Here is a 125,478-nt window from a genome sequence, read left to right as displayed (position 1 = left end):
GCAGGGGTCCCAGCCCTCTGGGGCCAGGCGTGGGGCAGGGGTCCCAGCCCTCTGGGGCCAGGCGTGGCGCAGGGGTCCCAGCCCTCTGGGGCCAGGCGTGGGGCAGGGGTCCCAGCCCTCTGGGGCCAGGCGTGGGGCAGGGGTCCCAGCCCTCTGGGGCCAGGCGTGGAGCAGCTCCGTCCACGTCCTCGGGAAACACGGGCTGGCACCAGCATTCCTAGTGAGCTGGGCACTTGTGTGGCCGCTCAAGAGAGTCCAGCGCCGCCCTGCTGGTTAGCAAAGCGCCCACCACTAGGCTTGTTTCTATGGGTGGTGCACATTTGCACCGGCCTCGGTGCACAGAACAAAATGTACCCCACTTTTGGGTGGAAAAATCGACACCTGGCTAGGAACGAGGAGAGGGATCGCTGGCTGGCTCCCCAGCGGCACAGCGGAAATCCCCAGGGCCGCTCCTGGCTGCGGAGACCAACGGCCACGCCCGTGGGGGCGGCAGTAGCTTGAAGCAGACTGAGTCTCCGGAGCTCTGCAAAGGACAACGCATTGTGTGGATTCCAGTCGCCTCTGCCCTGGGCCCGGCCCCTCCCGTTTCCCTGCCCCGTGTCTGCTTGGCCGACTGGCAGAGGACGCCAGTTTGCAGGCCTGTCTGCCCAGCACCTTCCCCCAGCATTGAATGTCCTTTCGCAAGCCAAGGCAGGGCCGGAGCGAGGCAAGGCTGTCGTCAGAGCGGCCAGGCCCAGCCCGGCAGGGGCTGGGGCGCAGAGCGGCACCAATAGGAAACCCTTTGTGCAAACGTGGCCAGCAAAGCCACAGGGAGGCTCCGGAGGTCAGCCGGGGGGGGCTGAACAGCCCTGCCTTTGTCCCTGCGCACCTGGTGAAGCAAACTGGCGTCTAATGACTCCCCTGGCCCAGAGGAACCCCTGCAGTGGAATCCGCAAGGGGGGGGGAGTTCACGCCCGCTGCCTTTCCTCCGTGGCTGCAGTCAGTGGAGAAAGTGGGTCGGCGGGTGAGTGAACTGGCCAGGCCCACAGTGGCCGGCAGATCGTGCCCCGTGGGCACCTGCTCATGGGGTTTGCAGCTTTTCTGTCACTGTGGGAATGAAAACGAAACAGTCCAGCCCCCTCCCTCGCTGTTAGCACTGGAGCGGGCAGCGCAGCCAGGGAGCAGGCGCTGGGCACATTGTGAGGCCAGGTGTGGGTGGGAGCGGGTACGGGCAGGGGATCCCCGCTCTCATTACACACTGGGGGCTCCCCGATTCCCCAGCGATCCAAGGGCAATCAGTGGCAGTCCAAGCACCAAGCGCTATCATGTTTCAATATATGTGCGGAATACATTTTGTGATGTGCACCGAGGCATGTGTGAATGTGCACCACCAGTATAAACGCCAGGCTAGCTCTGGGCGCTCTGCTGATCAGCTGGGCGGCATTGGAATGTCTCCTGGGCAGCCCCCCAAGTGCTCAGCTCACAGGGAACGCTGCTCCAGGAGCCCTGCCTACCCTACCCCCCATGCTGTTAAAGCCACAGAGCACAGGTGGGGCCCGCTGGACCCCGAGCACAGAGGCTTTGCGGAGGCTCGGTACCCCGTGGGCTCTTTGGGGAAGTGGCTCATGCCAGGCCTGTGTGCGGAAGGGTGGGGGCTGTAACGTGGCCCCTGCTGACGGGTTTGTCTCAGATCCGCCCAGGGCACAAGGAGGCCTGGAGCTAGCTCACGGCACCACCAGGGCCTGTTCACACCACTCCCAGGGCTGCCGACTGCCCCAGCCGCGTGTCCGGGTCACCCAGCCCTGCAGCAGGAGAGGGGGCCCTGCCAGGCGCCAGCCCCGTGGCACCCAGCCACGGAAGGGAAAGCGGAGGGCTGGCTGTGGGACCGTGGGGCCGGGCTGGGAAGGGGGAGCCATTCTAGCTGGTACCAGGGCTGGGCCTGGCTGGCTGGACCAGCCCCAGCACAAAGCCCTAAGGAGGCAGGGCTGGACGAGGACTCAGCTGAATGGCTGGAAATCCCCACGGGAAAGGCCAGAGAGCAGCTACGCCACAGCTGGCCACAAGGGGGAGCCTCGCAGCCCCTGCAAGGGGGCAGGGCGGGGGTCCTGGAGGGGGCATCGGACTCCCCAGTGGACAGACACATGCAGCAGAGGCCCGGCATGAGCGGGATGGGCTGGAGCCAGGCTCGTGGTGGGTGCCCTGGGCTGGCCCCTTTGGCACATCCCCCTGGCTAGGGCCCCACCAAATTCACCCTCCATGTGGGTCAGTTTCACAGACACGGGCTGTTAAAAACCGTAACTGTCCCGAGTTCTGTGATTTGAGTCTGAACCTTCCCACGGGTGGAACTGTAGGGTGCTGGGCCAAAAAGGACTGGGGGGGGGGGGGCGGAGTGTGATGAGGCACACTCTCCCTGCACTGGGTAGGAGGGGGTTAACCCAGCTCAGCGGGCTGAGAAAGCCACACCCCCTTCGCCTTACTGGGCATGCTCCAGCTGCACAGCTATAAAAAGGAGCAGCTCAGCTCAGCCCAGCCAGGAGAGAGGATGTGCATGTGCCAGAGGCTCCCAGAAACCGCACAGGACCCAGAGGCAAGAGGGAGCTGGAGACCCATGAGGGAGCTGAGGCAATGGCCCTGCTGCAGGAGGGAGCCCTGGGGATGGTGCCTGTTGAGTGAGCTGGAGCTGGGAGTCCTTGTGTTTTGGGTGGAGCTTTTCCCTGCTGACTCAGTGGCTGGAGCTACAGCCACTAACAAGGCCCTTGGTGGGGGTCCAGTGGAGTGGGAGGGCCTGGCCCCCCCCCTGCTGGGGGATGTAAACCCTTCCCCCATCCCTAGAGAGGGGATGACACTGCCCTGTGTGTGGGGGGGGGGGGTGTTGACTTGGGCTTCTGCACTGCCCGGGGAGTAGGGGCAAGTCATCTGATGGTAGCCATTGGGCTGCACTTCGTGAGTTGTGGTGAGTTATGGACTTTGACCATTGGGCCACCCTGCCCTGGGGACTAAAGGGGGGGTTTGCAGACGGACGGGTGGTTATAGACATGAACTGGGGGGCAAAAGTGGAGGGTTTGAGACTGCCAGGAGTGAGACGGGGCCCCTCATGCTGCACTACTTGGGGGTTTCTCCCCATCTGTTACAGGGGGTCACAAGGTTATGGGGGGCTGTGGGGTGGCCACCCTTACTTCTGCACTGCTGCTGGAGAGGGTGCTGCCTTCAGAGCTGGGGAGTGGGCGCTGCTGGCCGGGAGCCCAGCTCGGCAGGCTGTTGCCACCAGCAGCGGTGCAGAAGGAAGGGTGCCATGGCTGTGGTGTGGCCACCCCCTCCTCCTCCTCTGCTTCTGCTGGCAAGAGCTGTCTTCAGAGCTGGGCAGCTGGGCCCCCCTCTGGCCCACCCAGCCCTGAAGGCAGCACAGGAATAAAGGTGACAATACGGCAACCCCCCTCTAACCGTGACCCTTCCTGCACCCCCCGTGTGGGGCTCCTGCCCAAGTGAGGACCTGGGGCTCCTACGTGCAATCCGCATCGGCTAGGGCAGGAGCACGGCAGACCAGCAGCCGCACCCCGGGCCCGTTCGGCAGGGCTGGGAATTCGGCAGGGCCCTACCCCGGCGCAGCTGCCACATTTTGGTCTTGCTGATGTTGGGGCAGGGCGCCCCGCCGGGCTCCGGGGCTGGGTGCACGGCCGAGGCGGGGGAGGGAAGCGTTTCCCAGGCCGGTAGCTCTGCCATGCTGGGCTATGGATGCAGCTCTTGTTCCAGTCGGCTAACGCTGGGGCTGACGCAGGCTGCGGAGGGGAGCGTGGCAGGGAGAGCGCCCCCCGGACAGGGCCTGATCCATGGAGATGCCAAGTAGCCTCTGCTCCCAGCATCATTCCAACACACAGCACCCCCCCTTTCCCCCACACTCCCAGCCTGGGCCCTTCTTGCAGGGTGCTGAGCCCACGGGGGCGTCACGCCCTCCTGTTTGGACTGCGAGGCCCCGAAGCTGCAGGGCCGGCGGGATTCCCCCCACTGGCTCTTCCACCCCACACAGCGGCTGTGCAAGGACCGCTGGGCTGGGTGCAAGCTCTGGGACGGATGTGCCAGCCTGCCAGGGTCTGCTCCTTCCGGCTGGCAAGCCCCATGGGGGCAGCACCCAGCCAGAGCTTGGGGGGGGGGCAGGGGACATCTGGCCTATTTACCTTGTGCTAGAGAAGGGCAGGGCTGGGGGCAGCTGCTGGGCTGGCTCATTGGGCAGCACCCCCTCGGGGCTCTGGTGTAGGGCACGGAGCAGGCACCTCCAGCCAGTGCCCCATAGTAGGTACACAACCCCCCCCCCCCCCAAGGCAGCGATTAAAATTCTCCCTCCCCCCATCTCCAGGACACTGGCAGAGGTGCCAAAGGCAACCCTTCTCAGGCTGGGCTGCAGCAAGTGTGAGCCCCCTGGCCAGCCCCTATGGGGGCATATCCCACCCTGGGGAAGGCTGCTCCGAGTGGGGTCCCCATGGCCAGGGAGTGGAGGGGATGGTTTGAGCCCCTGGGGCTGAGCTAATCTGCCTCAGTTTGCTGGGTCGGGGCACAAGGGGTGAGGGAGGGGGGCCTGGCAGGGGGGTGGGGGGGGGGGAGCAGGGCCTGAGCATGTGGGGAGGGGGCAGGGCTGGCGGGGGAGGGGCCTGTAATTAGCACCTCAGCCTGTCAGCAGCCAGGGTCACCCCTTGCAGACGCAGCCACGCGGTGGGCACAGCTCACAGCTTCCCCCACCCAGGCAAGACCCCCGCTGCTGCGGCTGGGTACAAGCCAGCGAGTCCGTTCCAACACCGCAGAGACTCTGTGGAACATGTTGGGGGGGGGCACAGGGCCCTGCGAAGGGCAGACTGCCCCCTGGCCCAGCCAACATCAGGACACCCCTACAGCTGAGCCCCCCCAAACCAGCTGCCACTCGCCTCCCCAGGGGCCCTGGAGCTCTTGGCCTCAGGCACCTCACAGGGTGAGAGTCCCGCCCTGCAGAGCCCTAGTGGCCTGGGGGAACCGCCCACGGGCCAGAGAGGTGAGGACACGTGTAGGATCTACCCCGGGGCTTGCTGCGAGAACACCCAGCACGTGCCCCACAGCCCTCCTTTCCCACCTCGCCTGCGGCCACGGGCACGGGGGGGAGCAGAGCAGCTGTCAGGGCTGGCGTGGGGCAGGTAGAGGAACAGCCTTGCTGCAGCAGGAGTGGACGGCAAGGAGACCGGGCACAATTCAGCCCCAGATGGGTCCATCTGCAGGGAGGAGAGTCCTCGGCCGTGCCACACGGATGTGCTGCCCTGTCGAGCACCAGCCTGGGCGGTCAGAGTGTCACAAACCGCCTACGGTCTTCCCACCTCAAACCCTGACCTCACCATAGTGTGCAGAGAAAGCGAGGCACGCATGGCCCTTGTCATAGTGTGCGGGGAAAGGGAGGCACGCATGGCCCTTGTCATAGTGTGCGGGGAAAGGGAGGCACGCATGGCCCTTGTCATAGTGTGCGGGGAAAGGGAGGCACGCATGGCCCTTGTCATAGTGTGCGGGGAAAGGGAGGCACGCATGGCCCTTGTCATAGTGTGCGGGGAAAGGGAGGCACGCATGGCCCTTGTCATAGTGTGCGGGGAAAGGGAGGCACGCATGGCCCTCGTCATAGTGTGCGGGGAAAGCGAGGCACGCATGGCCCTTGTCATAGGCTACGTCTACATTGGCAAGATTTCAAAAACTTGCTGCCTGTCTACACTGGCGGGGAGTTCTTGTGCAAGAACACTGACGTTCTATTGTGTGAAATCAGGGCTTCTTGTGCAAGAACTATGATGCTCCCACTCAGGAATAAGCCCTCTTGCGCAAAAGGCCAGTGTAGACGGGCAACATGAATTTCTTGCGCAAGAAAGCCCGATGGTTAAAATGGCCATAGGCGCTTTCTTGCACAAGAGAGCGTCTACACTGGCACGGGTGCTCTTGCGCAAAAGCACATGCCAGTGTAGATGCTCTCTTGCGCAAATACTTTAACGCAAACTCATGCGTTAAAAGTATTTACGCAAAATCTTGCCAATGTAGACGTAACCATAGTGCACAGGGAAACTGAGGCACACATGGCCCTTGTCATAGTGTGCGGGGAAACCGAGGCATGCATGGCCCTTGTCAGTGTGCGAGGAAACCGAGGCATGCATGGCCCTTGTCATAGTGTGCAGGGAAACCGAGGCATGCATGGCCCTTGCCATAGTGTGCGTGGGGAAACCGAGGCACGCATGTCCCTTGCCATAGTGTGCGTGGGGAAACCGAGGCACGCATGGCCCTTGTCATAGTGCGTGGGGAAACTGAGGCACGCATGGTCCACAAGTCACCCAGCAAGCCTGCAGCAAGACCCAGGAGTCCTGAGTCTTAGCTGGAGGCCTTGGCACCTGGCCAGCCTGCTGTGTGCTGGGGAACAAGCCGTGCAGCAAGCGGGCGCGGCCTCTCCCGGCTGTAGCTATGGGTGCAGCACGCAGGCGCCAGTCTCCCCTCGCCAGCAGCGGGGCCCGGGGCAGGGGCCAGGCAAGGTCCTGCAGCCTCTGCTAGCCCGGCCAAGCTGCTGGGCGCAGACTGCCACCTGCAGGGGACGCGTTGCTATTGCAGGGCAGGATGCAGGCCAGGACTGGGATGGGGGCGGAGGGTGTGAAGAAATGAGAAGGGGGCTGGGGGGATTTCCACTCGCTTCCCTGCTGTTTATTCCCTTTGGCCCAAGGCGCAGACGTGCCCGAACAAAGGCCAGGAGCAGCAGCCCCCCCAGCCACGGCCAGGGCCCACGCTGCATGTGCCCAGCGAGGGAGGGGGACGGACCGTGGGCTGCTCCACGGCTTCAGGAGCGCAGGCTGCGCCTCTCAGAGCGAGCTCCCCGCCCCCGGAGCGTGGCCAACTCAGCACAGCTGGGCGTAGAGGCCTTTCCTCCCGCGCCCGCCTGCAAGGTGGCAGGGCCTGCGAGGGACGGGGGGGAGGGAAGTGAGCTGCCCCCTCCCGTCACAGGCCACGGCGCCGGCAGGAAGGGGGCAGGGCAGCGTTCGGGGGCTGCTGCAGCACGTTGCGCCAGGCTGGCTGTGGCCGGTGCTTGGCGAACCGCCCCGGCGCCCCACACGCTGCGGGAGGGGCTGCGAGATCCTGCGCGTCCTTGTGACGGTCGGACTGATGGAGGCGCAGCGGGTGGCATCTCTCCTCACATCAGCTCCCCGCCTCCACCCGGGCTCGGCAGCTCGTCCCCCGGGAGGTGGCTCCGAGGCGCCCGTTGCTGGGCGCGTTTCTTTCTGTCCCTGTAGGCCTGGATGACCCTCTGCCGCTCCTCTTCCACAATGCGCTGGCGGGCCAGGGACACGGGCGCAGCCTTGCGGGCAGGAGCCGAGCGGCCGGGAGCCAGGAGGGGCGTCAGCAGGAGCTGCCGAGGACCAGCCTGCGCAAATGGAAAGAGACCCGCTGGGACGTGAGCTGTGACGGAGTGGGGGGGGCCGTCTGCTCTTAAACCCAGTGGGGTACGGGGGGGGGGCCTTGCTGGCTGCTGGGCTTGGGCAGTGGGTGACCTCCACTGGCGGCTGTTTGTAGCACAGCTCAGCAGGGCAGGGGATGAGTCACTAGGCAAGGGGCTCCCAACCTGTCCGACCGGTCGCCTCCCAGGGAGAGAGACAAAGGGAGGAAGGCGGAGACCAACCTGTCTGGGGGGCAGGGCTGGAAGAGTCAGTTTCTGTCTGGAATCATGGAGGAAGCAGCCTAAGCCAGGGGCTGGGATTTAGGGGCCCAGTCTCCCCCATCTCAAGGGGGGCTGAGGCATCCCAGGCCTGCCCTGAAACCAGATCACATCTGTGCTGTGCTGTATCCTGGAGAAGCAATAAACTCCCTCTGTTCTACTGGCTGGCGGAGTCTGTCCGTGCCACTACGGGGGTGCAGGAGATGGGGAAACCCGACGCGCCGTCACAGGGCCCCCTGTCTCTACTCCCACAAACTCTTCCTGAGCCCTAGAGGCCTCACGGTGCCACGTGGCTTTCGTCCTTCTGAAGACCCGACTTCAAATCCCCGGGCAGGGCACAGGCAAGAGCGTGGGAACCCCCATCCTGCACATTCGGCTCAGAGCCGGGCTGAGCGGGAGCGGCGGGGCTGGGGCTGAAATGAGACGGGAGTAGCAGCTTTACCTTCTCTTTCGCGACCCCCTTTCTGGGCTTCACCGTAAGCGCTGGCGGCTGCATGGCGACCTCCCCAAACTGCACCGGGTCTGAAACAGGGATGTGAAGTCCCAGTTAATCCGTGAACTGATTAAGCAGCTCCTGCAGACCCGGGGCTGCTCATGGGTACTGGTTAACCGGTACCCAGTAACTATCACCTGGTAAAGGTGATCTTACCGGGTAACCAGTTACCTGTTCACATCCCTAGTGTGAAAGGAAGGCACAGAGGAGGAAGCAAACATTGCTGGAGATCTGAGGTGGTGCAAGCCAGCAGGCACACTCACCAGCTCAAAGCTCTCTAAGGATCCTACTTAAGCAGTGAATGCTGCTGGAATGCAGCTGCCTCTGGGGAGAGCCGCTTTGAGCAGCGCTGCGGAACAGCGGACGGAAGCAAGATCCCAAGCCCAACAAGGCAAGTAGGCAGGAGGAAGCTCCATCAGCAAAGTACTGGCCAGGGCCCCGCAGCGTGCAGAGCAGGCCCCAGGAAAATGAGGAGCCAAGGGAGCAAGAGAACTTGGGGACCAAACTTCAGGTAACCCAAACCTTCTCTCCTCTTCTCCCCCGGAGCCAGGGCAGGGGATCTGCAGGGCTCCGTGTCCCAGCCCCGTGCCCAGAGCCAGCACAGTCCCACCTTTCTGTACCCAACTCCTACCTTGGAACAAGGCCTTCTCCAGCATGGCCACTTTCTTCTCTTCTTTCTTCCTCCGCATCTTCGCCAGGCGTTTGTTCTGAAACCTACACGAAGCGGAGCCGGGTGGGTTAGAGGGCAGGGAGGGCTCGCTAATAAGAGGATGCCAGGTGCTGGGGGGAGGGGGAGGAAGGCTGCTAACTCCCTGATTAGAACAGACCAGTCTGCAGGACTTAATCCAGGCTGCCAACTGCCAGGGCGGTGTGGGTATGGGTGGCGTCTCACTGCTCGTATGTGCCCCACCGGACATAGCGTGGGCCCCAGCTTCTTAACTTGACAGTACCCCTTTAAGAGCTGAGAAGTCCGCACCCCCCCCAAGCTGCTCCCCCTCCAGCTGGGAATGCACAGGCTGCCCTCCCTCCAGAGGTATGTCTGCACTGGTGCGTTCTTGCACAGGTACCGTTTTGCACAAGAGTTCTTGCGTTGAAGTACTTGGGCAAGAGAGCGTCCGCGTTGGCCACGGCGCATCCTCGGAGCCGTGGGCTTTTGGGCAAGAGAGCGTCCGCGTTGGCCACGGCGCATCCTCGGAGCCGTGGGCTTTTGGGCAAGAGCGTCCGCGTTGGCCACGGCGCATCCTCGGAGCCGTGGGCTTTTGGGCAAGAGAGCGTCCGCGTTGGCCACGGCACATCCTCGGAGCCGTGGGCTTTTGGGCAAGAGCGTCCGCGTTGGCCACGGCGCATCCTCGGAGCCGTGGGCTTTTGGGCAAGAGAGCGTCCGCGTTGGCCACGGCGCATCCTCGGAGCTGTGGGCTTTTGGGCAAGAGAGCGTCCGCGTTGGCCATGGCGCATCCTCGGAGCCGTGCGCTTTTGGGCAAGAGAGCGTCCGCACTGGCCACGGCGCATCCTCGGAGCCGTGCGCTTTTGCACAAGAGAGCGTCCACATTGGCCACGGCGCATCCTCGGAGCCGTGCGCTTTTGCACAAGAGAGCATCTACATTGGCGGGATGCTCTTGCGCAAAAGCATGAGCCTGGAACTACTTGGTAGAGCGCAAAAGGGCACCAGGACTTTCCGGGGGCGGGGGCTGGAGCTCCTTTGAGACACATGCTTAAAGGGATCTCCCCGGACAGCCGTTTCTCTCCTGCCGCGAGCTATCGCACCTCTGGCAGGGACTGACAGCCCTAGCGGTTTCCAGGTGTGGTTGGCCTCTGCCTTCTTGGACACCTCAGCTTGTGCTTTAGTGCCTTTTGGCCATTTTTTGCCTGCCATGGAGCCAGGAGTGGCCTTGTGCCTGCTCTGGCCCCTTCTGGCCATCTTGGAGCACCTGCAGCTGCTGCTCCATGCTGCTGCCGGACTCCTCCTCAAGGACCCCGAGATGAAGGTCGCTCTGGACTCCCTCACCAAGGAGGCGGTGGTGTCCGTGACATCCCCACCCCACCGTGGAGAGGCCCTCGTGGAGATTGGACACCAGCACCGACTGGTGGGACCGGCTGGTCCTGGGGCGATGGGACGACCAGCAATGGCTCCAGAACGTTTGAATGCGAAAGCGGACGTTCCTGGAGCGGTGTGCCTGGCTCGCCCTGCGCCCCAGAGACGCACCACCCGGCTGCAGGCACCCATCCCCGTCGACGAGAGGGTCGCCATCGCACTCTGGAAGCTGGCCACCCCGGACAGCTACCGATCAGTGGCACACCAGTTCAGGAGGGGCAGATCCACCGTCGGGATGCAGGTAAGTCCGGGGACGGTGGGGGGTGCTGCACTCCATGCCCGGGGGAAGGGAAGATGCCAGGCTGGAGGGACGGGGAGAGTGGCTGTGCCCCATCACCCAGGGGTTTGGGTCATCCCTCCCTCGCACAGGCCTGCTGGGGGGGGCGCCATGGGGCGAGGGGGCCCTGATGTGAGGACAGAGGGCATCACGGGGGGGTGGGCACCCCCCAAGGGAGCATGCACTCACCCTGCCTTATGTGATGTGTTCCCATGTTTCTGTGCACCCTTCTGCAAGTCGTCCACGCCATCAACTATGTCCTGCTCCAGCAAAGCATCTGCCTGTGGGACGTGGACGCAACCGTGGCCGGCTTTGCTGCCCTGGGGCTCCCCAACTGCGGAGGAGCCCCGGATGCGACCCACATCCCCATCCGTGCCCCGGAGCAGCGAGCGGCCCATTTCATCAGCCGCAAGGGGTACTTCTCCATCGTGTCCGCATTCCGCCGACGGGGTCATGGAGGGCCTCCTCGTCGGCCCAGAGGTCCGGCAGGACCTCGATCTCGGCTGGGGACCAGGACGGGGCGTGCCTCTTTGTGCCCCTCGGGCCTCCTGTGCGGAGGGTGCGGGTTGCTGGTGGCCCCCCTGGAGCAGCCATCCCGGTGGTGCCAGCAGCAGCAGCAAGGCAGAGAGCTGGGTGGCAGAGGTGTTGCTATCACCACGTGGCCCCTGCAGGCTGTGCGCGCCTTTCAGGGGGCTCGGGTTACCAGGAAGTCTGGAGCTGCCTGCGCGTACGGAGCGTCCAGGCGGCCACTTGGCTTCTTTCCTGTTTGGACGGTTCTTGCGCCAAATCTCTTGGCTGCCTGTCTACACTGACCTCTTGCGCAAGAGGGCTTCTTCCTGAGCGGGAGCGTCAGAGCTCTCATGCAAGAAGCCGATTTTCTACAGTACGTCACTTTCCTTGTGCAAGAACGCACCAGTGAAGAGACAGCCCGGGAGCACAATACCAGCTGCTGGATGGTGGTGACGCGTCCTACCCCCCGGAGGAATAGCTCCTGGTCTGGCCCCAGGGGGACGGGAGGACAGGACTCTGCCGGGGTTGGTTTCGGTTAGTTGCATCCTCCCACCACCCCACAATGCAGCTCAGCACCAAAGGGATAAGCAAAGATTTACAAAGGCAACAGCTGATCTTGGCCAACGGCAGCCACTAGGAGCCGTGACTGGCCCCCACCTGGCAACCTCAGCGCCTTCCCCATGCCCCACACCTACTCCTTCTTCTTCTGTGACTTCTCCGGGACCGGCTCCTCCTTCTCAGGCTCGCGCTGCAGCTGGTTTTGGGTGAGAAACAGGACGCGCTGGGTCTCCTGCTCCATGCGCCGGATGTAGGCCTGCTCCCCCTCTCGCTTCCGCCGCTTGAACGTGGGCACGGGAATGTCACCCGGGGCTGCGGGCTTCTCTTTGCTCCCTGTAGCTAAGATCACAGCAGCACTCGCCAGAGGAGGGAAGAGAGCCGTGAGCTCTACCCGTGCTCAGGCAGAACCACTCCCAGGGACGGAGGCTCTCGCTAGGGTGTCTGCACAGTACCCCTGCGTTGGAAGCCCACCCAGAACCTGACTCTTCTGAGGGTTAGTCAGTTCCCCAGCCTCATGCAGTCGCTCGGCAGCCTCAGAACCCAGCAGATTCCAGGAGACTGAACAGGCGGGTACATTGGCATCCCCTCCCCTCCCCTCCTTCACCCCGTTCTTCTAACCTGAGATGAGTGAGACTTTGCTATAGTGGCAGTACCGGACAGCTGAGAGTCTGACCAACAGCAAGAGGCGAACGGAGGTAGATCCAGGAGTGCTGGACCCTGATTTTCTCCCACCTGTGTCAGAGCCCGAGACGACCGTCAACTGGCAAAGGTTCCCTGTAAGCTGAGCACTTGGGCAGCTGCCCACAGGAGATTGCTGCCCAAGCGATTAGCAGAGCACGGCAGCGTGCGTTTACCAGGTGACGCTTACTGGGTACAAGTTAACTGGTACCCTGGAGCAACCCCCCCTTGTCTGCAGCCTGCCATGGAAGGAGGGTTGTTCCAGCCCCTCGGGGAAGCAGGAGCCAGTCCCCTGTGCGCAGTGGGGCCAGGAGCAAAAGCCAGTTCCCATGTGCGTGCGGCTGCTGGCTCCCATCCGAGGGAGCGGGATCCTGCTTAGTTTGAGGTAACTGATTAACCAGGATTTTACATCCCTAGTTTCTAGGGATGGTGCCAGCTGCACATGCACAGGGCACATAAGTTGGAAGGAACACCTTGTGGCTGATTACGCCAGAGCTGCCTCCTACAGGGGCTCTGACGCAGCTAACGCCGGCCAGCTCTGGAACCAGAACTGGGGGGACGTGCAGTCTGATCCCCTAGAGCAGGGTCATGGCCTATCTGCAACGAAGCCAACATAGGTGTAAACAGGCAGGCTACGTCTAGACTGGCATGAATTTCCGAAAATGCTTTTAACGGAAAAGAGCATCTAGATTGGCAGGATGCTTTTCCGCAAAAGCACTTTGTGCGGAAAAGCATCTGTGGCCAATCTAGACATGGTTTTCCGCAAAAAAGCCCCGATCACCATTTTCGTGATCGGGGCTTTTTTGCGGAAAACAATACTATGCTGTCTACACTGGCCCTTTCGCACAAAAGTCTTTCGGAAAAAGACTTTTGCCCGAACGGGAGCAGCATAGTATTTCCGGAAAAGCACTGATGATTTCACAGGAGATCGTCAGTGCTTTTCCAGAAATACAAGCGGCCAGTGTAGACAGCTGATAAGTTTTTTCGCAAAATCCGCCAGTCTAGACACAGCCGCAAAGTCTGGGTGCGGTGGGATCTCTCAGATAAGTGAATAAAGGAGGCTGGTCTTTACCTGCTTTCCTTCTCTTCCTGCTCTTGGGGTTCTTCATCTCCTCTCTGCTCTTCATGAGCTCCCGAAGCCGATAGGGGATCTCCTGCTCATGAAGGTGTTTGGGCTTGGAGTTAGTTTTCTTCTTCTCTTGGCTAAACACAGAGGCAGAAAGAGATCAGAAGCCGGGCTCAAGGGCCGGGAGTGGGACAGAACTCAGAGAGGTGCTGAATTCGCTGTGGCAGCAAGGACAGTCTGGTAAATGGGAGGCAGAGTGTGAGCTGAGAAACTGGCCAGGAGCGGGGTTTATCTACCTCTCTGCCTCGCTGTGCCCAGGGGAGTGAGGTCGTGTGTTTTAGGGGAGCAGTTTTTGTTGGAGAAACAGTCACTCTTGAGCTTCAGGAGCTGGTCAGTAGGTTTAAAAACAAACCCAAGTATTTCTTCACACAACGCACAGTCAACCTGGGCAACTCTTTGCCACAGGATATTGTGAAGACCAAGACTATAACAGGGTTCAAAAAAGAACCATAGCAGGAGTGACGGCTATAACACATAGGGGAAGGCATTGCCTTCCCAAACTGCCAGTCTGGCCCCCTCCAGACCCTACCGGGGCCGGGGAGGTTGGGGGCCACGCACTGCCTGCTCTCCCTGTGCTCCAGGGCCAGGGAGGGGGCCCTAGCTCTCATGGGCATGGAGCCTTGCCTCCGCCAGCCCTACCTTCACCCACTGCCCATGAACTAGATACATTCATGGAAGATAAGTCCATTAATGCTTTGGAGCTAGGCTGGGCAGGAGTGGTGTCCTTAGCCTCTGTTTGTGAGGGGGTGAGGGGAGAATCACTTGGGCTATGTCTACACCGGCGGCTTCTTCTGCAGGAACATCTTGCACGCTGCCATGTGCGGGATGTGCTTTTGCACAAGAGCATCCCTGGCAGCATGGACACGCTCTTGCGCAAGAAAGCTCCAATGTCCATTTTAGCCATCGGGCTTGCTTGCGCAAGCATCCCCTGCGGCGCGTCCACACTGACACCCGCTAGAAAAGAGCGTAGCTCTTGCACAGGAAGCCCCCTCTTACTGCGCCGTACCGTAAAACTGGCGCAAGAGCGGGGGGGGGGGCCGTGTGGACGCGCTGGGGAAGAACAGCTGTTCTTGCGCCATAACCCGCCAGTGTAGACATAGCCTCGCCTAGCCCCTGTTCTGGTCCCTCCCCCCGGGGCGCTGGTCACTGTGGGCAGACGGGACCCTGGGTCTGTCCAGTCTCCTGCTCGGCGCGGCTCCTGTGCTCCGGCCTGGGACGCAGGGAGCTTGTCCCCTGCCCCCGGCTCTGCCAGCGGGTCTCGCCCTGCCCGGGGCCCGGCGGGGGGAGGGGGGGCGTCTGGGCGGCGCGAGCCAGGCTCGGGCCCCCCAGCGCTGACACGGGCGGGAGGGGCCAGAGGCCGCGGTGAGAGGCGCAGCAGACCGGCCCCGCCCCCCCGGCACGCACCTGCCCTTGCGCGGCTCCCCCCGCACAGCGCGGCGCGCGGCGGTCGGCGGCGGCCGCTTGCCCATGCCACACACGTGCGGCTCCCCGCGGCTCCACTTCCGGCTGACCTCTGACCCTTCGGAGCCCCGCCCTCCCGGGCGTCCACTCCCATTGGTTCGCCTTCCTCCGCCCCCCAAAGCCCCGCCCCCTGCGCAACTATTGGTTCGCCGGCGAGGCGATCCGACGCGCCTATTGGCTGAGGAAGCGGCCGCTCGGGCCGGGGGCGGGGCTGGTTGTCAGGGCGCTGGGATGTTACTGCGGGCGGCGGCCCGGGGCCTGGCGGGGCGGAGAGCGGCGGCGCGTCCCCAGGTGAGGGGGGGCTGGGGTCGGAGCGGGGGGGTGTGTGGTTGTGGGGGAGGGGGCTGGGGTCGGAGCGGGGGGGGTGTGGTTGTGGGGGAGGGGCTGGGGTCGGAGCGGGGGGGTGTGTGGTTGTGGGGGAGGGGGCTGGGGTCGGAGTGGGGGGGTTGTGGGGCAGGGGGCTGGGGTCGGAGCGGGGGGGGGGTGGGTTGTGGGGGAGGGGGCTGGGGTCGGAGTGGGGGGGTTGTGGGGGAGGCGGCTGGGGTCGGAGGGGGGGGTGTGTGGTTGTGGGGGAGGGGGCTGGGGTCGGAGTGGGGGGGGTTGTGGGGGAGGCGGCTGGGGTCGGAGCGGGGGGGGGGTTGTGGGGCAGGGGGCTGGGGTCGGAGCGGGGGGGTGTGTGGTTGTGGGGGAGGCGGCTGGGGTCGGAGCGGGGGGGTGTGTGGTTGTGGGGGAGGGGGCTGGGGTCGGAGCGGGGGGGTGTGGTTGTGGGGGAGGCGGCTGGGGTCGGAGCGGGGGGGGTTGTGGGGCAGGGGGCTGGGGTCGGAGCGGGGGGGTGTGTGGTTGTGGGGGAGGCGGCTGGGGTCGGAGCGGGGGGGGTGTGTGGTTGTGGGGGAGGGGGCTGGGGTCGGAGCGGGGGGGTGTGGTTGTGGGGGAGGCGGCTGGGGTCGGAGCGGGGGGGGTTGTGGGGCAGGGGGCTGGGGTCGGAGCGGGGGGGGGTTGTGGGGGAGGGGGCTGGGGTCGGAGCGGGGGGTGTGTGTGGTTGTGGGGGAGGCGGCTGGGGTCGGAGCGGGGGGGGGGTTGTGGGGGAGGGGGCTGGGGTCGGAGCGGGGGGTGTGTGTGGTTGTGGGGGAGGGGCTGGGGTCGGAGCGGGGGGGTGTGTGGTTGTGGGGGAGGGGCTGGGGTCGGAGCGGGGGGGGGCTGGTGGTTGTGGGGGAGGGGGCTGGGGTCGGAGCGGGGGGGGGCTGGTGGGTGGGGGAGGGGGCTGGGGTCGGAGCGGGGGGGGGCTGGTGGTTGTGGGGGAGGGGGCTGGGGTCGGAGCGGGGGGGGGGCTGGTGGTTGTGGGGGAGGGGGCTGGGGTCGGAGCGGGGGGGCTGGTGGTTGTGGGGGAGGGGGCTGGGGTCGGAGCGGGGGGGGCTGGTGGTTGTGGGGGAGGGGGCTGGGGTCGGAGCGGGGGGGGGGTGGTTGTGGGGGAGGGGGCTGGGGTCGGAGCGGGGGGGGGTGGTTGGGGGGAGGGGGCTGGGGTCGGAGCGAGGGGGGTTGTGGGGGTCTGTGTTGCAGGTGGCTGGCGTGTTGGTGGGGGGGCTGCTGGGAGGCGGGGCTGTTCAGAGACGGAGGCATCCCATGTCTGTGTTTGGACCATCTCCTCCATACCCAATACGGGGTTGTTGAGTGCGCTGGCTGGACCCAGTCCTGCCTTCTGTCGCTTCCCTTCCTCCCTGCGCCTGAGCGTCCCCCGCGGCGATGTGAGTGAGGATGCCAGCCTTGCCCCATGCTCCACTAGCTCTGCGTGGGTAGGCCCCATAGCCCATCAGAGCAATGGAGCAGAGCCCGTGGTGTGTGAGAGTTCGACGCCTCTTGTAAGCTTGTTATTAATTGCCAGGCACATCTACAACGCTTCAGGTGCACCGAGTGCTGGCGACTGCTGAGGCGGGGGCTTGCTTTCTGGAAGGGGCTCCCACGCAGAGACCGCCCAAAAAGCTGCTTTTGCTGCCTTCAGAGGCTTTCTGTGGATATGACAAAGGCCAGTTTCAGCCACCGTTCAGACACCCGAGGAGATGGCTCTCAGACTGATCCCCAGCAGAGCGCCGGAGAGCCCTGTGTGGCAGGGGGCTCGGAAACTTTGAAGGACACAGAGCCCCCCTTTTCCAAGCCCCCAACACTCCTTCCCCCCACTAACTGCTGTATGAGCGGCTGCCACAATTGCGTTTGGATTGCGTACGTAGAGGAGCTGCAGAAACACTATCAGGACGGGGGGGAACAGGCCTTGGCAGCTGTGGAAAAGCACATAGAAGATGAGAACATTAAAATGATTTTAAAGATGGAAATCCGGTTCCGCATGAAGAAGGACTGATGTGTGCAGCGTACGCTGCTGGTTCTTGCCATGGGTCCTCTCCTCCCATGGTACGTCAGACCTCAAAGAGCCAGAGCCTGTATTTATTCATTGTCCCCGTTTAACACGATGTGTCCGTCTCTTTTTAAATTTGGTTCTGGGTCACTAGACCCCAGCGTGACTGCCAGTTGGGAATGGATTACAGTTATTTATTGAGGTGTTACAGTGCTTGGCGTGAATTGGGAGAGAATAAATTCATACCTGTGTGCTTAAAAATGTGACTGTTTTCTAGGCCGTGTCTCCATTCTGGGCATATGCGGCACCTACCATTACCCGACCCATATCTTGGGCTCCTAACTGCCACTACTTCCCGGCGTGTGTCATGCTTAACCCAGAGGAGTCACTTCTAATACATGCTGCTGCCACAGTATTTGTTTAGCATCTAGTTGGGCATCCCAAAGGGGACTAAGAAGTCAGCTGGAGCCCAATGCCTTTAGCCCCCTTTGAAACTCCTGATATTGACTAGATAAATATTCCTCTCTCCCCCAGTGTATGGGCAGCTCTGCTCCCTTTTGGAGCCACAGTGCTGCTTCCTCACCCGGACGTGCCTTGTATGTCTCTGCAGAGTGACTGTAACATTCCCTGGGAGGGCCTGGAAGCCTTTTTCCAATTGCCCTGTGTGCTGTGTCTTTCTAAGCCTGTTGGCAGCTTTGGCATTGGGGGGGGTGCATGTGGTGGTCAGGTTTTGCACATCAGCCCCCTAGACTAGTTGAGCTGTAGGAACCCAGAGGAGGTGCTGGGGTTTGCTGGCCTACCCCCTCATCCTGCAGAGGAAGTGGCTTTTCCCCATGCCAGTGGGATGGATGTGCTGTATTCACTGTGGGTACCTGTCCTTGCACAACCATTACCAAGCAACCATGCCCACCTGCTGCTGTGCTGCCCGTTCTGGTTCACACTAGAAGGCTGCAGTTGGCTTTTGACACTCCAGCCTAGTCAGGGGCAAAGCACCAGGTCCAAGCTGAGCCTGTGGATTTTACATTTTGTTCTTTACTGAATTTGCTCCCTTGCCTGTTTGGTAGCAGCTGTTGGCGGAGGTTCCGTTGCACGAAAATAGGATTTCTGTTCTCCTCCCCCAAAGGAAGAGGGAAGAGGAAACTTGGTCTGCAGAGATGTCTGTGTCCATCTCAGGCACACATCTGTCCCCTCCTCTCTTCTCAGACATTATCACTGTGGTAGAGCTGAGGGAAGGGGGCAGGCACAGGGTATAATTCAGCTGCTGAATGTTGTGGCATCAGCCACGCTGCGTGGCTGCGTAAAGGGGAAAAAGGTCCCTCATGGCAGTTTTGACCCAGAGATCTCCCCTTAAAGCCCCAGCTGAGTCCAGTGCATTTGCCTGTGTGGCTCTGAATTGCGAGCTCAGAATTGTGAGCATGTGTTTCCCTGAGGGGTGGAGGTTCCCTGCTTGCTAGAAAGATCGATCAACAGCACAAAGCAACTTTGGGGATTTTACCATCAAAATTGCAGCTCAGTTAATGCAGCGCTGCCGTGCTGGACCCTGTGGCCGTGCGATTGGGTGCTGGGCGCTCTCACCGAGAGCAGGGTGGGGCCTGCAGTGAAAACCCAGGTAGGGTAAGAGTTCCCTGCCCTGTAGTGGCGTATAGGGGCTGCGGTGGAATTTGTCCCATGTTCTTTGAGCATTTTCCTTCCAATTTGTAAGGGTTATAAAAACGGCCGTAGTAGATCAGGCCAAAGGTCTGTCTAGCCCAGTACCCTGTCTGCCGACAGTGGCCAATGCCAGGTGCCCCAGAGGGAATGAACAGAACAGGGAATCAACTGATCCTTCCTCTGTCGCCCATTTCCAGACTGACAAACAGAGGCTAGGGACGCCATTTCTACCCATTCTAGCTAATAAGTATTGATGAACCTGTCCTCCATTAATTTATCTTGCTCTTTTTTTGAACCTTGTTACAGTCCTGATCTTCACAACATCCTCTGGCAAGGAGTTCCACAGGTTGGCTGTCTGTTGTGTGAAGAAATACTTCCTTTGGTTTGTTTTAAACGTGCTACCTATTAATTCCACTTGGTGACTCCTAGTTCTTCTGGGAACAAGTAAATAACTTTGCCTTATTCACTTTCTCCATATCTGTCATTTTATAGACCTCTAGCACAGGGGTGGCCGAGCTGCATGCGCCTCTTCCCCTCCTGAAAGTGTGGCTCGCGAAGCCGCCCCTGCGTCCCTAGAAACGGCTCCCAGTGCTCACCAGGGCAGGGGAGCCGTCCGGTGCGGTGATTCAAAATGGCGTCACCAGGATGGCGATGGCTGACGGGAGCCTGATGTGGCCTGAAGGGGGGGGGGGGGTTGTATTTTTGCACTCAACAACCCTGGGGGGGATTTATTTTTTTTCCCCTCCAAAAAAAAACCAATCTGGTGAGGCTCTCCGCATTTTTCCACCGCTGTTTTGGCTCTCTTCGGTTAATGGGTTGGCCACCCCTGCTCTAGCATATCCACCCTTAGTCTCCTCTTCGCAATGCACCAGCCTCCCTCCTCCCCCGCAAGCAGGGCCCCTGCTCCACTGGGCTGCCGATTTTAAGAGTCTTAATGAAATCTTGATGCAAACCCAACCAGCCCCACATGCGGCAGCTGGCTAATGAAGTCAGGGCCGCAAAGGCCTGCTAGCTATTTATCAGTGTGTGCTAATACAACTCAAGATGGCATCAGTCATTCACAGGGGTCCTTGTCTTTATCGGAAAAGTAACCCCTTCAGCTGTCCTTAAAACATTCCTGGAGTCGCATAATCCTATTGGCTGGCGCCTAACTAACTGTAATTAGTGGAAGGGCCTGAAGTTCAATTAAAGTGTACTGAGATTATGCCGTTCTATAATTGCTTTAGTGCAAGGGGATTAGCGTTGGAATGATACTCGCCCAGCAGCCAAACCGGCGCTTCCTCGGGAAACCTGGGCAGGGACCCAGGATTTGCTTTTGCAAGCCCTTGAGCAGCGATCAGAAGAAGGACTCTCATAATGCGGGATGTGCGGCTGCCCTTTGGGGCTCCCTGTCACGGATATTTGTCAGCTGAGGCCTGCGTCTGAGCAGTGCTCGGAAAAAGATTGGGCAGCCGTACGGCTAACGGGGAGCAGCCGCGGTGACAGCAGATAGGACTGAAGTGGGGAAGGGAGATCCGCTCTCTGGCTTTGCTGCTAGGAAGCGGGGAGTGACTCCCCCGATGGACAGATACGGACTAGCCTGCCCATTGTGGGGCCGCCTGTGCCTTCGCCTGAAGCTGCGAGCAGTGGTGGTTGAGCGCAGGGGAGAACAAGGTGGTCCCTTTATTCAGATCCATGCTGGCCATTCCTGGGTTCCTAAGACAACCCCACGACAAATTACCCAGCAGTAACACCCGGTCCTGGCTGCAGTACCCAGTGTCTGAAAAGGCAGGCACCTGAATCCATGCTGGTTCTGCTTTTCCAAGTGGTTCCGGGCCCTGTAGCTTCCGTTGGCTTCATCAGCCCGGGAGGCGGCCTTGCTAGCAACGCTGTCTCGGCCAGGAAGATGCTGTTATGGGGGGATAACATCCCAGGCCAGAAGCGTGGGTTCCGTGTGGATGGAGTCTGGGGCCATCCCTCATTACAGGTTAAACCTCTCAAGTCTGGTGTGGAATCAGAGAATTTGCCAGGCTGTGGGAGGTCAATATTGTCTGTCAGCAGTACCAGCACTTCTGCTTGCTGGGCTCTTAGAACTTAACAGCGAGTGGTCTAGCAGCACCTTAGAGATTAACAAACATGCAGAGAGAGTCATGAGCTTTCGTGGGCACAGCCCACTTCTCCAGATGACTGGGATGTAAGGCGTCCAGTTTTCAAATCGATAGCACAGAAAGGGGGTGAGGGGGAGAAGAAAGAAAAGGGGGGGGGGATTGTCAATTAAAGTATCCATGCTAAATGAAGCTGATGATAAGAGTACTTAGTACCCATTCTAAGTACCCTTTGTTTTTTTATGTCATTAGGGTGTGGAATATAACGGGCCATCAGCCAATGTCTTTGCTTAGGAATCAAACTTGTAAATGAGTTCCGTAGCCTCCCTGTTGAGCTGGCTTTTGAAATAATACGGTGACTGTGACTTTGAGATCCATTAGTGAGGGCCCAGGCAAGTGAAAATGTTCCCCCACAGGTTTCTGCGTGTTGCCTTTTTGGATCTCTGATTGTGTCCGTTAATTCTTTCTCGTAGAGACTGTCCAGTTTGGCCAGTATACGTGGTAGAGGGGCATTGCTGGCTCTTAGGAGACATGTAGGGGTAAATTAGAGCTAAAGAATAGCCCAGAACACTGAGCGCCAGGGCTGGTGGTTGGAAACAAACTTTATGGGACTGTGGGAAACTTGGCCACGCCCATAAGTGGACACTCAGATCAGGGATGTTTCTGGACCAGAGAGTGCCGCACTAGAGAGGTTCGACCTGTAGCATAATTTCCTGTCTTTTGAGCGCCTCAGGGCAAGGACTTGGTCTTCTGGTTTGCTTAGTGTCACACGCTCAGTGCACTAGCGCTGCTATTACTTCATGTCTTTGCTCAGCTTGTTTGCTATTTGGACTGTCTAAATACACGCGATGGGCCAGGATCCCCGTGGGAGCCCTCTAACCACACGGCAACACGCGTGATGAATCAGGCAGGGAAATGTCATGTGCCATAGGCAGAGCTTGGTGAGCTCCACTGCACAGAACCTGCAAAGGTCTGGGCCTGCCACCTCGCCCCTTTGCAGCCGCTCTGCACGCTGCTCTAGGGGACAAGGCTGGTGGCAGGAGCGTTGGAGAGTCGGCCCCTTTGGCTCGGGTATTGCAGGTGATGTGTGCAAAACACATTGTAAGTTGACGGCCGGGCTGGTTCACCCAGCACAGCCGGCCAAGGAGCCTGTGCTCTGATTAGCTCCGTTGTCTGGACTGTTAGTGATGGCCGAGTTACAGGCTGATGTCTCCTCATGGGAACTCCTGGGCCGTCGATTGCCAGCTGGGGATCTCCCAGTGACAGCCCAGGCAGCTTCCACGCTGAAGAGGAGGTGAAATCCATTTATTTGCCAGGCTTTATTCCACCCATTGCACTCTGAAATATGTCCCAAAGCCAGCGAATGCCCCCTGGAGCAATAAAACAGACAGTCAAATGGGTGGAAGCGGACAGTGTGTTACAATAGCATCACCCCTAATGCCTTCTCTCCCCCCACCCGCTCCTCCCGGCGCGATGTGCACACCTTCAAAAGGAGGTCAGCTCACCCATCCCGAAAGGAAGGGTCATAATCCTATTATCCAGGCACAGAATAAACCCACCCGCCCCCAAGAACCATCCAGAGCGTCGGCTCCTGGACACGGACCTGTTGCAGGCTGTCGCAGCTGGCCCCGTGAACATCTGCCGTGGGGTAAGTCCCCTCTGCTTTCAACTCACCAGGGCAGCTGGTTTCCGGCGTCTTACCTCAGGAGCCATTGTGCCCCACCTCTCTCTCGTTCACGTCTCCGTCCCGTCTGCCTCTGTTCTGCTGCGGGAGATTGTCATCTGGTTCATGGGTTTTTACAGTCCGCGTGGGCCCCTCCAGTGCGGATGCCAAGCAAGCGGAGATGTTTGGAGGGGCAAAGCGTCGCTATTCTAGGCCATAGAGCCGTGAGCAGATGTGGGGGGCATTCGAATCTTATCAGACTTGGCATGGAATGGTCCAAGGTAGCCAGTCTGGGTGAGCCCTGAGGAACCCAACTAGGTAATAGCTGGGGCGCTCCACACGGTCATTGGTCTTACAGCCTGGTGACAGAGCAGCCAACGGTCCACGTCAAACCTCTGCGGAGCCCAGTCAGTGTCCGCGGGGAACACAAAGGCTCAGGACTGGAGTTGGTCACGACGGGCGATTTATTTTTAGGAAAATGTTTAAAACGTTAATTTTCTGAGATTCTTTTTACTGGCATGTTGGTTCTTTCCTTTTCCGGTTGCAATCTAGGAAGAGAGAAGGTGGCTCAAGGGGAGGGAAAAGCCCCCCAAAAAGGGGTGGGAGGCGTGTGTACAGTGGGGGTCATGCCCCTTTTGCAACATGGCTGGTATGCGTTGGGAAATGTTTTGCTAGGGAGAGCGCTGAGTGGCTGCTCTTGCTAGGGGATCCCCAAGCGTTGATCCGTCCCCCCTCTCTTTGCAATCATCTCCTCTGAAGCAAGTGGTCCCCCCTTCGGAACGGAGGGGGACTCCTCCCGCCCATTGGGGACTGTTGTCAGCCCCTCTGGCCTGCTAGCTCACAGCTAGTGTCTGTGGAGAAGCATTCATACCTTGCCCTGCCGCCTTGGGAGGGCAGCCGGACTCAGATTAGCGCCCCTCTGGGAATTTGCAGAGGAGGCAGGATACACAAATCCGTTTGCAGAGGCTTTGTCCTCTGGCTTGCTGTGGAGTTAGGAGCCGAGGGCCTGCTCCCAAGCCCCTGAGCCGATGGGAAGATTCCCGCTGCCATCAGTGGCTGAGTCGGCTCCCAAATGTTTCTGCCCCAACAGTCAAACGAAAGCGTTGCTTAGAGAGGGGCCCACCAGCTGCTGAGCCTGGCCCCGATCCTGCAAGCAGGCGTGTAGCACTGTTACCCAGGCGACTGCATAATAGACCACACCACTGCTTAACTATTAAGTATGTCGAAATAGCACCTCATAGTCCCCAGCCAGCTCAGAGCCCCTCTCGCTGGGGGCTGTACGCGCACACAGCTTGGCCGGGATACACCCGCCAGCCCACAGTGTACCGAGCACAGTGAAGTGACGGAGTCAACGTCCAGCCTCGCGGCCCCTGGCCAGCCTTGTAAACCAGACACTCCCCCCACCCCTGCCCCGGCTATGGTGAGAAGTGTTGCTGATGGGAGAGAATGCGTGAGGTGAAGGGGAGTCTCCGTGGTCGGACAGTCTTTCCAAGGGGCCGTGTTGTGACCAGTGAATGCTTCACAGCTGGCCCGCTCAGGCCATGGCTGGAATCCCTCGCAGGGTTCCGGGCTGTGTCACACAGCTCACTGCTGCGTAAACCATTTCCTCGCACTGGCGTTCTATCTGCCGCTTTTCGCTCTCATTGCATGGCCTCAGACTCTGGAGGAGCTGTTGAAATCTCCTACTGGCCGCCTGTCTCCAGTTGTTACGTTGGTTTCTTTCATCTTTCCCCTTCCTGTTCATCTCCTCATCTCCCATCTTTTCCCTCAAAGGTTAGAAACGTGCCGGAATTAAGCTTGCCCGTATAACCTTAATTCTGCCCTTGGGGAGTATACATTGTGGGACGGCCTCTCCTTTTCCTGACGTGACCCTGCTGCCTCTTCCACTAGGCCATTGTCAGTGCTGGAGAGGAGAGAAATGCAAACAGCAGCCCCCCAGAGAAGTGGCTCCAGTGGGTTGGAAATGCTAATCTTGCGACGCATTGTCTAGAGGGCCGGGCCTTTTGTCTTTTTCAATCTGTGACTTTTAGCTCAGTTGTGGCCCTATCACTCCGGCCTTTGCCGCAGCAGCCTGTGCTGACAAGCGTGCTGGATAAGAGCCCAGGAGTACAGACCAGTGTTGTCCTTGAAAACCCGCCATTTAAAACCAGCCACCAGGGACGTTTCCGTCCTGTGCAGGTGCAGCTCCCGTCCTTGTTAACAGACGCTGGCACATTACCTGTCATGCCCACGGCTACACGGGGGACCCGGGGCCTTCTGAACAATAACCGGCGGGAAGGGCTCTCGGCCCGCGGCTGGGCCCCGCTGACCTTGCGTGCTCATCTCCCACCTTTGCCATGACACCCACTGCCAGCACCAGCTGCAGCCCCCAGCTGCTTCCAGCCCCCGTGTCAGAAGCAATAAGAGCAAAGAGCTGGCGAGAGGCATCCAGCCCTCTGCCCCCAGGCTCCCGGCGGGCTCGGAACGCGAGGCAGGACGTTGCAGGGGCTGGAAGCAGCCAATGTGTGTAACGTCAGGGATTTGTTGTTGGAAGAGCTAGATGCTCAAGCCCCCGGTTTGTGTCCTGCTCCCCTGGGCTCTGTGTCCTTGCAGTAATGAGCTTAGGGCTGGCTGAGCTGAGCTAATTCCAAGGTTGCAGGAGCTTTTCTACTGCAGCTGGGAACTGGGGCCTGGCAAGTGGGTCACAGAGCCTGGAAGGGAGAGTGGTTCTGCATCCTATTCCTTAGTGGGCAGGGGCCTGGGCCTTGTCTATGGGCCACCTGCACCCTGGGCAAGCGGCTGCCAGCATTGAAAATCTCCCTCCAACGTCACAGGTGGGGCTAGACCCGCCTTCCCCCTGCCCTGCTGGCTAAAGTGGTGACCGGCTGCCAGTGAGTGAGTCAGCCGCTAGGGGGAGCCATGAGCCCGTGCACCACCCCATTGCGGGCAGGTGTGCTCCCAGGGGCGAGCCGCCTTGGGGTGACCCACATCAGCGCGGGGTGCTGCTGCACCCCCATCTGGGGCGGCGGTTGAGCCTGCGCTGTGCCCTGGGTGCAATAGAACAGGTTTCTGGGAGTCAAATCAGAGCGAATTACTCCAAGACTGGGCTAGTTGCAGCCCCACACTAGGGGTCCTTCTCGAAGGTACCAAGCCAGTCACAAAAAGCACGTGTCTGCCACCCTGGCCAGGAAGAAATCACACAAGCAATCCCCTGGATGCTCCAGCTTCTCCTGTGCCCCCCAGCCCTCCCTTACACAGGGGAGAGGTTATAACCCATCCCCCCGCCTCCCCTCACACACCCCAGTGCTCCCTGTGCCTCCCCAGCCCCCCTTACACAGGGGAGAGGTTATAACCCATCCCCCTGCCTCCCCTCAGACACCCCAGTGCTCCCTGTGCCTCCCCAGCCCCCCCTTACACAGGGGAGAGGTTATAACCCATCCCCCACCTCCCCTCACACCCCCCAGTTCTCCCTGTGCCCCACCCAGCCCCCCCTTACACAGGGGAGAGGTTATAACCCATCCCCCACCTCCCCTCAGACACCCCAGTGTTCCCTGGAGAGGTTATAATCCATCTCCTTTCGGACATCCCAGATTCCCTGTGCCCCAACTGACCCTCCCCTTACACGGGTGAGAGGTTTAAAACTCAATCTCACCAACTCCCGACAGGTTCTCCCAGTCCCAGGTCAATTGATACCTCAGATCTGACCCAGAAGAGCCTGCTGGGCCGATCCTTTAGAATCTGCCATGGGACGGTTTATTAATAATGAAAGAGAAACGAAAGGTTGAGCGTAAAGTTGTTAAAGGAATCAAACTGCCCCCCCCAATTGCGAGGTTCCTGGTGCAGGCTGGTAGCAGAGGTGGATTTACCGGCTGTCCTGTAAGTCTCTGGGCCACGTCCTCCGTTAGGCTGGGTCATCCGTCCCGCCGGGCCCCGCTCACAGCACAGATGCTCCTGGAGTGATGGGCTGGAATAAGATGGAGGAGCCCTCAGGGCCCTCTTCATAGCCCTGCCCACGTGGAGGGGCTCCCGTTGCTCTCCTGTGGCCGTCAGCCCCGGGTGGAGTTTGTCACGCGCAAGAGCAAGTCACCTGCCCAGGCCTGACGCTGGAGCAGCCCTGGCTCCCCGGCTGGGCCGAGCGTTCACAGCAAAGCTCCTCTGATGTGCATGCTCCTCTCCGAGTCCAGTAACATCCCGCCGGGCTAGGCCGAGGAGCCGTCCTGTGGCACCGTGACACACAAAGATACGAATGTTCCTTTCCTATGCGGAGGGCCAGTGTTAACGAGGCCAGTCCTATCGCGGCGGGGGGGGGGAGGAAGGGAGGGGGCTGTCGCCCACTCCCAAGGGTGGGTGAGAAGACCAGAAGGGGGGATGTGCCTCTTAGAGGTGAGCCAGCCGCTGCCCGTCTCTACCCAGCCCCCGTCTGAGCGTCTCGGTGCACAGGGACTCCGGCTCATCAGTCTGCCTTGGAAGGTGTTTGGTGTCGAGTAGGGCGCTTTTCAAGCCTGTTCCTCAGTGTGTAGGAGGGGGCGTGCTCGACTGGTCCACCGCCGGGGGTGGAGCGCGCCCATCTTCGCATGGGGCTCTGTCCCTGCCACGCTGCCCACGGCTCCTGCCCCCCACAGCTGATGCCCAAATACATGTGTTTAGCCTTTGAGGTGCCCCAGGGCTCCTGGTTGGTTTTGCTGAACCAGAGTCCCCCTCGGACTCGCCACCCCGGGCCAGGAGGCTGGGTCTAGCTGCGGCGTAGAGAAGGGCACGTTCCAGCCAGCAGCCGCTGGCCCCGCTGGGAACTCAGTCAAACGCTTGCACTGGGGGCACGTCTCAGCCTGCACCAGGGCCGCCATCCGGCTCCCCTTTCACGGCCCATTCTCTCCTTTCTGCCTCCGAAGGTGCGACCGGCAGGGACCTGCGTGGAGACGCCGGGACTTGGAGCCGGGAGCCTGCGTTGACAGCCGAGTCCCCGCCGCTGCCATGAGCTTGGAGCCCCCCAAGCTAGAGATCAAGTCAGCCACCAGGGTAACCGGCGGGCCGGTCACCCCCAGGAAAGGGCCCCCCAAGTTCAAGCAGCGACAAACCAGGCAGTTCAAGAGCAAGCCGCCCAAGAAGGGAATCCAAGGGTGAGCACAGAGGGCGAGCAGGCCGGTCCCCCTGCCCGTACCAGTGAGCAGGCAGGGCGCGGTCTCCTGCAGATGCCAGCGGTGACTCGCCCCACCCCAGCAGCATCGGCCGGGACCCCCGGGCATCCCCAGCGAGCTTGGGGGTGGGGCTCTGCCGTGAGAATGCTCCACCCCCAGCCGCTCTCACCCCCAGCACCGGCCTTTAGGGGAACCCGCGTGAAGCAAGAGGGGCCTCGGGTCGGCAAGACAGTCCCGCGATGCAGGAGGGCAGGGCAGGCAGCCTGACCAGGTCAGCCCCTCAGAGCAGCTGGCTCCGGGGAGACCTTGGGGGGGACTTCAGAGACAGGAGAGAGCCCTGAACTGCTGCAAGACGGGGGAGACCGGCCCATCGCCCCTGAGAGCCACAGTCATGGCTGTTTTCTCCAGGGCACAGCCAGGGAGACGCAGCCAGCCCAGGACGCTGCTGAGCAGACGGGGCCTGGGCATCCGGGGCCTTCCACAAAGGCTCCTAGGCCAGACCCTGGTTCTCCTTGGGGTGCAAAGGGCCCCACGGCAGGGGGGATCAGGCACCGGGCTGGTCCAAGGCCAGGCCGGCCGCTAAGCCCGGGAGGGGAAGTGGCTGGAGATGTTCTCTTCAGCCCCTCGTCCCACCCCGCTCCCGGCCGTGCTGGTGTAGAGGCCAGGGCGGGGCGGCTGTAACGCTGTGTCTCCTCCCAGGTTCGGCGATGACATCCCCGGCATGGAGGGGCTGGGAACAGGTAACCGAGCCGCTGGGATATGCCTGGTTGTGGGGGGGGGGGCTGCCAACGAATGGGAGCATTAACTGTAGGCAGGCTGCCCCCAGCCCGCTCTGCCGAGCACCCTGGCCCGGCCCCGGCCCACAGCTGTGCAACCCTCCCCCCATTTCCACCACCCCCAGCTCTCCGTGTGCTGGAACCCTTCCCCCCCCAGGCTGGCTTTGCTGGGGGTAAATGGAACCAGACACGCCCTCCCCCCCGGCCTTTTCACATGTGGCCCAAAGCAGGACGGGAACTTGTCTGAATTCCCTGCGCCAGCTCATCCGCCCTGCAGCTGGGTGGCAAGGGCAGCGCGCCCCTGGGAGCCCCCCCCCCAGCCCCGGGGCGCTGAGCCGCACTGGAAAGCAAGAGTGATGTCTCGAGCTAAGCACGCCACAGCCCAGACCCCGGCGCCCACTGACCCTGCCCCTCTCTCCTCCTTCCCCCTTACAGATATCACCGTGATCTGCCCCTGGGAAGCTTTCAGCCACCTGGAGCTGCACGAGCTGGCGCAATACGGCATCATCTAGCTGGCCCGGGCCTCGTGCGTCACGGCAGCCCCCGGGGGTGTCGCGACCCAGCCCGCCGTGGGGCAACTCTAGAATAAACACGCCCTGCCCCGTCTGGCCGCAGTGTGAGCGGTAGAGCGGTCCCTCGGGTGCATGTTAGCAGTGGTCTGCGTGCTGCTCCTCCCAGCCCTCTGTGCCCCCTCGGGCTGGTAGGGCAGGGCAGCAGGCCAAGAGCCAGGGTAGCTTTAAGATGGGGTTGGTTTATACCAGCCCCCCCCGAGCCCTGCCTCCTTGGTTGGCGAGCTGGCTTTCACGCAGCTGTGCCCCCGGCCCCGCAGTTCTCCGGCTTTCTGGGGTGTGACCTCCCCGCCCCTCCCTCAGAAAGTGCTTCTCGGGCAAGGAGCAGGCAGCCCCCGTGAAATGCAGCCCCTCTGGGGAGGAGCAGAGGCCCCCTCCCCGCCTGCAGGCTGCATGGACAGTCGGTGAGGAGCCGGGGCTGGGCTCCACAAGGTAGCACAAGCTCGGGTGAAAGGAGGGGGGCGAGGCGTTGGGAGCAGGCACAGGGGCGCCGGGCGGGGGAGTGGATACAGCGGTGCCAAGGGGCCAGGGGGGCAGCAGCTGGCCCGGGTCCCCCCTCAGCACAGAGCCCTGCCTGAACAGTCCCCGTGCGCCGCACACCAAGGCAGCCCGCGGTTCCCCTGGGGCCAGGACAGACGGGCCCTGGGGCAGACACACAGGGGGAGGGAGGAGCAGGGCTGGGCAGCGCAGGCCGGAGGGGGCAGCCAGCACGCGGAGCACTCAAGGGGCGTCCCTGCTGGGCTCTGCAGGCCGGTCAGCGGTAACCCCCGCCCCCGCTGAGAGCCGGACAGTCTGGCCATTCACGTCCCCCACCAGGAGTGGGTGCAAGGGGAGGCAAGGTAGCCACCAGCGGGCGCAGCAGCGGTTTCTAAGGGCGGGACTAGAGGAGGGGGAGATAGTCACTCCTCGTGAGCTCACTCGAGCCGGCTTCCCAGCGTGGATTCTCTCAGCGGGGCGGGGGGAGGGAGCCCCATCCCAGTCACGCCCAACATTCCCTCTCATTTCTTCCATCTGTGTGGAATAAATTTTATTCTGTGCACCAAGGCATGTGTGGATGGGCACCACCCCTAGACACACAGGGCAGTGGGCGCTCTGCTCATCAGCTGGGCGGCAGTGGAATCTCTTCTGGGCGGCTGCCGCAGCGCACAGCTCCCAGGGAACGCTGGTCACTCCCCTCTGCCACCGCCACGGTACAGCCAGACATTTATTTGCCACGTAACTACAAAGCTTCCCACAGCAGGAGATGGGCGGCGGCCGCATTTACACGTGGGCTGCAGATCGGGTGGCACAGGATCCATGCTGCTAGCCCCAAGGCCTGGGGTCCCCACTCCGGGACTGAGGTCAGAGCTGGCGAGAGAGGGTCTCCCATGAGCAGCCAGAGACCGGTGTGGTGCCGTTGACCCGTTACTCCTGCGCACGCCCTGCCGCTCTGATCTCCCGCAGCCTGGGAGCAGCTGAAGCAGGCTCAGTGGGGCGAGTGGAGTTCCCGCTACCAGGTAAAGTCCAACCTGTGGAACTCCTTGACGAGGGATGTTGTGAAGAGCAGGACTTCAACAGCATTCAAAAAAGAGCTTGGTAAATACATGGAAGTTCAGTCCATCAAGGGCTATTAGCCAGGATGGGCAGGAATGGTGTCCCTGGCCTGTGTGTCAGAAGCTGGGATGGGGTGACAGAGGAGGGATCACGGGATGGTTCCCTGGTCTGTTCGCTCCCTCTGGGGCCCCTGGCACTGGCCACTGTTGGCAGACAGGACCCGGGGCTGGATGGGCCTTTGGGCTGAGCCATCTGGCCGTTCTTACGCTTACTGCCCGTACCGGCAGTCACAGAACAAACTCCCCCTCCCCTCCCACCCAGGGGCTTGGCGCGGCCCTCTCCCGTGGCACAGACTGGTGGCAGAGCCATTTCCCACTGGAGTCAGCGCGCCCACGAGGGGGTGACCCCGAGCCCCCCAGCCAGGTTTGGATTCCCGCCGAAGAGACACCCCCGGAGCCAGGCCTCAGAGCCCCCATGCTGGCGAGCGGTTCCGAGTCCCCCTTTCAATCACACCAGCCCCGGGACCCGGCCCTGGCCTCCAGCTGCGCCCGGTGAGTCACCACGCCCCTCGCGGCCGCGCTCTGACCAGCGCCAGCTCCGCCAGCAGCTTGGCCACCAGCAGCAAACTTCCCACTTCCAGCAGGACGAGCAGCACGACGCAGGCGCTCAGCGCGCCCCGGTGACCACGCAGCCAGCGGCTCAGCTCAGGCAGGCAGCCCCCCAGGTAGACGAGGCTTTGGGCCTGGAACTCCTGCAGGCCCAGGGCGCCAAAGCCGCACTGGGAGTTGGGGATGGTGCCGTTCTCCCGGGGATGCAGGCAGCAGGAGGCGGGGACGCCGCAGGCTTGCACCCCGGGCGAGCTGCAGTTAAAATACCTGCGTGGGAACAAGGAGACGCCGTCAGCCGGCCCGGGGTGACCCGAGCGGACCCACGGCTCTGGGGCGGGGTAGTGCGATGGCTGTGAGCAGAGAGAAGCCAGGGCTGCAGCTTCGGGCTCCGTCGCCCCAGGCCGGGAGAGGCTGCAGCGGGATCGAGGGAGACCCCGGCCCCGAGCAGCACGTGGCTGGATCTGGGGCTGGCGGAAGGAACCGAATGGGAACCAGGCGCATTGGGGCAAGGGATGCTGCCGCGCTCTGCTGCCCCCCTCCCTGCGCGGCTCCCCCAGCCCTGGGCACTCACAGGTTCCTGGCCCAGTCCCGGTAGGTCTCCACGCCGCAGCACTGCAAGCCCGCCTGAAGCTCGTCCATGAGGAATCTCAGGTCGGGGTCGTCCTGGTACCGTTGCACAGCCAGCAGCAGGGAGCCCCGGACCTGGTGTCTCTGCGAATACAAGACCAGCCCGCCCAGCGTCTCCAGGAGGACGAAGGCGACCACCCCCCCGGTGAAGAACTTGAGCAGGCAGGGGTTCTCGCACAGGGCTCCCAGGCAGCCTGCCAGGGAGACGGTGCTGACGGCCAGACCCAGCAGGACGCAGAAGAGCATGGGGTCCGAGCCCAGGTGGGCCACACGCTCACTCCCCAGGGACTCCTTGTCCAGCAGCCCCCAGACCCCAAAGGCCAGGAGCAGCAAACCCAGCCCGGAGAAGACGAGGTTCCAGAAGGTGGCCAGGTACTTGACGCAGGAGCCGCAGGGCTCCAGACTGTGTCTGGGGGGCGGCGGCAGATCCCAGGCTCCTGGGTGCTTCTCAGGCCACCCGACATCGGCATCTCCAGCGAGCGAGAGCCAGGGGCCTGGGCCAGGCGCTGAAGAAAGCCGCTTGCCTGCTCTGGGGGCCTGAGGGGTGGGAGAGCGAGAGCAGGTCATTCCCGGCCTCGGGCCGCTCTCCTCTCTCGCCCTCCTCCACACTCTGCAGCTATTTTTTTGCAGCCTCCCTGGCGTTGACCCTTAAGGAGGATCTTAGCGCACTGGGTTACAGATCGGTTCTCCCAGCACAGCCCTGGCTTAAGAACGGGGACCATGGGTGGGGGGTGATCAGGGAGCTTGTGGAGGCAAGCCCTGGCTCCGCCCCTTTCTCCCAAAGCCCCGCCCCTTTCTCCCAAGGCCCCGCCCCTTCCATGCCCACCTGGCCACTGACCCCTGCCCTGCACCCTAGCCGCCCCCATGCCCTGCATGGCTGCTGGCCCCTGCCCAGTGCCAGTGCTTCCCCGCGGTGCTGGGTGCTGCACGTTCCCATAGTACGGCAATCACGCAGCCTCAGCCCCCACCAGCCAGTAGAATCGAGGGGGTTACAGCACAGACGTGACGTGGCTACAGGAGTCTGGGCCAGGATGCCTCCGACCCCTTGAGATGGGGTTTCTGGGCCCTTAGACTCCCAGCCGCTTCCTTAGTCCATCTCCTTCATGATTCCAGCCAGAAACTGACCCTTCCCCCGCACACTCCCGTCCTTTGTACCATCCCTTCCCTTAACCGGTTTGGTCACTGTCATGGGGGCCCTCCAGGTGCCCCCCCGCTGGGCCGTGCTTACAGACAGAGGCCAGTAGGGGTCACCCGCAGCCCAAGCACAGCAACCAGCAAGGTACTGACACTGCATCCCACCGGGCCACTGCCCACTGGCTCTCAACTGGTGCCAGCCCCCAGACACTCTGCCTGGAAGCTCCGTCAGCCTGTGCTCTGCCGTGCAGGTGCCCACGGGTCCCCTAGTCCCTAAATGCCTCAGCAGCCTCTCTCTGCCAGCCCGGCTCTGGACGCTCGCAGGCACCGCCGACGCCGCTGTCCCCGAAGAGCCGGCCGGGCGGCTACACCCTTCCCTGACTAGCCCGAGCTGCGGGTTTTCAGTCGTACCAGGAGCCCGCTGACTCGGATTTCCCCAGGCCCTGCAAGGGGCTTCCTGTGCAAACGGAGAACGGCATGTTCCTCTGCTTCTCCTTCCATACCCCAGTGTGTATCGTCTTTGCTCCCACCGCCGGGAGCTCGCATGCCCGTCCGCTCTCCCGTCCCGCCCCCACCGGACTCCTCCGCGTTGGCCCCCCGACGCTCCCACCACCGACAGGGCCGGGGACCGCACGTGGCTCTGGCCGGCTGAGAGCTGTTGGCCCCCTCGGCCTTGCTCCAGACTCGAAAACATTCTCTCTGCTCACAGCGCCCCTTCCGTGCCAGGACAGGCCAGTCCCTATGCTGCGGTGGCCAGCGCGTCATCGGCTTGCCGTTGACACCTTCTGTCACGGTTTGGGCGGGCGCCATGGCAGCGGAGCGTCAGGTGCAGCGAGTTTCTCAGGCCTGCTAGGACAGGGCTGGGCAAGATGCGGCCCGGGGGCTGGATCTGGCCCACGTCACGCTCGGATCTGGCCTGCGGACGGCAGCTGGCTGCTTCCTATTCCTAGCCTGCTGCCGAATTTCCAGGTGGTGGCTCAGGCAGCCGGATCCTATTTAAGCGGCTCACAGCTCCTGGGTGCGATGCTACCCTGGCGGGGGCCGGAGCCATTATCCCTGCAAATAGCCACAGCATCCCTAGGTTGCTGCCAGGCAATGCGGCAGCAGCGGGGCCGTGTTTCTAATTCAAAGCCTCTGGCCCCAAACAATTCTGGGGGGAGGTTAATCTCCAGCCCTGTCCCTTCTGGGGGGGGGGGAGCCGGTCTGTGACCACCTACCAAAATTCACTAAGTGGCCCCCCTGCGAAAATGACAGAGCAGCGAAGCACAAACCGGCCTGACGACTCACCGGGACGCCCAGCGGAAGGGTTTAGTGGCAGCCAGATGGAGGAAGGAGGAACCAGGGAGAGGGCTGAGGCAGGCCGGTTCCTCCCCATTCTTAGCCCAGGGGCTGGAGGCTGAAATCTGACCCCAGCCTCATGCCTGCCCCCCCCCCTCCCCCCCGCCAGCAAGGCCTCCAGGTCCCACCTCCGCTTGCTGGGCCTGATGGCAGACCGGATCCGTGAGAGGCAGGCCCGGGGAGGGGAGCAGGCGGCAGATGGAGAGCAGAATTGAGGGGTGCTAAGGAGCTTGGGGAAATGTCGTAACCTTTGAGGTTTAAACCAGAGCAAGAATCCGGCTCATCGGCACAAGTCCAGGGTGGCTCCTGAACTTCAGCGGTGCTGCTCTGGGGGCGCCCCTCCCTGACAGAGAAGAGAGCTTCGCGCCCAGCGATTTCGCCTCCCTATTTCCAGGAGACCCTAACCACCCCGGGAATCTGTCCCGGGTCTGAGGGGAAGCCGAGTCTCCGGAGACCTCTGCGTACGCCAAAGAGGGGCGCAAAGCCGGCGCGCCGCACACACCCAGGGTTACCTTAGGTAGCAACAGGCTCCTCTCATCTTCCGCCTTCACCTCCCGAAAGGAAACCTGCCTAGCAAAGGGGGTGACGGACCCCAAGAGCTTCCCCGCGGGGCTGGCCAGGCCGGGGCTGGCTGTCATCCTGCAGCCGGCGGGAAGGCTCCCGAGCTGGCGCTGGGAACGGAGTACTCAGAGCTCCGGGGCTGGGCAGACACTTCAGTCAGGCTCCTATCATGTGAGAAGTCACATTTCAGGGCTTAAGGCGCCCCTGCAATTCAAGAGGCCCATGCGGCCTCGCCTGCTCTGAGTGCATCCGTCCTTGAGCTGCGGAGGCACTGCCTTGCCACATCGCTGGGCATACTCCAAGGTTACGTGGCTAGACGGCTGCGAAAAGCAATCAAATGGCCATGTCAGAGCGAAAAACAAGGCCTGGCCCCGTGGCACCTCAGAGACTCAGGCACGTGGGTGGGTAAAACCCACCTCATGGGACGGCTGGGGAAGTGGGTTTTACCCACAAAAGCTCAGGCTTCTCTGTAGTTTGGTGAGTCCCTAAGGTGCCATGGGACCCCCTGAGACTACGCTACAGACCTTTGTTTCTCCAGGGCACACCTGAGGCGGTGTCAGTGATGTCAGACGCACACCCCGCCCCGGGGACAGAAGCAGGCTGAGAGCTGCCTCCTGCTCCCACCGACTTCGCTGTCGTCCAGCTGGCCCGGGGAAAGCAGGTGCTTTGCGTTGTCTTAGCGCCCGGGGGGAACTTTTCAAACACGCCTAAGGAAATCGCTGGGCGCTGGCCCCCTCAACACCTTGAAGGACACGAGCCTGGGTGACTTGGGAGCCTTTGGGACTCAGGAGCCTCCGGCCAGTTTCCAAAAGCGACTTATAAGGAGATTTTCAAAGGCACAAGGCGCCCCCAACTTTCACTGGAAGTTAATGAGATTTAGGCACCTTGTTCTGTTTGGGGCCTATGAAAATCCCCGCCTTAGGCACGCAGGGTCAAATTCGCACGGTGAGCATTTGCTCACGCTGCCTGGATGCTCTGCCAGCACGTTCCTGAGCCGCTTAGACCCACCAACCTGCATTTGTGTTAATCCAGCCTCCCAGCCACAGACGCGACTGCTGACAGTGCCGTTTCGCCACCACTGTTGTGCCTGCACGGGGGGCTTTTGCCAGTCCCCCTCCGCCATTCAAGGGTCACTCCTCTTCCCCGCCCCGTCCAACGCAGCTCTCCTGGCTACAGGAATAGTCTAGACCCCACCCGTAGGCCCTTTTTCAAGTGACGTGGCCACCTGAGGCTATGTCTACACGACGCGATTACTTCGAAATAGTACCTCCCGAAATAACGATTTTGAAACAGACGTTCTTCCTCCTCGCAAGCCGGGGTGATTATTGCGAAATAACAAGCCCGCTATTTCGAAAGCCTCTCGAAACAACGGGCTTGCTGTGTGGACGCTCACCGTGTTATTTCGAAATAACTCCCCAAGGTAGACGTGCCCTGAGAGACTGGAGCTCGTCGCAAGCCGACAGCGCTTGGGCCTCGCCTATTAAAAATTAGATCAGCCACCTTGCTGCAAAAAGAAATTTCACTCCGAGTCCTATAGTTAGGTCGACCTTGCCCTGGTGTAGCTGTGGATAGGTTGAAGGAAGAATTCTCCCATTGACTTTGCTACCGCCTCTTGTACCTTACCTACATAGACAGAAACCCCCTTCCATGGTGTACTAACAGGTACCCCATGGTACTGCCATGGGCGTGGTGTAGCGGCGGTGCCGGAGTGGCTGTAGCGTAGACATGCCCACAGTCACTTTTGAAAATGGGTAGGGTTGCCAGGTGTCCAGTTTTGAACTGGACAGTCCGATATTTGAGCTTTCTGTTCGGGAAACAAATTGAGAAAATAGAAACAAGAAAATAGAACTGTCCAGTATTTTCTAAATAAGATGTGACGTAGATCGTGATGCCATGTCAAGTGTGTCCGGTATTTTTGTTGAAACCATCTGGCAGCCCTAACAATGGGAGGTAGGTGCCATGGGCGTCTTTGAAAATGTTACCCATGTCTCTAACCTGGCAGAGTCCTGGGGACCAACCCCCTGGATTGCTAGATACAAGGTAGGCTAATTAGCTTCTTAATCTGGGGTGGGGAACCTAAGGCATCCAGCCCCCAGCTTGCCTGCATCTGGTTCAGGGCTCCCCTGCAAATTGGGGAACCCGCTCTAGCTCTCCAGCCCCCCCACTGTCCTTCCATGGGGCTGGATCACACAGTCCTAGCCTGGGCCCCCGTAGGTGATGGTGTGCAGTCAGAGGCCACATCACTGAGGTTTTGTTTTGGAGGGTTTTTGCTTTTCACCTGTACGTGGCCCCCAGCCCTAAAAAGGTTCCCTGCCTCCGTTCTCCATAGTCCCCTGTGCATCACTGAACCTATGTGGTGCCTAGGAGTGGCAAGTCTGCCTAGGCTCACGGTCCGCCCCGGTGGTGCCCCTATTATACGCAATTCCTGCTCTCCTCCAGCAGGCCCTTTGGCGCGAGCGCTCCCAGGGGAATGGAGAGGCGCTGCATGAGCATCCCAGCCCACGGCAGGCCCACCCCAACAAGCACCACCCCCATCCTCAAATGTATGGTCCAGTCCCAAGTCTCCAGAGCGTACAGGGGCTGAAAGACGCCAGAGGTCATGCAGAGCGCTGAGGCAGTAGACACACATCACTATGGCCCGGTCTTTTCACCAGCCGGTTTTGTGATTTTACCCTGCGGGAAGGACCCTAGGGGACTGGCAGCCTCCTGCTTCATTCCTCTTCCCTATTGACAGGGGCAACTGGGCGTCTCTTGCAATGGAGCCAGAGGCTGCAATTCGTGGCAGATGGTCGCTTCTTCAGAGAGAAGGCAGGGAGTGCTAGCCCTCTGGCCAAAGGATACCGCTCAGGGCCTGGAGTAAGTGTACCACACCCTCGTTGTTCCAGGCCCTAAATATTTCAGGGTATGTCTACACTACCCTCCTAGTTCGAACTAGCGGGGTAATGTAGGCATACCGCACTTGCAAATGAAGCCCGGGATTTGAATTTCCCGGGCTTCATTTGCATAAGCGGGGAGCCGCCATTTTTAAATCCCGGCTAGTCTGAACCCCGTGCCGCGCGGCTACACGCGTCACGGAGTAGCTAGTTCAGATTAGGCTTCTAATCGGAACTAGCTGTACTCCTCGTGGAATGAGGAGTACAGCTAGTTCGGAATAGGAAGCCTAATCCGAACTAGCTACTCTGTGCCGCGTGTAGCCGCGTGGCACGGGGTTCGAACTAGCCGGCATTTAAAAATGGCGGCTCCCCGCTTATGCAAATGAAGCCCGGGAAATTCAAATCCCGGGCTTCATTTGCAAGTGCGGTATGCCTACATTACCCCGCTAGTTCGAACTAGGAGGGTAGTGTAGACATACCCTCTGTGACCATCTCCCACCCATATCCGTCAACAGCAGTGTTTCTCAACCAGGGGTACACATACGCTTAGGGGTACTCGAGAGAAATCTGGGGGGTACGTCACCACAACTGAAATTTGGAGAAAACTGACTGTTGTTTGTTTCACAGCGCTTTATTATTGTTGTACTTTTACACCCAAAAATGTCATCACTCCCCTGGCTATGATGAAGTTGTTTAAACAATGTGTTGCAATGGTAGAAAAAAATTGTGTGTCTGAAAACTGTAGGTACTGGGGGTATGTATAATTTTTTTTAAAAGGGGTACTTTATAAAAAAAGGTTGAGGAACACTGGTCTACAGCCGTGGCTCCCAACCTTTTTGAGGATACAGACCCCTCTTCAATCTATTAAAATGTTACGGACCTCCCCAAACCATATAGCCCTGCCGACAGCCTGTACGTCCCTCGGCCCACGCTGCTTCCCGAGCGGCGTCCCTCCGCCTGCAGGGGAAGCAACACAGGTTAGACTCTGCACAGACCCCCCTACAGGGATCCGCGCAGTGCAGGTTGGAATTAGAAACCACTGATCTGCAGCCGTGATGGCAACTGAGGTGAGTGACAGGCCTCCATCTCAGTGCGCCCCAGACTGTCGTAACCAAGATGGTCTGCTGGAATAGGGTATTTTTGCTAACTGCCCTAGCTTACCTACAGTTCGCAGGGTGTGCCAATTGAATTGTAGCAGCACTTTGATTTGGCTGTGGAGGGGGCGCCCGGCTCTCAGTCAGTGTTGTGTGCAATCAGCATGCACCTCCCTTCACGGGCCCTGGCTTTCCATGCCTGTCACTTAGTAACACTGGTAGGAAAAATACAACCTGGATGGAAACCAGCAGAATCTAGCAACCCTGTGTGTGGGGAACAGTCAACACAATGTTGCTGGTCTGCAGTAACCAAAAGGCCGGAGCGCTCTTGGCTGCTGTACCCTAACCCACCTCACCCCAGCATTCCTCTTTGTCAAAGAACACGCCTGTATGAAACGTACGTGATCTACCCAAGGCCAAAGCCAATGGCTACTGGCAGGCTGCAGTAGTGGAGGAAGGCGGCGGGTATACTCCCATGGGCAGGAGGGGAGCTCGGATTTGTGGCCTGATTTATTTCATTCATTATTTGCCTACGAGCTGGCTTTTTGGCTGCTGGGTGGGGATCATTTGTGCCTGCAGGACTTCTTCATTGCCAGGGCTGGGGATCCAAGAGGCATTTCATAACGGGGTCTGTATTTTACACTAGGGTAACAATCAATATTGCAGCCACCGGTGGCTCCCAAAGGCCCAAGAACCATCTCCTTTGCAGCATGAACAGGGCCTGCGCCGCCTCTGTTAAATATTCAGTGATGGGCTGAGAGACACCCCCACCGCACCCCGAGTCTGCAGAGCAGGCTGGCTGCTCCTGCCATGGGCCTGGCTCTACCCTCAGTCACTGGATCCTCAGAACTGCGCTGGGGCTCAGAACCCTTCACACAAGGAGCGTGGCGGGGAGGGACTGCCAGAGGAAGGGGAAACAGTGTACAGTGGGGGAAAATAGGGGGAGGGTGGGACCAATGAGGGATGATTTAGAAGGTGGAAAATTTGTGTGGGGAGAGATTCAGTGGGGTCCACTAGGGGGAGGAATTATGGGCTGGGACCAGAGGGGGGTACTGTGGGATACGTGGGGAGGGGGTATGAGTGGGACCAAGTGGGGTTCTGTGGGGTACCTGGGGAGGATTAAGAGGTGGGACTAGAGAGGATTTTGTGGGGTACCTGGGAAGGGGGTTGGGTGGGACCGGGGGGAGGTTCTGTGAGGTACATGGGGAGGGGTTATGGGATGGGACAATTGAGATACATCTAGATTACATGCCTCTGCCGACAGAGGCATGCAAAATAGGCTACCCGACATAGTCAACGAAGCGGGGACTTAAATATCCCCGGCATCATTAAAATAAAAATGGCCGCCGCGCTGTGCCGGCTCGGCTGATCGTCGGCACAGCGCACGAGTCAAGACGTGGATCGATCAACAAGGGAAGCCTTTGTCGACCGCTCCCTTATGCCTCATGAAACGAGGTTTACAGGATCAGTCAACAAAGGCTTCCCCTGTCGACCGATCCGCGTCTTGACTCGCGCACTGTGCCGACGATCAGCCGAGCCGGCACAGCGCGGCGCCCATTTTTATTTTAATGATGCCGGGGATATTTAAATCCCCGCTTCACTGTCTATTTCGGGTAGCCTCTTTTACATGCCTGTCAGCAGAGGCATGTCATCTAGATGTACCCTTGGGGGTCCCGTGGAGTATGTGGGGCAGGGTTATGGGGTGGGACTGGGTTAGGGTTCTCTGGGGTACATGGGGAGGGGTTATGAGGTGGGACCAGGAAGGATTCTGTGGGGTACCTGAGGAGGGGTTATGGGGTGAGACAATTGGGGGTTTTGCGGGGCCCGGGGGGAGGGGTTATAAGGGGGACCCGGGGGGGGGTAGCGGGCCCGGGGGGAGGGGTTATAAGGGGGACCCGGGGGGGGTAGCGGGCCCGGGGGGAGGGGTTATAAGGGGGACCCGGGGGGGGGGTAGCGGGCCCGGGGGGAGGGGTTATGAGGGGGAACCCGGGGGGTAGCAGGGCCCGGGGGGGAGGGGTTATAAGGGGGACCCGGGGGGGCTAGCGGGGCCATGAGGGGGGACCCGGGGGGGGGGGGTAGCGGGGCCCGGGGGGAGGGGTTATGAGGGGGACCCGGGGGGGTAGCGGGGCCCGGGGGGAGGGGTTATAAGGGGGACCCGGGGGGGGGGTAGCGGGGCCCGGGGGGAGGGGTTATAAGGGGGACCCGGGGGGGGTAGTGGGGCCCGGGGGGAGGGGTTATAGGGGGGACCCGGGGGGGGTAGCGGGCCCGGGGGGAGGGGTTATGAGGGGGCCCGGGGGGGGGGTAGCGGGGCCCGGGGGGAGGGGTTATGAGGGGGGGCCCGGGGGGGGTAGGGGCGGGGCCCGGGGGGAGGGGTTATGAGGGGGGACCCGGGGGGGTAGCGGGGCCCGGGGGGGGGGGGGGGGTTATAGGGGGGGGCGGGCCGGGGGGGGGGTGAGGGGGGCCCGGGGGGAGGGGCTATGAGGGGGCGGGGGGTAGCGGGCCCGGGGGGAGGGGTCATGGGGGGGTTGTTGGCCCGGGGGGGGGTTAGGGGGAGGGGGACCCCGGGGGGGGGGTCAGTGGGCCCGGAGGGAGGGGTTATGAGGGGGGACCCGGGGGGGTAGCGGGGCCCGGGGGGAGGGGTTATGAAGGGGGACCAGGGGGGTTATGAGGGGGACCCGGGAGGGGTAGCGGGGCCCGGGGGGAGGGGTCCTGGGGGGTTGTCGGCCCGGGGGGGGTTATAGGCGGGGGGGACCGTTCGTGCCCGGAACGTTGCGGCGGGGCGGCGGCCGCGGGCGGAAGGCGGGTCGCGGGCGCAGGCGGGAGGCGGCCGCTCGGAACCGGCCCCGGAGCAGGCGCGGGAGGCCGGGCGGGGCCGGCAGCGCCATGGCGGAGACGATCGTGAGTCGGGGCCGGGGGGGGGCAGCGGCGGTTTGCGGGGGGGGGCCCGAGCCGCCCGGTCCCGGGCCCCCGCCTGCCCCCCCCCCGCCCCGTGGCGGGGGTGAATTCCTGCTGCTGCTCTGTCTCTGCCCCCCCCCCTGCCCCCCCCCGCCCGTTGCCCCCCAAGGGAGGGGGCGCCTCAGCTGCTGCTCCCGGCCGCGGCGGTCACGTGAGACCCTTCAGCCTCCCCCCGACTCAGAACCCCCCCCCCGAAGCGAGGCCGAGGGTTCTCACCGGCCCCCAGCCCGGCTCCAGGCCCCCCCCCCCTCCAGCCCGGCTCCAGGCCCCCCCCCCCCCCCATCTCCCTCCAGCCTTTAGCTTGTGCTGGGGGTGCGGGAATGGGGATGCTCTGCGCGTTCTAGTCGCGGCGGGGCTGGGCTGGGGGGGAGGCACCGTGTCCCCGGGAACAGTCAAGTGCGAGGCTTTGCATGTGCCTGGAGCGCTGGATCGGTCTAGTAACTCCCCGCCAGACTATGACTTCCCTCTTCGCCCCCATTTACACTTCACTGCCATAGTCTGTGTCCACACGGCGCAGGGAAACTCCTGATCCCAGTGCAGATGGTGCCTAAACCCTTGTTTACTCTTAACTTTTTTTTTTCTTAAAATTCTCCCACCAGTTCTGCAGCAGGTGTTATAGAAGGGGTGAGAGTACTGATGTTGGCCCAGCTGCCAGTATGTTTACCACCATGCTCTCTAGAGCCGGTCTAGATGGCATTGGGATGAAAATACTTGTGTCCAGGAATGGCAGTGGGAGAATTTCCCAAAGTCCTCCAAGTCAAAGGCCCCTTTGGCTAGAGGCAGAGCCATGCTAAAACTCTGAAAGCCACCTTCTGGCTTTAGCCAGCATCTAGGTTAGAAAGCTTTTCTTCTAATGCAGTTTGGCTTTGTCTCCACAAGAAGTTATTAGCCATGCTAGAAACTGGTTTAACTGGAAAGGTCTATAAACACAGTTCCTTTACTCTTCGTAAAGGTCTATCTCAATAGGCCTGTAGCTTGCCTGTTGTTAGGAGCAATCTCTTTTGTTTCAGGGATTGCTAAATCAGTTGATCTCTTGTTGTATGCCAGTGCCCCAGTAGGTCATTGGCCTCTGGTGTGTTCTTCCATGTCAGTCATCGTTTTGCCAATGGAGAGAGAACTGGGTGTAGAAATTGACAAAACAAAAAAAGTTGTTTAAACTGTTTGAAACAATCTGGAAACTTGTGACAAAACAGATTTGTGTTTAGTTTTTCTTTCTAAAGCTGTCAGGCAAAACCTCCTTTCTGATGCTTGCTGTTGAAAACAAGTGTCTCCATTGACTTCCAAAATCACAAACATCTACCTTACTCTCCTGTAAGGTACATCACCCAGGAGTTAGGCCCTATCAGAGCAACTATGGTGAGACAGCAACTGGCAGCTCTCTTCCTTTCAGCATCTGGACATTACTGATAGTACCTTCCTCTTAGCATTTTCTTGCCTCACCCGAGTAGCAGCAAACATCTTTTTTAACTGAGTTCTGGCAAAGTATTCCTTTTCTCCCCTTCATGCTTCATGCTAGTTACTGTGACATTGGTGTTGGTCTTGTTTGAAATGCTGTCCAGAGCTGAGGACACCAAAATAAGGAACACAGCTGATTTGTCATCTATTTCTATGGAAAAGGTTTGCATTAAGACCTGTTGGTTTATCTCCCTGCCGCTATGCTAGTGCCAGGCAGTTAAATATTCAATTGTCTGCTCTGATTTCTGACTAATTCCAGTGCCACCTAGGAATTATGTGGAGACATCATCTTCTTAGTCATGGGCAGAAAAACTTCATCATCCTTGGTCCCATTAGCCCATCCAATATTCTCAATAAGCCCCAAAAGTGGGAGAAGCTTGAACATTTAAAAATATGTAGAGTCTTATTTTGGCATTCCTAGGCTGAGTAAATGTAAGCAGGGGCCTTTCCAATCAGGAAATGGAATGAGGGTTGGGGTTCCGTGTGTGTGAAACATCAAAGCAAGGCGGGGTCACCCTCAATCCTTATGGTGCACCCTGAAATGTACTGTGATTTAATCTGGCCCTCTGTGTTGTGCTCACTTCTCTGCAGGAAGATACAGTGCAGCAATTTAAACAAAATCATCGTCTTTTACAGGCATTCCTTGTTTCTCGCATGCTCCATGTATTCACCCAGAACTTTGGCGTTGCAATACAAAATAACTTGGAAGGAGAGCATGCTGGAGCACTCTGGTGGCCTTGTGCTGCGCCCTGCTGTCCTTCCCAGGGGCACATCGGTGTGTGTAATAGTATTTGCCGCCGCGTGACCCTTCACTGCATGTCCTGCTGCTTGGTACTTTGGTTTGAAGTGCAGGCTGAGCGTTAGTCACTTTCACACTCCGGAGAAGCGTAAGACATCCTGATGGTTGTGTCCTGATCCATAGCCAAGCCTGTCTTTATGGGAACAATTGCCTCTGGCCCCTTTTCCCAAAAGCAGGTGGCTTTGCACATCTTTCCAGTGGAAATCCTATTAACATCTCCCAGTAATGCCTTGTGCCTTCATGACTTAATTCTCTTAGTCTCTTTATTGGAGATAGATGCCAACTGTCAGTAATGTTGAAATAACATTGAAGATGACCCTTAATGCTGCAAGTTAGTTCAGTCCTTCCGTAAAAGAACTTGAGAGGGAAATGTGTGTTGTCTATAGCATTAACCTATAAGCTTTTGCTTATTGGTTAATCGACTACACTGTTACATCCCTAGAGGAAGGTAGGTGAATTTCCCCCCCATAATTTTGTGATTGCATCCAAAGAATGACTTCGGTCATGTGAAAAGGGCGTGGTGAGAGGTTGTGATGATTCTCACTTTGTTTCATGTCTTCAAAAGGGGGGAATTTCTTTTGCTCAAAAGCAAAACCAGGACAGGCCGTAGTATCGCTTTGTTGTGTGACCTAGCATACCTTTTAATTCTCTGCAGATAATCCGTGTCCAGTCACCGGAGGGGGTGAAGCGTATCACGGCAGCAAAACGAGAAACAGTTGCAACATTTCTAAAGAAGGTATCCTTGCTTTCAGCTTTTCAGCACTTACGTGCTGGCTTCACTGCTCCCCTCTGACCGTACCTAGGATAGAGCTTTGGCTGCCCAGAATTTAGTCAGTCTAGACGGCTTTGCTGTGGGAGCTGCTTCGCTTAGTGGGTGCATATGCAGAGACTTTATAGCATTTTATGAAAACTCTGTTAAACTGATGTGCTTTCGTGTTCCATTCCTCTTGTTGCTAACAGGGTTTGCAGAAGGAGTAATCTGATTGCTTTTCCACTTCGATACTTTCAGCCATGTCATCAGCACCAAACCAACCCTGATTCGGTGTTGCTGAATGAATCAGATCTGAGTAGGAGTCTGAAAGGAAGGAACTGCAATGAATACACTCAGAATGACATGAATCACTATAAACAATGGGGTTGTGGGGAGAGCTCAGACTGAGGATCAGCTGGGAAATCTAGAGATTCAATATCTGCCACGAGGGATTGGCCTTTTTAAACATAATTTGAATGGAAATTTGCTGTTAGCTGTTTACTTTGCTCCTCGACTGCTGCTTTGTGTTTTTTGTTTTGTGAATGCCACGGGGGCTCTTCCAACTTAGTTTTGGAGGTTAGGGAAAGATATTGAGCAATTTTGCAATCCTTATGTGATTGTTTAGGAACGGATTGCTGGGGGAAAGAATTCCACAATTGGAAATTAATTAATTTTACATTGGGTATCAGTTGATTGTCTTTTGCTTGCTACACACATGGTCAGTGTCTCAAAACATTGTTTTAGAGGGAGCAAGAATCTCAGCTATTTTGCATATCTTCTACAGTCTTTTTCTCCTCCTCTCCGTCTCCTGGGACCTTGGAATCTTTAATCTCAGTGTTTTTCTGTTAGCGAGAGGAGTATCTTGTTTTATTGTGTTCTTAATCCTGCCCTCCAACCTGCCTGGATTTCCTTGCTTAGGAAGGTGGACTAAGCATTCAATATTTGTGCTGCAGGGAGATACTCTTGTTTTCCTTTTTGATACAGGGTTTAGTGTAAAAGAGACATTACAGGCTGTAACACATCCGTGGCTAGGTTTCTTGACTCTTAATGGGTTTAGGTTTTACTGCTTAAATACCAATATATACAGTGAGTGTTACATCTAACTAGATATAATTTAAACATCAGATTATAGCTTTTTCTGTTTGATTAAATTTAATATTTTATTTGATACTTTGTATAGACTGAAGATGAGGGTCAGACAGAATTCTGCTAGAGGAGTACCTGCTTATTGGAAGAACTGTCAAACATATTTTGCTCAACACACAAATCTCCTTTTCATTGTATTTGTCATAACTTTCTTTGTAGCATTCTCTAATGATTGAGGAGATAGTTTATAAACCAGGGCTGTGCTCCTTCCTGGCATGGGATATCCTCTTAGTTGATCTTGCACAAATACTGCATGAAGTTCAAAATGTTATAGCACAAGTCATGTCAGAGTCCTGGTACTCCATCTTTAAAACCTGTATCACCAGGATACTGGACTAGATGAACCAGTGGTCTGATTGACTGTAGAAATTCCTCTGTTTCATGCAGCAAGGTCAACATCAAAGTCAGTAAGACCGTCTGTGTTCAGGTTAGAACTTTAAACCTGGGAAAAACCTGTAATTTTGTTTCCTAGCCGTAGAATTTGCTTCCTCAATTATAGTCAAGGTCTCTGACCTGAAGAGCTGCCAGTTTACTTCAGACCAATAAAGTGCACAAAGTAAAGGGATAATTTAGAAATCACATTCCTCTGAATAACTTACTTCCTTTTGCTACGAGTCAACCTCAGCTCCTGATAACAGAGAGGTTAGAGAAAACAAACTGTATTCTATTTTTTTTCCATTTTACTCTATGTGCTTGATGGTGTCCTGTGCCAAGCCCATGTCTTCTATCTGTGGGTTTGACGAAAACAATAGGTGGTGGGAGGGGCATTTTTGTTATATATTAAAAAAATGAAAGTACAGAAATAGGCGTAGAGACTTAGGAGAGCACGTACCGTACCTGCAGCTATTTCTAACTCTGTGTTTAAATTGACTAGCTCTTAAAAGATCAGCCTTATAAATGGACAGAGGATGCTATTGAACCGAAGTCAGTACTGCAAGGTTAAGAGAAAAGTGGGTTTTAATTGAGGCACTTAAAAAGATGAAAGGGAAACTGTCTAGCGGTCTGAAGGAAGAGGCTTTTGCAAGCGGAAAGTCCAGGAGAAAGAAAGGCAAATGGCTAACAGTGTAAAGACATGAAAAAGGGAGTGGAAGAGAGTGAAAATTCTGTGGAAAATCATGACTTGAAATCGAGAGCAGCGCTGAATCTAAGCAAGAGCCTCATATTTGAGGCTCTGGAATGAGAAAGGGAGCAAGGAAAGGGGTCTGAAGTGGATTGGGGGGTAGAGATGATTTGATTGGTTCAGTGTTCCATAGAAGCTGGCATTGGAGAGTGGGGATGTAGCAAACGTGGGTTTTTTGTAAACGTGTTACTGCTGAATTTTTCAGTGGCTGCACGTTTACATGCAAGGGGGGGCAGGCGGGAGCTGGTGCTTGTGGGGAGAGTACTGGCTCCTGCCTGTCCCCCGCCGCCTCTGATACGGAGGCAGCAGTCGGGGGAGAGGGGCAGGCGGCTCCGTGGGAGCTGGTATGCACAGAGAGCCGGCTTCCTGCGTGTGTCGTCTCCTGCCTGCCCTCCTCACCCTCTGCACTGCTGCCTCTGGGGGCAGGTGGCTCCCTGGCAGCCGGTGCTCATGGGGAGCCAGCTCCTGCCTGTTGTCTTGTTCACTTTCCCTCCCCCATGCTGCTGCCTCCGTGGGAGGCAGCAGGGAGGGCTGACAGCTCCACGGCTGGCTCCCCACAGTCACTAGCTCCCGCCTCTCCCCGCCTTGCTCCCTCTGATACAGAGGAAGCAAGGGGGAGGGTGCTTGTAATCATTAGGATTAACCAAAGAGCCCACGCTCATCGTAAATGACTACATGCTAACATCCCTATTGGAGAGTGGAGATTTGAATAATAGCGACCGACACTTCTCCACCCTGAGTGTCTGGATTTAGAGCAGACGCTCAGTGGGATGTGTGTTTTATTGTCAGTGTTGTCTTTACGACCCGTGGAGGTTCTTAGTTCTGTCAGCTCTTATGTTCTTGTAAATTCCTTCTTGTAGATACGCAACAATCTTTGCCATGCAGTGGAGGTTGGATTCAGTGAAAGTATCTGTAGCAGAAAATTCCACTAGGCCTTTCATATCCCCCCCCCCCCCCCCCCCCCCCGGTGCAGACGCAGATGTGTTGTCTCATTCATCTCTTATTTCCTAGGTTGCAAAAGAGTTTGGCTTCAGGAATAATGGCTTTTCTGTGTACATCAATAGAAACAGGACTGGGGAGATCACAGCATCACAAAACAAGTCCCTCCACCTCCTGAAAATCAAGTAAGTTCTTGACAGAGAATACCAGGGAGGAAGAGAGAGCGTTGTACCGTAGAATGTGCCTTTCCCCTTTTGCCAACCCTGTCTGACTTCTCCTTCCGTGCCTATGGACTGCGAACATCGATAGTCCCTGCATCTGTGTCACTAGTGAGGAGGCAAACTGGCTTGCTTGCGGTATTGTGGGCTACCAGAAGGGACTGTCGGGGAGAGCCCACTGTAGCCATGTATCTTAGGGTTTTCTAGAGCGGTCCACCGCTGCAGGCAGGCTGCACCAGACTCCTCTTTTGTGCCTCTGTGGCCGAGGGAATTGAGTCAGTTGTTCCTCCGCCCTGTCTCCTGCACTGCTCCACCCGCTCTGTGTTGCTGCAGGCATCTCACAAAGAACTTGTCCATTTAGAATGGGCCGGAGCTGCAGCCCTCCCTAGTCACAGATGATTGGCAGGACCCTCCCATCACCTTTTCTGGGCAAACGGAAGGGCACCACACCAAGCTAACTCATTGGTGTTCTATAATGGTGCACAAAGCACCGTCGGAAGGCACCTGACTGCAAGCGTTGGCAATTTTCTAGTGAGCCCTTTGCTCTGCTGACGCTGTTGTTTCTCTCCTTTTAACCCCTTCCCCCCCCATTCTCTTTATTTTTCTTTGGCTCTGTTCTTGGTGAAAGGTGCCTCTTGGTTTTGTGGGTGCAAAGTGGCAGAATTCAGCACTCGTGTTTTGAGGGCCTCCTGCAACTTCTTCATGCAAAACAGCAAGAGCGCTAGTTGGCCAATAACATGGCTTTGGAGGGTAGTTAGGGTTGGGCTGTTTCATTTATACTACTATGTATCTTGAGCCTGTGCTCTTCCCGATTTCACGTTCTGGTCCCAGGGATGCTGTGGTAGGTAGGCAGTAATGAAGGTTGTTTTATAGTTCTATGCCAGGAAGGAAGCTTCGACATTTCCCCAGATAACTCAGACTCCGGCAGTAGGTTACAGTGAAAATCATGGTCCAACCAGTTAGTGCTGCAAGGGAGGTGAAGGTCCAATATTTCTTGAACTGTACTAAATTAATTTTTTTTTAATTTAAAATTTTGTTTTTAATTAATGGAGATTGCCTATCTCCTAGAACTGGAAGGGACCTTTCAAGGTCATCCAGTCCAGTCCCCTGCCTTCACAGCAGGACCAAGTACCATCCCTGACAAATTTTTACCCCAAATCTTTAAATGGCCTCTGCAAGGATTGAGCTCTCAACCTTGGGTTTGGCAGGCCATTGCTCAAACCACTGAGCTAGCCCTCCCCTCTACTCTGCAAGGCAGGTGCTTTCCTAACAGCTGGTTTGCCCCGCTACATGTGTAGGAAGCTACGTGCGTTCCAAGCCAGTGCATGTTTCTCTTTCTCCCCACACAGACATGGGGATATGTTGTTCCTCTTCCCCTCGAGCCCCGCTGGCTCCTCCTCGGAGAACATGGACACCTCTCTCCCCCAAGGGCTGCTGCGCCCCATGGGGGCCCCCAACGTGGTGGAGGATGAGATTGACCAGTACCTAATCAAACAGGACGGGAAGATTTACAGGAATCGAGATCAGCAACTGTAAATACTACTGTGCTTTCTAACTAGCTTCTATACTCTTGTCCGCTGGCTGGGTGCTTAGCAAAATTTAAAATGACATTCGATATGAAACTGATAACCAGTAAGTGTGCTCAATGAACGGTCTTCCTTCTAAGGCATATGCCGCTGATTGGCTCCCTCACCCCACTGGAAAAGAGACGCTGCTGTTACCCTAGAAAGTTAAATTAGGGCTCTGGCAAGCCCCGAGTAGAAGCACACTCCAAACCAGAGGGCCTTTGCTAGAAGGATCTGCTGCCAGTCACCTCCAGAGCTGCTCTAGCTGGAGTGCTTCTGCAATATGCCCCCAATGAGACATCTGCCTAATGAACAGGGGGCTGTATTCTGAACTAGCATCTGTTTCCATATGGCTTCACTGTGTATGTCCTCTAGCGAGTGTTGCATTCCTCTAGCGAGTGTTGCATTCATCCAGGCTGGATGAATGAACTCACAGGCCTGGATCCATTTTTGCATGGTTTGGATCTCACGTGAAAGCCACGAATGGAAACATTTCCTTTTCACCAAAGCTGCTACCTAGGCGGAACGCCGACAGGCGGAACCGAACCTGGGACCTCTGGAGCTTAGTGCATGAGCCTCTACTGCAGGAAGGGATGTTAAATTTAGTTTAATCAACTAATCTACTAGTTGCTGGATTTTCCATCAACTAGTCAATATGCGGGGGAGCTGCAGCAGAGCCAGGAGGTTCCTAATACATTTCAAAGGCTGAAGGGCAGTGGGACTGGGTGTGAGCCAGGAATCAGATGATTCCCGGCTCGTGCCTGATCCCCACTACCTCCCCGTCCCTCCCCCTGGAGATGGTGCTGGGGGGGGAACTGGCTTTTAAGCCGGCTCCCCCCAGCACCGGCTCCTGCTCCCCTTCCTGCCTCTGATAGAGGCTTTTGCTTATTGGATAGTTGACTAGTCACTTGCACCCCTAACGGCAGGGCGAGGAGCCATTTTTGGGTTGGGGGGCCACTGACCCCCAGAAAATTCAGTCGGGGGGCCGCACACAAGTGTGAAGCAAAAAACCAAACCCTTCCTGACGTGACTTCTGACTGAGAAGCAGAAAGACAGTCCCCCCCCATTCCCCTCGCACACCAGAGCCTAAGGGGGCCCAACCTAGCAGATCTTCTGTGCTCCTGCCTCGCAGAGGGGCAGCAAGGGGGCTGCAGTGCCAGCAGGGGCTCCCCATTGATGAGGGAGGGGGTCCCTGACCCTCAGGGCCAGATTCAGGCAAGCCGAGGGCCACATCCAGCCCCCGGGCCTGAGGTCCCCCCATGCCTGCTCTGCTGTTTGAGTAAAAGCCAGCCTGCGGTCTGTGCTGCTAGTCGGGACAAGGAGCCACACCCACCAGGTGTGTGGGTTGCAAAGGCTTCGGGGACTAGCAGGCGATCGAACAGTCGCAAAGCCACAAGAGTCAAAGGCAGCTGTGGAATTGCTGTTTACTGGAAAGCCCAGGGGGCAGGGAGTCATGGGCACTGTGCCCGGCTCTCTTCTGGGTCCCTGTAATCATTTCTTGTGCCCTCCATTTACCCTTTTGCAAAAGGTGGATCCCTGCCTAACTCAAGTTGAGATTTTCTTTTTTAACCTGAGTGCCCCTCCCGGCCCTGTGATATTGTCTTCCCATGTGGTTTAATCTTTAGTGCTGCAGCAGAAGGGAAGATCAGAGAGGCCTAGCTTTTAAATGGACATTATTGTCTAACCTTTCCGAGCTGATGATGAATGAGGGAAATGGCACATTAATCTTCAAACAAGAAAGGCAAACCTCTCCCCTTCTTGGTTAACCCGCCCCCGCCCCCAAACCTGGCTTCAATGTGAGTGCATTTTTCAAGAGAAGAAAGGTATTCTTAGCAGGGAGTCAAAACACAAAGGCAGATATTTATGATGATAAAAAAAAATCCATGTCCAGGGTCGTGCCTGTATTTGTTGGTGCATATCAATCTAAACGGGATAGGATGCTGGCATTCTGCGGAGTGCATTAGCAGCCTGTAGCGGTCCTTAATGGGGAAGATAATGTTCATACAGCCGTTAAAAGCAGGGCCGCACTGGCTGCCTTCCATATCTTTCCAGCGAGAGTCAACAGTCAGTTCATCTGCTAGGGCTTGCTCTTAAGAACCATACTGCCCAGTTCCTAATGCCCTGGCAGAGCTCCTGTAATTTCTAAGGAGATCATCTCCAAAGGGCATTTTCCCCCCCTGTTTTAACATTGACCCAACGGGATTTTATCTGTTGGATATGGGCACGTTTCACTGTGTTCCGAGAGCAACTTTACGCAGTGTTAAAGGATGAGTGGGTTGGTGCAGTTTAAAGTAACGTAGCCTTCCCCCATGCACCATAAAACATCGTGTATTGGGATTGAAACACTGCCCTGAATGGGAGTGCTATACGGTCGGGGATTATCATTGAAGACCGTGCAAATAGCTCTTTAGCTAATGGAGAGGCCTGCCAGTGGGACAGGTGTGTTAAGAAGCCTGATTGTGACCTCAGACTTGTCGGTTCAATCCAAGCTCTTGCTCCCAATTTTTGTGAAGTGGTTGTTTCTCCCCTCCCCCGCCGCCATGTTCGATCGCTCATAACGGACCAGTCGATGCTCGTGGCCCAAATCGTTATTCAGTCATTCCAAATGCCTTCACGACATAAAGATGGTACAGTCTGGCATGGAGAATCCATCCCATTATTAAACGTGGCCTTGTTTCTCTCTTTACACAGATGCCGACACGGCCCTTTGGGTAAATGTGTGCATTGCGTACCGCTAGAGGTAAACCAAACCCTTTCACTGAAGTGACATGTCTTTGTCTAAACTCTGTACCTGCTCGATCGCTGCTTGAAGCTCTGTCTGTAGGGGGGGCAATTCTGAGGGGCAGGTTCCCTGGCGCGTTGCCTATGGCCGCCTGTTCGCCTCAGTAAGAAAGCCGGCCCTTTGGCTGTGATGCCAACCTAGGATGCATCATGATTAAAGCATTCGTTTGTCTGCAGTAATGGAGTTACCAAATGTGGTGTAGTGTTAGTACCTTGCTGGTTGCTATGCTTGGGCTATCTGTAAGCATGGCCCAGCAGGGGGTATCCTGCCGCTCCCAGGATGGTAGCGAAACCAGTTATACAAGTTAAGAAAGGAGAGGGACAAAGGACTTGGGGGGGGGGGGGGGTCAGTTGCTGTCTAGGAAGCATGGAGAGAACAGGCTAAGCTGGGGGCTAGGGGTGATGGACCCTAACCCTAGGAGCCTGAGCCATCCTGGCCCTGCCCCCGGTAGCCACATCACATCTGTGCTGTGCTGTATTCTGGAAAATCAATAAACCCCTCTATTCTACTGGCTGCTACGGGGGTGCAGGATCGGGGAAGCCCCAACTCGTCGTCACACCAGAAAATACTTGTAAAAGCCCAGCAAGACCTTTGTGTGTGAGGTTCTGTCTTCTCTCTCCACTCTCATTCCCAATCTCTGTGCCTCTCCTTATGTTCATTTCCCATCCTTTCCCCTTCCACATCCGAATCTCAGTGCTTCGCCACAGGTTTCCACCGCACCATTGAGACTGAAAACAGCCATAAATAGCTACAGAAACTCTCAGCTGTTTCCCTGGTGGACAGTCATAGTTCCCGCAAAAGCCTACCCCAGTGGGCTCCTCCTTCACCCCATGAGTTCTGAGTGTTCTTTGTGAAGGTGTTTGATCTGCTGGTCTTTGCATTTGTCATTATTTAAAAAGCCCTCGTGCCTTTGGCGCTAACTGTGCTTTGTGGAGAAAACCGAAGCTTTGAGCACGCATGAAGCGATATCAAAAATATTGTGAAGACCCATGAAACAGTTAAGGGACATGAAAAAAGCCCACAGTTTCTTGATTGTTTCCACACTGGGAGATGGTAGAAAGTTGAATCTAGAACACCCATTTGTTCAGTGATCGATGGATTACCAGACAGGTGTCTGACCCGGGTCTCCTTTGTACGGTGTTTTTTGGCAGCCTTTTGATGAAGATTATTTAAACCATCTGGAACCTCCCGTGAAGCACATGTCATTCCATGCCTACATCAGGAAGCTGACCGGAGGAGCAGACAAGTAAGAAACTCTCAGCAGTTATGGGAATCCTGTAGCTACAACAAAGTGCCCAAACCTTGCCTGAGTATGTTGGTATTGGCCATTATCTGGTAAGCCTGGGGGGATATGAATGCCACGGAGTCGCTTCACTTTCAGCTGTGGCAAGGTAATTGCATACAAGCAGCATTGCTGACATTGGGACGAAGATGATGTAGAAAGAACTAGTTGGAGTTACCAGGCGTTGCTTGGTCCCACTCCCTGCTGGCCGATTCGCGCTCCCCTCCCCCCCCCCCCCCCCCGCCCCCATCCCTGCTTCCTGCCGGCCAGTTCTCCTCCTCCTGCTCTCCCCCGACCAGCTCTGCTTCCCACTGGCCACTCCTCCCCCAATCTCTCCTGGCCAGCCCCACTGCCCCTCTCTCCCCCCCCCCTCCCCCCCCTCCCAGCCCTGCTTCCCGGCTCTCCCCCTTCCTCCCAGCCAGTCCCACTCCCCTCCCGACTGGTTCTTCCTCCCTCCCACTCCCATCAAGTGTGGCCAGGTTTTTTTGTTGTTGTGGTTTTTTTTTAAGACTACGTGGTAACCGTAGCCACAGGGGGCAAGTCGGATGCCCGAGCCGTTCACGTGGGGTTGGGGAGAGTCCCAGACGGTGCTTTGGGGCCACAGGCAGTGGGCACGTGACTTAGAGTGGGCGGGGCTGCCCCTGCAGCGCAGTGTGGCGGGTTATTTTTAATGTTTACAGGTTGAGATTGGGCCCGATCGGGTCCAAAAGTACCTTAAAACCTTCTCTTGGAGGAAAGGTTATCCCATGGAAAGTTTGGTTGCGGTAGATCCAAGTAGTGTCCAAGTTATTAGAGCACAAACATACAAACCTTCTCCTTTCTAGATTAGATAGAGGGCACAGTATAATGAAGAAGCTGGATGGCTGGATCTCAGGGTGGCCTGGGCTGTGCTTAGGTGGGTCAGGAGAGCCACAGTCCACTTCTACTTTGCAGTGAAATATTAAGATTTGTAGAAAACGAAAGTTCAGGTTCCTTGCTTGGGAGTGGGGGTGATATCATCTCTGGCACAGACTGCCTGCGTGACCTTGAGAAAGTCTCTTGGCCTCAGTTCTCTATCTGCAAAATGCAGATGATGTCACTTCTCGCCCTCGTGAAGGGTTGTAAGGATGAACTCATTGCTAAGAGATACTTTGATTATATCCAGGAATGTACCAGGAAAGCTGGAGGAGGTGCTGAACAGGGAAGGTGTTTCTCTTATTCAGCTAGCTAGTGAACGGCAAAGGCAAACCTAGCAAGGAGTCCGGGGGCACCTTAAAGACGAACAAATTTCTTAGGGTGTCAGCTGTGGTGAGTTGCAGCTCACTGTGTGAGATGCAGGATGTGCACGTATCAGGTAGCGGAATCGTATTCTTTCACTTCATGCATTTATAAGTGATCTGCCATTCCCCAAAGCGCAGGCCCTGCAACGTTTGTTCGTCTTTAAAGAGCCACCTGCCTCCTTGTTGTTTTTGCTGAAACAGACTCACACGGCGACCCCTGTGAAAGACACAAAGCAGGGCCGCAACCTGATATGCCCAGGATCCTCGTGTGCCGGGCAGCGTCCCTTTCCCTGAAGCAAAGGACTGGGAACATGTCGTAGTATAGCATGCCTGTCCCTTAAAGAAACACGTGGCACCTTCCCCTGATCGCGTGGCATCTTGTCTTGCTGAAAGCAAACTCAAGGCCGGGCTCTTTCATTTTAAGACAACTCCCTCTTGCAAAAAGTTTTACACACATAAAAGGAAACAAATTTTAGTCTGCAGAATAACGCGCTCCTTGTCGTGTACTCTATGCACTGCTTAAACTGCAGCCAAATGACTTTTATCTGCATTTCCGAGGCTTTTGCTGGAGCCATCAGCTTATTGGAAAGCTGTCCAGTCATTAAAGCAGAAGGACCAGGACTCCTGGCTTCCATTGCTAGCTCATCTACTGACTTGGCTGTGCGTCTTTGGACAAGTTGCAGCATCATGCCAAAGTGCAAAATATCAGCGCACAAAGGCTATGTCTAGACTGGCATGATTTTCCACAAATGCTTTTAACGGAAAAGTTTTCCGTTAAAAGCATTTGCGGAAAAGGGAGTAGATTGGTACGGACGCTCTTCCGCAAAAGCACTTTTTGCGGAAAAGCATCCGTGCCAATCTAGACGCAGTTTTGCGCAAGAAAGCCCCGATCGCCTTTTTTGCACAAAACAAATCTGAGCTGTCTACACTGGCCCTTTTGCGCAAAAGGACTTTTGCCTGAATGGGAGCAGCATGGTATTTCCGCAAGAAGCACTGATTTCTTACATGAGATCGTCAGTGTTCTTGTGGAAATTCAAGCGGCCAGTGTAGACAGCTGGCAAGTTTTTCCGCAAAAGCAATTGCTTTTGCGGAAAAACTTGCCAGTCTAGACACAGCCAATATGTCTTGTGCTCTGTTGTATACAAGGGGCTTGGTTTGCTAGATTCTTTCTAGGCGGCAAAAGGCATTAGAATAGGCTAAAGAAACCCCCCTTTCTCCCCCTCTTCTTCAGGGGGAAGTTTGTTGCTCTGGAGAACATCAGCTGCAAGATTAAATCTGGGTGCGAGGGGCATCCTCCCTGGCCAGAGGGCATCTGCACCAAGTGTCAGCCCAGCGCCATCACGCTCAACAGACAGGTGAGCCTTGGCAGGGCACGTTGCAGGCCCTGTGCTCTTCCAGCCGTGATTTACCTTCTCGTTTTTGAATGGGAGACCGCGTCAATGCGAACAGCCAACCTGGCCCTTGGGAGCCTTTGCCGTTGCTAAGAAAATGGCCGTCAGCGTGTTTAGCTGCTGCAGAAAGAGACTCGGAAAAGTTCTGGGTTCAGTCGTTTCCCCCCAGCGCAGAAGATACTCATGGGAGCTAGGCTGGGGCTTCTCAACTCTCCGTCCACATAGGCCCCAAAAAGCCACCCACAGCTTCTCCTTGCCACCCATCGAAATTCCACGAGGCTTTGAAATCCGAAAGGGTTGTGGGGTTAGGGTCCTTGCCAGGAGCCAGAACTGATTTTAGGTGCTGGGTATTTGGAGCGCTTCCCCCTCGTCCTGCCTGCCCTGCGTTCTGCTTGGGAGGAGGGGGGGACACGGAGGGGTGCTTGGGAGGAGGGGGGGACACGGAGGGGTGCTGCAGTAGGAGCTCGGAGCAGGGAGGGTCAGAGGAGGGAGGAGGCGGGGAGCAAGCTAGCTGCTTCTCTCCCCTTGCTCCGGCAGGAGTCTGATGCCTTCCTTAATCGTTTGGGGAACATCCCAGGCAGGTCTGGAGAGACACGACTGGACTGGAAGTTAGGCAAAGTGGAGTTGCTTTCATTGGTCTGGAACTGGGGAGCTGGCCTAAAGCCTTCTTGCATTCTGTCTGACAGAAATACAGGCACGTTGACAACATAATGTTTGAGAACCACACGATAGCGGATCGCTTCCTAGACTTCTGGAGAAAGACAGGGAACCAGCATTTCGGGTACTTATACGGCCGATACACAGAGCACAAGGACATCCCTCTGGCGATCCGGGCTGAGGTAGCTGCCATCTATGAACCGCCACAGGTAAAAAATAACTCCACACAAGAACGTCACCGTTTTATTTCTTAAAGATCGTGATCGTGAAACCCCCTTTGTTCCCTGACCATCACACGTGAGATTTCATGCACTAGCTCCAAAAGGAAAACTGTCCAGATGTAAATCACATACAGTGAATAATTGTCTGTGCCATCTTAGATTAGTGGTGCTACCTCTCAGATTTGCTTTTCACCGTGTATCTGACTTGAGTTGCCCGAGCACAGGGAAACGCAAAAGGAAATGAAGTGCAAGTGATTCCCTGAGCGTGGGATTCACTTTCAGGTTGGAGGGGTTTAGGTTGCAAAGACTTCAGCGGGAAATTTTTGTTCTGGAATGTTTTGAGACAGCCACACCAGTTTGGTTCAACATGCTCATGCAAATATCTCTGTTGCCCTTAAATGTTATAAAAACAGTGATAAAATCGACATTTGGGGTCAAAGTGGCATTGCTTCTCTTTAGTATATTAGACTGCCACATAGACATCTGCCATTGCTATGCAGAAATGGACAGATCTGGTTTGAGCGGAGTGCCTCAGGTTTTAGCTTGGTCTTGGTAGCCTGCCTTTTGGAAGAAAGTGAATTACCACGGGACAGTGTGTCTCCCTTTCTGCGGATCTTGCTTCGAGCTCTGTCAAGTGTGAAGATGAGCAGGCCTCCATCTAATTGCAGACCGGATCAGTAGATTAGCACAGCAGTCAATTGCATGTTTGAACCTCTACCATGGCATTTTGGGTTGTCTTTTGTCTGTGTTTAGCAAGGGTGGGGAACCCTTTTCTTATCAGGGCCACTGACTCCCAGAAAAAATCCGTCACGGGCCACATACTCCCTGGGGGAGGGGCACTCAGGCCAATAACGAGGGGTTCGGATTGTAGGAGGGGGCTCCGGGCTGGAGGGTTGGGGTCTGGGTGGGAGTTCGGCAGCTGATGGGGGCTGGGACAGGAGGGGCGGGTGCAAGCTCTGGGAGACTAGTTTGAGTATGGGAGGAGACTCAGGACTGGTGCAGGGTGCTTACCTAGGGCAGTCCCAGGTGGTGGCGGCGCTCAGCGCCTGCCCTGGCCCCGTGCTGCAGCTGCTCCCAGAAGTGGCTGCGGCCTGCACGTCGCTACGACCCCGGCAGGGGAGGGGTGGGCAGGGGGCTCCGTGTGCTGCCCTCGCCTACAGGCACCTCCCCCGCAGCTCCCGTTGGCCGAGCTTCCCTGTCAGCGGGAGCTGCAGGGGTGGCACCCATGAGCAGAGTGTTGCGCTTCCTTGATTGCCACGAACCAGCATCCGGTCTTAGGGCTTCCAGCCTGCAGTGCGGAAACTTGCTGCAGGCTGGATGAAATTGAGCAGGCGACCTGTGGGCCGGAGGTTCCCCACCCGTAGTATTGCTGGGAAGTTGAGCGCTTGGGCAGCCATGAAGGAAAGACTCAGATGCCACCCAGCTGATTAGGAGAACACCCACCACTGGAATCATGTTTCTACTGGTGGTGCACATCACACATGCCTTGGTGCACACAAGAGAATTTATTCTACTCATGGATGGTTTTTAAAAAAAGAGGGAACATTGCCCACCCATGGCGTACAAGACCATAAATACATAGTGAACTTGAAAATAAAGACTTCAGATTTGTTACTTGTAAAAGTCACTAGGTGGCACTAGTCACTGTCTAGAAACCCTTTCTGGCCTTGTCTGCACAGTGTTGGACCACACCCTGTTCTAGGAATAGGAATTCCAGCGAATCCAAATACATTAAATCTCTTTTATGTAACTTAATAACTGACTCAAATGTTAAAAAGCCGAAGCTTTGTAAATGTAATGATGGAATTGAACATGTCTAGCACTGTAGCGGGACGGGCTGGGGGAAGGAATATCTTTTATTTTGGACCAACTTCTGTCGGTGAGATAGACGAGGTTTTGAGCTACCCTGAGCTCTTCCTCAGGTCTGTGTAGCCCCAAAGCGTGTCTCTCGCCAAGAGAAGTTAGTTCAGTTAAAGCTATTGCCTCCCTCACCTTGTGTCTCTCTGTCCGGGGACCAGCATGGCTAGGATGATGTGCAGTCGTATATAGGGATGTTAAGGACTAGTCGACTAGCTGACTATCGGATAAGCAAATGCTTATCGGATAGTCAGTCAACTAGTCAATTCCCCTCCCCCACTTGCTGCCTGTATCAGATGGGGGGAGGGGAAGAGGGTACTTCAAAGTGGCAGCACTGCACAGCTGAGCCCGTGATCAGCTGTGCGGCGCTGCCACATGTGGAGCCCAGGGTCAGCTGGGAACTCCCCAGCTGATCCCGGGCTCCAGTGCGGCATTTCCGCGGAACCTGGGTTCAGCTGGGGAGTCCCCAGCTGACCCCAGGTCTGCATGGCATTTCAAAGCGGCAGCACAGCATGGACCCCGGGGCCAGTGGGAGACTGAGTCCCCTGCTGATCCTGGGCTCCATGTTGCGCTGCCACTTTGCAATGCACAAAAGCCCCCTCTGGAGACTCTTGTACATTTCAAAACTGGCACCCGCCTGCAGCCCGGAGTCAGCAGGACTCCCCAGCTGCATGTGGAGTTCTTCATTCCTCCTTTGAAATGTACAAGAGCCCTAGCGGGGGCTCTTGTACATTTCAAAGGAGGAATGCGGAAGTGCCTATTGATTAGTCATGTAGTAGATGGAGTTTCCATTGACTACTCGACTAGTTAATTAACCGCTAGTTAACATCCTTAGTTGTGTGGAGTGAGCCCAGCCCCTGAGGAGAGCAGTGAGCAAGGACAGTCACAAAGCTGAGGCTGCAACTTTTAAAAGCCTCCGGAGCTCAGTGCCTGAATCCCCACTGGTTTGGGGTGGAACCGAGCAGCCAGGTCCTAGGCCTTGCACTACCCCTTTTGCTGGTGAAAGTATTGTCAGTCAGAGGTGTGAAGGCTGCAAAGAGTGGCTACATGGGAGACCTTACAGCCGTACAGCTGCAGGAGTAGGCTCCGAAGTGTAGCCGTAGCCGCTAGCAATGTGTGTTTAAAAGGCTAAAGCGCAGCAGGGGGATCTGGTATGAGCCAGGAATCAACTGGCCAGGCTCACGCTGGGTCCTCCCTGCTGCGCACCAGCCTTTTCAATGTATTAAGAGCCGGCAAGGACTTTGTACATTTAAAAGGCAGAGCTACAGCGGGGTTAGCTCTCGGGGCCAGGAGCTAACGCCACTACAGCTCCCCTGCTTAGCGACTAGTCGATGGAAAATCCATCAACTAGTCGATTAGTTAATTAACCTATATTTAACATCCCTAATTGGCTAATCGATTAAAGGGGGGACGAGTGGGTGGGCCACTCCAGCCCAGCGGAATCAGCGCCTGCCTGCAGGGCACCCACTCCTGCTGCGGACAGAGGTTGCGGCCAGCCCTTCCTCCGCAGCAGGTGGGGAGCTCCTCCAGCCCCCACCGATTAACCGGTTAAACTGTCCCATCCCTAATTGCAGTTGTATGCCGGTAGCGTGTGATAGGCCTAGTCCGTACATGTGCACAGCCCTCTGGGGAGGTACGGAGCATGAATTTCATTCATCCTGATTCCTCCGAGGGAATCCAACGACAAAGTCAATCGGTTCTGTGTCAGCACTGAACGTCTCACCCAGCTCTTTGAGAAGGCCCGTGCGTGTGAATAGCCTGTAACCACTCTGCTGAGGTTGTTAAATGCCAGCCCAGCCAAGCCAGCTTGTTGGCACAGTGTCCTTGGGAGCCCTTTGTAGGTGCTAGGCCACACACAAGCGTGGAAGCCAGGACGCTTGGAGTCTCTCAGCACCACAGTGGAGTGTAAGGCGAAAGAGAGGGAGCCGCCTCCGCTGCTCTGGGGAGAGAAAGCTCTGCTCTTCTGCGTGGCAGAGCATCTCAGCCTAACGCCGCCACAAAGCCGCCTGCCTTGGAATGCACCCCAGTGGCAGAATATTGTTTTCCACAGCTGGGAGGAGGGCCTGGGTGGGCTCTTGCATTCGCGACACTCCTTCTGAGCTGCTCTTCTCCTGTTCAAAGAGATACAACATGAGCAGAGATCTGCCACGGCCAGCAAGTTCAGAAAATTGTTCTTGTCTGTGTCGGGGTGGGCAATCGTTTTTGCAGTGGGGCTACTCCACAAAATTTGGGAAATCATAAGGAGTCGGCTCTGGGACCCTGGAAGGGGTGGGGCCTCAGGCAAAAGGGGTGGAGCTAGGGGCTAGAGAGAGAGAGGCTGTGTGTGACAAGGAGACTGACACAACTGTGTGCGTGTGACTGGCACAGACTGGGAGAGTGTGGCACTGTGTGTGTGTGTGTGTGAGGGATAGAGACTGTGGCATAGAGGGGGGTGTGTGTGTGTGTGTGTGTGTGTGTGTGTGTGTGTGTGTGTGTGTGTGTGTGCTGCACAAAGACTCTGTGTGTGAGAGAGAGAGGGAGGGAGAGCTGGCTGCTGGAGAAATCTTTGGAACAGACCACTGCCTCTAGACCATGGGTTCCCAAACTGGGGAGCGTGCCCCCCAGGGGGGGTGTGAAGAAATTCCAGGTGGGGGTGCAAGGCAACCCAGCCACACATACCCCGTCAAACCCACCCCAAGTTTTGCTGCTATTTTTTGGGGAGGGGGGTGTGAGGGTTTCTCAAAAATCAAAAAGGGGGGCGTGATGCCCAAAAGTTTGGGAACCGCTGCTCTAGACAGTCTCTCTTGAAAGGTCCGAAATGATAGAACCTGGTTTATCCCGGGTTTTGCATGTAATGCTGGTTTAGAAGCAAGCTCTGTTGTTTCCTTACAGATTGGTACCCAAAACAGCCTGGAGCTCCTGGAAGACCCGAAAGCTGAGGTGGTGGATGAGATTGCTGCAAAACTTGGCCTGACAAAGGTAGTAAAACGCTGTTGGCTAACGTGTCTGGGCAAAGGAATTCTTGAGTCTCTCTCTGCAGCAGTGAAAGGATCATAAAATCATAGAATCCTAGAACTGGAAGGGACCTCGAGAGGTTATCAAGTCAGTGCCCTGCCCTCATGGCAGGACCAAGCACCGTCTAGACCGTCCCTGACAGGTGTCTGTCCAACCTGCTCTTCAATATCTCCAGGGATGGAGATTCCACAACCTCCCCAGGCAACTTATTCCAGCGTTTAACCACCCTGACGGGAAGTTTTTCCTAATGTCCAACCAAAACCTCCCTTGCTGCAGTTTAAACCTATTGCTTCTTGAACTGTCCTTATCGGCTAAGGGGAACAATCTTTCTCCCTCCTCTTTTTAACACCCTTTTAGGAACTTGAAAGCTGTTATGTCCCCTCTGTCTTCTTTTTTCCAAACTAAACAAGCCCAGTTCTTTCAGTCTTCCCTCATAGCTCTTGTTTTTTAGGCCTTTCATCATTTTTGTTGCTCTTCTCTGGACCTTCTCCAAGTTCTCCACATCTTTCCTGAAATGCGGTGCCCAGAACTGGACACAACTCTCCAGCTGAGGCCTGCTCAGCGCAGAGTAGAGCGGAAGACTCCTCTCTCATCATTTCTCGCCTGCTTGACGGAGTAAAATTAAGGCTGGACACATTCTGAAATCGACTTTGTTTGTAGGGGGCCAATAGCCCTTGTGTTTCTAGGGGTTCAAGTCAGTGGTTCTCAGTGTTGTCCACAACCGTCTTGCAGGTGATTTGTGGGCTCGGGGCACACCCACACCCTGCCCCCCACCACGCACCCTCCTGGGGAACCTGTGCTAGTGCTCCAGCCCCATGGCATCCCTCCTCCCCACATGGTTGGAGCACCAGCTCTGGCTTCTCGCTGCAGTGGGAGCTCAAATCTGGCTCCTGTGCTGCCACTCCCCCAGAACGGCAGCACACAAAACCACTCACCTGGAGGCTTTCTGCGCTACTCCTATTGGCCAGAATCACAGCCAATGGGAGCATTAGGGAGGCAGTGCCTGGGAGTGATGGGAGCCAAGTAAGCGCCTCCCATCCCCACCATGCTCAGACCCTGCACCCCTCATGCACCCTCTTCCTGCCAGAACCCTGCACCCTCCCACCTCACTCCTGCACCTTACCTCCTGGCCAGACTCCCCTTCTCCCCCCCACCTCCTACTGCACCCATTTTGTCATCCTAGGTGGGTGGCTAATGGCCCGCGGAAAGGTTTGCATTGAGGGGGGTGGGCCGTGGGCCAAAAAATTTGGCACATTCGTGGGATGAGTGTTCTTGGGGGGGTTAGTTCTTTCTTGGAGAGGTTTTGCGGTTTGCTATCAGGATCCCAGCTATCCGAGCCCAGTGCCTCTCTCTGAGTGTTCACACGGGGCAAGAATTCACTTGTATGCAATGCAGCTGTGGAGTTCAGCTCTTAGTTCTTTATTTCTCTTGTATCTGCAACCTGTCAGTCATTTAATCAAGACATATGGATTTCAGCCTCCTCTGTATGCAGATGACTTTCAAATCTATATTTAATTTTCTGGACTGTCTGAGGGTATCGCTCGCCCTGCCATGGCTAACACTAAGTATTGAATGTGCTGAGATTTTTCTGATGTTGAATGTTTTCAAGCTGGAGGCCTTGTTTGCAGTCAGAGGTCCACATACATCCTTGATGATCTCTCTTGTTCCCTGGAGATAAAAATCTGTCTCTTGCTGCCAGGCTGTGTCTACACTGGCAAGTTATTCCGGAAAATCAGCCACTTTTCCAGAAAAACTTGCCAGCTGTCTACATTGGCCGCTTGAATTTCCGGAAAAGCACTGACGATCTAATGTAAAATCATCAGTGCTTTTCCGGAAAAACTGTGCTGCTCCCGTTCGGGCAAAAGTCTTTTTCCGGAAAACTGTTCTGGAAAAGGGCCAGTGTAGACAGCACAGTAGTGTTTTCCGTAAAAAAGCCCCGATTGCGAAAATGACGATAGGGGCTTTTTTGCAGAAAAGCGCGTCTAGATTGGCCCTGGATGCTTTTCCGGAAAAGCGTCCTGACAATCTAGACGTGCTTTTCCGGAAATGCTTTTAACGGAAAACTTTTCCGTTAAAAGCATTTCTGGAAAATCATGCTGGTGTAGATGTAGCCCCAGTGTCTGAAGCAAGGAGTTTGATTATGGAGATACAACTATTTCATAGAGCTGGTAGGGACCTTGAAAGGTTGTTGAGTCCAGGTCCCTGCCTTCACAGCAGGACCAAGTACCATCCCTGGCAGATTTGCCCCAGATCCCTAAATGACCCCCTCAAGGATTGAACTCACAACCCTGGGTGTAGGAGGCTAATGCTCAGACGACTGAGCTATCCCTGCCCCCTGAGTTGGTAGATGTCATTAGACCCCCTGCTTTCCCTTTGCACCTCACATCGGTTCCGTTCAAATGAGCCAGGTTGAAAATGGATCGTTCCTGAGTGTTGGCTGCAGATCTGTCCTACGTGCCATATCGGTCTCATGGCTCCCTGCGAGTGCGGAGCAGCGTTTCTTAGCTCGATGGCTAAGGGAGGGTCTGAATAAAGAGGTGTCTGTACGGTGCATGCAGTGAAGAGGCAGGAGTAAGTTGTTTCTCAGCGCAGAGCAGGTTGGGATTGGGGATAAATTAGAATTGAATGGGAAAGTGTTCGCTTGATATTAACGAGTGACTGCTAGTGTCAGAAAACGAGATCGCCGCGACACCATGTCATCTCCTGTTGTGGCTGATGCGGCTGCATTCGAAATATTGCACAGCAAGTGGCTTTTTGCTGTGTGGGGAGGCTCAGAGACCTGCAGCCTCCAGGTTTTTCCATGAAAAAAATCCCCAGTAAGACAGAAAGAGCTGCAAGTCCCTTCACCTGCTTGGCTGACACGGCAGATGTGTGAGTTGTGTTCAGACGAGCGAGAGGCGTTTCCTTCAGGGGCCGCACAGCAGGCCCTCGTGCGGGGGGAGGACCATCTTGGAGGAGCGAAAGAAGGCTGCCTTTTAAACACAGCGGGGGTTGTTTTGTTTCACTTCAAAGGTCGGCTGGATATTCACGGATCTGGTCTCTGAAGATACGCGGAAGGGGACTGTTCGATACAGCAGGAACAAGGTGAGGTGCAAGCACATGAGTAATTATGTTCTGCATTTATTGCTGTTTCTAGGGCATCATAAACGCAGGCTCTGCCAAGCAGAATCCTGCCCCCAGGGCCTGAAACTGAGGGCACAAGTCAAGCCAGCGCAGCGTAAGGTGGGATGTGCCCATTCCAATTGCAGTGGTTCATGGCACACATGGGTCTTCAGTGGCATTTGAAGGAGGAGGCAGGGTTGATGGGAGCCCGCCACAGGCATATGAAACAGCATGAAGTCTCCTTCGCCCACGCTTGCGAAAGAACGATCGATTGAGATGCTTCAGCGGAGGGTGGGAACAGGAGCAGGCGCACGTCCGTGGTGAAAGTTTGGGGAGCAAATCAAAACGACATCTTAGACTGCACTGCTGCGTGACCCTCAAGTGCTAGTGTAATGTGTGGGAAACTGAGGCACTAAACGGTGATGTGACTTGCCCAGGACCGCACTATCCTGGACCAAACCAGGATTAGGACTCTGGCCTTCCTGACTGCCAGTCTCCTGTGTTCAGTCCTCTAGTGTTCCATTTGCATGTTACACACAAGCTTTCCTCAGATGCATGTTGCTACCACGGCATCGTCAATTGCACTCCAGTGAGATGGGAGGGGGGGGTGCTTCTCATAGCTCCAGCATCTTGCTATGTTTTGTTTTTATGTTTTCCTAGGATACATATTTTTTAAGTGCAGAAGAGTGCATCACTGCTGGAAACTTTCAGAACCAGCATCCCAACATATGCCGCCTGTCTCCAGATGGTCACTTTGGATCCAAGTTTGTCACTGTTGTGGCTACAGGTACAACTTGGCATGGAGTTGCTCTTCAACCCTCATTTCTCCTGGGATTTGCTCTGAGTGTTACCCCCAAAGGAACATACAGTTCTCCCCAGTCGGGCTCCAGACTGTGTTGACCATTTGAAATCTTTTAGTTATCTCCCGTCATTCCACGTAATGAGTTTTAGATCAGTCCCAAACTCCTCAAGCAAACCAGATTTCCCTTATTCCATGTTCTAACTGTTGTTTTTCCAGCTGTCTCCATAGGCCCCTTACGTGCAGTTAGGACCAGTGGAGTGTATGCACACGCTCTTCACCGCCATAAAATTGTCAGCCAGGAGGGGGGAGCAAATAGCGCTAACAGCCAATATCCTGTGGCCAGCGGCTGCCTGCCTGTTTGTTTTTTAAAAGTTATAGCCTCTCTTCAAAGCCTGCTCTTGAGACTCCACAAAGAGCAGCAGCCTGAGCACCTGGCGGAACATGTGTTGCGGGGGCGTGGACTTGTGGCGCTCAAGACCAGGTTCATAAACTAGCTGTCCACCAGCTGACTGCATTTTTGCTTGGGGAGGCAATTCTCCCTCGGGTGCCTCGTCTCTGTTGTAGTTACTTTAGCGAGCAGCATTCTCATACATGGTGGCTGCATCACATGTCCTGTCTTCAGAGCTGTCTGCACTCGGGAGCAGTGGCCTCGCTCCATTGAGATAGGGAATGAGTATTTGCCCCGTGTACAGAAGAAAGAACGGAGACCCAGAAGTGGTGACTGGAAGCGTTGCCTCTCCTTTTTTCCAACTATGTGCAAAGTAATTTTTTTTTATGTGCACCGAGGCATGTGTGACTGTGCGCCACCAGTGGAAACAAAACCTAGCTGGGGCGCTCTGCAGACATGGGTGGCATTTGAATCTCTCCTGAGTGGCCGCCCAAGCAGGCAGCTCACAGGGAACACCGATGACTAGCCATTGGAACACCATTCGCTTCGGGGGTGGGCCGCCTTTTCAAACCAAAGAGCCAAACTACGTCAAAATCTAGAATAAGTACCCAGCAAAGAGCCGTATACGAATGGCCATTTGCATGACTGAAAATATACAACTTACTATTCTTGGTAATTGACGTGATTAACAGTAGCACAGACGAGACATGGGACTTCTGCTGCTGCATCTTTTTGCACATTTCTTTAATGTTTACATCACAACCGGTCAAATCCAGCTTTGTGCAGGCATTCAGGCTGTCTGTCAATCTTATGGCTGGGTGTGGGGGTGCAGGAGTCTGGGCTGGGGTGTATGAGGGGCTGAGGGCAGGGGGTGTGGGTGTATGATGGACTCAGGACACAGGGTTGGGGGGGGGGGTGAAGGTAGGGAGGATCAGAGACCACCTGCAGGTAGGGTGGGTCCTCCAGAGACCTAATGGATAAAGCCTCAGCCTCTGGAGCTTGGGGCTGTGGGCTTGAGTCCACCTGGCTTCCCCCCACTCCCCGATCCACCCCCAGGAGCAGCAGGGTGGGCAGCTTTTCCTGGAGCTGCTGCCAGGGTGGGAGCAGCAGGGCAGGCACCATGCAGCACACTACGTGCCAGAGTTAGCATTTTGATTTCCGTTGCATGTATTTTGGAAATGACACAAGAGCCATGTTTGGTTCCGTACTGAGCCGTAGGTTGCTGACGCCTGCGCTAGCTCTTAAGGGCATTATGTCCAGATCTTGTAAGCTGGAATGACCGAGGCTGCAGTACCAGAACACAAGAGCTTCGGAGGTCTTGGAAGTTACTCCTGATGCTTTACTATAAAGCAGGGACTTTTAATTCCCTCGTATATCCATCAGCGCAAAGCAGGTACCGTAAAACCCTTGAGTGAAATTCAGAATCTTCCGAAGGGAGTGAAATGTCTGTCACATACGTAAAATAACGACAGTAAAGTACCCACACGCTTCCGTCACATCGATTTCAGAATCCCCGGGAGGGAGCTTTTTACAGAGACCCTCTGAAAAGTGCAGTGGATTGTTCTGCTACACCTGGCCAATTAATGCATGTGCTGGGGAAACTACAGCCTTCAAAGTGCAATGTGCCCTCGGTGCCAGGAGATGTATTCATTTAAGGGGTCCCTGAACCAAATTCTGGGGTCTATTTTAAACAGTGGGGGAAAAAGCATGAATTCCAACGAGCATCCAATATAAAGCGCTAACGTGCAATGTTAGATCGCCTCCTCTGAGCCCCAAGCTTCGTAGATGTTTCTGGGGCCTTTTTCAGTAAGAGGTCTGTGAGCTCAGACAGCTGCCTCGCACGTTCCAGTCTGCAAAACGCTTTCGTTTCTTACAAGACAAACATGCAAATCCCTTTTTAAACAAGGTGTTTTCCTGGGTTTGCTTTGGTCAGGCCTTCCTCGTGTCCTGGCCCACCTTTCAGTTCTGGGAGTGTTTGCCAGGATCAGAGTGAGACTGAAGCTAGAAATGAGAGGTTAGAAAATGAATGTTTCCTTTTCTGATCACCTGGGCCAGATACAGTTCAATCAGCTTGTCAGGTTTGTACAAACACTCGGTTTGTTCCTTGCACACGGTATAAGTGTAAATGTGTGGTTTGCGCTAGCGATCTTTAAATTTAATTTAATCAACTAAACGACGGATTTTCCATACACTAGACGATTTAGTCGATAAGTGGGGGAGCCGCAGCAGGGTTAGCTTTCAGCCCCAGGAGCTAACAGGCTCTTAATATATTTAAAAGGCTGAAGCGCAGCAGGCCGGGAACCAGCTGTCCCAGCTCGCGCTGGGTCCCCCACGCTGCGCTTCTGGTTTTTAAATGTATTAAGAGCCAGTAGGCATTTAATACACTTAAAAACTAGAGGCGCAGTGTCTGGGACTGGGCACGAGCCAGGAACCAGCTTATTCCCGGCTCGTGCCCGGTCCACCCTGCGGAGAAGGTGCTGGGGGGAAACCACCTTTTAAGCTGGTTCCCCCAGCACTGGCTCCTGCCTTCCCCGCTCCTTGCTGCCTCTGATAGAGGCAGCAGCGTAGGGGGGGAAGGACTAGTTGACTAGTCGCTTACATCCCTCATTTGCACCATCATCTTTTCCTTTTTAGTGTCTGCTGCATGGATTCATTTCACTTCCCTTCATGGTGTCTGGATTCCCAGATAGCAGCACACCCTTCACCATTTATACGTGCCTGATTTTCTCTGATACCTCCTTATGCTCTAATAGCGGACGTGCTGCTGATGCTTGAACTAGCCACATTAAAGCGTGGATTTTGTGATCCACGAGGGAGCCATCTGCAGTTAGGGTTTTGACTTTCTGTTTTGTGTGTCAAAATTCCTCTGGCCCATCCATTACTGGCTGAGACAATGCTGTGCTCGTGTTTGCCAGGTGATCAGTCTAAGTTGTAACCTGGAATTTGCTGTGTAGACCTTAATGAGGACAACAGGAATTGTGTGCCTGCTTTTAATTTTGGACAGTGTTCCTGCTGAAGAAGGAAGATGAAGGGGCGTGACTCTAGGCCCTGAGGTTAAAATCTTGGCCTAATAAAACACATAGCAAAACTCCCATTCACTTCAGTCCATCCAGGGTTTCATCCCAGGAATTGGTGCCCTTAGTTTAGCTGTGAAAATGCTGGTGAAACCGTGTGCAGTATAAAGTAAATACAGGACATCTATGGGAATCCTTGCTTACTAGCTCATCCTCAAATAGCAAACTATTTACACCGCTTGCAATGCTAACTAAAGCCGATGGCATTTTTAAGCTGGCTGTTTAAAGTAGAATGCGGTCTACTGGTGTCTTGCAAGAATAAGTAAATTCCTCCACTGCCGTGGTGTAAAGGTACTTTTCCATTCTAGGGGGGCCCGACAACCAGGTGCACTTCGAGGGTTACCAGGTCTCCAATCAGTGCATGGCGCTGGTGCGGGACGAGTGCCTGTTGCCGTGCCGGGACGCCCCGGAGCTCGGCTACGCGAAGGAGTCCAGCAGCGAGCAGTATGTGCCTGACGTATTCTACAAGGTAAGGGCGAAGACTAAACGTAGCAGCCAGTGTGTGTGAGAGCGCAGCGAGGGCTAGTTCTGGAAGCTGCAGTATCCAGCTGAGCGAAAGGCTGTCTTTGAGGTGTTGAACTGTTTTGGGTAGGCGCCATTCACCGCATGTCCCCAGGAAGTAAGTGTGCAAGCGCTATTTCCTCCTCATAAAAGTGCTCTTCTGGTTTCCAGCGCAGGAGTAGCCGTTGGCTATCTGGCCTGTAAATAAGGGCAGCAGTGATCCACCTGGGGCCGGTAGCAGGCACTCTGAGTTAACCACATCGCCTATGTTTATGGGCTGTGGCTGCCACGCTTCTCGGTGGCCCTTTAATCCCCCGCCAAGCGGATTTGCTTCCTCCCCTCAGTTATATTTAGACCCGGTGTGCGCTGGAGCACGATGCGCCAAGTTAACGCAGCAGTAAAAGCTGGTTCCTAACAAGGTGGTGAGAATGTATTGTGTGCAAAGCTTTTCTGAGACACCCACAGAGCAGCACCAGGCCCTCTGCAATAACACACTGAGCAGGAAAATATAGGTCAGTCTGTCCAAACAGAGCACCAACCAGAACCAAAGGAGGACACACACACACACACACACACACACACACACACACACACACACACACACACACACACACACACACACACACACACACACACACACACACACACACACACACACACACACACACACACACACACACACACACACACACACACACACACACACACACACACACACACACACACACACACACACACAGCCAAAGGGGAACAGTCGCCTGCGAGTGCAAAAGCAGGGAAAAAAGGGGTTGCTTAGAGTGAGTATTTAATTAAAAAAAAAAAAAAGGCAGGGGCAGGAAAGCGGCCACACAGGGTCAGAGCAAGTTCCATGTAACACAGTATCTGACACTACCCCGCCTGCGACTGGCCACTGGAGTAAGCCACCGCTGTCTGCTCCACTCAGCTTCTGGCCGTCGGAGGTTTAGGCTCACCCTGCGCGTGGGCTTGCATCCCTAATAGCCGCTGCTAAACCGGTCCTCCGCGAACTTATCTAGGTCTTTTCTGAACCCCCGTTTGCCGTCACCACATCCCCTGGGAATGAGTTCCCCAGCGCTGGCTTTTCGCTCTCTGGCGCTAGCGTCAGCGCCTGCGGTAAGAGCCTTCCTCGTGAGTCTCGGAGGCCCCTCCTGACGCACCGTGGAGGCGAGCCACGTTCAGAGCCAGAATCTCCAAGAGAACCGTACTGCAGGGGGCATGCCAAAGCCCTGTCGGTAACAGGACTGCTGTAGGTGTGGGGTATGTAGTTTTCACGTGCAGTTTGTTCCAGAGGAGTATTGCCTCGAGTTGTTTGTTCCTGGAGTTTTTCAGACCGCTTGCATTTCCAGAATTGGGTTGGAAAGGTCAGACTAGGATCTCGGAGAGATCAATGGCGCCTGCGGCTCAGAAGTCCTGCTTGCCGTATTTTGGTGCTTCGTGAGCAAGTGCGGAGAAAATTCAGTTCATGGAGAGGCTCATCGACGCATTAGCCATCCGTCCCCCAAGCCAGCGACGTCATCCTTGTTTGTAGCTGAGGTCTGGGCTCAGATCTGCTTGTGACCGTTCCTCCTGGCGTGTGGAAGACTGGTCGTTAAGTAGTGCAGCCCAGGCCTGGCTGCCTTGTTTGGAGCTGTTAGAACGAGCGCAGCGTACACCACTGAGAGCCAATCTTGCCAGAATACTTGGTTGGGCCCCAGAGTGGGGCTGAGTGAAGAGGAGGAAACTGCTGATTGGTGAGCTGCTCGGCACCTTTTTTTCCTGCCTTGATGCCACCTGAAATTGGGGGACACACCTTCCAGGCATCTCTCTCCGTCGCTCTAGTAGTCTCTCCCTGTTTGTGTGCTTCTCAAGTGTGTTCTCACCAAAGGGGCTGGTGTCACGTCCCCAACACAGATGAAGGTCTTGTTGGCATCTGATCCAGAGGCCAGGAGCGGGGGCGGTTGTGCTTGTTTGGAGTGGGAAGGTTCAGCTCCATCTCGGAAAGTAACGACTTTCTGCGCAGGTCAAGGATCATCGCATTGTGCTCCAGCCCGTCACCATTGCAGAATGCTGCGTGCCGTGTGTTTGTGAGACGTTCTCAGGGTAGCAAGAAGCCAGGGGGGCAAGTTCTAAACTCTAGTTTTAACCCAAAGCAATCATAGAACACTAGAACTGGGAGGGACCTCGAGAGGTCGTCCAGTCCAGTCCCCTGCCCTTATAGCAGGACCAGTCATGGTCTATAACATCCCTGACAGGTGTCTGTCCAACCTGCTCCTCAATATCTCCAGTGATAGAGATCCCACAACCTCCCTAGGCAATTTATTCCAGTGCTTAACCACCCTAACAGTGAGGAAGTTTTTCCTAATGTCCAACCTAAACCTCCCTTGCTGCAATTTAAGCCCATTGCTTCTGTCCTATCCTCATAGGTTAAGGAAAATACTTTTTTCTTCCTCCTCTTTTTAACAACCTTTTGGGTACTTGAAAGCTGTAATCATCTCGGTCATCTCTTTTCCAAACTAAACAAACCCATTTCTTTCAGTGCAAGTAAACAACAGATTACACCAGCGTTCTGTGGAAATTTCCATGCACCAGTGATTCACGGAGTCAATCTTTAGGTTATTCCAAATGTTTTCTAACTCTTACCCAGAATTGTCGTTTCATGATGTGCGATAGGAAGGCTTGAGGAGTGCTCTGGTGGGCGTAGTTGTCCTTTGAATTCAAACGTGTTGGCTTCAGGGCCTTGACTTTTTCTGGAACATTTTAAAACTGCTGGTGAGCTTAGTCACTTTGGTTTTAAGGACCATTTGGGTCTCATTAAATGTAAGAAGGCCTGAGGTGAGGGGCACGACCTCATCATCATGGGGTGTGTGACAGCACGCCCGGCGGAGCATTTTGTTGGGCGCAAGAGTCCGGAGCAGGTTTAGCCTTGCAAGGAGACAACACAGATGGTTAGTAAAGTAACCCCTAGCCGCTCCCATTGGCAGAATAGCAGAGCATTACTGTAGGCACCAGGCAATATCTAGCTTGACAATTAGTCTCCTTCCTGTTCTCTTTTTGCCTCCCTCCCGAAGTTGTCGTGCAGGGTTGCTGTGTGTTCAAGCAGCGGCCACATTTCACCTCACGTGGCTGTGCCTCTGGTGAGCAAGAATAAGCTATCCAAGTAGTGTGGGTATCAGCGTAACCAGCATTCTGGGAGGAAATGGCCATGTTAATTCTACGTTGATTGTGATGGTTGAATGAGGACCAAGAAGCCAATGTTTGGGCAGCGTGGAATGTATTTATAGAGCGATTTGACATCCAAGTGGGGGAGGGCCGCGTTTAAACGTCTCTCCACTCTTTGCATAAAGCAGTAGATGCATTTAAACTCCTGCCAATAGGAAAAGATGATCTGTGTGAAACTGGAGAAATGTAAAGCAGCAAGGGTACTATAATCTGTTCATCACATAAGGAAAAGATCTTGTATCTTTACCCTTAGCCGGTGTCGTCTTTGCTCTTGAAACGACTGAGAAATTTCTCTGAATTAGTAATGCTGCAGAAATAGAAGTCTGTGTCAGGGATCAAAGCCACGCAGCTGGGAGAAATTAGGGAGAGTGTTACAGGTTCAAGGACTCTGGCAAGCAGGCAAAGAGGGGCTTCAAGGCAAAATAACAGTTCTCTTCACTCATCAAGCCTTTCTTGTATGGCGCACATCAAGATGCATTTGTGGAACGGGGTCAGAGGCTAGTTTGCCCTTCAGTGTGTTACAGCTGTGGCTGAAAATAAGGTTCCCACGTGAATGAAAGTGACTCATCTCAATGGTCTGTCAGCTGTAGACAAGTCTTCAGTATCATGAAAACAGGAAAACTGATGGCACCAGATTTGCCCAGTTTCCTAAACCAAAGCATTTTTCCGTGGCGTCTTGCATTGCGATTCCTCTGTGTCTGTACTTTTCTCTTGATGTTGGCTTCTTGCCCTACTACTCACAGAAACCATCCCATTAGCACTGGCAGCACAGTGCTTTTGCCGTGCAGGAGTTCAGTCTGCCAGGTGGGAAAGCTGGAGGCTTGTGCGGGTGTGAAAATTGGGAGTGTTCAGAACTAAGAATATAAATGATCCTGCTGAATTTTCTCATTGTGATCAACTTGAAAGGAAAAATCCATCGCACTGGTAAACCCAGAGGGTCAAGGAGCGGGATTGGTGAGGACTGTCAGCTGTTGCCGTGCAGAATTCTCTTCTATTATGATTAGGGCCCCGTCAAATTCACAGGCAGAGGGTTTTACAAATCGTAAATGTCATGATTTCAGCATTTAAAAGTGAAATGGCACACTGTCGTAACTGACCCCAGCAGGAGTTGTGGAGGGAAGGTCACAAGGTGGAGGTTGGGGGTGGGAGGCGCAGTACTGCTGCCGTTCTGTATTGCTGCTGGCAACAGCGCTGCCTTCAGAGCTGGGCAGTTGGAGAGCAGCAGCTGCTGGCCGGGAGCCCAGCTCTGAAGTCAGAGCCACCACCAGAAGCACAGAAGTAAGAATGGCCTGGCATGGCACAGCATGGTATTGCCTCTCTGAGTTCTGCCCTGCAGGGCTGGGCCCTTAGTCAGCAGCTGCCACTCTCCGATCACCCAGCTCGGAGGGCGGTAGCGCAGCAGTAAGGGTGGCGATGCTGTGACCTCCCTTGCCCCCCCCCCCCCCCACAGTCTCATTTGGGCCCGGACTTCCCATTGGTCTGCCCTGTGGAAGCTGTACAAGGTAAAAGCACACACAAGACCAGGTATCCTGGGGATGGTGGGGGGGTTCCATGGTCATGACTTTGGTGGGGCTCTGATTATAATGTTGCAAAAAGACTGGTTAGCCCTTCTCAACAACAGTCGCTCTACGCCAGCCTGCTAACGTCCCCCTCCCTCACGCAATGGCTGTAATTGTGATGGTAACCGTTCTGTCCACTAGCACGGGAGACCCTGGGGGTGTGAACCTCCTCTTGAGTTCCTTTCCTGGCTGCAGGGGCAGCTAAAGGTTCCACATCATCTCAGGACTCCAGAAGGCTTGGGTGTAAGTCCCTGCCCTCTGTCTCCTCCACCCGGTGTTTCTGGGAAGTAAATAAGGGCACCTACCCATCTTGTTCAAACCAGGGATGTATCTGAAACGTTGGCGATTGACGTCACTGGGGCCTGCGGAAGCTCAGCACCTCTGGAGATGTGATTGTGTATCTCTACGGTCCCGCTGTGTGCCTTGTGCGTGTTGCTGTGCACTGTGTGTGATTGCTGCCAACTCCCCAAGCCAGCTTCAGAGAGGCTGCAGCATCCATGGCTTTCCATCCTCACACGGTGTCCTTTTATTGTATGCACCAGCAAATCCCAGGCGGCAGAGCCCTTGGCGCAGACGGCAGCAGCGCAGGACCCTCACGCTAGACTTACTTTGTGGCTGTCTGTCCGTTCCATCCCATGGAGCAAAAACGTAAGAGAGCTCAACCCTTTGACGCCTTTAAGTGGTCATGGGGTGAGCGCGTTTGCAGGGCTTGATTCTTCAGTGAACTCCAGGCAATTGCCTGGAATCTCAGCACCCACAAGATGCCCTCCTGGTTGGGAGTTTCGTTTCAGTGCTCTTCTGCTAGCCAAGAAACTTGCTTGGGGAAGGGGAAAGACGAAAGCCCTTGTTACTGATACTTGTGCTACAAAAGGGACATGCCGGAGATGAATAGGCTCAGGCAGGGCATTCGGACGACTCGTGCTCAGCCTCGTGCGGAGTCTGCCGCGAGAAGCATCAGCTGTTAAACTTCTGTTCCAGCCCAAGCTCTGGAAGGCGCCGTTTTGTCCGGCTCTGGGAATGACTTGACAGTGTTGTGCTGGTTTTTATTAAGGCCCATGGAGGTTACCAACCCCAGCTTCTACCCAGTAACAGTCAGAGCGTGTTAGGAGCGCTCAGTTCCTAAACTCCCTCTCCCTCTGCCTGTACGTTTGAAATTCCTCCTGGTGAAAGTCAGGTAGCTGTGCTGTGCGGACCAAATGCACCTCCGGCCTCCATTAAAGGACTCTCTGCAAGTTATGACAGGAACTCTCCGTCGAGGAACATTCTCGTACACGCAAGAACAGGTTCTCTGTAGCCCACTTTTTCTTCCTGCATTTAAACCCGCAGAAGGGGTCTGAGGTGGCTGCTCTTTCTGGCCATTGCCCCAGTGTGGCCAAAGAGTGGACGAGCGGTGTTTCCATCTTATCCTGAGCTCTCATACCACAAAGGTGAGTGTAGTCGAGAGGATAGTTGTCGGGAAGGATGGAAGGAGACTGAGTTTATTCTTATTGCAAAAGCTTGCCACACGTAGACAGCTCCCAGTCGCAAGGGAGTTGATCGATGTTCAAAGGTCACCCTGTCTTAGCTGGTGGGAGAGAGCTGGCCTTCAGTAGCCTCCTGGTTTGTACCAGGGATTGCTTCTGCCTCTCCATGAGTAAAAGGCACATGGCAGTCCTTAGCCTGGTTCAGAAAATTAGCTAATTCGGTGCCCAGGGCGGTGTGGCTAAGATTGAACAATCAGAAGAATGTCACGGTGGTTACAGCGTCTGGAGGGAGTGTGTGATCCTCAGAATGCCGTCGTGAGTGGTCTGCGCACGAGGGGGCGTGCACGTGTAACGTGCTGCTAGTACCCACTTGTATTGGCCTTCTGCTGGATGCGCGTGTTGGAGCTGGAAAGGGCTGGTTTCCCTTTGGCTGAGAAACAGCCCCACAGGAGACTGGCGCTTGGCTCAGTGAAGACAGCACTGGACACGGAGCCAGGATTTCTGCTCTGTCGCTGACCTGCCGTGCAAGCTAGGCCGGTCTCGTCACCTCCGCTGCAGATTCCCCCTCTGACACGAGGATGGTGCTCACTTTGTGTGTGCAGCTCTGAGCTCTCCAGACAAAAAGCTCCGGTCACAACGTCCGCAGCACCCCAAATCAGCTGGGTGTAACTGCAAAGCGACCTAAGCTGTGTAAACCAAGGCAGAGCGGATCTTGAGAGAACACCATTGGTGTAAAGGAGTCTCCACTTTCCAAGGCCGTTTGCCTTGCCGAATAAAGAGCCCTGGTCCATTTGTAGTTATTGAAGATGGACACAGATCTACGAGCCCAGCCCTGGACCAGAGGAGCCTGTTGTGCTAGGCGCTGTACAGACACAAAACACACACAGTCCCTGTTGCACGGACAGTGTAGTCAAGTGACGACAGATGGCTACGGAGAGGGGAGCGCAAGGAACGGGGACGATGCTGCATCGGGCGGTAGGAGGTCTCAGGCAAATGGCTGGCAAAGGTGCGTTTGGAACATCGCCCTCGCCCTTCGCGTGTGGCTGATCGTGCGTACGCCAGCCCCTAGCGATTGAGAATCTGAACTCTACCTGAGCTGCTGTCTCCCTGTTGCTAGCCTGTGGCGCCAGCTTGCCAGCAGACGCAGAGACCACGGAGAGTAACTTCCTTGGCTAATGCTGTTTCGCCACGCCAAGGGATTAATCATTTGCCTACCTGGAGAAGGAAGCCGTGCTCCCGTTAAGTCAAACTGTTTGAAAATGTTGGGGTTGTTGGAGCTAACTCCACTCCTGTCTCTGGGATGAGTCATTGCCCAATTCCTCTGGAGCCTAGGGCTTGATTTTTTTTATTATTATTATTTTTTTAATCCAGACAACAAGTAGAATTTGAGCCTTCGTTAATTCCTTGCTGCCCTCCCTTTGGAGCCGTGGCTACTAAGCAGAGCACCTGGCAATGCACGGCACTGGGAATCCCGGAGTTCGTAGGCACAGTAATAGCTTGCCACAGGCTGCTAGGGTCCTGCTGGCTGCCAGCTTTGGAATGAAAATGCGGCTCTCGTAGCAGTTTTGTTGGGGCTGTAAAATGTAACTGCCTAATAAAACGGTCCATGTGGGGAGGAGATAGGTGCCTACTTCGTTCTGCAGGGGAGGGGGACATGAGTACTTCCTGTAGCTGGGGGATGGTAGGTGTCAATTGGGTAGTAACAATTTTAGAAAATCTCTTTCAGGCCTTAGTAGCCTGACATTAAAAAGAAAGCTTTTAACATGGCAATCCCCAGAGGGAAAGATTAAAGCGAACAGGTGCTGGAAAAATGTTTCTGCATATTAGAACTTAATTAGATTTGAAAATGAATTCCAGATGGTCTAATTATGTGTGAGTTGTGGCAGGTTCATTCTTGCAGGGGCAGGCGAGTGTTTGGGACGCTGATGTAGCTTGATTGGATTGGGCTCCTGATTCTTGCGGCGTTACCGAGATGGAAGCGTAGGCTGGCTTTGGGGCCCCGCGATCCCTCTGAAAAGGCACCGCGGCTCCGGCTGCTGCTGTCTGAGCCAGGGAGATCTAAGGCCACAAGCAAGCAGGGTTGTTGCTAAAATAACCACGGAGCCAACAACTCGTCACGTTCCAGGAGAAATCATTCGCATCAGAATCCCTTGTAAACAGAGACTGGAAGGTCGCTCCTGCAAAGAGGGAAGGATTTCCAGGGACTCAGGGCGTTCGGTGCCATTGGCTTCTGCAAGCAAAGTCGCCTACTGCAGCCCGCTTAGGCACATGACTGAGCGTGTGAGGGCTGCCCAGAGCCGGGGGTGCTGTGTGTTTCTGATACACAAATGGCAGAGCTGCGGTTCTCAACCTGCCCATTCAGCGCACAGCTGTGGCCCATATAACATCCCCACAGCCTTAGAGGCAGGGTATATGTATCGTGTGGGTGCAGCCCATATGACACACAAAGCTGCATATGCGACCCGCAATGGTAAATAGGCTGAGAATCCCGGTCCTCGAGGGACTCATGTAGAGAAATGTTACTAGAGGGGACATAGCAGCGTAGTCAAAGCCAGAAAACATAGCTTTAAAGGGACAGTGTTATCCACAACGTTGTCTCCAAAGTGTTTTGCTTGCAGGCCCTGTTTTAAGAGGGTTTCACAAACCCCAGAAGACGCCCCCTCTGTCTACAGTGCGGGACTGAGGGATAGATGTCATGGTCTTTTTTTACAGCGGTCCCCAGGAAGTAAATTGAGCATTCTGGGATGAGACCATGTGGGAGCCAAGTATGGGTCTATATAACAGTCATGGGATTTGCCTGCCAGCCACTCGGCAAATGCGAACTTTCCTGCAATGGCCGTGACTGGGAATCCTGGATGTATGATTTATGTGTGGCTCGAATGATTTATATCATGTTAAGGGATGATGTAGGTAGAAAATACAGTCCCCCTCTTACGGAATCCGTAATGAAAAGAGTCAGTTCTTATTCATTTCTTTCTGAAGCTGTGTTTGAACTCGGTGTGTTTGACATAAATCAAGTCTAATTGTCATTTCATGATTAATGAACATATGCTGGCCGTTTTTCTTCATAATTAAACTTTGTGTTCAATTCCTCTGACAAAGCGAAACAAGTTTAGGCCTTGGCAGATTGTACGGCTTCTCCAGATCTGCATATTTAAGAAAAAGGAACAGGTTTTTCCAGTGGCCGTGAACGGGTCTGCTGGTCATGAGCGCATGCAATTTGCAGACTCCCAACATGTTGACATGACAGGACAGCCCATGCAAGAAAGTCTTCCTTGTATGCCTCTGTAGTGTGAAGGGGACGTGTGACCATGGCACCTTTTGGCTTGTCTTCTAATATCAACTGAGCCCTGGGTTGGAATTCCCTGAAGAGTAGGGATATGCAGACTTAACAGCAGGGACAGCGATACATCTTAGCAGCCAACAACATGAGAGAGGAAGGTGACTAATTGTCTTGTGTGGTTCCTAATCTGCAAAGCAATCCCAGTAGTTTAGAAGCTCAGGAATACATCTAGTCTGCCCCAGGTCACTAATGGTACTCTTCTTCTTTCAGGACATAGACAAGTTTGGCAACGAGATCACGCAGCTAGCTCGCCCGCTCCCTGTCGAGTACCTAATCATTGATGTAAGTATTTGCTGCAGTGCTTACTCGTTGGCAGCTGGAGGTAGAATCAAAGCAGAGTTCCTTTCGCATCACCAAGCCTACGGAGAAGTCCACAAGGCCTGAAGGTTTTAACTCCGGCTGGCTTTCTTGAAACAACTTTTTTTAAACATGGGAGTGGAAGTTCAATTAAAGTGGAAGTTAAATTCTAGTGAGGCAAATAGGAGCACGAACTCTGTCAACTGATGTGTAAAATGTCATTAGGAAGGCCAAAAAAGGAATTTGAAGAACGGCTAGCCAAAAACTTAAGAAGTAATAGCAGGGGTTTTTTTTTAAGTTCAAAGCAAAGTAAGCTGTCATGGGATCAGAGGGGCAGTTCTTTCGTGGATTGATCATTGAAGATAGGAAACAAAGGATAAGAATAAATGATCAGGTTCCAGAATGCAGAGAGGTAACGAGAGGTGTCCTGCAGGGGTCCATATTGGGACCAATCCTATTTGCCGTATTCATAAATGATCTGGAGATAGGGATAAACCGTGAGTTGGCAAACTTTGCAAGTGATACAAAACTGCTCAAGATAGTCAAGTCCAAAGCAGAGTATGAAGAGGTTCAAAAGAATCTCTCAAAACCAGGTGACTGGGCAACAAAATGGCAAATGAATTTTAATGCTGATAAATGCAAAGTAATGCTCATTGGAAAACATCATCCCAAGTATATGTTCAAAATTATGGGGCTAAATTAGCTATTACCACTTGAGAGAGATTTTTGGAGTCATTGTGGATAGTTCTCTGAAAACATCTACTTAGTGTGCAGCAGCAGTCACAAAAGCAAACAGAGAGTTAGGAATCATAAAGGGGATCGAGAATAAGACAGCACATAGTTTATTGCCTCTATATAAATCCATGGTACGCCCACATCTTGAATACTACATGCAGATATGGTCGCATAATCTCAAAAAAGATCTCTTGGCATTGGAAAAAGTTCAGAAAATGTCAGCAAAAATGATGGGGGGTTTGTAACGGCTGCCATATGCAGAGAGATTAAAAAGACTGGGACTTTTCAGTTTAGGAAAGAGGAGACTAAGGGAGGCTATGCTAGAGGTCTAAAAAATCATAACTAGTGTAGAAAAAGTAAATAGAGGAAAGTTATATACTTATTCCCATACACAAAAACTGGGGGTCACCAAATTAAATTAATACGTAGCAGTCTGAAAGCAAACAAAGGAAGTTTTTCTTCACGCAGCCCACAGTCAACCTGTGGAACTCCTTGCTAGAGGATGTTGTGAAGATCAGGACTTCAACAGGGTTCAAACAAGAGCTAGCTAAATTCATAGAGGATAGGTCCATCAATGGCTATTAGCCAGGATGAGTAGGAATGGCATCCCTGGCCTCTGTTTGTCAGAAGCTGGGAATGGACAAGAAGGGAGGGATCACTGGAGGATTCCCTGTCCTGTTCATTCCCTCTGGGGCACCTGGCCCTGGCCACTGTCAGAGAACAAGATCCTGGGCTAATGGCCCTTTGGTCTGTCCCGCCGTGGCCGTTCTTATGAGTGCACCAGTCAGCATGCCTGTGTGTGAGCGCAGCTCTCTGCGGTGGGAGGGGGTGCAACGCCAGAGGAATGCGCGTACTTCTCCAGTAGGCGCTGCTTGGAGTGGCTCGCTGCTGTTATAGAACAGAATTTCTCCATAGAGCTAGGGCAGCCCCGTGGATATGCTGAGCATTAAATCACTGCGAGCTCATTCGAAAGCTCCAGTTGTCTCTTCCCTAGCCGTGATTAACGCCACCGCTGGTTCCAGTGAGGAGCAAGCCGGGTTTGTCCTATGGGAAGGCCCACGGCTCTTTCCCTGCCAAGTCCTAATGCTTTCCTTTTCCCTCCGTGCGGTTCTGTGGTCAAGCCCCTCCCGGGAGCAAGGTTGTTTTAGACCAGTGGTCACCGAGCAGGGGATTGGGATCTGCTGGTAGATCTTGGCGCCTCTGACAGGGGATCCTGACTGGTTTAGTCGGGAGGCTATCGAGCGCCGGCACATCAGCTGCCCCTCCCCCCACTGCTTTGCATCTCCTGCCCTTCACTTTGGAGCCTCTTCCCCCCCCCCCCCCCCCCGAAGCCTCCAGCTTGCTGGGAAGGGCGAGGAGGGGGTGCTGATGTCAGGGTGTTCCCATCCTGTATTCGAGCGCCACAGAACGAGGGTGGGGGGCACCACAGGATCTGGGATGGGGGGGAGTTCGCTGGCTGCTTTTGGGAGTGGGGCAGGACCAGGGAAGGGGTGAGCCTGCCTTAGCCCCATTGCATCAGCACGTGAGAGCCACCTGAGATAAGCAAGGCCCAACTGGAGCCAGCTCCGAACCCCCCCCGCACCCCAAACCCCTGCCCTAGCCCTGAGCCCCCTGCACCCAAACTCCCTTACAGAGCCTGCCCCCTAGACCCCTCCTGCAGCCCAACTCCCTGCCCCAGGCTCAGCTCTGAGCCCCTCTCTCATTCCACATCCCTTAGCCCGAGACTGGAGCCTGTGCCCCAACCATCCGCCCCTGCCTGGTGAAAGGGGGGGGGGGGACGAAGTGAGCAGGGGCAGGGCCTATGAGAGGGGGCGGGAAGGAGGTGGGACCAGGGTATTTGGGCTTGGATTGCACTTCAGTTCAGAACGTGGCCTCGTGCTTAGAAAGGCTGGAGCCCCATGTTAGACGCTGCGTCCTGGCATGTTGAGAGCCAAAGGGCACCCTGCCTGGCATAGGGAGTGCTGCCAACATGCTGGGGCGCAGCGTCCGAACTCGGACCCTGCCTTTCAGCTTCGGGGGGCTCTCCCGCGTGGGAGTCTGGGAGGCAGATCGCTCAGGCGACAGGAAATAGCGCGGGAGCGGAGGTGGTGCCGCTAAGGATTACATCCATTCAACGCGACTGGCCCGCTCCAGCTGTTGCGAGCATGACTACAGGTGCACCGCCTCGGGAAAGCCCAGGTGGGGAGGGGCCAACACGCTCTCTCCCTCTCGGCCGGCGGTTTTCTGTGGGGCGTGCTGCTTTCAGACCTGCGTTTGGGCTGACGACGTGACATGTGATTCATGCCGTGAAAGGCTGCGTTGGGAGCAGTGGGACCCAGTGTGCTGCACACGCACTGACAACCCTGGAACGTATTTACTACCCCAGCAATAAAGGCATCTGGTTTGGGGCTATCTGGGGTGTAATTAAGATGAAAACAGATTGAGAGAACATGGGTTTAGGGGGAGTCTGGAAGGATGGAAAACTGAATTTCCAAAGCATCTTTACAAAACTAAAACCATAGAAAGTATTCTTCTAAAATTGCAATGGTCGTGATTTCAGCGTCTCTGGTGTCAGTGTGATGGCACTTTGCTGGCCCACACAACCAGTGTCCCCTCTCGTTGTTTCCATCCATGTGCAGAATAAATTGTACGTGCCCCAAAGCATGTACAGATGTGCACCGCCAATAGAACACACATCGCCAGCTGTGGGTACTCTGCTGATCAGCTGGGCTGCATTGGAATCTACCGGGTGGCCACCCAAGCGCTCCGCTTACAGGGAACGTGGCCCACCCGCCGTCCCCTCCTTCCAGTCGATATAAGCAGCCCCAGGACTGTGCACGTGAAGCTCAATTTAATGAAATGCACAAGGCCGGCAAAGGCTCAGGTCCCGCCGGTGAGAACTTCCCGCCTGCTAGCATGGGAAGCGTGTGATCTGAGCCACATTCTCCCCTGCCCCTGGCAAAGTCCCCCCCAACCCAGCGATGGTATGGGGAGCCCTGGGCAAGCTGGCCAAAGAGCGTGTTGATGGCAGGGGGTCCCAGGGTCAGGAGGAGACTCCTGAGGACGTGCGTCAGCGAGGGGGTTCCTCCTTTGCTTGAACAACTGATTCCAGGGGAGGGAAGGTGCCCGAGATCGGAGACAGGCGGGAGATCCTACTTAGGTGCTCGAGCACTTGAGGAATCCCTTACCACTTGGCTTCCAGGCCTGTGCTGCTGTCTGCCTAGCATGGCTTTGTCTCGGCTGCGTGCTGCGCTGGGGCGCCTGTGCTTGCTGAAAGCTTTCAGGCTGGACGGATGCAAAGGGCTGACACCAAGTTCTCGCTAAGCTGCCGGTTTTCTGCTTCCATGAAACTTCCTTGGGAAGAAACAAAGGAACCGTGTTTGGATTGAGTTCACCTGCAGTGAGCGCCTCTTCCCCAATGCGCTGCGTGTGACACGGCCCCTCTGTAGAGCCCTGCGAGGCCCCGGCAGCCGCGTCCGGGGATAGGGATGCAGAGATCTGTGGCTCAGTTTTGTGGCTGCGGATACAGATTTTTGTACCCGTGCAGGGCTCTCTCCCTCCGTCCCGTGGGGTTCAAAGCCTGCGGCCTGGGCAGGCGATCGCCGCTCCTGCAGCCTCACTAGTTCAGGCTGTCGGTTCGGGCCTGGTCGCATGGTGTTTCATGCTGTCGGTTTCCTTAGGCTGCGCTCGAGGGCGGGCCCGGTAGTGCAGAGAAGGGATCTGGGTGAGCTCTTGATGCGTTTCTCCGACTGTCCCGAGTCCCAGCTCAGATTTCCGCCATGCCTCCCTGCTTTCAGTTGTTTCGCTAGAAGTCCAAGTGTTTCAGAAGATCTCTTGGACTTATACTGAGGACGGCCTGTATTGGAGACAGTGGACCGAGGTCTCCGGTGCCCAGGGACCCTCACCAAGCACTAACCGCTCTTTTTTGAATTTTTAGATTACTACCACGTTCCCCAAGGATCCAGTTTACACTTTTTCTATTTCTCAAAACCCATTTCCTATTGAGAACCGTGACGTGCTGGGAGAAACTCAGGTGAGAGAGAGAGAGTGTCCCCTCTAGCATAACACGTGTGTAATCTTCTACATGTTCCCTGTGTGTGTCCCCTCTAGCATAACACGTGTGTAATCTTCTACATGTTCCCTGTGTGTGTCCCCTCTAGCATAACACGTGTGTAATCTTCTACATGTTCCCTGTGTGTGTCCCCTCTAGCATAACACGTGTGTAATATTCTACATGTTCCCCTTGCACTCATCCCTCCGAAAGGCAACAGCAGTAGAGAGCCTGCAGCAGCCGTCTCGTAGTTGGATCCACCCTTGGCATTGGGCTCAGTAAAACATCCCCCCCCCCCACTGCCTCGCGCCTCCCTATAAATCAGCACTGCTGGATGTGCCGCTCCCCACCCATCTGCATGGGATAGAGGAGGCCTTTTTGCTCGCCAAACTGTCTCTCCCAAGGGACTTCTAAAAAGGAGCTGCCGATTCCATGGTGTGGCTTTGATCGAGACTCAGTCGAGGGCATCCTACACGTGACAAACCAGCACGGCTCCCCCCCCCCACTGCAAGGGCAGCGTCGAACGAAATGCAGGGCCTGCCGGGGCTCCTGCATTTCCTGCTGACCCCGAGAACGCTGGCTGCTTTTGCGGCCAGTTTGAAGGCGGAGTTGTTCATTACAGAAAGAGGCCCTGGATCGCGTTGGTCAGAGGCAGCGATCAGATTGCTCCAAGCCACGTGAGCTGGCAAGATCGACCCGCATTTTGGGTTCCTTGGTGGGAGGCGCGGGCTGTCTCGCGAAAGGGAAAGTAGCAAAGATTCTTCTGGAATCATTGGGTGTCCGACGAATCAGAAATGAGCAGTCCCTGCGCAAACCTGGAAATCTTCCTGCCGAAGCCGTGAGGGGCAGCTAGCACGTACCCCTTCGCAGGTCAGGTTCTTTGCTGTGTATTGCCGTTGTCAGCATTGTAAAGTGCTTAGAGATCGAGGATTCCTCGCCCCCTGGCCATGGTCTTCACTTTGACGTGAGGCACGGGGCTCTTCTGCACCAGGCTGAGGCAGGCTTCGGAGGCTGTGACCCCGTTAGTTCAGGGTGCCTCTCAGTTGTCTAGTGACTGAGGAAGGAATTTTGCAGCATTTTGTGTCTCAGGGATCTGAATGGAAGCCTCAAGTTAGCACCTGGGGGGAAGGAAATATGACGGCTGTTGTCTTTCTTCCCCTTTCCAATCTCTGCAGGACTTCCACAGCTTGGCCACGTACCTGTCTCAAAACACGTCCTCTGTGTTCCTAGACATCATCTCTGATTTCCATCTGCTCCTGTTCCTGGTCACCAATGAGGTCATGCCTCTGCAGGTAGGTCACAGGAAGGAATCGGGGTTGACAGATGCCAAAGGCACCTTGGGCTGGCAGTGAGCATCCCGCTACCGACCGGCACCTCCGGCGCAGGTGGCGGGGAGAGCACCGTGTCTCTTACGTCCTGCCTGAGCCTGGGGCCCTGCGGACTGGCGGGTGTAGCTGGAGTCCCGGCTGAGCAAATGCAGCTTGGCAACCGTCTTTCCTTCGCAGGGCCCCTTTTGGGTGAGGGGATGAAACTAGATTTGTCTGAGTTCTGGAAGTGCAGCTCAGCCTCTGCATGACTGGAGGCCCTAGGTGCCAATGGGGCAGGCGCACCCACGGGAAAAATGACTGGGTACAGAGTACCTGCCCGCAGCCAAGCTCTGCCCTCGGCCCCCCTCCCTCCCAGCGCCTCCCGCCTGCCAGTGACCCCGCTTACTCCTCCCCCGCCTTCCCAGCGCCTCTGGCCACGACAAAACAGCTGTTTCTCCAAGTTCCGAGGCTCTGAGAGGGAGGCGGGGCCTGGAGCGGAGGCGGGGGCTAGAGCTGAAGCCAGGGCCGGTGCTGGAAGCAGTAATTCCGTGGTGGCTGTGGGAGCGTGGGCACAGGCTGGATCCAGCCTCTTGGCCCCGGCTCAGATCACTGGGAAAGCTTAAAAGCATCGGAATCCGAAATCCCTGGCACGACATCGACAACAAGAAGCCCAGAGTCCCCAAACCTCTCCCAGGGCAGCTACTTCCTGTCTGCAGCTCTGGCCTCGCTGGCTTGGCACCGGGCGCTTGGCGGCGGGTCAGGCCCTGCGCTGACGTCGGCACCGCTCAGAGCTTCCCGTTTGGAACTCGCCCCCCGACAGGAAAGCCGTGTGTTTTCCAGCTGCGCCGAGGACTCCGCTCACTGAGCATGTGCAGCACAGCTGGGCTGCCCGTGGGCAGCTGGAGATCAGGGACGTTGGGCATGTTGCGTTGGGAAGGCTGTCCAGTCTTTTTATTTTCTCCTTTGCGACAGACGAGGGAGTCCCTTCGACCTCTCATTGGGGTAACGGGCCGCAGCGGGGCCGGGGGACTGGCTGCTTTAACTCCCTGAAGGGGATCTAGTGCTCCTAAAATGGGGAGCCTGTAGTGATGGCTAGACCAGACCTGTTGTAAGTCGGCACCGAGCATGTTTGCCCCGTGTAAACCTGCCCGTACACCTCAAAACTCTTCTCCCAGCCCTCCTGCTGATCCTGCCTGCACCTCTCGAGGAAGGCCCCATATCTCGATCGAGTGGACTGTCGCGTCCTCCACCCCTGCTGAGTTTTCCAGCCCAGCGTTAATACAGAATTGCCAGGCACTTTTGGTCCACTTCTCTGTGCAGAGGGAGGTGACCGGTGACTTTGCATAGTCACGTATCGATTATACAGCCAGGAGGCCCCCTGCGATCGCTGGATCTGCCAGCACACGTCCGGCGTTCCTTCCTCTGGCTGCTGTTCGGCCAAGTGGCAGGGGCATGTCGGCCCTGGGGAGAAACGAGAAGCAGGATTTAGAAAGCCAATCGAATCCCGCAAACGAGCCCCGGCCGGCCGGGGCGTGTCCGCTTGCTTGTGTCCCTGGAAATGCGGGGGACCCCCTAGAGATCAAAGTGGGCAACGCGCACCTTGTGGGGGGCAGGGAGGAGCAGGCCGTGTCCGTGTGCGCTGGTCGTGACTCGTGCGCTCTCCCGTGCAGGATAGCATCAGCTTGCTGCTAGAGGCGGTGAGGACCAGGAACGAGGAGCTCGCGCAGACTTGGAAGAAGTCGGAGCAATGGGCCACCATTGAGCAGCTCTGTAGTAAGTCCCTGCCACGGGGCCACGTCTCCCTCCACCCTCCTGCCCCCTCCCGGCCTGGGCTGGCCACCGAGCCACACAGCTGTGCTCCTGCACCAGGGAATGAGCTGGCTCCAAGCCGGACCCGCTGCTGGGGCCAAAGCCAGGCGTGTCACCAGAGGGCTGTGGTGTGAGCTGTGCCCAGCCGCCTCCGTCCGGGGCAAAGCCGCAGCATGGAGCGGGGGGGCAGCCGGTTGAGAGAGGCTTGGTTCTGCTACCTCAAAGGGATCGTGTGTGACTGGGTTGCTCACACATCCCCAGAGGCCCTCGGCCCTGTGGCAGGAGGGGGCCTGCCATCGCTGGCCGTAGCACAGCTAGCTTGGCCACTGAGCCGGTCCTAGGTCTGAGACCGGCGCTGAGCGCTCTGTGCCGTGGCCTGCTGGCGGCAGGGGCTGTGACGTCACGGGGTGAGCCGTCTGCCGTGCAGCGACCCCTCCCCTCCTGCCGGACCCTTGCTGTGGCTTAGCGCCGAACCCGGCCCGGGGCACAGGCAGGGGGGACGCTGGCTCAGCAGCCGGAGCCTCTGGCCTCGAAGCCGAGGAGCCTGGAGCGCAGAGGCTGGGTTTAGGCTCAGAGGTCAGGCCCCACCCAGGCATGTTGTGTCACATGGAGAAACTCCCGTGTGACTCCCCCGCCCGGCTCCTCCCCTGTCCCCGGCCCTGACCTGTCTCTGTTCCCCCCTTACAGGCACAGTGGGTGTCCCGCTCTCAGGGTTACATGAGTATGGGGCCATGGGCAGTTCGACACACGCCGCGTCCTCGGCCATGTGGGCCTGCCAGCACTGCACCTTCATGAACCAGCCCGGCACCGAGCACTGCGAGATGTGCAGCCTCCCCCGGACCTAGCCCGGCGGCGCGGCGGGGGCCAGACTGACAATACAGAGGCGAGCCCTGTGAAAGGCAGCATGGTTTCTCCGCCCCCTCCCCTGTAATGATGCGCCACGAGGGGCAGACCGAGGGGGGGCGGCCGTGTCTGTCTCTCCCAGGGCCGAACTCTGCGCTGTCCTTTCCGGGGCTGGGCGGGGGCGGGGGTAGGCTGGCCGCTGGGGGGGACCTGGAACTCGCGTGCTGTTAGCCCGGCGCGAGGAGACCCTTCGCTTCAGCCGCCCCCCCTCCGGCTCCCCCCCTCCCTGCGTGTTCCCCCCGAGCCTGGCTCTGGGAGGCTGAGCTCAGGAGACCGCAGCTGCTTCTCTCGGGGTGCTGAGCGAGCGCTTGTGCGCAGGCAGAGCAGGGTGGCCGGGCTGGCCACCCCCATCGGCGCATGGCAGCAAGGGGCTCGCCTCCCTCCGGCTTGCAGCTTCCCCGGCCGTAGCACAGGAGACGGCCTGGGAGGAAGTGATGCGGACGGCCTGGCTTGGTCCCGCAGGCTGCTCCTCTGAGGCGGTTGCAACCCCCCCCCCCCCCCGCCCCAGCACTCCTCCTCCGCTGCCTGGTTACTCTGGCCGCAGTTGGCTCTTCTCCAAGGGCTGGCTCTAGCCCTCGGTGCCGGACTCGGCTGAGCCTGCCCCCAATTACAGCTTTGGCGAAGTGGTCTGCAGCCTGAGAACATGCTGTGCCGGCGCTGAGCCACGCAGACAGCTGCCACGCCCCAAAGCTGGGGGCCGGGCACCTGGCCTGCCGGGCATTGGCGAGGGGCGCTTGGTGTGCGTCCCTGCATGCCCAAGAGCCCTGGCTCTCCTGGGTGACCCCCGCCGGAGCAGGGGGCAGACGTAGTTGGAGCTGCCTCTCCCCAGCCAGCGGAGGTTGGTCCTCATCTCTCCCCTGCCTAGGGCCGTGAGCACCAGATTGAGGCCAAGGGGGGCTGGGCCGGGGCTGGGCCGGCTGGCTACATCTCCACAGGGGCTCTTCTCCCCAGACCAGAGGCAGGCCTGGCACCTTTGCACGTTGCTTTGCTAAAACGCCACAGGTCCCAGCGAGGGGGGGCGGGCCAGGCCCGTGGGGCAGCCATCCCAGCTCTGGGGAGCAGCCTCCTTTCTGCCTATGGACGCTGCCCAGCCGGGGCATGAGCCGGGCCCGACCCAGCACCGCAGCGCAAGCTCCTCCCAGTGCCACTGCCTTGCGTGGAGCGCCGCCGCCTCCAGCGGCCAGCCACCGTGTAGCCCCGAGGGGCTGCCCCCCTTGGCCGTCTCCCCTCTGCAGCGCGAGGCAGCGGCATGGAGGAAGCAAATGTCACTAGGTCGCTTGCACGGGTGAGCGCGGGGCCTGGCACCAGCCCAGAGACACGGCACCCGCCCCGCACGACACGCCTAGGCCTGGGCGACTCCCATGGCAACCACGCCGCGTGTTCCCGGCCCCCAGCCTTCTCGCAGCGAGTCCAGGCTCCCTTACCCAGAGTCCATGCTGACTCGGGGGGGGGGGGGGGCAGGCTGCTCTCCTGGAAATCTCTCCAGAGCAGCAGCGGCTGCTGGTTTAACCACGCTGGGGCAGAACTGCAAGTCTTGCGGCTGAGGGATCCTCCTAGCAGCCCAGCCCATGCCCAGGTGAGATGGGGCTCTGTTAGCAGGGGTAAGGGCCAGTCACTACCCCCCCCCCCCCGGGTCCCACCGAGGCGCTCTCCGTCTGGCTCTCCGCTGCCCTTTTGCAGCATTTGGCCTGTGCCCTTCCCGGAGCAGCGCCGGCCCCGGCGCCCTGGTTCAGGCCCCCAAACCCTTGTGTGAAGCACGTTTCCTGCGTAGCCGGGTACCAGCCCCTCCCCAGCTGCTCTCAGTGGCCCTCCCTTTCGCGAGCCAGAGAACTGCGCTGTCGCCACCAGCGGCTGCGTGCTGGGATGCCGGGAGGGGTCCCCGGGGCAGGAGAATTCCGCCAGCGTGTTTCCTCCCAGCCCCTCGCTGGGGAAGTCGGACTGGTGATCCGGATGGGCCAGACAGATGGTACCCACCACATGGGACTTTTCCACAGGTCCTCTCTCCCCAGGGGGCTAGGAGTGGGGCGGGCAAGCTGGGGGTACACAGCTCCGGGGCCATGCACACGCCTCCCGCCCCCCTTGCTGCAGCACATGGGGGGCTGCCCTCGCGCCAGCTGCTGCTCTGTGCGGCGCGCACGATGGCTGCATGGCTGGGTCTGCCGGGAGGGCGGCCGCTGCGTCTCCGTCGGCGGGTTTGTGTCGCTCTCCTGAGCCCCCCGGGCCGTCCTGCTCTTGCTTTCTGTCCTCGCCGGCTTGCCGAGCTGTGGGGTTTGGGCTGGAGCCCTGCAGTGAAAGCGAATAAAAGCACCTGAAAAGTGAACACGGCTGCTGGCCGCTGCTGTGTTTATTGACCACCCCGGGGGCTGCCTTCAGCCTGGGGAGGCGTGGGCTGGGGGGGCCTCGCAGGGCGTGGTGGCCAGGCCTGGGCTGTCAGCACGGCCCCGTGAGGCGGCAGCAGGCGCTGTCTCCCAAGGGGGAGCGTCGCCCAGCAGGTCAACGATACTCCCCTGAAGTGCAGCTCAGCCGCTGCCTGGGCCCCAAGGAGCCCTGCATCCCATGCTGCCCACGGCCGGGCTGGGGCGCACAGAAGCCAAGCCCCTGCTGCATGGGGCGTAACGCCCGCGTGGAGAGCTGAGCTGCACGGCCCCCGGAGGGAGGCGCAGGGGGCGGGAGTGGCCAGACACCCCCTACACCAGGGCGCCAGCAGCAGTCTGCTTGGCCAGCTCTGGGACTGGCGTCACGGGGGCTGCTGCCAGCTGGGAGGTGGGCGCCTGGCAGTGCGGTAGGGAGCCGGAGACAGCAGGTGGGTGCCATGGGGAGGCAGGAGGCGGCTGCTGCGTGGAGCAGGGAGGGGGCTGGCAGCCGGCTCCAGCTGGTCTTCCTTTGGGTCAGCTGAAATTCAAGGCCTGGAGCCGAAGCCGCAGAACAGGCTCAGCTGGCTTGGCAGGCCCTTGAATTCAGTCTGCTCCTTGGCGGAGCGGAGCTGGGGCCGGGGCCCGTGCTAAGTAGACTTGCGGGGAATGGGGGGTTGGAAGCCCTGCCTGCGGAAAGGAGCCAGGCCTGGGCTTCCAGCTGGGGGACGTGGGCCTCCCCTCCAACAGCCTTGGCCAGCCTCTGCCTGTGGCCCGATGCCGAGAGGTGGCACTGGGTGAGCCCTTCTCTGCCACACCCTGATCCTTCACCTGCTGGTCCCCGCGTGGGACCTTAGCGCGTCCCCAGGCCCCGTCACGGGCGCTCCCAGCACCGCCCCTCATCCCTGGGCTCGGCTGAGCCCCGTCCCTCCCTGCTGCCACCCGCCCGCGGGAGGAGCCACCTGCAGGAGCGCCAGGCTCATTCTGGGGCCCATGTGCCGTGTGGTCTCCGTGGGCAGCTCCCGCTGCCGGGCAGCGGCTCAGAGCCACGTGCCGCGTTCTCCCCGTGGCCCCCCCCACCCCGGGAGCAGGAACCGGCCGCTCGCAGGCCCCGCGGCAGCCAGGCGGGCCTGTTTGCAATCCGCGGCACAGCTGCCAGGCCCACATCTGGCTGGGCTGCCTTCCAGGGCAGCGTGTTAAAAAGGACGGAGGGAGGCAGCTCGGAGCCAGAGCGAGAAGGGGGAGCTGCGACGAGAAAGGGCAGCCGCTGCCGCTCTCCGCACCAGCCCAGCAGGTAGGCGAGGGAAAGGCTTGTCCTGGCCTGGCATGTGCGGCCCCAGCCCCACCAGGCCTGCTTGGCTCCCGGCTGAGGGTGCCGATGCTGCTCAGCGACGTCTCAGCTGCTGGCCAGGCAAAGCAGCTCAGGGCTGACATCTCGGTGGGACACTCTGGGGGGCCCTGGCCCAGCATTGCCCCGTGTTGGCAGAGCAATGCCCCTGCCATCCCCCTGGAGCAGGGAGCCTGGCCAGGAGAAGGAGCCTGTCTCCAAGCGAAGCTGATGAGAGCTGGGAAGGAGAGCAACAGACCGAGGGGCCAGGGACCCTTCACTGCCAGCCACTGGCTAGTGCTCTGTTTTCCGCCCTCTCCCCCCTCCCGGCGGCTCCCAAACCGCTGTGGGACGCCGTTCCACTGCGAGCACAGGGGCTAGCCCCTTCCTGCCCGGGTGCGGTTCCTGCGGGGCTCCCGTCCCGCCAGCAGAGACGTACGGGCGGGACGCTGGCACGAGCCGGAATCCAGAGAGGACGGGCCAAAGGCGGCACGAGGCTGGAGACGTCTGGGGCCTGACGGCTGCAAGAAACCCCCGAATGCTCAGAGCCAGCGTGGGCGGCCAGCGGGGACCATCCTGCCCTGGGCTGCCCGGCTCGGAGATCGGCGGCTCCCCCAGGCGGCGAGGGCCCCTCGGTGCCATTGGGGTGTGTCTGCCGCCCCCAGAGGGGCCCATTCCCGGAGCTTTCGGCACAGGAGACTCTAGTCCTGCCAACTGCGGGGCTGGCAGCCTGCATGCTGGGAGTGTGGCCAGCAGGGCGGGGCCCAGCAGCCGCGGGGGCAGATGGGGATGGAGATGCAGTGGTGATGGGGGCACCTCGGGGTGGGGCCGTCTCTTCTGATCTCCCCCAGATCCCAGAGGACCATGCAACGGTTTCTCCCTGTCCTGCTCTGCGTGGCGCTCAGCTGGGCTGCCAAGCAAAGGCAGCAGCCGGCGGAATGGGACTACAGATCCGAAGGTAAAGCCCCCCCCTCCCCAACTCCCCTCCCGCCTGGCCTTGGCACGGCTTTAATCGCCTGGCCCAGGGCGGCTCTGTCCCTGTAGGCTGGGCCGGGAAGAGGCAGCCGCTAGCTCAGACCAGGACTCCTGGATTCCATGGCCGGCTCTGCCAATGCCCTGCTCAGTGCCCCTTTGTGCCTCAGTTTCCCTGGCTAGATCCAGGACTGGGAGGGGGATCAGTGCACCTGTGCTGTGCTTTGGGATCCCTGGATGGACAGTGTGAGGGGCGAGCAAGGGGCCCGGGAACCACAATAGAGCCCAGAGCTAGAGCTATGGTGGCCCTGTGGGCAGAGAAGGGAGGGGCTCTGTAAGCCTAGCAGGGCCCCCCCCCCCAGCAGGCGGGGCTGTCGTAGGCCCACGTGCTCCCCGGGTTTGTCTACCCAGCTGAGAAGGTGAGCCTGCGGGGATGTGCCAACCTCACCGTGGTCTTGGACAACTGGAAATTCGCCATTGTGACGGAGATCAAGAACCTGCTCCTGTACGACCACCAAACCGTGCTCCCCGACTATGGCAGGTGAGCCGGGATGCCACGATGCCCCCAGAGCCAGCCCGGGCCAGCGCGTGCCATGGGCTGCCAAAGCCACAGGGCCATGGGGCCCGCTCTAGATGTGGGCCAAGTGAGGGGTGTTTGGGGTGTCTAGTTGCTAACAGACGTGTGTCCAAGCCCCCGTAGGGCACTGCTGGGGAGATGCTGGGCCAGACCAGACCACAGGGGTGGGCTGGGAAGCTCACATGATGCCTGTCCAGGCCGTGCCTGACCGGCCGGTCCTGGGGATGCAGCGGGTGGCTGTACAGACCCCCGGGCAGCCTGGGGGATGCTCACGCTCTCCCTCGCTGTCCTGCCACAGGATCAAATCCCTCTCCGAAGCCCTGGACGACCTCTACAAAGAGTTCAACGCGCTGAAGGGCCGTCTGGGGGAGCTGACCACCCGCTTTGAGGGCGTGGAGGCCTTCGTGGATGACATGAACACGAGCCGAGGCCAGACTCTGGCTAAGCCTCCACCCAGGGCCGCCCCGCCGGAGGCTGACAAGCCGGCGGCCGCGTCCCCCACCAAGCGCCGCCGGGTCCTGGTGAGGAACAACAGGAAGCCCGTGGAGCAGCCGGTGGATGGGTCTCGGTAGGGAGCCCCTGCCGCAGTCCCTGGGGCCGGAAACACCGCCGCCTTTCCCCTGCGTTTCGAAGCTGCGTGTCTTTCTTCCTTCTCTCAAGAGACATTTCCTCGCAGGCGGCTGCAGAGCGAGGCAGGAGCCTGAGCCGCCAGGAGCCAGGCACCTGGCGTTACCCTGCCTCCTGGAGCAGCTCCGGCTCCTGGGGGGCACCCTGCGGCACTCCCCCCTCGCCGCCCTGTGCCTGCAGCGGCACCCGCAGGGCAGCTTCAGTCTGGATCCCTGGGTCCCGGTCTGGGGAGCTTCTGGACCCGTGAAATAAACAGTGAGGCCTGCTTGGCGGAGGGCGGGCTGGCCCAGGACGGTGCAGAGGGGAGGCTGGTGGGCTGCACGTCCGGCCAAAGCTCAAACCCAGCTCCCCCCTGGCTTGAATTTTTCACTAGCCGGCTCTGGCTCTGCAGGGCTGCGTTTGCCTAGGCTGGAGGTCCAATCTGAAATCGGCCAGGCCCAGCTGGGAAAAGCCTTCTGCACATGCAATGCGCCAACAGGGTGCGAACCTGACCAGCAGGGGGCGCACGTGGGCAGGGGGGCAGGTGTGAGCAATCTGTGCCCATTCAGAACGTCTGGACCGCAGGGCACCGGAATCGGCCTGCTGGGCTCTAGGCTTGGGTGCCTTGAGTTCTTCCCCCCACCCGGAGGGAGGAGCCTGCCCCTCCCAGCACACAGCTGGCTGCCCCTCCAGCCACTTGCCGACTAAACCCCCTTAGTGTCTGGGACGTTCGAGTTTCGAGGCAACACAAACAACATTCTGGAAATGAAAGATCCTGCCAGTTCCGCTTGCTTCATCCCCGCCCCTCCCTGGGCGCCAGAACCCACGGGGCGGCGGGGACGTCAGGGCCGGTGCAAAGCCAAGATGCCACGTAACCATCTCTCCCTGCTCGCGAGCAATGCAGCTGTCCAGCCTGTTCCCTCTGGCTTGAGAGCCGTGGGCTGCCCCCCACCTCCAGCCCGTGGGTCTGTCAGGCTCCAGTCTGTCTCACCTGCAGCTCGGTGAGGTGCGGGAGGGGCAAAGCACCAGCGTTTTGGAGCCGTGCGAGCGCATCTTGCCTGGGACCCCAGGGGGAATGTCCGTGTCTTGCTCCAGCCCCTCGTGCAACTGGAGAGGTGTGGGGCCGCTGCGGGGCAGGGCCACGCCAGGGCCAGCTCGCCCATCGCTTTGCTTGGCTGTAAGCACAAGCTCCTGCTCTCGCTTTCACAAGTATCGCTGGCGTTCCTTCCCGCTGCACTGCCCGGGGCCCTCCTGTGCGTGGGGCTGGGGTGCACCACGGGGAGTTTGTGAACCGTCTTCCAATAAAGATCGTTCCGTTACCGACACCACCTTCTCCTGGAATCTTAACAGAAGAGCCAGCCAACTGCCCCCCAGCGGCCAGCACGCCTCTGAGCCTGGAGGGGACACACAGCCCCCCCCACCCCAAGCGCATCTCCGCCTGCTTGGTACCAGCCACAGCGTGTACCCACAGCCTGACAGCTGAAGGGTCTGGCAGTGGGTTATCTGATCTCTTCGTTCTAGGCTGCTGGCTTACATCCAGCTGAGGGCAGGCGGCAATGTTCCCTCGCATCTTTATCAGCCAAGTACGAAATAAATTTTGGTCTGCGCACCGTGGCATGTACGGATGTGCACCACCCGCAGAAACAAAAAACCTGTCCGTGGACGCTGGGCTAATCGGCCGGGCGGCACTGGAATCTCTCCCGAGGGTCAGCTCACAGGGAACACCGGCTGGCGTCTCCAAGTCTCCGTCCCTGGCCTGAGACCGCCCCCACGAGCAGTGGGGAAACTGAGGCAGGGAAGGGACTTGTCTCCAAAGCTGAACAGCAAGTCTGGGAAGTGGCTCCTCGGCTCCTAGCCCTCGGCCCTCCGCTGCCCGCTCTCTCCGCGGAACCAGCCAGCCCGGCCCAGGTCTCAGCCCGGCTCCTGCAGGACCCGGCCCTGCTCACAGCACCACCCATGTCCCTGCTTTCCGGGCCACTCGGAGCCCCCCCCGGCCAGCCCCCAACTGCCCCACCCCTGCAGGAGCAGCTCGGGGCCCCCTCGGGCTGCACGGGGGGGGGGGGTTGGCATTGCCCCCCCTGCAGGTCGCGCTGCCTCTGTCGCCTCCCCGGGAGTGTGGGGCAAAGGGGGGCTGCTACCTGGAGCTCACCCCGCAGAGCCCCACGGCCGGGCACTCAACGGCCAGGACAGTGTGGGGGGGCAGGACGCCCGGGCTCGCTCCCGGGGGGTTTATAGCGGGGGGGGGGGCAGGACGCCCGGGCTCGCTCCCTGGGGGGTTTGTAGCGGGGGGGGGGGGGCAGGACGCCCGGGCTCGCTCCCTGGGGGGTTTGTAGCGGGGGGGGGGGGCAGGACGCCCGGGCTCGCTCCCGGGGGGGTTTGTAGCGGGGGGGGGGGCAGGACGCCTGGGCTCGCTCCCTGGGGGGTTTGTAGCGGGGGGGGGGGGCAGGACGCCTGGGCTCGCTCCCCGGGGGGTTTATAGCGGGGGGGGGCAGGACGCCCGGGCTCGCTCCCGGGGGGGTTTGTAGCGGGGGGGGGCAGGACGCCCGGGCTCGCTCCCGGGGGGGTTTGTAGCGGGGGGGGCAGGACGCCCGGGCTCGCTCCCGGGGGGGTTTGTAGCGGGGGGGGGGGGGGGGGGCAGGACGCCCGGGCTCGCTCCCGGGGGGGTTTGTAGCGGGGGGGGCAGGACGCCCGGGCTCGCTCCCGGGGGCGGTTTGTAGCGGGGGGGGGGGGCAGGACGCCCGGGCTCGCTCCCGGGGGCGGTTTGTAGCGGGGGGGGCAGGACGCCCGGGCTCGCTCCCGGGGGCGGTTTGTAGCGGGGGGGGGGGGCAGGACGCCCGGGCTCGCTCCCGGGGGGTTTGTAGCGGGGGGGGGCAGGACGCCCGAGCTCGCTCCCGGGGGGGTTTGTAGCGGGGGGGGCAGGACGCCCGGGCTCGCTCCCGGGGGGTTTGTAGCGGGGGGGGGCAGGACGCCCGGGCTCGCTCCCGGGGGGGTTTGTAGCGGGGGGGGGGGGCAGGACGCCCGGGCTCGCTCCCGGGGGGGTTTATAGCGGGGGGGGGGGCAGGACGCCCGGGCTCGCTCCCGGGGGGTTTGTAGCGGGGGGGGGGCAGGACGCCCGGGCTCGCTCCCGGGGGGTTTATAGCGGGGGGGGGGGCAGGACGCCCGGGCTCGCTCCCGGGGGGGTTTGTAGCGGGGGGGGCAGGACGCCCGGGCTCGCTCCCGGGGGGGTTTATAGCGGGGGGGGGGGGCAGGACGCCCGGGCTCGCTCCCGGGGGGTTTGTAGCGGGGGGGGGGGGGCAGGACGCCCGGGCTCGCTCCCGGGGGGGGTTTATAGCGGGGGGGGGGCAGGACGCCCGGGCTCGCTCCCGGGGGGGTTGTAGCGGGGGGGGGGGGCAGGACGCCCGGGCTCGCTCCCGGGGGGGGTTTGTAGCGGGGGGGGCAGGGTGCTGGGGCCGATCCTGGCTACACCCGCTGGGGGGGGCGGGGGGACAGTGAGCCCCGCCCCCAGCCCTTCCCGCTTTACGGCCTGTCGCAAACACCCCGCCCCATTGCGGCGGCCGAGGAGGGAGCCGTAAGGCGGAGCCGCCCCCGGCCCGGTACCTGCGGGCCCCAGCCCCGGGGTTGTGGGCGCGGGGGGAGGGGGCTGTGGGGGGGCGCGGGGGGAGGGGGCTGGGGGGGTGGGGGGGCCCGGGGGGAGGGGGAGTTGTGGGGGGGGGGGGAGGGGGCTGTGCGGGGGCCCGGGGGGAGGGGGGCTGTGGGGGGCGCCGGGGGGGGCTGTGGGGGGGCTGCTGTCCCCCAGGGTCTCGCCCCGCTGGGGCAGGTCTCTGGTCCTTGCTCCAGGACGGGCCCTGGGGGTGACCCCGGGGGGAGGCCCCGCGGCTCCGTGGGGCGGTTCTGGGCTCCCCGTCACGGTCCGTTGCCCCCAGGTTGGCGCGGCGCCCGGCCGGAGATGGCGCAGGTGGGCCACAGGGTGGATTACCTGGCCGGGTTCTGCTGCCCGCTCGGGGGGCTGGCGGCGGGGAAGCCCCGCGTGCTGTGCCACGAGAACGAGATCTACCTGTCCAACGGCAGCGAGTTCGTCTACGTCTATGACCAGGAGGGGAAGCTGCTGAAGGTGAGCGCGGGACGGGGGCCGGGGGCCATGCTGAAAGGCCCCCGCTCGCCCCCCCCGGTAACTGGCCAGCCACGACAGGCCCCGGCGCAGGGGCCGATGCCCAGACACCGGGGATTAGGAGCAATGGGCTTAAACTGAGAGGAGGGCAAATCCTAGCATGTCAGCGCACACCAAGCACTTGCAGCTGGAGACGCAGGGTCCACAGACTGAGCAGTGCGGGCTCTGTAGACCACCCAGGGAGGGCTCATGGAGACTTCCCCACTGCTTGGGGGCTTGGCTTCCGTGATTTTTCTGTAGCTCCCAGGATTTTTGTCATCCACACAGGACAAGTATCGCCGCTATGGGTGCTTAAAGCTCGGCTCCGCGCTCCTTAGTGGACTGATTTTCGAGAGGGCAGTGCGCCCGCACACGTTGTTGGGAGCTTCTGGGTTCTCAGCACTTCTGAAGTTAAGCCACCGGCTTAGGAGCCTAGAGACTCGGGTCTGCAGATCTTCACATCCCGACTCTAGCAGAGTTTGTGTTTCAAACTGTGCGTGTAATAGCAGTGTGGCTTCAGATCATCTTTTATTGGAGACCAAACGGTGCTCTTGATGTGCTCCAGAAATGAGGGGAAAGGTCAATTTAATTAAATAATTGAAAGATTTTTCCTCTTTTCGACAAGATGGCGATTTTTCCCTTTTATTTGCCGCGAATTTTTCCTTTTTCTTGGCTGTGCTGAGCAGCAGTTTTAGCACTGAGTGTGACATGTCGTCTCTTTTAATTTATTCTTTTTATCATTTCTAAGGAAGCCATCAGTGTGATATCAGGATTAGCCTCCTACATGGTTTTTTTTTCTTAAGGAAGTAGGTCATCTCTGGGTTTTGAATTTCTCTTTTTTCCCATCCTCAACTAGCATAAAACACTGTTTGCTTTGAGTCTGTGTGTGTGTGTGTATGTACGTATGCCGCTCTTTCAGTCCTATGATAATCGTCTCCCCTTTCTGTAGCCCTGCTTGTCCCAAAGCACTGTACAACCTACAACTGCTTCCATCACCAGAGCAGTGCAGCTACCTCTGGGGTGAAACGTGTCACCCGCTTATAGCACACAGTGGCAATTAGGCGACTCTTGAGACTGGAAGTGAAGAACGCCAGACCAAGTCTTAAAATGATCATTTTCATTCAGAAATACACTGGCAAAATTGTCCATGAATGGTTTTACTGCTGGCAGTTCAGAAAACAGCTGTGCTAACTTACAGTTGTGCTATATGTGCATCCTCAGCTAGTGACCGGGGGAAATATGAACCGTCCAATGCTTCCTTTAGTCATGCGAGAGACACGTGCTCATTGGAAGGTTGCAAATTGTGTTGAATGGCTCGTTTTGACTTCCGGGCCGTCACACGTGTGTTCTGACATGGCATCCCGTGTCCATGTGCAGAGCGCTGAGAAAAACTCGGTAGCTCATCGCACGGTGGCCAGTTCTCGCCGCACCCAGACGTGTATGCGCAGGTCTCCAGTAAGTGCTGCAGTGAGTGGCTCTCAGATAGTGGCCTCGTTCTGTTGTTACCCCCAGGGTCTTGCCTTCTCGCGCGGCAGGGCTGGAGGCCGGGCTGCTTTCATCGGGGTGGGGTTGCGATCGCCGGCTTGATGGCCCCGCTGCCTTTTGTGTCTGTTGGCTGCTGCCGCTCTGACAGGGGCAGCTGGGAGACTGTAAAACCCAGGAGCAACTTTTCCTCCAGCCCCCGTCCTTGCCTCACGCGACTGACGGCTCCTTTCCCTTTCTGACACCCAGGCCATCTACAGGTTTCCTGATCAGGTCTGGCACGTGCAGCTCCTGCCCCTGCGTAGGCAGCTCTACATTCTGTGTGCCGGAAACGGCATTTACTGCGTGTCCCTGGAGCAGCAGAGCAGGTGAGGTGGGGCGCCGCCCGGTAGGGACAGCGCAGTTTGCCCTGACGAGAGCAGCGGGTGCCCTCATGGCAACGGGTCCCCCCTGGGAGGACGGTGGTCTCCAAGCCTACCCCAAGGTTTCCATATGGCCGTCTGGCGCGCCTCCTGTTTGCCCTCGGCTGGGGTGTGGTTACCGCATGACCCCAGAGAACTTGGCAGGGTTTACAGTGCGGAGGAAAGTCTCTGCTCTTTGGATCGCCCTAAACCAGCAGCTTTCCAACGTGTTTTCTCATGAGCCAGTGGAAGAAGGTGGTTGATACCTGCCACCCAACGTGATGTGACTGGAGGGTGGGCTCAGGGGTGAGGCTGAGGATTAGGGTGTGGGGGGGCTCCCCTTGAGCAGCTCCTGTTCAGCGGGAGGGACGGCTCAGGCAGCGTCCTGCCTCCCCTGGCCCCGCAGACCCTGCTGCCCCAGTGCAGCCAGCAACAGGTTCCCAGCCATTGGGAGCGCGGCGCAAGTGCTCAGGGCAGGGGCAGTGTGTGGAGCCCAGTGCACTCTCCCCTCCCCCTGCTAGGAGCCGGGCCTGCTGCCGGCTGCTTCTGGGGCGCAGCACAGTCTGTGGTGCCAGGCCAGGCAGGGAGCTGCCTTAGCCCCCCCGCTGCTCACCCAATCCCCCTGCAGCCACGAGCCCCAGGGCCCGACATCCTGGGTCCCGGCCTGTCGTTTGCAAACCGCTGCCCTGAAAGAACCAACCGTCTGGCCACAGAGTGTCTGCATGTGCGGTGCACTCTCCACCCCGCTGCGCTGCCCGGTGGGGGAGGGACGCTGGCTTGGGAGACTCCTGGTGGAAGAGTCCTCCAGAAGGCCGGGGGGCACCCTGGCTGATGTCTAACCACTGGCCATGCCTTATCTACTCCTGCTGAGTGGTGGGGTGCCCCTCCCGTGATCACCAAGGCTCGGCCTGCCCGTCCCGTGGGGCCAGGGTCTGTTGCTTCGCGGCATGTTGGTTCCAATCCCTTTTTAAAGAAGGCTGGTTTTGCACAGTCCTAGCTGTGGATCCCATCCCATGTCAGACCGTGGGAGCCCTGGCTGGGTCCTGTTACTTCAAAGGCAGCCCAGCAGGGTGCCCAGCCCACTGCGTGGGCAGAAAGGGAAAACCACCCTGACTCCACCAGGAGCCAGGTCCAAGGGCAAGATCCTGGTTCCCCTTATGCTAGCTGGCCAGCACTTTCCAGTCAGCACTGGCTGCTCGTGGCGGTGATTCGCCGTTCGGTCCCGAGGCTGCGTGACTAGATCGGTGCAGCCCCGGTACTTGCTTTGTCCTGTCCGCGTGCACACTCCCCCCCGGCTCTCCTGGCGCTGGGGGAATAGCAGAAGGGCGGGATGGCTGGGTCAGGGGCTCTCCATCGCTCCCCGAGGCAGCCAGACGTTACTGAAAGGGCTCCGCGTTCCCGCCCGCCCGCCCCTCTGGAGAATCGGCGCGCTCTGCTCTCTGCAGATCACTGCACCCAGCGCGGTGCCTTGAAGCGGCAGCTCAGAGCCCTGCTTGTGTCTGCTGGTCTAGGCGCGCGGGCGGCACTGAAAGCTTTTCCTTGTCTGCCTGAAGGTTAATGAAGCAGACCGACAGCCCTGGTGAAGAAGGCAGCTGCCCTTCCAGCGTCTTCCCCGTCGACTCGGAGGCCTGCATCTTCCCGGACGCCACGCTGTGCGCCTTCACGCTGCTGACCGACGCCATCGTCACCCTGTCCCAGGCGCAGGGCCGCTGGTGGCTGAAACTGCACGAGCTTCGGGATCCTGCCCAGGAGAGCCTGCCCTGCCGGCAGATCAGCCAGCTGGGGTTCTCCACCTGCGGCCAGACGGGCGACGACGGGGACGCGCCGCCCTCCTGCTTCCTGCCTGTCTTGTGCTGCGCCTCCGCGCCGGGCTCAGCCGGGCCCGGGGAGGACCTGTGGTGCTCGGGCGGGTTCCTGCTGGAGGAGCCCCTCTTCAGCCTGCTGTTTGGCATTGACGCGGCCATGCTCAACTCTCCCATGATTCTCTGCGGCTTCCCGGACGGACAGGTGTGCTGCGTGCCGCTGAAGGCCCTCAGCTCCTCGGACGCGGTTGACGCCGGCGGCGCTGTGGCAGGCCCAGCTCCGCCTCTGAAAGTCCTTCACCGTTTGGAAGAACCCGTCGTCTTCGTCGGAGCCTTGAGAACCGAGCCCAGAGCCCCGGACGACCCCGAGGAGCAGCCGCCGCTTGGAGACTCGGGCTGCGACTGCGTGGTGGTGGTCGGGCACTATGGCAAGATGGTGGCCATGAAGGCGGAGCGGGGAGAAGAGGCCAGGGTCCCGGAGGTCAGGGAGTACTACCTGCAAGGGCCCGTCCTGTGCGCGGCCTGCGGCGGCGGCAGCCGCATGTATTACAGCACGCACTCCGACATCTCCGCGGTCGACCTGGAGTGGGTCAGCGACGCCTCCGACCCCGAGAGCGTAGATAGCGCTGCCTACGTCCTACCTCCCGTTCTGTCTCCGGCCAGTTTAAGTATCTGTAGCGTTGTGGCGCTTTCCTTGTCTTCTCGGGCCTCCGAAGGTACTGCCAGCCGTAAAATCCCAGTTGTCATTCGTGGGGCTGAAGTGGGCAGGAATAGCTTTGTCCTAGCTGCATTTTCCCGTTTCTGCCTCACCACCATTCCTCGTTATCGGTCCAGCTTCCATTGGCTCACCCGCGTTATTGTAAGTTGTTTACATCAAGCATGCCCAGCCGGGACTCAGACGGGAGAGGCACTGTCATGTGTGTTCACGATCAGCTCCCCGTGTGGCTGTCTTTGTGGTGTCCCTCGGGAGCAGCAGGCGGTGGGGTTGTGCTCTCTGTAGTGGGGCCGGGGGCTGCCGTGTCCGACGGAGGGAGCACCGCATGCAAGGCTTCCCAAAAGGCAGTTGACAAACGCTGCGGCTGGCTCCGTGCTGGAGCGCTCTAAGCAGCCAGAGTGCGTACGCGCCTCTCCACTGCCGCTGGACGGCCCTGTGCCAGTCCCAGGCCTGCGAGGGCTGGGGGAGCAGGCGTCCTGCCTTCTCAAAGAGGGGTACCTGGGCCAGGGCAGCATTCTGGGGACAGTCCAGAGTGCCCCGGTAGCCATAGGGATGAGGACAGGGAAGGGGCTAACCGGTGGCTTTGCCAGCCTGTGGGCACTAAAGAATCCGCAAGAGGGAAAGGTGGCGCTTGCCAAGGCAAATGTCCAAAGCATGAACAGGTGGGCGCGGCAGGACGCGGCCGGCACCTCCTTCGAGCTCGGAGGCAGCCTGCACCAGCCTCCTCACGAGGGGCCCCCGCGGGGCATCCGGCTCTTTGCCTCCTCGCAGCCGCGGCCCCCTGTGCCATGGGCCTGACATGCCCCCCGGGTCTTGAAATCCCAGTTAGCACGGAACCTTTCCCGGGCAGCTGTCCCTGGTGATGGCGGGAGGGAAGGCAGGACACGTTCACCCCGCCTGCAGGCTGCTCTGGCTCGGGGCAGGTCTTCGTTGGCGGGCCGTGTACCGTGCTGTGTTTGGGTGCCCCTGGTAGCCCAGAGCATGTCCTGAAGCCTACGGCTCTCCACAGCTCTGGAGTTCTGGCCTGGCACTGACCAGGCGGGTGAGCCTGCAGACTTGGGAGAGGTAACTCGCCTGCCCCCGCAAAGGGGGCTAGTTCTGTAGGGACACTAATCAGAGCCTCGTCAGCAGCGCTGCACCTACAGCCCTGCAGGCACCCCAGAGCTTCCGCTCCGAGCCAGCTTGCTTGGGTGGGCGCAGGCCGCGGGCCCCAGGCGGGGCTGTCCCGTGGTCCCTGCCGCCTGGAAGGGGGGCGCTCTTCTTGGGGCTGGTGCAGGGCCCAGCCCGAGTGACCGTGATCCCGTCCGTCTGTCTCCGTCGTTGCCTTCATGCCGCTTCCCTGGAGCTGAGCGCGCCCCCCTGGGCCGGTGGCTGACCCGTGTGTGTGTGTGCGCCTCTCCAGGTGACTCGGAGCTGCTGGCCCTGTCAGCGAAGGGCCGACTGATGAGCTGTGACTTAGGCAGTCCTGACGAGCCCCATCCCGTCCGGCTGACCCCCGAGAAAGCCGGCCAGCAGATCAAGCAGCTGCTGTCTGGGATAGGCAACGTCTCAGAGAGGTACCGTGCGGCGCGCGAGCGGGGGGGAGGGGGGTGCTTGGGATTCCTTGGTTTCACGGGAGCTGAACTCGTTCTGCATCGGCTCCTGGCTCAGCGGTTCGCAGCAAAGTGCTTTTACGAGCTGCCTGCGGTGCCCCAAACATTTGCCTTTCCCCAGGGATTCGGGGTCAAGGCAGCCTGGATGATAAGAGCCTTGTGCACCGCCTGGGCTGTTTGCTGCCCTTTTGCCTCCCAACCAGAGAGCCGAGAATAGTTCCCAGTCCCGGGGGGCAAGGTGCCAGTCGCTCCCCCAGTAGGTGCCAGGCCGGGCTCCCGTACAGCAGCGAGCCGTAGGCCTGTGTTGTCAACCCCTCTCTCCCCGGGGCTTGTGTGGGTTTGTTCCTCCCTGCCTTCCTAGCCGCCCCCAGCTCTCTGCTGCGCGCTCCGGTAGCCCACGGCAGGGAGCACGGGCTCCGCAACGGGCTGGCCCTGCCCCTGTCTGCACGAGCCCGGCCTGGTTGATCTGGTGCCGGATGGGAAAGGAGAACGGGGGGTCCCCAGTGCTTGTGAGCAGCCAGGTCTTGGGGTATCTAGGGCTGACTCGGAGACGCGCGGCCGGTCCCGCCGGCTCAGCTGTTGAAATTCTTCACGGCTGTGTCCTGGGGAGGTTGGAAGGGCTCAGGAAAGGATCCATGGAAGTCTGGCTTCTCCACCGTAGCGGGAGGGCCACGAGCCCTGGGCGTGCGTCACCTCCCTGCCCAGCTGGGATTCTGACTAGGGACCTAAGAGCCTGGTTCCGTGCGGTGCTGCCCCTGCGTTTAACTGATTAAAGGCGGCTGGGCGGGGCCCACTCCAGCCCGGCTGCTCCCAGCACGTTCAGGCTGGGAGCCGGCAGCCCCGTGTGAGGAGCCCAGCGGCGCTGGAGCAGCCCTCAACCTGCGGCTGGGCAGGGGGCTGCTCCCGGGCACTGATTCACCGTTACCCAGGAAGCATCACCGTTAACTGGTTACCCGGTAACGTCCCTGTTTCCGAGGCTCCCTCCACCTGTGCCACAGCCGGTACCTCGGGGCAAGTGAGCTCTCCTCCCCCCGCAGAGTGTCCTTCCTGAAGAAGGCCGTGGACCAGAAGAACCGGGCCCTGACGAGCCTGAACCAGGTGATGAACGTGAGCGCGGCCTTGCTGTCCAACCAGGAGGGCCGGAAGCCTGTCACGTGCACCGTGACCGCCCGCTGGAGCCGCCTGCTGCTGGGGGACGCCTGGACCCTCTCCTGCGTGCTGGAGAACGCGAGCGACTGCAGCCTGGAGCAAGGCTGGACCCTCTGCCTTCAGCTGCTCCCGAGCGCCTGCGCCTTGGCGGAAGGCTCGGCCACCACGGCCGCCACGTTCACCTTTCCAATCGATCGGCTCCCCGCCGGGAGCAAGCGGGAGGTGACGCTGCCTCTTGGCTCCGCCGAGGGCCCCAAGTTGGAGCTGCCTCTGACTGTCTCCTGTGCTCTCTTCTACAGCCTGCGCGAGATCCTGGACAGCGCCTCGGACTCCTACGAGTCTCTGGATGAGCTGCTTCCTGACGACTCTCCTGGCCTTTCCCCAGACAAAGAAGGGATCTGCCTGCCCCTGAGCGAATGCACCATCGATATCTTGCAGTGCCTTCGGCTGGACGACAGCCCGGTGCCTGGCCCCCCTCCTTCCATCGCCCCGGCAGACCCGGTGGAAACCTTCCTGAAAGTCTCCGGGCTGCAGCCTGACCCTGGCAACGCGGACGTCCGCGACCAGCTGCTTCCCAAGGCACCGGAGGCCCTCGGAGATGAGTATCTGCCCCCGTCAGTGGCTTCTATCAAAGTGTCGTCGGAGCTGCTGAAAACCGCCCTGAAGAGCGGCGGTGAAGGTGGGTTGTGTTCCTGGGTGGTACTGAGCCGTAGAGCCACCGTCCCGTCGCGGGGCGTGTTTCCAGCAGCATTGTCCTGGGGCGGGTTTGCAGGAGGGTCCCCGTGCCGGGCGGGGCTCTGTGATCGCTCTCCGGAAAGCCGTCCCGTCGGACACTCGGGCTCCGGGATTTGTCTGGTTTTGAGGGGTAGCTTGTGGGCCGCTTCGCCTGAGGCTGGCCCGCCTGGCTGTTCAGCACCGTCCCCCGGGAGCAGCTGGGGGCTGCCTGAGTGAGTCTCGGTCCCAGCGGAGTCCACAGGGAGAGCAGTGGGACACCCTGGGCTGGCCCCGCTCGTGCAGAGACCAGGGCTTGGAAGTCCATTCCCACTGCCCCTACTGGAGCCCCCCGGCCAGGCCTGCCGTAGTGGGGGGTGGCGTCTCTTTGGCCTCACCCTTCCGGCCTGGGGAAGAGCAGGCCCCCCGTCTCCTTTGGGTTGGGCTCTGGGAGGGGCTGCGTGAGGTGGGGAAGGCGCCGTTGGAGGAGGCCGGAGCTGTGTCCGAACAGCGGGCGGGCGCTGGCGAGGGGAAGGAACGGTGCAGCGCACGTCCTGGTGTGAGGCGGGCCTTGCGTGCACCGCTCTGCCAGTGCGCCTCCTGGTAGAGGGGGGCAGCAGTGGGTGGGTTCCCCCCGGGGGCCAGAGCTGGATGCTGATCTGGGAGAAGTGAAAATCGGCTGGGGTAGAGTTACCTCTGCCCCACGGCCACCACTGCCTGGCTGGGGCACCTCCCTCTCCTCTTAGCAACCGGGCAGCCACTCCCCTGCGGGCGCTTCGCCCTGGGCCCACGCAGAACCAGCCCTCACAGCTGCCCTGTCGCGCCAGCGGATCCCCTTCCCCTGGGAGAGGGGTGGGAGGCCTCTGACTGAAGGGAGCAGCCCCCAGGGCCCAGCCCCCCCCCCCCCCCCCCCCCGTGGTGCTGCCATGTCTGTCTCGGCTTTCTCCTGGGGGCGTCCTGCGGCGCAGGTCGGGGGCTGTTTCCTGGAGGACTTGACTCCCCCATCCCCCCCCCCGTGTGGCGTGTGTAGCTGCCCCCCTTGGGTCCCAGGAGCACGGGGGGGTGCCTGGGGGAGTCGACTGGGCCAGTGTTCCCCTGAGGCGACGGGGGCAGGGGAGGCTCGTGCATGACAGGCCGGGCGGGGGGGCGTGGGCAGCCCCTGACCACTCTGCTTTCTGTCCCCAGGCGCCCCGCTCTGCTGTGCTGCTCTGCAGTGGCTGCTTGCGGAGAACCCCATGGCTGCGGCGCTCGGGAGCCGGGCGGTGGCGGCGGTGCGGGGCCTGGCCCCCCATGGCGGCGAGGTGCAGCTGCTCGTCCGAGAGGCAAGGAACGGGCCAGCCCCGGGGAGAGCCGGCTTTGCCCTGCGTCCTGTGGTGGGGGCCTGGCTCCGAGGAGACCCCGAGCCAATCCCTGCCAGGGTCTGGTCCCTGCGGCACTCGGCAAGGCCCCGGAGCCGCTCCCCAGCGCCGAGCCCCGCTCGCAGACCCCCTGCTTCCCCCCAAGCCCGTGGGTGCCGAGGGCTGCACCCGCGGGTGTTCGGAGCCAGGCCACGTGGCACGGGCTCCAGGATCAGGCAGGCTAATAGCTGACAACCCAGCTGACTGGTCCCCCTCCCTCGCCCCCTGTGCTCTCCACAGGCTTCTGCTGTCCCCCTGCTGCTTGTGGGACCGTGGTGGGGGAGCAGGAGTCCTCCAAGTTCCTCCCTTCTCAGCCCCCGCCCTCAGGGTTGTCTGGTGGGTCGGGAACGTCCTCAGGAGCCAGGTCCCAGCTCTGCCACGAACGTCCCCCCTCACCCGGTGCGCCCGGGTCCTCCCCTGGCCCCCAGCCCCACCAGGCCATGGTCACGCAGGGGCCTGGCAGAGCAGGGGCGGTCCAGGCCTTAAGCCCCCCGGCCTGCTCTGAGTCTGCGTCTGAGTCTGCGTCTGCGTCTGCGAGGTCGCCCACAGGCACCCAACCAGAAGGCAAATGGAGCCATCAGCTCCGTGCCCGAGCCTGGCACCTCCCCTCCCCCGGCTGGCTGCTGTTGCCAAGAGTGGGGTGAACAAGAACCTCTCCCTCCTGGCCCTGCTCAATCCCCACCCACGATGGCCCCGGTTGGGCGTCAGACTTGGCTGCGGGCGGTGCTCTGGTTTAACTGCTCTCCCCCTCTAGCTGGCGGTGGGGCTCACCCTGCAAAGCGAGGGCCGCGAGCCGCTTCCCTTCCCCCCTTGACGCGAGACTCCCTCCCCGAGGTGCTGACTGGGACCCGGCTCTCCTGCCGCGGCGGGGTGTCCTGCCGGCGAGCGCCCGGCTGGCCGCGACCCGGTTCGGGCTGCCTCACGCGTGAGGGCGTTCGTGTTGCCGGCGGGATTAGTGCCGGCGGCCGTTCTGCTCGGGCTAAGCCCCCCGCAGGGACTGACCCCTGAGTCCTCTCGGGGCCCCGCCCTCTGCAGCGCTGCCTGCGGGACGCTGCTGCCAGGCCAAACGCCACGAGTGCTGGAGCTGGGCCCAGCGCCATCTCGGTTCATGACACCCGGTGACCTTTTCCGTGGCTGGCTGGGCCCGGGCAGCCCGGCGGGGGTATCGTCCCCCCTCCCGTGATGTGCGAAGTCCAGAGGGGGGGTGGTCCAGGGAACGACTGCCCCGAGCAGCCAGATTTCTCTGCCCGCTGGAATCCACGCCGAGGGCCAGCCCCCGCCCGGATCGGCCAGCCCCCGCCCGGATCGGCCAGCCCCCGCCCGGATCGGCCAGCCCCCCGGATCGGCGGTGTTCACAGTGAGGGTCTCCTCTCTCTCGCAGGTGGCGGTGAACAATCTCTGCCTCGCGGGCCCCATCCAGGCCGTGGAGATCCTGCTCCAGAGCCCTTCCCTGGCAGACCTGTGCGGCGTGCACCAGGCAGTGATCCGGCGCATGCAGGTGCAGAGCCCAGCCCCCTCCCTCCCTGCGAGATGGCCTCCGGCAGCCGGCGTGGGGGGTTGTGTCCGGGCAATTGCTCCCTGGGCTCGGGTGCCCTGGGGCAGGCTGGCTGGAGCGGTTGCTTTTAACGGGGTCTCCCCCGCCCCCCACCGTGGCAGTGCTGGAAAGCAGCGTGGCTCCAGGGCCGGCTGACTGGCAGCCGCGGCAGGGCCCTGGCCCACACGCTCCCCGCGGCGGGAGGCGAGGCAAGGAGGAGGCTGCAGCAGCCGGACCCGAGCAGGCCGTGCTGAGGGCAGCGACTTAAGTGGGGCAGCGCCCTCTGATGCCGACGTCTCTGTTCCTAAGCAGACGCTGGTGCTGAAGCAGGCGGCCCAGGGCTCCGCTCCCCCGGACCTCCGCATGCAGTACCTGCGCCAGATCCAAGCCAATCACGAGGTAGGCGGCGCCCCCGGGGGCTCCCGGAGCCGGCGGGCCAGGCTGCGCGCGGCACCAGGGCAGAGTGGGTCCCGCCAAAGCCCCGGCACCACCCGTGTGCCCGCCCCGGGGCCTCCTTGCTCTTGGGCCACGAAGCCAGACTAGGGATGCAAGCGCCACGTCGAGCGGGGACTCAACTAGCCACCTTCCCCCTCCCCTTGCTGCCTCTATCGGAGCGAGCCAGCCGGGGGGGGGAGCAGGAGCTGGATTAAAAGCCGGGTCCCTCCAGCGCCGGTGTGGGGGGGGCAGGGAGCGAGCCGGGACAGCTGATTCCTGGGTTGCACCTGGTCCCTGCTGTGCCGAGCTCTTAAAACGGGAGGCACAGCTGGGGGGACAGGGAGGGAGCCAGGGATCAGCTAGCCCGGCTCGCTCCCCGTCCCCCCACAATGGTGCCCCCGCTACCCCTCTGCCTTTTACACGTATGGAGAGCCAGGGGACTGTTAACGGCGGAGCTGGACTCCGGGGCCAGGAGCTCACCCCCTGCGGCGCTGCAGTCTCCCCCCTTATCGAGTAGCTGATAACCCGCAATCTCGAAGCCAAACCCTGCAGGGGTCTGGCGTGAGGCAGCCAGGAGGTAGCAGGGCGGACACCGGGGGTGCTCTTAGGGATGCACCGGGTGCAGGGCGCTGGTGCAGGTGTGCCTGGGCCCGGCTGGCTGACCCAGCCCTCCTAACCCCGCCCCCTCTCTGCCGGCAGGTGCTGCTGAAGGACGTGCAGTCCCTGCGGGACCGGCTGGGCCTCGGGGAGGACGCGGGCGCCACGGCGGAAAAGCTCCTGCGCGTCTACAGGCAGCTACGGGACCCCAGCCTCGTCCTCCTGTGAGCGCAGGGCTCCTTCCACTCGGCCCGCTGGGCTCCAGGCCGTGCTGGGGGCCACGCCAGGCGGGTTCGTCAGCCAGGCCTGGGGAGAGGATCGTGCCAGGAGGAGGGCGGGGGCGGGGGCGGGCAGTGCCGGTCCCCGCCTGAGGGAGGCTGCGGGTGGGGGTTGTGTGTGTGTTTTGTGGCTGTGCTTTACGCAGTGCAGGGGAGCCCCCGGGCTCCGGACGCCTGCCAGCCGCGGCGAGGTGGGAGCGCTGTCGTGTGTGGCTGGCTCCCGGCGCGGAGCCGGCGCAGGTGGTGTGTTGGGTCTGTCCCTAGACGTGGTCGTGTCGCTTCGCTCTTCTTGCAATGGCTAGACGTGACTGTGCTCCGTGGCCGGGCACCGGGACCGCCCAGCGGCCGGGCTGGTGCCCCTCCCTCCCAAAAGGGCTACGCCGCAGGGTGCCGGCTGAGGTACGGGCTCCCCGGGCTTTCTGGGGCCCCCTTCGCTACTGGGAGGGGGCAGGGAGCTGCCATTTCTCCCAAGGCTCTGCCCTCCGTGTCTGTGCGGGAGTGGGCTCTTCCCGCGGGCCGGGCCGTGGCAGCTGCCACGGCCACGTGTTTGTAACTGTAGCGTGTGCCATGAAAACGGTGCTTTGCTGCCCCGCGTGTGCCAGCCTCCTTTCCTTCCAGCGCCTTCCCGCCGGCCTCCAGCTGGGCTCTTGCCCTGGCAAAGCAGCTGCCGCTTGCTGCCTCCGCCTCTGCGGCACCGAGCCACCGGCCCCCGCTCGGCCGGCAGTTCCCCGGGTGCCCTCTGCCAGCTGGAGCCGCCTCTGCGCCAGGACCCGCAGCCTTGCGTGCCGAGGGGAAAGGAGCCGTAACCCGGAGGGGGGGGGGGGGGGTTTGCCCTCCGGAGGCCTGGGCACGCACCAACAGAAGTCCTGCCCCGAGCCTGGTGCCCTTCAGTCCTCCCGGGCCAGGGTGCCACGGGCAGAGCTGGCGGGCTTGCAGCTGCTTGGGGAGTGAGGGCTTGGCGCCTACCTGCCACAGCCCGGCCCTGCCAGGGTTTGGCTCCCTCCCCGAGCACCGGATCCCCGTGGAGAACGCAGCCAGCCCGGCTGCATGCGGGGCTGCCCGCAGGGCTCTGGCGCAGCCTTGTATGGGCCAGAGAGGAGCCGGGAGAGCGTTAACTGGACCCAGGGGCGGGAGCTGTGGGCTTTCTGTCCCCGCTGAGGGCTGGCTAGTGCCCTGCTCAGGCAGCCAGGCTGTGGGAACCTCCCTGGGCGGAGAGAAGGATCCAGCTGCCCTGGCACAGGAATCCCAGTGGCCTCAAACCCCTCCCCCATATGCCCTTGTGTGTGTTCTTCCTGCACCTCGGCTCGGCGCAGCCGCTGGCCCGGGGCGCCCCAGATCTGAGCCTCCCGCAGCTCGAACCCCTTTCTCCGGGCAGCGTGGGCCCGCTGGTCCGGGATCTCGCTTTAGAGCGGCCTCCACACGGTGCCCTGGGCCGAGGAGAGCCAGGGACACAGAGCCCTGGCACTGCAGCCGTGTGCCTGGCCGAGGCCGCCGGCTGGCTTTTGGTGAGGTTAATGGTGGGCAGGCGGCGCCGGGCTCTGTCCACTGTGATTATCCACCTCGCTGCCTCCTGCCCTCGCGCCGAGCCTCGGAGCTGACAGATCTGGGTCTCCTCCGGCCCCGGCAGGCCTAACCTAATTGGCGCTCTGCCAACCGCCAGGCAGCGCGGAGCCCGCCCGGCGAGAGACGACGTCTGCTGAGCTGCCGGAGCCGCGCCGGCCAGCAGCCCTGCCGGCGACAAGCTTCCCGCCGGGGCAAAACCCGCTGGGGCGGTGCCGCTTCCCAGCGCTGCTGCCCTGCCCCCGGAGGGACTGGCAGCTCCCTCCACGGAGGGGAGCCCGGGAGCTGAGGGTTCGTCTGAGTCCGTCCCTGTTGCTGCAGCCACGCCAGCTGGGAACCCTGGCAGCCGGGCACCCCCCGCCGCCTCCACCTGCCCGCTGCTGGAGCTGGCATCCCGGGCTGGGCTCTGCCCAGGTACAAGCCCCCGCTGTCCCCTCCCTGTCCCTGACGCGCACCAGCCTGGGGCCCCGACTCACAAGCCGGGCACCTGGCCTGGCAGCTGGTCTGAGCGTGGCTGTAGCAGCCCCGGTCCCTGGAACTCCCACGCCTGGGGGCGGGCAGGGGCGTCTCTGGCACCGTGGGACTTGGCTGCTCCTCCCCAGAGCGACTTCCCTGCAGCTAGTGCTGCCTTGCGGTGCCTTTGAGCCTCCAGTTCACGCTCCCCCGGGCCCTGCTGCTGCCTGAAGCTGGGAGCTGCCGCCCCGGGCAGGGTAGCAGGCCCGGTCTCAGCTGCCTTTGCCCGCCGGCTGTGGCTGCATCCCTCTTCCTGCTGCTGTCTGCGTCCACCCTCGCGGGCTCGGCAGGGCTGAGCTGGGAGCATCCGGCAGGCCCCCCTGGGCTTCCCCTCAGCTTGGGGAGGGCAGGGCTGCCCTTGTGCCCAGCTCGGCCCTGTGTTTCCATGGCGCTCGGTGCGGCTTCGCCTGGGGCTGGGGCAGGGGATAGCGTGAGGCCCAGCCCTCCCGCCGCCAGCATGGAGTCTCCCCTGGCCTGCACCTCAGCCAGGGGCTCCCTATGGCCCTGGCTGGGCGGGCGAGGGCCCCTGGGGAGCCACACGGGGCTTGGCGCCAGGCAGGGGATGCTGGCAGCCAGCGTGGCATGGCTGCTCCTGGCAGGGAAGGGTTGGAGACCTGGCTCCCAGGGGGCCCCAGGCTGGTGCGCGTCAGGGACAGGGAGGGCTTGTACCTGGGCAGAGCCCAGAAATCAGGCCGGGGGGGGGCCCTCTGGCATTGGCCATGCGCCAGGGGAGGACAGCGTGGGAGCAGGGGCGCCTGCACTCTCCTTCCCACCTGCAGTGAAGGGCAGAAAGGCCCCCACCTGCGGCAGCCTGGGCTCCCTGCTGGGAGGCCTGGCCCAGGAAGGCTCATGAGCTGGGGGCAGCAGCAGGGCGGGGCTCACAGCACCTTGTAACCTGGGCCTGAGCCGTGGGCATGGGGTGCCTGGAACTGGGCTAGCAGGGGCTGTGAGGGGCACTGGGGGGGGCGGGGCACTGGCCAGGCTGGAGGGGGGGCAGTGCCCTGGCTAGCAGGGGCTGGGGCCGGGAGTGAGGGGCACTGGAGGGGGGGCAGTGCCCTGGCTAGCAGAGGCTGTGGGGGGGAGTGAGGGGCACTGGAGGGGGGGGCGGTGCACTGGCTAGCAGAGGCTGGGGGGGGAGTGAGGGGCACTGGAGGGGGGGCAGTGCCCTGGCTAGCAGAGGCTGTGGGGGGGAGTGAGGGGCACTGGAGGGGGGGCAGTGCCCTGGCTAGCAGAGGCTGTGGGGGGGAGTGAGGGGCACTGGAGGGGGGGGGGGCGGTGCACTGGCTAACAGAGGCTGGGGGGGAGTGAGGGGCACTGGGGGGGGCGGTGCCCTGGCTAGCAGAGGCTGGGGGGGGGGGAGTGAGGGGCACTGGGGGGGTGGTGCCCTGGCTAGCAGAGGCTGGGGGGGGGAGTGAGGGGCACGGGGGGGCAGTGCCCTGGCTAGCAGAGGCTGGGGGGGGGAGTGAGGGGCACTGGGGGGGGCGGTGCCCTGGCTAGCAGAGGCTGGGGGGGGGAGTGAGGGGCACGGGGGGGCAGGTGCCCTGGCTAGCAGAGGCTGTGGGGGGGAGTGAGGGGTACTGGGGGGCAGTACCCTGGCTAGCAGAGGCTGGGGGGGAGTGAGGGGCACTGGGGGGGCGGTGCCCTGGCTAGCAGAGGCTGGGGGGGAGTGAGGGGCACGGGGGGGGCAGTGCCCTGGCTAGCAGAGGCTGTGGGGGGGAGTGAGGGGCACTGGGGGGGGGGCCCTGGCTAGCAGAGGCTGGGGGGGAGTGAGGGGCACTGGGGGGGCAGTACCCTGGCTAGCAGAGGCTGTGGGGGGGAGTGAGGGGCACTGGGGGGGCAGTACCCTGGCTAGCAGAGGCTGTGGGGGGGGAGTGAGGGGCACTGGGGGGGGGGGGCCCTGGCTAGCAGAGGCTGGGGGGGAGTGAGGGGCACTGGGGGGGGGGCAGTGTCCAGGCTAGCAGAGGCTGGGGGGGGAGTGAGGGGCACTGGGGGGGGCGGTGCCTTGTTTCTTTCATCTGAGCTGTCTGCAGGTACCAGCCGGTCTGGGCGGATGCTGGTTTCCAGCCAGAGCTTTGGGGCGCGGAGCCGTGGCCGCGCCGGGGGGGCTGCGGAGGGGGCGGGCGCCGGGCCCCAGGGGGCTGTGCCAGCTGGCCAGGAGGTGTTTGAAGGAACAGGACCCCCCATGCCGGGCTGGGCAGGATCCTTGGGCCCCTGCCCAGCTGCCCCCCCCCCCCGCCTGTTCCCCAATGCCCCTGGACCCCGGGCATGGTGGGTTAACAGGGCGCCCTGCAGTGCGCCCGGCCCCCACTAGAGGGCAGCACAGCTACGCTCTCGGGCACCCAGACCCCTCCTTCCCCCCTCCCCCCCTGGATTGTTAACCCCTGCAATGCCACAGCGCCCCGACCAGAGCTGAGGCTGCTGCTGCAGTGAACCCCTCAGGGCTGCGCTGAGAGCCTGGCAGGGGCGGAGTCTCCTGCTCCCCGGCACTGCCCCTACTCGCTGAGCTACGAGAGACTCCCCCTCGGCTGGCAGCGGTGCAGGGGCTATGACACAGCTGAGCGGTTCCTGGCCTGCCCCAGAGGGATGTCCCTGTGCCAATTGAGGCAGGCCTGAGCCCTGCTCCCTGCCCACCGGGAGCTACCTGGGGACTGCCTTGCTGGGGACACAGGCCTGCCGGAGCCCAAGGTCCCTCGCTCCACAGAGGAGGGAGGCCCATGAGGCTCTGCCCAGCTGCTGCAGGCACTGGGAGGAAGAGCGGCCAGGGCCTGCTGTGGGCATCCTCTTCCCTCAGTGTGCACCCCATGCAACTGCCTCTGGGGTGGGTGGGAGCAGCAGCCAAGTAGAACAGCCCTGCTGCCTGCGATCTCCAATACCCCTAGCACGGAGCAGAGTGCCAGGGGGGCCCCTCCTCTTGCACTGGGCTCCCTCACGCCACTGGCTGGGCCGAGAGAGGGGGTGTGCAGGGGGCAGGGAACAAGAGCTGGGGGGCTGGGCTCCTGGGTCTGTTCAACCCCCCACCAGTCAAAGGCACGTGTAGTGTGGCCCCGGTGGCGGGCAGGACTGACGGGCTAGCCGAGGGGACCAGCAGAGCTGGGTGAGGGGCAAGTCCAGGGCTGGGAGTCAGGACAGGGGGGCTGGCAGCCTCTTGCCTCCCACTCTCCTGGTGCCCCACAGCCTGGGCAGGGGCTACTCACTGAGTCCCACCCCACTCGGGTCACTGGTGGTGGGACCTGGCTGTGGAGGCAAAGGCACCGGTCCTGGGACATTGTGGGCCCTGCCCTGTGGCCCCCTCCCCCCTCCTGCACTCCCCACGCGTTCCCCCCCCACACCCTGCACTCCCCACACATCCCTTCCCCCCTCCTACCCCCAGCCTGGCTCAGGGTGTGAGGCTGGTTCTGGCCACTCCAGCGGAAGTGGGGGGGGGGGGCTTTGTGTCAGGAGCCCCCCTCCCTCTGCTCTTCCTGTTTCCTTCTGACCCCTCCGACTGCTGCCTGCTGTTTCCTCCTTATCTCGGCCAGCTGCAGGATGGGGGGCCTGGGGGCCCTCCAGGGACTGGGCCTGCTGCTCCCCTGCTGCCTGGGGGGAGCCCAAGGCTGGGCAAGCAGGGGTACTGGCTGGGGAGAGCTGGGGGGGGGGGGTAGCAGGGCTTGCTGGCCAGAGGGAGCTGCACCTTCCCCTGGCTGCAGCCTCCCCCCACCTTCTCTTAGCAGGTGACAGGCTGAGTCCCCTGCCCATCCCAGGGGGGCAGCACCCTCGTATCTCAGCATCTGCCCCCCTGGGCTTGCCCTGTGCAGGGGCCGGCAGGGAGCCGAGAGCCCCGGGCTGAGCAGAGCCCCTTCCCAGCTGAGCCAGCGGGCGGCCAGGGGGACGGTTCCAGTGGCACCCAGGTGAGTCTGCGTTCCCGGCCCCTGCTGCCAGCTCCCTGGCGCCGGCGCCGCACTTTGGACCACAGGAGCCAAGGACCCAATTGGGGCCCGCTCAGGATCTCTCCTGCCTGGTCCCGCAGGGAGCCTGGGGTCCTCCCATCACCTTCTCCAGCCGGGGGTTGTGTGCAGCCCGGGATGCAGCCACCTCTGGGCTGGAGCGCCCCAGCAGGTCCTGGCCCTGCCAATGGGCGAGGTGCCTGGTCCGGCCGGCTCCCGGCGGCTGCATAGCTGGGATTCCTCGGGCGGGGTTAACCCTGCCCACATGCCCTGCAGAGCCACCCTGGGGCTGGGACCAGGGCCACTGCTGCCTGGACTCTGCCCCCCCCCCCACCTAGTCCCCATCTTCTCCCCTGTGACCCCAGGGCCCCTCATTCCTGCAGCCTCCCCCCTCCTCCTTCCTCTTCAGCCCGGATTTCCTCCCCCAGCCCTGGCAGGGCTGGCAAATGTGCCCAGGAAAGCAGCATCTGCGGCTGTGGGCCTGGGCGAGCAAGGGGGGCAGGGGGCGAGCCACAGGGAGGGAGCCTCAGGCCCAGGGACAGAGCCAGCGGCAGGCAGCTCACCTCCTGTCCGGGCTATGCCTGGGGGCTGGTGCCAGCACGGCCAGTGTGGGTCTAGGACTCACGGCCCGGGCCACGGTGGGGCCTGGTGGCTCTCAGGCCGCTGGCATGGGCAAGCCCCCCCCCGACAATGGATTGCCAGGGCCCTCCGGGGCACTGCCACAGAAGGAAGACGAGCGACCCTCCCCGTGTGCAACTCAACGGGGTTTTAATGAGCTCGGGGGCAGGGCGGGGGGAGCCCTGGCTGGCGCTAACACCGGGGTCTACACGTCAATCTCCCCAAGCAACCCGGGGACGGGCGAACGCGGCTCCCGGCCCCAGCCAGCCCAGCCCAGCCCAGCGCGGCTGCCAGGAGGGGCACACGCCCTCTTGGGCTCCCTGCCCAGCATCGGGGGCGCGTTCAGCGGGGCCAGGCCGGGCCCGAGGGGGCGCTGCACTGGGGGGGCGCGGGGTCAGTACTCCCAGAGCGTGGCGCGGGGCAGGGAGTCGGCGTCGGCGCGCAGGGTGCCAGACGGGTCCCCCCGCAGGTATTTGCCGTTCTTCCCGCGGATGGCAACGCGCCCGCGCGCCCGGAACTCGAAGAAGAAATCCTCGGGCGTCTCGCCGTCGCTGCACACGGCACCGCTGCTGGCCACGTACCAGAACTTGCCGCCGAGGCCTGGGGAGAGAGCAGAGGGGCAGGTGGGCGCAGGGCCCTGCCAGGTCATGTGTCCGCCCCCTGCCCGGCCGCAACTCACCCCAGAGACAGGCCCCCCGCCACCCGGGATACAGGCCCCCCACCAGGCCGGCACTTACCCCGGATATAGGCCCCCCCCCGGGCCGGTACTCACCCTGGATACAGGTCCCCCCCCTGGGCCGGTACTCACCCGGGATACAGGCCCCCTGCCCGGGCCGGCACTCACCCCGGATACAGGCCCCCCACCGGGCCGGCACTCACCCCGGATACAGGCCCCCTGCAGAGCCGGCACTCACCCGGATACAGGCCCCCCGCCGGGCCAGCACTCACCCGGGATACAGGCCCCCCCCCGCCGGGCCGGCACTCACCCGGATAGAGGCCCCCCCCCACCCGGCCGGCACTCACCCCGGATACAGGCCCCCCCCGCCAGGCCGGCACTCACCCCGGATACAGGCCCCTGCCCGGCCGGCACTCACCCCGGATGTGGTAGGCCCCGTCGCTGAAGAGCAGCTGGAAGACGTCGTAGGCGGCGCGGTTGGCATCCAGCAGGTTGGAGCCGCGGTGGCAGCCGACGAAGCCGTGGTCACCCCGCAGCACCAGGATGGGCCGGTTGATCAGCTTGAGGACAAACTCCTCGTCTTCCCCTGGGGAGTGCGGCAGGGCTGTGGGCAGCGGCTCGTGCCACTCACGTGGGCAGCCCCCTCCCGGGGCCTGGGCACTGGCACTCCCGCCTCCCCCTGTAGCCGGGGGACCTTGGCACGAGGCGGGCACTGCTGCCACACGCCCCATCTCGCCCACGGCAGCCCAGCAACCCTGCCCCCCCGGCCCTGCCGGCACCGAGCCCCAGCACTCGGGTCTCCCGCTACCCCCGGCTGAGCCGGGACTTACCAACGGAATCGCTGACCGCGGCCAGCTGCCCGTTCTTCTTGGTGCAGATGTACTTGCCATTGCTGGCCTGGAGGGCCACCCGCCGGCCGCGCCACTCGATGTCGAACATGGTGTTGGCGGTGCTGGGGGGTGAGCGAGACCGGGTCAGAGATGGAGCAGCCTTTGTCCTTCGCGCCCGGCGACTGGCCCACGCCGGTACCAGACAGAGGGTGCCCGCGCCTGCCCCAGCACCCAGAGAGACCCCAGTGGGTTTTCCACCCTGATCACAGCTCCTGGCGCACGCTCTGTCCAGCTGGCACCTCTGTCACCCGGAGCGCTGGCTCCCGGACGTGGCGCCTGGCCGTGGCGCTGGCTGGCGTGGCTCTGCCACCCGGAGCACTGGCTCCTGGCCATGGCGCTGGCTGGCGTGGCTCTGCCACCCGGAGCGCTGGCTCCCAGCTGTGGCGCTGGCTGGCGTGGCTCTGCCGCCCGGCGCGGGGGGCCCAGGGAGCAAGCCGACGGCGATACTCACGTGCTGGTAGCAGTGACCTGGATGCCGCCGTGGGACACCAGGGTCCAGGCGCTGCCCACGTTGGAGTGGAAGACGCACTTCTTGGTCTCTCGATCCATTTGCATCTGGAAGGTCTCATGGATCATCTCCTCATCCTGATTGGCCGAGACGTTGACACCTGCAGGGAAGGAGAAGGCCACGTGGCATAGGGCATTGCTGTGGGTCAGGAGTGGGGGGCACCGGCAGAGCTGGGGGGAGCCCAGGGCTGGGCCAGCAGTGGCTGCTGTAGATCAGGATTCAGAGAGAACAAGGATGTGGCTTCCCCGTTTATCCTGCTGTCCCTCGGGCAGGGCCCCACGTTCCTGGATCTCCCCAGCGTTGTAGGAGCTCGGGCTGAGGGGCAGCTCCCTCCCCAGCGCCCTGCCTGGCACTTGCCCAGCACCCGTGGGGCTAGCCCCTGTCCGGGCAGAGCATGGCATGGCTGGGCGCTCGTGTCACCGAGCCCAGTTCCCGGCCATGCCCCGCTCACCTGCATTCCCACGGGGAGCCGCTGATCCGCCAGACCACGGTGGTCCCCCCCCAGGAAATCCTCCTAGACAATCAGCGCTAATTGGGCTCATTAACCTGATTGCTGTTGTTTCCATCTGCTCAGCGATTCAGATACACAAAGGCCTTATTTATAACTTAGTCCTCAGCATCACCCCTGTGTAAGCCGCTTGGGCCGCATGCAGCCTGCTGTGAGCTCGCTGGCCATGTGGGGCCACGCCGTGAGCTCGCTGGCCGCGTGGGGCCACGCCGTGAGCTCGCTGGCCACGTGGGGCCACGCCGTGAGCTCGCTGGCCGCGTGGGGCCACGCCGTGAGCTCGCTGGCCGCGTGGGGCCACGCCGTGAGCTCGCTGGCCGCGTGGGGCCACGCCGTGAGCTCGCTGGCCGCGTGGGGCCACGCCGTGAGCTCGCTGGCCGCGTGGGGCCACGCCGTGAGCTCGCTGGCCGCGTGGGGCCACGCCGTGAGCTTGCTGGCCGCGTGGGGCCACGCCGTGAGCTCGCCACCCCAAACCCAAGGCAGGGGGCTATTTCACCCTTAATTCTCCCAGCCTCTGCTCGGGCTGGGCCAAGCCTGCCCCACAATGCCCCCTCCCCTAAGCTCCTTTCATGTCTGCCAGGCCGTATATGGGCCCTGAGCCACGGGGAACCAGCCCACGTCCTGGACACAGCTGCTCTGCCCCCTCTCCAAACAGTGGTAACCCCAGCGCCATCTGCTGCCTCCATGGGCCAGGCTGCCCCCAGCTCGGCAGAGGGGCCACGCTCAGGTCCACAGCCCCCCGGCTGAAGTCTGGGGCGCGTCCCGCGGCGCCGCGAGGCTTCACCCCAGTGCACAGCTGGGCCGGGGGACACTCCCTCCGTGGACGCTGTCTGCCGTCGCCATGGCGTTTGGGAAGCGGCTCTCTGGTGAGTTATTGTAGGGTCCCACGCTGGCCTGGGGCCTGTGCGCCCGCGTTTGTTATTGTAGGGTTGCTGCTGGGACGTTTTACAGCCTGCTGGCTTCCTGTCTCCTGGGAGCCAGCTCCCCTGCCGTGCCTGGCCCTGCGCTGCCCTGCCCTGCCCTGCCCCGCCCCGCCCTGCCCCGCCCCGCCCTGCCCCATCTGCCCGGCCCTGCCTCCTTTCCGGCTCTGCTGCGGGAGACCCGGCTGGCTGTGGCCACGCACCCGTCCACAGAGATTTGGGCAGGTGGCCTGCAGCTGGCACTAGCGTGGGTGTAACCCACGTTCCCATGGGGCAGCTGGCAGCCCTGGGCCCCGCTTGCTCCAGCGCCGTACGGGGGCAGCTTTGAAGGGCCGGCCGGGGCTCGGGGGCGCCTGGGCGCGGAGGGGGCTGCTCTGCAGAGCGAAGGGGCTCTGGCTTCGCTGCGGCTCTGCCCTGGAAGGCCTGCAGCCGTCAGGCACCGGCGGGCACAGCAGTGGCAGGAGCCGGGTGCGTTCCCCTGGCAACCACGGTCTGCGCCCGGCCAGGTGTCGCCGGCCCGGCCAGGTGGCCAACAGGGCTGAGGAAAGGCCAGGAGCCGAGGTGGTCAGACCCAGCTAAAATCCAGCCCCCGGGGGCCTGTCCTTGGGACGTGGCCATGGACACAGGGATTCAGGAGGCACGTCCTGCTGCTCTGTGGTGGCCACGTGGCGCGGGTGCCAGGCAGAGGGCTGCTCGTGGCAAGGGAGGTGGCATGGGGAGCCCATATGTCCCCCTCCCCGGGGCAGAATGCAGCCAAGCTGTGTAGCTGGAGAAAGGGCCAGCGTCTGCCCCCCCCCCCAGCTCCAGTCCCCAGGGGTTAACGGGGGACACAGGAACAGACGGGGTCAGACCGACGGTGCAGCCAGCCCAGTGTCCTGTCGGCCGACAGTGGCCAGCGCCAGGTGCCCCAGAGGGAGGGAACAGAACAGGGCATCCTCACGTGATCCCTCCCCCGTCGCCCATTCCCAGACACAGAGGCCAGGGACACTATTCCTAGCCAGCCTGGCTAACAGCCATCCATGGACCTGACCTACATAAATGTATCTAGCTCTTCTCTGAATCCTGTTAAGGTCCCGGCCTTCACACCATCCTCTGGCAGGGAGTTCCACAGGTTGCTGTGTTCTGCGTGATTACTCAGGCCTCAGGGTGGGGAGTGCACCCCCCCCCACCACCACTTGAAATGCCCCTGCGAAAGGGGGAGGAGCTGGAAGAGCTTTGACCAGCCAACCCCGGAGCTGCACGAGCCCAGAGGGCCCCTGGCAGGTCCCTCCAAGCCAGCATCACGACAGACAGGGCAGTGCCCAGGAAGTGGGATCCCTGGTTCCAGCTGCTTGGGGGGCAGGGTGCCCGCCCCTGCCCCACTTCTACAGAGCGTTGGCACAGACTGCTGGCCCCTCTGGCGGGGAGGGCCCGCGGCGGGCGCTTACCTTGCCGGATGGAGACGTAGCGGCCGTTGGACGCCAGGAACACCACTTGCGGGTGGCTCTCCTCCAGGTCAAACAGCTCGTCCTTGCCCGGCTTGGAGCTCCGCCCGGCCTTCAGGGTGCCCGTGGGCCCCATGGGCGCCAGATACTTCCCGTCGCAGTCCTTGAAGGCCAGCTTGCCGGCCTTGAACTCCAGGGTGTAGGCGGTGCACGGGCCCGGCTCCGGCACCAGGGCGCCGTCGTTGCGCAGGTAGCGGCTGTCGCAGGTGCGCAGGCAGTACCGCCGGCTCTGGAAGCTGAGGGTGATGAGCGCGTCCACGCCCCAGGGGATGTTGCTGTCGGTGGCGATCTCGTCCTCCAGGGCGCTCAGGCGGGCGTAGCGCCGCCGGCTGACGCTCAGCAGGCTGGCCTGCGGGTGGGTGGCCAGGTGGACGGTCCACAGCTCGGCCTCGGTGACGGCCTGAGCGAAGCAGGACAGCCGGTCCTCGGCGCCCCCGAAGAAGCGCTTGTGAGGCAGGGACTGCAGCGCCCAGCGCCCGTCCGACTGGGTGAGGATGGCAAAGCGCCCGTCCCTGCCCGGCGCCTCGGCGTCACACGCCACCTTCCCGTCCTTGTCCGCGGCCAGGTACCGGCCCAGGTGGCTTCTCAGGAAGACCACGGAGCTGTCCCCTTCGTCCTGCTCCAGGGTCCAGATCTGCTTCCTCTTCAGGCTGGGCGCCGAGGCGTTGAGCTTGTAGCCGAAGCTCTCGGCCGTCAGGTAGCGGTTCTGGCAGTTGATCAAGCCGAACTGGATCTTCAGCACCTGAGGGAGCCCGTTGGTCGGCATCTTGGCTCGTTCCCAGGTCGAGGTTCTCCCCAGCCCGTCTCAGCGCTCCGGGCGGATCCGGAGTAGAGGGAAGGAACCCGGCGCCTCAGTCCCAGCCGCACGGACGGGCTGCTGCCCCGGTTCCTGCTCCCTCTCCGCCGGGCCCCGCCTCGCTTGCCTTCATCGACTCTGCAGCCCGCGACGCTGGCCCCGTGGGGACGTCTGGTCCCCCCGCCGGCAGCCTCGGGGCCCCCTGCGCGGCCGTGCCGTGCCGGAGGCGGGGTGTCTCAGGTGCTGTGGTTAACGGGGCCCGGTGGGGAGTACGGAGCTCGCCCGGATTTCAACGGGCTGACGCAGGCGAGGGGGTGGCGGCGGGAGACAGTGGCCCAGCTCCCCGGGGCCCACGGGGCAGGCTCGTGGCTGTTCCCCCCGGCCGGCGGCGGGTGCCCAGGTCCCGTGGCTGGCGAGCGCTTCCCCTGGCACCGGGTTCTGCCTCCTTCCTCCCTGCGGCCGCCTCTCAGGTGGAAAACTTGGACCGCAACCTGATCCGCCCCTGCCGGGGCTGCGTAGCCTCCCCGTGGGTGCCCGGCTAGGGTTACGGGCGTCTCTGATTCGGCAGGTCACCTCCAGCCGCTAAGCTCCTTAGCAATTAGCCCGGCCTTTTGATTAGCGTAAACCTTTTATCCCTCTGGCCTCCATCTGTCCTGCTGCTCCACACTCTCCCCCAGCCCAGGCGGCCTGTGGACGGATCCTAGCGCAGCCCCGCGGGGGACAGGGCCCCAAATCGCTCCCCTTGGCTCAGTGCAGCGAGAGCCGGGGCAGGAGTTTGCCGTGGGGCACGGGGCTGCCACCCCCCCTCTGGCCCTGAGACGTGACCCCAGCTGGGCTGTTGGCCCCCTCGGGCAGCCAGATGGCCCCTGGCAGCGGGGGGAGGGGCTCGGAGAGGAGCACCCACGGGGCTGGGCCAGGCGCAGAGGAAAGAGCCGGGGAGAGAGAAGGGGCGGGATGGGGAGGCCGGCAGCAGGGAGGGGGAGGGACGAAGCCAGGCCAGGAGTCCTGTGCTCCGGCCTGGCCCAGGCCTCGGACATCGCTGCCCCGCGCACAAAGGGCCCTGATCCAGGAGGCGCAGCCGGGAAGCCAAGGGACTCAGCCGGGCTGCAGGGCCGGGGCGATCAGCCGTGGCCGGCTGGGGGGGCCGCTGCCTTTGCACCGGCTCCCTTGGCCTGGCTCAACGGCTTCGCTCGCCCGGGCCCGGGCTCTGATTGCTCGGCTGCCGGGCAGCTCAGGTTGCTGCGGGCCCAAGCCGCAGCCATTGTCCCTGAAAATAGGTCCCGGGGATTGGTTGCCTAATAATTTTTTCATGCTGGAGCTCTCGCTTTCTCCGGCGGTTCCGCTTACAGCCGCCCGGGCCCGGCTCCCCCCGGCCTGCAGCCAGGTGCCCGTTACCTGAGCCGCGGGGGAGGCACCGCGGCGCGCAGGCCGGCCGGAAGGGAGGCAGCGCGGTAACGGATCCGCAGCGGGCAGGTTGTGTGTCCGGCCTGGCCCGCTGGGGGCTCGGCTGCACCAGTGTTTCACGGGGGCCCTGACCCGCCCGCCAGAGCCCGCAGCCTCCTCCCCAGCGCGCCCGCCGGCATCCTGCTTCTGTCAGGCCCGGAGAGGCTAGAAGATCCTGGGTCAAATTCAGCACCTGGACTCAGAAGGGGTCACGCCGGGGCGGGCACTTCACCATGCCCGCTGGGCCCCCCTCGAGGCTCGTTAGTGGGTGGAGACGTCTCTGCCGCCTGCCCGCTGGAGGATGGCAGAAGGCGGGTTACCGAGCCCCGGTTTGGGGAGGGATCGGAGCAGGATCCCGCCTCGTAATTCATTCTGGTTGTAGCCAGGCTACAGCAGGATCCAACCTGCCCCTGCAGGGTCTAAGCCGGGGCTCACTTCCCGTCCTAGATGCCTGTATTGTCCGGCTGTTAAATCATAGCTGGGCTCCACCCCAGAGGTGGCTGCATTCCTGGGCCAGGCGAAGGGATTCCTGCACTTGGGGCTTCCCCAGTGTGACGTAGTGGGGGTATTGGGCTGCTTTCTATGCTGGCTCTGTGGTAACCCCCACTGGCTGCTGCCAGGACCACAGCCCAGAAGGACAGGGAGTGAGACATTATACAAAGAGGGTCTCAACCTGTCCGACCAGCTACCCCCCAGGGAGAGGAACAAAGGAAGGTGGAATGTCGCCCCTGGCCGGGGGGGCAGGGCTGGAGGAGAGGGAGTGAGTGTCTGTCTGGGAGCATGGAGGAAGCAGCCTCAGCAACAGGCTGGGGGGTTTAGA

The 125,478-nt window shown here is 59.7% G+C and overlaps 8 protein-coding genes across 10 annotated transcripts; 5 read left to right on the top strand and 3 right to left on the bottom strand.

The window, feature by feature from the left end:
- Positions 1-6,020: 6,020 nt before the first annotated feature.
- CCDC137 (coiled-coil domain containing 137) lies at positions 6,021-14,963 on the bottom strand. The gene is made up of 6 exons (XM_075904049.2): positions 14,805-14,963; positions 13,347-13,477; positions 11,734-11,935; positions 8,791-8,873; positions 8,109-8,188; positions 6,021-7,375 (listed from the first exon to the last, which is right to left on the bottom strand). Exons 1-6 carry the CDS (start codon positions 14,867-14,869, stop codon positions 7,145-7,147), a joined length of 792 nt encoding a protein of 263 aa, XP_075760164.2. The 5' UTR covers positions 14,870-14,963; the 3' UTR covers positions 6,021-7,144.
- Positions 14,964-14,995: 32 nt separating this feature from the next.
- OXLD1 (oxidoreductase like domain containing 1) lies at positions 14,996-17,468 on the top strand. Its single transcript, XM_075904050.2, has 2 exons — positions 14,996-15,152; positions 16,741-17,468. Exons 1-2 carry the CDS (start codon positions 15,093-15,095, stop codon positions 17,209-17,211), a joined length of 531 nt encoding a protein of 176 aa, XP_075760165.2. The 5' UTR covers positions 14,996-15,092; the 3' UTR covers positions 17,212-17,468.
- A 9,905-nt stretch (positions 17,469-27,373) lies between these two features.
- PDE6G (phosphodiesterase 6G) lies at positions 27,374-29,098 on the top strand. Its single transcript, XM_089771886.1, has 3 exons — positions 27,374-27,698; positions 28,416-28,456; positions 28,928-29,098. Exons 1-3 carry the CDS (start codon positions 27,553-27,555, stop codon positions 29,002-29,004), a joined length of 264 nt encoding a protein of 87 aa, XP_089628012.1. The 5' UTR covers positions 27,374-27,552; the 3' UTR covers positions 29,005-29,098.
- A 1,149-nt stretch (positions 29,099-30,247) lies between these two features.
- Positions 30,248-35,447, bottom strand: TSPAN10 (tetraspanin 10). Its single transcript, XM_075904051.2, has 3 exons — positions 34,814-35,447; positions 31,774-32,366; positions 30,248-31,469 (listed from the first exon to the last, which is right to left on the bottom strand). The coding sequence occupies exons 1-3, from the start codon at positions 34,937-34,939 to the stop codon at positions 31,151-31,153; spliced, it is 1,038 nt and encodes a 345-aa protein (XP_075760166.2). The 5' UTR covers positions 34,940-35,447; the 3' UTR covers positions 30,248-31,150.
- Positions 35,448-41,568: 6,121 nt separating this feature from the next.
- NPLOC4 (NPL4 homolog, ubiquitin recognition factor) lies at positions 41,569-91,069 on the top strand. The gene is made up of 17 exons (XM_075904055.2): positions 41,569-41,727; positions 44,694-44,774; positions 48,067-48,179; positions 49,562-49,744; positions 52,469-52,517; positions 53,711-53,805; positions 56,332-56,455; positions 57,178-57,357; positions 62,098-62,184; positions 65,233-65,304; positions 65,983-66,109; positions 69,895-70,055; positions 79,879-79,950; positions 84,617-84,712; positions 85,906-86,022; positions 87,708-87,810; positions 88,534-91,069. The coding sequence occupies exons 1-17, from the start codon at positions 41,713-41,715 to the stop codon at positions 88,689-88,691; spliced, it is 1,833 nt and encodes a 610-aa protein (XP_075760170.1). The 5' UTR covers positions 41,569-41,712; the 3' UTR covers positions 88,692-91,069.
- Positions 91,070-92,237: 1,168 nt separating this feature from the next.
- On the top strand, positions 92,238-95,907 carry LOC149521938 (uncharacterized). The gene is made up of 4 exons (XM_089771988.1): positions 92,238-92,394; positions 93,279-93,385; positions 93,811-93,940; positions 94,275-95,907. Exons 2-4 carry the CDS (start codon positions 93,292-93,294, stop codon positions 94,546-94,548), a joined length of 498 nt encoding a protein of 165 aa, XP_089628114.1. The 5' UTR covers positions 92,238-92,394; positions 93,279-93,291; the 3' UTR covers positions 94,549-95,907.
- Positions 95,908-98,036: 2,129 nt separating this feature from the next.
- Positions 98,037-111,416, top strand: FAAP100 (FA core complex associated protein 100). 3 transcript variants are annotated; one of them, XM_075904058.2, is made up of 10 exons: positions 98,037-98,175; positions 98,506-98,693; positions 100,461-100,579; positions 102,166-103,130; positions 104,532-104,685; positions 106,170-106,549; positions 107,767-107,903; positions 109,360-109,476; positions 109,822-109,911; positions 110,647-111,416. In XM_075904058.2, exons 2-10 carry the CDS (start codon positions 98,529-98,531, stop codon positions 110,770-110,772), a joined length of 2,253 nt encoding a protein of 750 aa, XP_075760173.2. In that variant the 5' UTR covers positions 98,037-98,175; positions 98,506-98,528; the 3' UTR covers positions 110,773-111,416. The 3 variants fall into 3 exon arrangements, with proteins under 3 accessions (XP_075760173.2, XP_075760172.2, XP_075760171.2); XM_075904057.2 differs by having other exon boundaries at positions 105,759-106,549; positions 109,825-109,911; XM_075904056.2 differs by having other exon boundaries at positions 105,759-106,549.
- A 6,303-nt stretch (positions 111,417-117,719) lies between these two features.
- FSCN2 (fascin actin-bundling protein 2, retinal) lies at positions 117,720-124,054 on the bottom strand. Its single transcript, XM_075904059.2, has 5 exons — positions 122,363-124,054; positions 119,454-119,610; positions 118,943-119,064; positions 118,531-118,698; positions 117,720-118,036 (listed from the first exon to the last, which is right to left on the bottom strand). The coding sequence occupies exons 1-5, from the start codon at positions 123,183-123,185 to the stop codon at positions 117,831-117,833; spliced, it is 1,476 nt and encodes a 491-aa protein (XP_075760174.1). The 5' UTR covers positions 123,186-124,054; the 3' UTR covers positions 117,720-117,830.
- Positions 124,055-125,478: the final 1,424 nt, after the last annotated feature.

The sequence above is a fragment of the Pelodiscus sinensis genome, chromosome 20, assembly GCF_052426305.1.
Source record: "Pelodiscus sinensis isolate ZL-2025 chromosome 20, ASM5242630v1, whole genome shotgun sequence".
Taxonomy (NCBI): domain Eukaryota; kingdom Metazoa; phylum Chordata; order Testudines; family Trionychidae; genus Pelodiscus; species Pelodiscus sinensis.
This window is presented reverse-complemented; position numbering and strand designations above follow the sequence as displayed.

Excerpts from the sequence above, each read along its gene's own strand:
- CCDC137 (XM_075904049.2), bottom strand. The coding sequence starts at position 14,869 with ATGGGCAAGCGGCCGCCGCCGACCGCCGCGCGCCGCGCTGTGCGGGGG. Across the intron at positions 8,874-11,733 it reads AAGTCACAGAAGAAGAAGGA|GTTTCAGAACAAACGCCTGG; the intron begins GTAGGTGTGGGG and ends CGCTTCGTGTAG. Across the intron at positions 7,376-8,108 it reads AGGGGGTCGCGAAAGAGAAG|GCTGGTCCTCGGCAGCTCCT; the intron begins GTAAAGCTGCTA and ends CCATTTGCGCAG.
- OXLD1 (XM_075904050.2), top strand. The coding sequence starts at position 15,093 with ATGTTACTGCGGGCGGCGGCCCGGGGCCTGGCGGGGCGGAGAGCGGCG. Across the intron at positions 15,153-16,740 it reads GAGCGGCGGCGCGTCCCCAG|GCACATCTACAACGCTTCAG; the intron begins GTGAGGGGGGGC and ends ATTAATTGCCAG.
- PDE6G (XM_089771886.1), top strand. The coding sequence starts at position 27,553 with ATGAGCTTGGAGCCCCCCAAGCTAGAGATCAAGTCAGCCACCAGGGTA. Across the intron at positions 27,699-28,415 it reads CCCAAGAAGGGAATCCAAGG|GTTCGGCGATGACATCCCCG; the intron begins GTGAGCACAGAG and ends GTCTCCTCCCAG. Across the intron at positions 28,457-28,927 it reads CATGGAGGGGCTGGGAACAG|ATATCACCGTGATCTGCCCC; the intron begins GTAACCGAGCCG and ends TCCCCCTTACAG.
- TSPAN10 (XM_075904051.2), bottom strand. The coding sequence starts at position 34,939 with ATGACAGCCAGCCCCGGCCTGGCCAGCCCCGCGGGGAAGCTCTTGGGG. Across the intron at positions 32,367-34,813 it reads GGAGCCTGTTGCTACCTAAG|GCCCCCAGAGCAGGCAAGCG; the intron begins GTAACCCTGGGT and ends CCCACCCCTCAG. Across the intron at positions 31,470-31,773 it reads CGGGACTGGGCCAGGAACCT|GTATTTTAACTGCAGCTCGC; the intron begins GTGAGTGCCCAG and ends GTTCCCACGCAG.
- NPLOC4 (XM_075904055.2), top strand. Across the intron at positions 56,456-57,177 it reads CCATCACGCTCAACAGACAG|AAATACAGGCACGTTGACAA; the intron begins GTGAGCCTTGGC and ends TCTGTCTGACAG. Across the intron at positions 57,358-62,097 it reads CCATCTATGAACCGCCACAG|ATTGGTACCCAAAACAGCCT; the intron begins GTAAAAAATAAC and ends GTTTCCTTACAG.
- LOC149521938 (XM_089771988.1), top strand. The coding sequence starts at position 93,292 with ATGCAACGGTTTCTCCCTGTCCTGCTCTGCGTGGCGCTCAGCTGGGCT. Across the intron at positions 93,386-93,810 it reads ATGGGACTACAGATCCGAAG|CTGAGAAGGTGAGCCTGCGG; the intron begins GTAAAGCCCCCC and ends TTGTCTACCCAG. Across the intron at positions 93,941-94,274 it reads GTGCTCCCCGACTATGGCAG|GATCAAATCCCTCTCCGAAG; the intron begins GTGAGCCGGGAT and ends GTCCTGCCACAG.
- FAAP100 (XM_075904056.2), top strand. The coding sequence starts at position 98,529 with ATGGCGCAGGTGGGCCACAGGGTGGATTACCTGGCCGGGTTCTGCTGC. Across the intron at positions 106,550-107,766 it reads CCTGAAGAGCGGCGGTGAAG|GCGCCCCGCTCTGCTGTGCT; the intron begins GTGGGTTGTGTT and ends TTCTGTCCCCAG. Across the intron at positions 107,904-109,359 it reads TGCAGCTGCTCGTCCGAGAG|GTGGCGGTGAACAATCTCTG; the intron begins GCAAGGAACGGG and ends TCTCTCTCGCAG.
- FSCN2 (XM_075904059.2), bottom strand. The coding sequence starts at position 123,185 with ATGCCGACCAACGGGCTCCCTCAGGTGCTGAAGATCCAGTTCGGCTTG. Across the intron at positions 119,065-119,453 it reads CAGGTCACTGCTACCAGCAC|CACCGCCAACACCATGTTCG; the intron begins GTGAGTATCGCC and ends CTCACCCCCCAG. Across the intron at positions 118,699-118,942 it reads CGCGGTCAGCGATTCCGTTG|GGGAAGACGAGGAGTTTGTC; the intron begins GTAAGTCCCGGC and ends CGCACTCCCCAG.